This window comes from Trematomus bernacchii, unplaced genomic scaffold (genome assembly GCF_902827165.1).
Source record: "Trematomus bernacchii unplaced genomic scaffold, fTreBer1.1, whole genome shotgun sequence".
Taxonomy (NCBI): Eukaryota; Metazoa; Chordata; class Actinopteri; order Perciformes; family Nototheniidae; genus Trematomus; species Trematomus bernacchii.
The window spans coordinates 5,114,363-5,236,258 of NW_022987869.1; the positions used below are offsets into that span (position 1 = coordinate 5,114,363).

The 121,896-nt window shown below is 41.7% G+C and overlaps 3 protein-coding genes across 4 annotated transcripts; 2 read left to right on the forward strand and 1 right to left on the reverse strand.

The window, feature by feature from the left end:
• Positions 1-7,074: 7,074 nt before the first annotated feature.
• Positions 7,075-9,026, forward strand: LOC117469221. Its single transcript, XM_034113603.1, has 3 exons — positions 7,075-7,594; positions 7,847-7,946; positions 8,499-9,026. The coding sequence occupies exons 1-3, from the start codon at positions 7,437-7,439 to the stop codon at positions 9,024-9,026; spliced, it is 786 nt and encodes a 261-aa protein (XP_033969494.1). The 5' UTR covers positions 7,075-7,436.
• A 21,897-nt stretch (positions 9,027-30,923) lies between these two features.
• Positions 30,924-39,270, forward strand: prr15la (proline rich 15 like a). Its single transcript, XM_034113731.1, has 2 exons — positions 30,924-31,425; positions 37,930-39,270. The coding sequence occupies exon 2, from the start codon at positions 37,950-37,952 to the stop codon at positions 38,289-38,291; it is 342 nt and encodes a 113-aa protein (XP_033969622.1). The 5' UTR covers positions 30,924-31,425; positions 37,930-37,949; the 3' UTR covers positions 38,292-39,270.
• A 15,034-nt stretch (positions 39,271-54,304) lies between these two features.
• LOC117469301 (insulin-like growth factor 2 mRNA-binding protein 1) lies at positions 54,305-121,587 on the reverse strand. 2 transcript variants are annotated; one of them, XM_034113723.1, is made up of 16 exons: positions 121,413-121,587; positions 120,340-120,400; positions 74,612-74,660; positions 72,266-72,317; positions 69,457-69,520; positions 68,155-68,445; positions 66,810-66,944; positions 66,591-66,713; positions 64,251-64,386; positions 60,336-60,458; positions 59,679-59,795; positions 59,000-59,074; positions 56,286-56,417; positions 55,978-56,091; positions 54,526-54,583; positions 54,305-54,405 (listed from the first exon to the last, which is right to left on the reverse strand). In XM_034113723.1, exons 1-16 carry the CDS (start codon positions 121,585-121,587, stop codon positions 54,305-54,307), a joined length of 1,806 nt encoding a protein of 601 aa, XP_033969614.1. The 2 variants fall into 2 exon arrangements, with proteins under 2 accessions (XP_033969614.1, XP_033969615.1); XM_034113724.1 differs by having other exon boundaries at positions 54,305-54,393; positions 54,517-54,583.
• Between the last annotated feature and the right edge of the window lie 309 nt (positions 121,588-121,896).

The window sequence follows — 121,896 nt, forward strand, 5'->3', positions numbered from 1 at the left end:
TGCGCAGGGGGATTTCCCAATAGCGATAGCCTTAGAGGGCTACGCCAATACTCATAGAAGCTGGAGTTACAGTAGGTAACTTCAGATCTGTTGTATGAAGCGATGCCGGTAGCGGAGGTAAGGCACACACACCAAATGTTCAGGAAATGGTTAATACAGCGAAAATCAAAGCTGACGATCTCTTAGTTTGATATGTTTTCTCCCCCAGACAACATGGACATAAGAACATTTTTTTCAAAGAAGAGGAAAGTAAGTCATCAGCTGGTAGCAGTTAATCAGTTAACAGTGATGGCGGCGTCTCACTTCTGGAGAGGAGTTTCGTCTTTATGTCATGATAGAGAGATACAAATACTGAATAGTTTAGATGAGAAAAGGCATCGAAATGCCAGGTTACTAGTATTTATCATGTAAACAGGGAACATGAATAACCCGATCTCTCTGTGCTCATGTAAACACCATATCCCCAATATGATCATAACCGGGATAATACTCATAAACGGCTTACTGATGTCCATGTAGAGACACAGTCAGTGTGTTTTACTGAAGCCTCAGTTCGATAAGAGATTATTTTCTGAGTTCTTTAACTTAGGTATCTCTCAAAATGGTAATGTGCATTATGTTTTAATTATACTTCTTATCATTCAGAAGCTTTTTGTGTGTGTTTATATTTTACTGAGTGCTTATAGGCTATTTCCATCCCAGTATTCAGTGAACTATTTATTTTCTGTGCACATTACATAGACTAGCTAATATTCTACCTACTGCTTGGGACTTTGAGTCTTCAAAATGTCCAATGTCACAGACTGGGACTTACTTTAGAGTCAGTTGTATTTACATTCAGTATGACTTGTTATGATTCAATGTGAAAGAGTATACTGCTCAATAAATAATGATCACTTCACCACCTCTCTTGACATCTAGGCGCTTGAGAGTGAGTCAGAGGCAGAATACAGGGACAGTGGAGAGAGGTCCATTGCTGAGGTGAGTGATGAAAGGGAAATGACAGTTGAGAGTAAATTGTGATGTGGACTCTCATCCCAGGATTTTAAGGAAATCAGTGGGGATCTTGAACAGGAAACATTTCAGTCAAGGGGCATCATATGACCAATATAGACAGAAGAGCAACATTTATTTGAACATTTAAGTCAATGATACCATTCCTAGGTGAACTTAACATCTGTATGGAGTCAGATCAGTCTCAATATTAATAAATACTCACAGAAGGATTCACAAATGTATTTTGCGATTTATATATAAATGACTCTCCACAACAATATCTCTCAATGCACTCACAAATAATTATTGTTGTATATAAATGTACAAAAAATGGGCATTTAAACTGCTTTTTATTAATTCAAAGACGGCTCTGAATTAATAATCAAATATGTTTCCTTTCTTTACTACTGGATGAAATTACAAAATGTACCCATCATTTTCCTCATGCTAGTATAGCCACATAAAAGTATCAAACCACCTGTTAAAATGCACCAGAATACAGGAAATCTATATTTTTTTTCGCCCCCACACCCCCCGTTAAAAATGTCCCCCCCACATTCAGGATGCTTCCTACGCCCATGCCAGGAACTCACACATTATATTATTGAAGGTGACTGAGTTATTCAACAGGGACACAATACTTAATTGTCTTTTTCATTTCATATCTGCAAGAATTTACACGATTTCAATCCAAAGGAAAAGGTTACTTCCTGAATTTAATTCAAACCAGCATTGTCTTTCTTCGGCCACCTGGGGGCAGTGTAAGCCCTATATTGACACTGTCACCAAAGATGGCTGGCTATATACATCCAAAAAACATGGAGCAACATGTGTGTCATACATAATTAAAGCTGTGAATGTTCACCGGATGAATGTCAGGGCAATAATCTCTGTTTTTGTCTCTTTAACAGCTCAATGCATCACTGATCACTGACAACAATGCTGAGAGTTAACTGGAACAATAAGGATGTGGATTAAAACGATTAATAAAGCAACGAGCAGGAAAACAATAATGTAGAGTTGGTGAAAATGCATATACACGCGCTTAGAAGTTATCCATTGTAATATAGAAATAAACTTGAAATGTGCTCTTTGCCTTTTTTTCAAACACTGTGTATAACTCCAGCAGGATGTACAGGTGCACTTCACCAAATTCACCACAAGATGGCAGTGTTACTGACAGCTGTTCACTGGAAGGGTCACCCTCTTCTTCTTCCTACAGTCACTGTCAGCACTTCCAAAACGACATAATCAATTGCAAAATGTGAACAAATATAGTTCAAAAGACATAACAAAATCATAGTAAAGTATGTTGAAAAATATCATGAATTACACAGTGTGTCAGAAAAAGGAATATCCTTTAGAATAATATCAAAAATCACAAGTATAGTAAAGAATTGTCACAGTATAATATGTTGAAAAATATGAAAAAAGTCACAGTATTGCATGAAGAGAAATATGAAAAAGTGTCACAACATAGTATGACAAATAATACATTCATAAAAGCATGTTAATAAACATGAAAAAAGTAATAGTGTAGTACATTGAACAATTACAATTGCAATATAGCAAAAAGAAGAAAAGAAGGCATTGTGTATGTCAAAATATGAAAAAGGAATATGTTGGAAAATATTGTTTTAAAAATCAAAAAAGTCATAGTTCATTATTTAGTAGTATGGTATAGTATAGTATAGTATGCATAGTATGTTGAAGAATATGAAAAAAGTCATAGTAAAAAATGTCAGGAATGTCTTAGTATAGTATGCAAAAGACTCATGGCACATTATTTGAAAAAAAAAACTCATAGTAAGCCTATAGTATGTCAAAGAAAACCATAGTTTGTCAGAAAATATTAATAAAACATGTCAAGTAATGTGGAAGTATACAATATAGTATGTCAAACATTGAAAAGATACAGTTTTTCAAAAAAAAGTTTATGAAAAAAGTCACATTACAGTATGTAGTCATAGTTGTATGTTTGAGTTTATTATTTCGAATAAAGACAGTAAAGTTTGTCGAAGAAAATCATAGAACAGTATTTCGAAAGATAAGAAAAAATGACAAAGTAAGGCAAAAACAGTGATAATATATAATTTAGAGAAATATAAAAAATCATAGTATCGTTTATCGAAAATTGTAATAGTATAGTATGACCTTAAAGTCATAGTATTGCATGACAAAAAATATCATGAACAAAGTCTAGTGTAGCATGTTAAAAATACAAAACACTAATTATATAGTATATCAAAAATATGAAAAAAAGTCACGACATAGTATGACGAGAAAAATGTCAGGATAGAATTTTAAAAAACATGAAAAATGTCATAGGATATTACATGTAAAAATAGAAATGTTGCACAATAAGAAAAGAAGGCGTTGTGCTGATGTAAACAAAACTGAAAATGTCATGGAATAGCATGTCAAAAATATAATTTTATATATATACGTATTTTCATACGTCGGAAAATGTAAAAATAAATCTGATCATAGTGCATAGAATAAAAAGGCAAAAAATTTCATTGTATAGTATGTTGAAAATATAATAAATTCATATTATGTTGAATCAAGTCACAGGTAGGTTAACAAAGTATATTACGCAAAAAAAGTCACAGCACATTATATCGAAACAATTATCATATAGAATCATAGAATAGTATGTCGATAAAAAAGTCATAGTATGAAGAAAAACATGAAAATTATGTGTCAATAAATATCATGAAGAAATATCATAGCATGGTATTTAAAAAACTGAAAAAAGACACATGACAGTATGTCAAAAATATAAAAAAATTCATAGTATAGTATGTTTAAAAGAAGACACAGTATTGTATGTCAAAAAACGATATAGTATATCAAAATAAGTTTTAGTAAAGTATTTTCTTCAATCTCCATGTGAAGTTGATTTGTGCTGTGTACTCTGTATCTGGGATGGAGCCAGGGCCGAATTCACCATATACATTGGGGGGGATGTGTCCCCCCCAATGTATATATATTCAGATACGCTCAAAATGTCCCCCCCAATATATAGCCTAACTGATATAAAAAAATAAAAATAAAATGGCTATTCAATTACTTTTTTATTTTGGCTATTTGTATACTTGAAAATCTTTATTTTCTGTTATTGTGAACTTCACCAAAATGATATATTCTTTTCATATGTAAATTGTTCCGCCTTTGTTTGTTTATGCATACCTTTATTTTGTACCCGGGGGGTGTATTTCGCTGTCGCACGTCCGAGTCCAGCTTCAGTTAGCATTGATGCTCCAAGTCATGTTTTAATTTGTCAGTTCTGGTATCTTTTTCTAGTTAGCCCTAAAGTAATCTATATTATTTTATTTCGTAATGGTAATGTTAATGAACCCTCCGGTTTAGCTTCTTTGTGTAAATAACTTGTAGTTCTGATGTTAAAACCGAACTTTTCAGGAATAGTAGCTAGGGGAGTGATTTGTAAAATATGCATAAAGAAAAAGTAAATCTGTTTACAGTTCTGTTTCATATGGGTGTTGAGAGTTGTATCCATAGATTTAGTCCCTAATTTTGCTCTCGAAGTGCACCAGATTGATGCATTTAACTTCAACATTTAAAAAAAAAATCTTCCCAGGGGAGCATGCCCCCGGACCCCCCTAGAGGAGGTTAGGACCACCAGCTGCCCACACCCCCCCCCCTTCAAATTGTCCTACCCACATTGAGGATGCTTCCTACGCCCATGCCTGAGACACAGTTTTGTGAATATTGTTGTTTTTTGACATGGGGTTTGACAGGTTTTAAAGTATCCCATGTGTTAGTGAATTTTTATATATTTTCCTTTAGAATAGCAGGAAATTAGTATTCAAATTTTGATTGAATTTTTGGTCCCCCCCAATGTTGACTCCATGGTTACGGCCTTGGATGGAGCTCACCCCACTGTGATGCCGTGGTATTCTCTGGTGATATTCTCAGAAGATCTAAATATGTATGTACACCGATCCTAACAATCAAATGCTCTAATCATCAGTATGTGTAATATGAGCTGGGATTGCATGCTCCATATATCTTGTGTACATCTGTGAATCCTCTGCCAGCCTCATTTTCATACAGGAAACCAGAGACAAAGGAGCATAGAGCAGCCCGCTCTCTCATGAAAAGCAGTTTAATGGATGAAGAGGAGATATGGATCACTTTCACAGCAGTGCTATTGTTCCTGATTTGCATGATGCACGCGCTGCAGGCCTGTTTTCCGTTAGCATGTTCATCAGATTGTTAATTTCCCCTCTGTGGGACGAATAAAGGTATTCTGATTTTGAGACTGCCTTCTTGTGGACATTCAGTGTAATTACATGATGAAACCCCATTGATATAAATGGCTGCTGCAGTGTTTCAGCTTTAAACCTGGCTGTAAAACAATGAAGCAGAGATGCGATGGTTTTTAGTTTTCTTAAATTCTGCTTTGCTCAAGGTTTATTCTATTTTTAATGCAGTTTGTCATTTGTTTGAGGCCAGGCTGTAAGGACGGACAGTACATGCTGCTGTTCATGTTGTAAAGCCCCTCAGACAAATGTGTGATCTGCAGTGGCGGCCGGTCCATAGGGGCGCTAGGGGCGCCGCCCCACCTCTTCCCATATTGAAAAAAAAAAAATAAAAAAAAAAATTAAAATTAAAATTAAAAAAAAAATATATGTTTAAAAAAATATATATATTTTTATTTTTATTTTTAATGAACAAGGTAAATATTATATAATTGGTATCAGTAAAATGTATAATCTACAATAAAATCTCGTTTAAAATTGTGTTACGATGTCTAAAGTTACTGATAAGTCACATGTTTCCTGCCTGGCCTTGCCCATGCATGCACCTTCTCTCGTCTGGGCGCTAAGAGAGGAGCCTTCAACCAGTGCAGCAGCAGCCACCAGCAGCTGACTGTTGCTATCTGTAACGTGTAAACTATGCCGCGAAAATATAATTTCAGCCAATCAGCGTCGTCAAAGATGACGGTCACCGGGCGCCAATGTCAGCGCCCAGTGCAGTCTGTGAGTAGTTTGGACAGTGACTCGTATCCGGTTGACGCAGTAGTTGATGAGGATGGCTTCGTGTGCAGGTGGAGTCTCCGGACCTCGGTCCTCGCCTAATTCTGTTCAAGAGCTAATCTCCAATCCTTTCGAAAGGAGAAGTTTGGCAGATAAATTGTTGCTTAAAGACCTTGGACCGGATCAACCCGATTTGAATATATCGCAGCAATCTCGTGAAAAAGACAAAATTTATACACGAGGCTTCACAAGTAGCTGGTACACAAGAAAGGCTTGGCTAGCTGGATGCAAACAGGTAAATGCTGTCTTTTGTTTCCCATGCTTGCTCTTCAAACAGCCGGGGACAGATACAATGTGCCCGTGGACTGTGATAGGAGTAAACGATATGAAGCATTTGTCCAACAAAATTAAAAAAGCACGAGTGCACTAAGGCACACGTGACAAACACCTTTAAGCTAGCCATGCTAGGCAAAGCTAACATAGCCGCACAGCTAGATCAAGGGTACAAGATCTCGGTGAAAAAGCACAATGAAGAAGTGGACAAGAATAGGCACGTCTTGTCTAAAATAATTGATTGTGTGAAATTTTGTGGGGGCTTTGACCTGGCTTTGCGTGGCCACGACGAGGCTGACACATCCGACAACCCCGGCGTTTTTCTGGGTTTAGTTAATCTACTGGCCTCGTTAGATAGCGTGTTGGAGGATCACCTTAAAACGGCTACGGTTTTCAAAGGCACCTCAAAGACGGTGCAAAATGAACTTTTGGACTGCATGTTATCAGTTTGTAAAGACTACATTCTGGAGGAAGTAAAAAATGCCAGTTATTTAGCTATTCAGGCGGATGAGACAACTGACATTTCCACCCACTGCCAGTTAGTGCTTGTGCTACGCTACATCGACCCGCATAACAATGTCCAGGAGCGTTTTTTTGAGTTCATTCCTCTTCAGAATGCGAATGCTGACACAGTTGCCACCGCGCTGATGGAGAGGCTGGGCACTATCCTCCCCGATGGACAACTGGGCAAACTAATCGCCCAAGCCTATGACGGTGCAGCGGTGATGAGGGTAGCTAAAGGTGGAGTTCAGCGGAAAGTGAAGGATGTGTACAGTAGTGCGCACTACATCCACTGCTATGCGCATCAGCTGAACCTAATTATGCAGCAGGCAACATCCCACATCCCCAAGATAAGAACATTTTTTTTCAGACCTTGGTGGATTTGCTGCATTTTTCTCCAGGTCATTCAAGCGAACTGCGATCCTGGATCAAGTGGTGGCACACAGACTTCCTGGCACTTCCACAACAAGATGGAACTTTCACAGTCGTGCTGTTAACACTGTATATGAGCACAAGGAGAACATCCTGAGGTGTTTCCAGACGATCAGAGACTCAGGTGACTTTGATCCCATAACAGTGAGAGAAGCCGGGGGCTTTGTGCGAATGATGGAAGATGAAGTTTTTTGCTTTTTCCTGACATTGTTCCACAAGATCATGCCACATGTAGACATGCTGTTTAGCCAACTGCAGAAGAGGAACATCGACTCTGTCTACATCACAGGACTCATCAAGAGGTTCACCAGCAGCATACAAACAATCAGGTAAATCATTATTTACAATGGCTGAGATGTGCTTATTATAGGAAATCTGTGAAACCTAAATGTGATTTAGCTGAACACAATAGACCAACTCACACATACTTGTTTAAATATCTTAAACAGGCTTACTGGAAATGTATATATTATATAACGTTTATAAGGTGTATCTCTGACTACTATTTCAAATAGTCAAGTTAATTTGTCAATTCTTGCCACAATGAGTAATTGTACATGGTTACTTGTGGTTTGGATCAGGGACTCCATTCCTTCTGGTGAAAGCAGTGGATCTCAGCAGCTGCCCACAAAGAAACGGAGGGGACTTGGACATGAAGAGCAACAGCTGTTGGCTAGAGAGGTAAGCAGTAATAGGAACGTGTTCTATGACTAAAAGCTCCTTTCATAATATAGGTCATTTCATATCACAATAATGATACATTTCACAAGAAAGCCCATTTTCTGTAAATTAAATAAATAGGTAGGCTAGTTAAAATATCTACATGGAAAGGCCTATTGCTTATTACATTCTGAATTGTATACACTTAACAAGGCCTAAACTGCAAAAAGTGTCCCACAGTCTCTACATTTCAAAGGGGATCAAGACAGATCAGAAAAGGTTTAGGCTTCCAGAAGCAACCACAGTGGACAGAAAGGGCCCAACAATAAATGAATGAAGTGTAAACATAGTCATTAAATGTATATATTGTAGTGACTTAATTTTAAACAGTAATATTGTTCTGTTGACGCTCAGTTAGATGTCCTGTTATTCTGATAGGTTCCATTCACAAGAAAGCTCTTTGTTTGTTACACATCTTATAGGGGACACTAATGACATTATGACTGATAGATGTGAAAAGGTGATTCTGTTATTTATTATGTCTTGATTTTTTCATTGTGCATTATTTCATAGGTATGTGATACCATACTGAGTCACGCAAAGGAGAGATTTTCCTTCACCAAACACCTCATCAGCTCCACCCTCCTGCAAGGAGACCTGTTCCAGCAGCACAGCCGAACATTCCCTGAAGCAGCGCTGGAAACAACTGTGGAGGCCTACCCTCTACTGGACAAGGCAAAGCTCAAGACGGAACTGTCCCTCGTCTATGACAATGACCAGTTAAGGGCTTGCAGTGGTGCTGTTACTCTGCTCCAGTTCTTCCTTGACAATAATCTGCAGGAGACATTTACAGAGACTGTCAGTCTTCTGAAGGTTCTTGTAACCACACCCATGGCTACGGCTGAGGCAGAGAGGTGCTTTTCCACTCTGAAAAGGATAAAGACTTTCTTGAGGAACAGCATGACACAGGATCGCCTGAATGCTCTGGCTATGCTGTCAATTGAGAAAAAACTCATTAGGAGCATTCCTGACTTCAACACCAGAGTCATTGAGAGGTTTGCCACTCAGAAGGAGAGAAGGGCAAAATTCCTCTACAAATAGACACACACACACACACACACACAAGCTCTCGCAGCAAACACAGATGGCCGACCCTTAAAAAAATGCGTTTCATTAGAGAGACAATTAATGTTAATGCATAATTAATGCAGAATGTTGTGAAGTTACTTTTGGATACCTAAGATGTTTTGTTCAACCACAAAGTCCAGGAACATGAGTACTGTTTGGAAACCTGTTGCGTTCGACTCATTTTCCCCAGAGGAACAGTTGTTTCTTGTTTCCTTTTGTCTTTTTCTGCCTGTTGCACATTTTGTTATTCAAAGCAGTAAAAAAGGTGCTATAGGCCAATAAGCTGGATATCACTTTATATGTAGAGAGGAGGTTTCCCATGGTTGTTAGAAGTTTATTAATAAGTGGGCATTTATCACAGAAGTGATTGTTCTGTCTCCACGTTTGTTGCATTGTCTGTGATGTATTTTCCAACGGTTATAGCTCCTGTCCCAGCAACACTACACGGTTTGCAGCTCCACCACATCTTTGGTTTATCTTCGGTGTCGCTTAAAATCTGCTTCCCATCGGACTAAAACCTCCACGTAATCTGAAGACAGATACTTGAAGTTATTTAAACCTTTTGCAAACTTTATGTTCTTTCTTGCTCTAGCCTTGCCAGTTACATTGTACATAACACATATATTATCATTATGCTAACTGGTTGTTCGTGTTAGACGATGTAGCTTTTTCATTTCTGAGTTATTGCTATATGTAAATAAGCCTGTTTGTAAATAATCCTCAGAGAAACAAAGAAAAAACACAATTTATGACATTTTGTGCTGTGGTTATTTTTTTTAAATTGCATTTATTCACAGTTCAGTTTGAAATGCTGTAGTGACTTGTATTGAACCACTTAAATATTTATAATTAATGCTACTGAAAATATGCTATTAATTTTATATCCCACATGCAGTTCACTGTAAAGCCACTTGGTGGAGGTGTTGGTTCATAAAACATGAACAGTTTTAAGAAAGAAAAATGCGGACCAGTTCTGAGAATACAAATTCCTGGTAAAGTATTAGATGTTCAGGTTGATAAATAATATTTTCCACACTGAAGATTATGGAGGTATTGATCAGTCTTCTCATATTTTTAAGCCTCGATTTCTCCTTTCCCCACCCCCTCTAACATCACCAGAAGTCATAATTTAAGGGGTCATTTCTCGAATTTTTTTTCCGGGGGGGTAAACCCCCCGGACCCCCCCGGTAGGTCACTTCCGGCAGGTCACTTCCGGTACGTCAAGAGCCCCACCAAAATAAAAGACCACCAGCCGCCACTGGTGATCTGTGACTTCAAGGTTCAAGGTTCTTTATTTATCATACGAACATAGCTACAGTGTAGTTATGTCGATGAAAATCTTAGGTCACAGGCTTCTCCAACAGTGCAACACAATAATACAGAAAAACAGAAAAATAGAGTGCAAGTAAATATTAAAAAGTAAATACAAAAAGAAAGATGGTTTAAAAAAAGTGAAATAGTGAAATAAGAGTCTATATGCAAGCTATTTGAATGATATATTAGATAAATAGATAAATAATTACTAAGTAGCAGATGAATGTTATGGATGTTGTTACAACAGTTCAGGTGTTTAACAGTCTTATTGCCTGTGGGATGAAACTGTCTCTGAATCTGGTGGTTTTAGTCCGGATGCTGCGGTACCGCCTGCCAGACGGCAGCAGACTGAACAGTTTGTGGCTGGGGTGATGGGGGTCTTTTATAATCCTGAGGGCTTTCTTCCTGAGCTGCTGGGAGTAAAGGTCCTCCATGGATGGCAGCTCCGTCCTGGTGATGTTCTGTGCAGTTTTCACCACCCTCTGTAAAGCCTTACGATTGAGGTCGGTGCAGCTGCCGTACCAGGCCGTGGTGCAGCCAGTCAGGATGCTCTCTATGGTGCACCTGTAGAAGGTCAGGATCCTCTCTATGGTGCACCTGTAGAAGGTCAGGATCCTCTCTATGGTGCACCTGTAGAAGGTCAGGATGCTCTCTATGGTGCACCTGTAGAAGGTCAGGATCCTCTCTATGGTGCACCTGTAGAAGGTCAGGATGCTCTCTATGGTGCACCTGTAGAAGGTCAGGATCCTCTCTATGGTGCACCTGTAGAAGGTCAGGATGCTCTCTATGGTGCACCTGTAGAAGGTCAGGATGCTCTCTATGGTGCACCTGTAGAAGGTCAGGATGCTCTCTATGGTGCACCTGTAGAAGGTCAGGATGCTCTCTATAGTGCACCTGTAGAAGGTCAGGATGCTCATATATGGTGCACCTGTAGAAGGTCAGGATGCTCTCTATGGTGCACCTGTAGAAGGTCAGGATGCTCTCTATGGTGCACCTGTAGAAGGTCAGGATGCTCTCTATGGTGCACCTGTAGAAGGTCAGGATCCTCTCTATGGTGCACCTGTAGAAGTTGCAGAGTATCCTGGAGTCCATGTTGAACCTCCTCAGCCTGCGGAGGAAGAAGAGCCACTGTCGAGCTTTCTTGGTGATGGTGGTGGTGTGAAGAGACCATGTCAGGTCCTCAGGGATGTGGACATGTCAGGTCCTCAGTGATGTGGACACCGAGGAACCTGAAGCTTTTGACTCTCTCCACGTAGTCCCATTGATGGCGATGGGGGCGTGTCCCTCTCTCTGCTGCTTCCTGTAATCCACAATCAGCTCCTTGGTTTTGCTGACGTTGAGATGGAGGTTGTTCTCCTAGCACCAAGATGTCAGGTTTTCGACCTCCTCTCTGTATGCCGTCTCGTCGTCGTCGGTGATCTGGCCGATGACGGTCGTGTCGTCAGCAAACTTCACGATGGTGTTGGAGCTGTGTGGCCACGCAGTCGTGAGTGAACAGGGAGTAGAGGAGAGGGCTGAGCACGCAGCCTTGAGGTGCTCCGGTGTTGAGGATCAGGGTGGAGGATGTGATATTTCCCACCCGCACTGCCTGGGGTCTGCCCGTCAGGAAGTTCAGGATCCAGTCACAGAGGGCGCTGTTGAGCCAGAGGTCTCTGAGCTTGATGACCAGCTTGGAGGGCACAATGGTATTGAATGCTGAACTGTAATCAATGAACAGCATTCTCACATATGTGTTCCTCTGGTCCAGGTGTGAGAGGGCAGTGTGGATGGTGAGGGCTATGGCGTCGTCTGTGGACCTGTTTGCTCTGTAGGCAAACTGCAGGGGGTCCAGAGAGTCCAGGAGGGAGGAGGTGATGAAGGTTTTGACTAACCGCTCAAAGCACTTCATTATGATGGAGGTGAGTGCTACTGGGCGGTAGTCGTTGAGGCTGGTGATTTTTGTCTTTTTGGGGACAGGAACGATGGTGGAGTACTTTAGTATTGATTGAAGTATTGATTGGAGCGACTTTAAGTAACACTATTGATGCTTTTACATGGTTGTATTGCTGGTTTTTACGGGATCTAATACTTCTTCCAACATTCCATATGAAATATTGGTATTTTCCTTCATCACATTTAAAACCAATGTTATACATTTTTATTGTGACTTAAAGAATGAGCATTTAAAGGGGCCCTATTATGCTAATTGTCATGTTTCATATTAGTATTACTACTACTACTGTAACATGTCTCCATGCTTTAATGTTCAAAAAGCTGCAGCAGCTCTTTTAACCATCTGTCTGAAACCAGAGCCCAGTCTGCTCTGATTGGTTAGCTGGCCGGCTCTGTTGTGATTGGTCAACTGCTTAGAGATGTCCCGCCCCTAAGCCTCTCATGTACAATATGTTGGAGAGCTAGCCAATTGAAGCACGAGTGTTACATAGTGGTGTCACTATGTTGCAATAGTAATCAAAGGACTCCAATGGAGGCGTTTCAGGCAGGGGGATGGGGGGGGGGGCGATTGTGTGGGAGAGAAACTCAGGGAACACAGGATTTTTCAAAATCAAAGTCAACTTTATTGTCAAGAATTCCACATGTGTTATACATACAGAAAATTCGAAATACCGTTTCTCGCAGTCCCACAGTGTGACATAAATATAACAAGATACAAAAAGGGCCTGGATAAAAGGGATACCGCAACATAATTAAACAAGCGAGTGCCTGTTTTTCCTGGCCACGGTCTGGGTCCTTGAACACAACACGAGCCTAACGTGTCATCACGTGGTATATGTCTCGTCTGACAGGGGTGTAGTTCTGACGGAGAGCACCAGAACGCCGCTCCAACACTTCAAAAATTGCAGTACCCATAAGGAGCCGTACACATGCCGCAGTTTTTGCGTGGCTGTGTCTTTACACATCTTCCCGGGGGGAGCATGCCCCCGGACCCCCCTAGAGGAGGTTAGGTCCCCCCCCCCCACTTAAATTATGTTCACATGGATAGGACACTAAATACATTTGCACACATCTTGTGTCCATATCTTTCTGTTTTGGTATCTGGATTAAGAGGTTGCTTTTTCTTTGCACAGCATGAAAGAAAGGCCAAATGAATGGGCTGTGATTTTAGTATTTTTAAGCAGAGGTTGAGTTCAATCATTTGTACGGCCCTCGGAGGATGTTGTAAAAATTGAAATGAAAGGTTCCCCACCCCTGCCTTAGAGGATTAGTCTGCCTCTGGAGGGTGGAAGGTCTGTTCCTATCTGAACCAGAGATATAAAATAACAGTTAACTCAAGACCTTCATGAACCATATGTAACCATATGATATTTTGTGTATTACACAACATTAATGCACAACATTTTTAATAAACAGTTTTTTCTCTCTTATAAAACTCTATATATTGTGTCTTAGGCTTCTGGTTTTCCAACCTAGCCGGTCTCACCACGACTCTCCCAGACCTGGTTCTAGGGGTAGGTAGCGGATCTCGAGCACTCGGCTCCGGAGGTTCTGCAGTACGCTGCTCTGAAACACCTCCTGAATGCTGCTCAGCTGCATCACCGCCACTCTGCTCTGACGAGGAGTACATGGGGATGAGATGATGGCGATTATGTCGGACTGTCCCATGAGGTCCCTCAAGAATGTAGTGTTGTGACTGCCAATAACCGTTCCACTCGCCTTCTGATCTGTGACCCAAACCTCTTTTCCAGGCGTAAGCCTCTCGAGACTTCTCACTCGATGACGCAGGTTGTAACGCTGTGCATCCTTTATTCTCCTCTCTCTTTCTCGCAGAACTACAGCCTCGCTGTCGGGAAGAGCAGGATCCAGCAACGCTGATAATGTTGGCACCGTCGTGCGAAGCCTCCTCCCCGTGAGAAGTCAGGGCTATACCCGTTCTGTAGTGGGGTGGCTCTGTATGCCAGCAGAGCCAGACATGGGTCTGCTGTTTTCTTAAGGAGGCTCTTCACAGTCTTTACAGCCCGTTCTGCCTCACCGTTGCTCTGTGGATATTTAGGGCTGCTGGTGACGTGTTTGAATCCATATGACTCTGCAAACTCTTCAAATGCCCTTCCCGAGAACTGCGGCCCGTTGTCTGTGACCAGCGTCTCAGGGATACCATGTCGTGCAAAGATGGATTTGAGATGGTGGATTACATCTGTTGATTCGAAACACTTTTACAAAGCTAGAGACACATTTACATTTTATAAAACAAAATTACATTAGCGAAACACTTTTACAAGAACTGAGACAAATGTACAAGTCTCGAAACACTTTAACATTTCCCGAAACACTTTAACATTTCCCGAAACACTTTAACATTTCCCGAAACACTTTAACAAACTAGAGAATCAAACCGGAAAGGGAATGCCCATCATACCAGAAGTGACGTGCAAGTGATTGACACAAACTTAAGTTTGTTTTGGCGGATAGACCGCCGGTACCTATGGACGGTACAAGTGTGTTTATGGCCGTTAAACATGTTTTGTCCGTTCTGTGGAAACCTGGGCCAAGTGACACGGTTTTGCTCATCACGATATACTTTCTTGTGCGCAAGAGATACGTTCTCATGCGCATGAGAAAGTTACCTGTTCGCCAAGTGGGAAGTGGAGCTGTGCCTTTTACACACAGCCTTCACTGTGTTTACCTTCATTAGAACAGCTAAAGAGCGAGTGTGTGTGTGTGTGTGTGTGTGTGTGTGTGTGTGTGTGTGCGTGCGTGCGTGCGTGCGTGCGTGCGTGCGTGCGTGCGTGCGTGCGTTTGGCATTTGTTTTTGTTTTTTTGTTTTCAGATTAATCGCGCCTTTACGATAATCGCAGAGACGCTAGTACAAGAGAAGAATGCATGTTTTTTCTGCTTTATTTGCGATACAAATAATTTGTACCATCAATTATTTATAAAACTGACACTGTTTGACTCAGTCCTAGTTTGCCTGCTTCCAACAATAAAATGAAGTACTTTTACTGTGTACTTTTTGGTATTACTCTCTCAAAGTCCCCTCCTGAGAACAAAATCATGCCACTTCTGCTATATTTGATGAGGAATAAAATGATTTTTAGCCTTCCTTTTTTAGTGAAATTGATAATGTTGGACTCAGTACTACTTGGACTACTACCACAAGTACAATCAAGCACTTTTACTGTGTACTTTTTGATGAATACTCGGTCAAACTCCCATCCTGAGTACAATAATTAATGTATTGTACTGAAATATTGTACTCAGGACAGGAGTTTAACCGAGTATTACTCAAAAAGTACAGAGTAAAAATACTTGATTGTACTTGTCGAGTAGTCCAAGTAGTACTGAGTCCAACATTATCAATTTCAACTTTCAACTTTTTCAAAATATTTTATACTTTTTAAAATATTCAGCTTTTTTAACTCTTTTTTTAACATGTAACTCAATGGGAGGAACCTTCAAATCCTCTTTTACCTACACCGTGCGCCAAATGCTACTCCTTCCACATACTTTCAGCTAGAGACTTCATTCCAACTTTAACACTAGAACCGCCATCGGGTCAATTTGACCCACAGCTGTTTTTTTATTGTATGTAACTTTTTTTCAATAAAATATTAAAGTCTCCCAGTCCGTGACTTTTCCTGAAAGTGTGTTATGTAGCACCCTCTGTTGTTTGCAGAAATCGCCAAAGAAATTGCTATTTATACCTATTTCCGCCAGCGGGTCATATTGACCCCACCCCTTTTCGCGCAATTGATTTCGCGCGTAAACATAAACATGACGTGTTGCTATAGCAACGCCTTTTGTCTACTGCGGTTCCTTATAGATTGAGAGATAGATTGAGAGAAAGAGAGATAGATGGATAGATATATTGATAGATAGTTATAGATAGATTGATAGATAGTTATAGATACTGTAGTGCCAGTGTGGCTGAAACTTTCTCTCCCTCTTCTTCTCATACTCCCTGTCACTCTCCTTTAACTCCTCCGGTGACTTTCTTTTATTTGAAGATTGTTGAAAGTATGTTATGCTGGCCGGGGTGTCTAAATAGTGCTTCCGGGCCAGCGGGCCATTTATAATGTCGAGCCCTGTATATCATATGAAAAGCTGAGAGTCCACAGATTCTATTGGTATACGTTTCATCCCTGTGCGATCAAAACTCACTGTTCAATAAAAGAACATTTTACCTTGAAAATCAATGCATTCTAATAGCGGGTCAATTCGGTTTTAGGTATACAAAAACCTCTGGCGGTTCTAGTGTTAAAACGACCACAAGACATTCAGCTATAAGATTTATTCCTCAGATGTTTGATATTTTGTACACTTTTTGAGATATTTAACTTAGTTTGGAGCTTGGTATAGAGGCCTTCTTCAGATTTTAACATTAGTATGTATTGCGCAGCTCGTTAAGGCTTAAGGCCCTGACACACCAGGTAGTCACCAGAGAACTCGCCGACGCCGACTGTTGCGTCGCCGTGTTCTCCTGCGTCTTGGCCATGTGTCGCACTGGAACACATCGCAAAGACTTCAGCCGAGCACGTACAAACTGCGCATGCGTGAGTGGCAATAACTCTCCTTACCAGCAGGCGGCGGTAGTGTGTATTCGTCATTCAAAATAGGCAACAACCGGAAGACAGAGAAGAAGAACAGACTGATATAAACAAACAACAAATAGTGTGTGCGTTCCATTTTCACTCTCGTCCATCGAAAACATGTTTTGTGCGGTACTGGAGCTATCAGCCATTGGAGTGTTGCTTGTGGAAGACATTCTCAAGCAACAGTCTCTCAAGAGCTTATATATACAGTCTATGCTCAAGAGGCGGAAGCGAAGAATTAGGAGAAACCGCACTAAATGGGTGAAATCATGGATACTACAGCGAGAAGCTCATGGGGCTTTCCCAAACCTGTGTCGAGAGCTGGAGTTAAATGAAATGCCAGATTTCAGGTATTTTCCTCAAGCTTTGGTAAAGTGTATTCTTTGAATGCAGATTTGGGTTCTGCCCGCTCTGTATTAATGTCATGTTGACAGGTTATCATCATGTAGGCTAATTCTAATGTTGTGTATGAAGGTAAGAAATAAAGTTTTGCATTGCCTATCCTGCTATTTGTGTTTATTCTTTTAATCACACAGCGATAAGAAACAATAACAATGTGCCTACATAACTGTCAGTTGCAGCCCTAGCATTAGTATTGGTTATAGTAACAGCTACAACATTAAAATACTTCTAGGCAGATTGAGGAGGATAATGGGAGAATTAACAGAGGGGCAGAAACATCCATCTGAATAATAATAATAACTTTATTTGTATAACACCTTTCATACAGGGGATTGCAGTTCAAAGTGCTTTACATCAGTAAGAAATAAGACATAAAATCAGTGTAAAACAAGCAGCAAGAGCAAAGCATAAAGTGGGATAAAATAATGCAGATATATTATATATATATATCCCAACAGGCCACCTTGTTTATGGTTTGATTCAGTTTTAGTAGAATATAAAATACATGAATGATGAAATGAGCACATAAAGTGCAGACATACTATAAAATCACAGTTAATAGACCTGCATCTGATGATCGCAGTGTTCTGGCGGGTGTGTCGTTTATTGAGTCAGCAATGTAGTAATGTATGTAATGTAATAATGGCCACTTCTTGCTAAATTTACATTTCCATGTGATGCTTTTATCCGAGGCGACTCACAATAGGTAAATGAACAGCAGTAGACAGTATCTCATTTACTTAGACACTGTACTTAAGGACAATGTTGAGGTACTTGAGACTAATCCTGCAACTTTATACTGACAAATAAACCGATGAGATGAAAAACCGGACTTGACCAAACAAATCACGGAGCTCTCAGCAGAGGACAGCCGGGGACGCTCCCACCGATATCAGAGATGTCCCTGCTATGTGTGGGAGGTAAGAGAGGACATTTAAGGGCTATGTTTGATGTCTTTAAGTATCACCTGCTGGGGTTTAGCTGCTGTCCTGTGCCTTCTTAAATCGTTTGTTTACGTCCCTCACTTCCGTTTCTTGGTCCGACTGCCTGTGTCCGACGCATGGCCGCCTCAGCCGTGAAAGGCCAAATAAGGCGTGTCACGGCCGACGGTTCGGGACACACCAAATTGAGTTTGGGCGACAGGGCACGCTTCGTCGTCCAACTAACGAAGACGGCCGATTTCGGCCTGGTGTGTCTGGGTAGAGTGCGTGATGTCACAGCTAGAGTGGAGGAGAGCTTAAAATTCACCTTTAAAATTATTTTTAAAACTGCCATAATTCCCAAACCCTACACTCCTGGGGCATAATTGTATTCTTGAATTGTAGGAAAACCTCTCTTAAGTTGAGAAAGTAAAATAAATTAAGCAAAATAATTAAACAAAATGCCTCTTGAGGGCATGAAGTGACAAAAACGTTCAACATGTCTCCATTGTAAATTCAGCCTGATCTTTCCTCAGAGCACCAGCTGCACACCTTTAGTTAATCTGCCAAAAAAGCCACATTATTGAGCCAAAAGTACACAAAAAGCAGACTGAGACGCTCCTGAGGGTCCTGAGATACTCCACACGTTGAAATTTCACTGATAGCTGCTACGTTTCTTCAACAAAACGTTCAAATGTAAGAGGTTTATCTCTCATTGAGATCAATGGAAATGCTCTCCTCTCACAGATCACTGCACATCACCATGGAAACCTTTGATCTCTGGGCTCACACACAGGTGTTATGAGTAGGTGCTCAGCACAGAAACAAACACTGACAAACAGACTGGAGTTTAACAGACTGTCTCAGCCTATTATTTTCTGTCTGATGGAGACTTAGGCGTAGGCTCCACGAGGACGAAAACGGGTTGAATCCGCATATTTCTCATGCGTATAGCCCTTTAAGCTCGACGACGCCGTAAGGGAAACGTAGAAACATACCCCGCAAACGACAACGGGTCCAAAGGTGGATAGATCTGGGAACGGAGCGCTCTGGGGGGTCCAACGGGGCCGTGGGGTCGCCTATACGGTCATGCGTTTCATAGCCCCGCCTCTCCCCACCTCTGCTGCTCACCTCCGCAAAAGTACACTGCACACTGAATTCAGATTATTTATCTTTATCTCGATATGAACATAAACGCGAGTGAAGTCTAATCTGACAGGACGGAGACACGCAGCTCCTCCGGCTGTGAAGCAGCGAGAGCAAAACACACACTTCAAGTCAGATCACCACCCTTAGCTATTTTAATTACCTCTCAAACTACCTAAACTAGTTATAAATATGTTTAATTTTACTGTCGGGTTTACTTACTGGATCAGCTGCTGCATGAGGAAGCATGAAGATTTAAACTTTAACACACATTGACCGGCGAAAGACTCTGCGCGGTTCCCTCGGCCCCCACCCATGGATGTGCCCCCACCGCGGAGAATAAACAGAAGTGCAGCCATGACAACCATTCTTCTTCGCTGCTTTTGTGGAGGAAGTTACAGCGCCACGTACAGGTTCGGCATATGTACTGCAGCTTTTCCAGCGGTTGGATGTAAACGGAGCCGTCTCGTAGAGCTTGACACAATCCGGTGTATATTGCGTGTGGTCGGAAGGTTTTTTTGCGGTTGCATTTGCGTTACTCCGATGCGTTTTGCCGTATTTGTTCTCGTGGAGCCGGGGCCTTATACTGACTTCAACATATTTTATACATTATTGGTGACATATGGTTTTAGTCGAAAAGTTTGTAGTTCAAATATTCCAAGCCTTTTTACTTTATTTTCTCTTCTTAATACACATTCATTCACTATTACTTACATTTAATATCTAACTCCTTCAGCCTAATTTCAGCTACAGAAACCATTCAACTATTAAATTATTCAGCTATTTCAGGACATTGAGGCTATACATTTTGTTGTTTATACCTTTTTTAAACCTTTTCTTTTAAATATTAAGCTTCTTCACTATTTGTCCTACTCTTCCAGTTTAACATTTCACTTTCAAGTTTTCAACAAAGTCATTGCAATGCATTTGAGCTGTAACCATTTTGATTCAGATCATTGAACTTTTCTGCATTTTCAGCAAAATTCAGCAACAAATGTACACAGTTTACAGCATTCACACGCATTTTCAGCAGGAAATGCATTTTCTAGTTATTATTGCAGCTGTAAGAAAGGTTCCTTTTGACAGTGTCCAAAAATAGTTCAACGGATTTGACATTTAATCAAAATTACTTCTTCTTCTTCTTCTCTTCCTGGTGCATGCTGGGAGATTTCGGAGGGTGAAAGAAAGAAAAGAGCGAGACATTTTCGTTATATTTTCCGTTTATTCTTGTGTAAATGGGTGTTAATTTAAAGGGGACCTATCATGCAAAATGCACTTTTGTACGTCTTTTATACATGAATATGTGTCCCCGGTGTTCCAGGGAACTCACCAAGTGTCAGAAAACACAAACCTCTCTATTTTCCTTCATACCCAAATCTCTAAAAAAGGGGCTGCTACGGATCTGATAAAAACTGATCCAGATTTGAACACTGTCCTGACATCAGGACGGTGGCGCTACGGCTATTGGGCCAACTCCACCAATCAGGAGGAGACCGCCACGGCCATTGCCGTTCGAAAGCGCTGGAGACGCTGTAGTACATATGCCAGGCCAGTAGATGGTGCTGTTCTCACTGAATCTGCCCCTGCACAAACAGAGCTATAAATTGTCAAATTGAGCAAAATGAGGCATGGCTAAAATGCATGATCTGTTTGGTATTTTGAAAAAAAAAAAGTATAAATATGCCTTATATTGGTATGGTCCTACACTATATTATTCAAATATAGCATGATAGGTCCACTTTAATATAGTTTATCGGTGGTGTTTTTGCTTTACTTTTCGTGTTATTTGGTGGTGTTTGTGGGGTGTTTTGTGGGCTTCTCCTGCCGGTGTCTCGCCGGCTGCTGTCTGACGCCATGGTAAATGGGGAGTTTGCCAAACTCACGCGGATGCATTTGAGCTGTAACAATTTTGATTCAAATCATTTCACTTTTCTGCATTTCTCCGCTAAGTTCAGCAACACACTTACTTGGTTTTTGTAGCTAAAAGCAGCTACAGAGACCATTCAACTAATAAAATATTCAGCTTTTTCTGCATTTTCAGCTCAATTCAGCAACAAATGTACACAGTTTACAGCATTCACACGCATTTTCAGAAGGAAATGCATTTTCTAGTTGTCGTTTGCACTTCTCAGCCACCGTAAAGAAGCCTTGAAAGTGTCTCTCTGAAGTCAATCCACATAGAATATCATCTGCTTCATCTCCCATGCAGTATATTAATGTGTTGACTTGATTCTCTTCTGAGCTACTGTTCAGATTACTTGCCAGGCGAAATCTCTCTAACCGACGTATCCATTTGGCCCATTCCTGCGGTTTTGAAAAGTCGAAAGGCTCCGGTGGCTGGATGCTAAACGTACTCGGCCCCGCCTCGGGTCGCGCTGCATCGCCGTTAGCATTATCATCTGCCATGTCCACTTTTCCTTCCTTTTCACCGTCAATTGCAACCTGGTCTCACCAGAATGCGTGACTCCACCACGACTCCTTAACACCGCAGTGCGTGGTGGAGTCACGAACTTTGCTACATTTACGTGTCGGCACCACGCAAACAACCCCAATGTAAAGTGAATGAGGCTCCTTTGTCGTGGTGCACACACACATTTCTACAACGTCCCGCAGTGAGCTTTTATTCTATAAAACGTTTTTAAAATCTACTTTATAGCTTGTAGTAACTCACGAGAGGCTTCTTTTATTTTATTTGTATTCATAATAATTTTTATTTTTCGTCAGAATGTATTATGGTGCATTATTTACCAATTTTTGTTCTCAAAAAACAGTGCATTGTGTGTAATACAACTGTAATTTTTATTAAATTAGTTAGTTTTTAAGGAAGGCCAGAGCTTCAGCTGTGTCAAATAGATTGTTCCCTTTAGTTAACGTTATGTAAAAGATAATTATATTCCTATTTGATCATGTCCCCTTTATTGTATTACGGACCCAAAGAGCGATGAGCGTCCATTCCCATTGGATAACGTAGGATTTTACACCCGGAAGTAAGTATTCTCCTTACTGTCGATTGATTTTATTTACAGTGATATCTGCACTACTCATCGACTCAAAAACACCAGATTATCCTTGTTAATTACACATTGATTGGTTTAAATTGTGTGCAATGCTTTTGTATTTTCCCCTTTCGATTCGGAGAAACAAATATTTAAAAAGCAACACAATCTACCTGCATTGCATTACTCTAAACGTGCAATAACGTGCTTTAACCAGTAGGAGGTGCGGGTTAAAAAGCTGTCAAGTTTACAGTGTTAACAAAATAAAATATACTGCTGTTTCTGGTTTAGTTTACGACGGATATATTCTGTTATTGTTTTGATATTTGTAACACAAAAGCGATGTAAAAAACCCACAGCAACACAGAAAAGATGGTCTTAACATGACCCAGCGGTCTAGTAGTTAATAAAAAACAATAATATCAAAACAAATTATTACTACTAACTTTATTGTGAAAGTAAAACCGAACGGTAAAGGAATAGTTTCCGGTCTATTCTGAGGCCCGATCTCTGTAGATAAATAAAGAACTACGACAGATGTGTAATGTTTAATGCTGCCAAACAGTGGCGGCTGGTGGTCTTTTATTTTGGTGGGGCTCTTGACGTACCGGAAGTGACCTGCCGGAAGTGACCTACCGGGGGGGTCCGGGGGGTTTACCCCCCCGGAAAAAAAATTCGAGAAATGACCCCTTAAATTATGACTTCTGGTGATGTTAGAGGGGGTGGGGAAAGGAGAAATCGAGGCTTAAAAATATGAGAAGACTGATCAATACCTCCATAATCTTCAGTGTGGAAAATATTATTTATCAACCTGAACATCTAATACTTTACCAGGAATTTGTATTCTCAGAACTGGTCCGCATTTTTCTTTCTTAAAACTGTTCATGTTTTATGAACCAACACCTCCACCAAGTGGCTTTACAGTGAACTGCATGTGGGATATAAAATTAATAGCATATTTTCAGTAGCATTAATTATAAATATTTAAGTGGTTCAATACAAGTCACTACAGCATTTCAAACTGAACTGTGAATAAATGCAATTTAAAAAAAATAACCACAGCACAAAATGTCATAAATTGTGTTTTTTCTTTGTTTCTCTGAGGATTATTTACAAACAGGCTTATTTACATATAGCAATAACTCAGAAATGAAAAAGCTACATCGTCTAACACGAACAACCAGTTAGCATAATGATAATATATGTGTTATGTACAATGTAACTGGCAAGGCTAGAGCAAGAAAGAACATAAAGTTTGCAAAAGGTTTAAATAACTTCAAGTATCTGTCTTCAGATTACGTGGAGGTTTTAGTCCGATGGGAAGCAGATTTTAAGCGACACCGAAGATAAACCAAAGATGTGGTGGAGCTGCAAACCGTGTAGTGTTGCTGGGACAGGAGCTATAACCGTTGGAAAATACATCACAGACAATGCAACAAACGTGGAGACAGAACAATCACTTCTGTGATAAATGCCCACTTATTAATAAACTTCTAACAACCATGGGAAACCTCCTCTCTACATATAAAGTGATATCCAGCTTATTGGCCTATAGCACCTTTTTACTGCTTTGAATAACAAAATGTGCAACAGGCAGAAAAAAGACAAAAGGAAACAAGAAACAACTGTTCCTCTGGGGAAAATGAGTCGAACGCAACAGGTTTCCAAACAGTACTCATGTTCCTGGACTTTGTGGTTGAACAAAACATCTTAGGTATCCAAAAGTAACTTCACAACATTCTGCATTAATTATGCATTAACATTAATTGTCTCTCTAATGAAACGCATTTTTTTAAGGGTCGGCCATCTGTGTTTGCTGCGAGAGCTTGTGTGTGTGTGTGTGTGTGTGTCTATTTGTAGAGGAATTTTGCCCTTCTCTCCTTCTGAGTGGCAAACCTCTCAATGACTCTGGTGTTGAAGTCAGGAATGCTCCTAATGAGTTTTTTCTCAATTGACAGCATAGCCAGAGCATTCAGGCGATCCTGTGTCATGCTGTTCCTCAAGAAAGTCTTTATCCTTTTCAGAGTGGAAAAGCACCTCTCTGCCTCAGCCGTAGCCATGGGTGTGGTTACAAGAACCTTCAGAAGACTGACAGTCTCTGTAAATGTCTCCTGCAGATTATTGTCAAGGAAGAACTGGAGCAGAGTAACAGCACCACTGCAAGCCCTTAACTGGTCATTGTCATAGACGAGGGACAGTTCCGTCTTGAGCTTTGCCTTGTCCAGTAGAGGGTAGGCCTCCACAGTTGTTTCCAGCGCTGCTTCAGGGAATGTTCGGCTGTGCTGCTGGAACAGGTCTCCTTGCAGGAGGGTGGAGCTGATGAGGTGTTTGGTGAAGGAAAATCTCTCCTTTGCGTGACTCAGTATGGTATCACATACCTATGAAATAATGCACAATGAAAAAATCAAGACATAATAAATAACAGAATCACCTTTTCACATCTATCAGTCATAATGTCATTAGTGTCCCCTATAAGATGTGTAACAAACAAAGAGCTTTCTTGTGAATGGAACCTATCAGAATAACAGGACATCTAACTGAGCGTCAACAGAACAATATTACTGTTTAAAATTAAGTCACTACAATATATACATTTAATGACTATGTTTACACTTCATTCATTTATTGTTGGGCCCTTTCTGTCCACTGTGGTTGCTTCTGGAAGCCTAAACCTTTTCTGATCTGTCTTGATCCCCTTTGAAATGTAGAGACTGTGGGACACTTTTTGCAGTTTAGGCCTTGTTAAGTGTATACAATTCAGAATGTAATAAGCAATAGGCCTTTCCATGTAGATATTTTAACTAGCCTACCTATTTATTTAATTTACAGAAAATGGGCTTTCTTGTGAAATGTATCATTATTGTGATATGAAATGACCTATATTATGAAAGGAGCTTTTAGTCATAGAACACGTTCCTATTACTGCTTACCTCTCTAGCCAACAGCTGTTGCTCTTCATGTCCAAGTCCCCTCCGTTTCTTTGTGGGCAGCTGCTGAGATCCACTGCTTTCACCAGAAGGAATGGAGTCCCTGATCCAAACCACAAGAAACCATGTACAATTACTCATTGTGGCAAGAATTGACAAATTAACTTGACTATTTGAAATAGTAGTCAGAGATACACCTTATAAACGTTATATAATATATACATTTCCAGTAAGCCTGTTTAAGATATTTAAACAAGTATGTGTGAGTTGGTCTATTGTGTTCAGCTAAATCACATTTAGGTTTCACAGATTTCCTATAATAAGCACATCTCAGCCATTGTAAATAATGATTTACCTGATTGTTTGTATGCTGCTGGTGAACCTCTTGATGAGTCCTGTGATGTAGACAGAGTCGATGTTCCTCTTCTGCAGTTGGCTAAACAGCATGTCTACATGTGGCATGATCTTGTGGAACAATGTCAGGAAAAAGCAAAAAACTTCATCTTCCATCATTCGCACAAAGCCCCCGGCTTCTCTCACTGTTATGGGATCAAAGTCACCTGAGTCTCTGATCGTCTGGAAACACCTCAGGATGTTCTCCTTGTGCTCATATACAGTGTTAACAGCACGACTGTGAAAGTTCCATCTTGTTGTGGAAGTGCCAGGAAGTCTGTGTGCCACCACTTGATCCAGGATCGCAGTTCGCTTGAATGACCTGGAGAAAAATGCAGCAAATCCACCAAGGTCTGAAAAAAATGTTCTTATCTTGGGGATGTGGGATGTTGCCTGCTGCATAATTAGGTTCAGCTGATGCGCATAGCAGTGGATGTAGTGCGCACTACTGTACACATCCTTCACTTTCCGCTGAACTCCACCTTTAGCTACCCTCATCACCGCTGCACCGTCATAGGCTTGGGCGATTAGTTTGCCCAGTTGTCCATCGGGGAGGATAGTGCCCAGCCTCTCCATCAGCGCGGTGGCAACTGTGTCAGCATTCGCATTCTGAAGAGGAATGAACTCAAAAAAACGCTCCTGGACATTGTTATGCGGGTCGATGTAGCGTAGCACAAGCACTAACTGGCAGTGGGTGGAAATGTCAGTTGTCTCATCCGCCTGAATAGCTAAATAACTGGCATTTTTTACTTCCTCCAGAATGTAGTCTTTACAAACTGATAACATGCAGTCCAAAAGTTCATTTTGCACCGTCTTTGAGGTGCCTTTGAAAACCGTAGCCGTTTTAAGGTGATCCTCCAACACGCTATCTAACGAGGCCAGTAGATTAACTAAACCCAGAAAAACGCCGGGGTTGTCGGATGTGTCAGCCTCGTCGTGGCCACGCAAAGCCAGGTCAAAGCCCCCACAAAATTTCACACAATCAATTATTTTAGACAAGACGTGCCTATTCTTGTCCACTTCTTCATTGTGCTTTTTCACCGAGATCTTGTACCCTTGATCTAGCTGTGCGGCTATGTTAGCTTTGCCTAGCATGGCTAGCTTAAAGGTGTTTGTCACGTGTGCCTTAGTGCACTCGTGCTTTTTAATTTTGTTGGACAAATGCTTCATATCGTTTACTCCTATCACAGTCCACGGGCACATTGTATCTGTCCCCGGCTGTTTGAAGAGCAAGCATGGGAAACAAAAGACAGCATTTACCTGTTTGCATCCAGCTAGCCAAGCCTTTCTTGTGTACCAGCTACTTGTGAAGCCTCGTGTATACATTTTGTCTTTTTCACGAGATTGCTGCGATATATTCAAATCGGGTTGATCCGGTCCAAGGTCTTTAAGCAACAATTTATCTGCCAAACTTCTCCTTTCGAAAGGATTGGAGATTAGCTCTTGAACAGAATTAGGCGAGGACCGAGGTCCGGAGACTCCACCTGCACACGAAGCCATCCTCATCAACTACTGCGTCAACCGGATACGAGTCACTGTCCAAACTACTCACAGACTGCACTGGGCGCTGACATTGGCGCCCGGTGACCGTCATCTTTGACGACGCTGATTGGCTGAAATTATATTTTCGCGGCATAGTTTACACGTTACAGATAGCAACAGTCAGCTGCTGGTGGCTGCTGCTGCACTGGTTGAAGGCTCCTCTCTTAGCGCCCAGACGAGAGAAGGTGCATGCATGGGCAAGGCCAGGCAGGAAACATGTGACTTATCAGTAACTTTAGACATCGTAACACAATTTTAAACGAGATTTTATTGTAGATTATACATTTTACTGATACCAATTATATAATATTTACCTTGTTCATTAAAAATAAAAATAAAAATATATATATTTTTTTAAACATATATTTTTTTTTTAATTTTAATTTTAATTTTTTTTTTTATTTTTTTTTTTCAATATGGGAAGAGGTGGGGCGGCGCCCCTAGCGCCCCTATGGACCGGCCGCCACTGCTGCCAAACCATTCATTACAATGCATTCATGTGATGACTTTCAAAGAGTAAAGCAAGCACTGCTGAATAAAGTATGATTTTATCTTTTACGAAACGTTTTTTTTCCATATGGAATGCAGTTGGAGGTCAACCAATCACAGAGCTTGAGGCAAAGCGGAACAATAGCTGAGGATTCTGGGTAGTGTAGTGTCTTCGGCCATCCTAAACTCTGAACACATATTTGTTTCTCCGAATCGAAGGGGAAAATTACAAAAGCATTGCACACAATTTAAACCAATCAATGTTGTGTAATTAACAAGGATAATCTGGTGTTTTTGAGTTGATGAGTAGTGCAGATATCACTGTAAAATCAATCGACAGTAAGGAGAATACTTACTTCCGGGTGTAAAATGAATGGGAATGGATGCATTGCTCTCTGTGTCCGTAATACAATAAAGGGGACATGATCAAATAGGAATATAATTATCTTTTACATAACGTTAACTAAAGGGAACAATCTATTTGACACAGCTGAAGCTCTGGCCTTCCTTAAAAACTAACTAATTTAATAAAAATCACAGTTGTATTACACACAATGCACTGTTTTTTGAGAACAAAAATTGGTAAATAATGCACCATAATACATTCTGACGAAAAATAAAAATTATTATGAATACAAATAAAATAAAAGAAGCCTCTCGTGAGTTACTACAAGCTATAAAGTAGATTTTAAAAACGTTTTATAGAATAAAAGCTCACTGCGGGACGTTGTAGAAATGTGTGTGTGCACCACGACAAAGGAGCCTCATTCACTTTACATTGGGGTTGTTTGCGTGGTGCCGACACGTAAATGTAGCAAAGTTCGTGACTCCACCACGCACTGCGGTGTTAAGGAGTCGTGGTGGAGTCACGCATTCTGGTGAGACCAGGTTGGTCAATTGGCTCCAAACAATACTTATTCCGGTCACACTCCACGTAATGTCAACAGGACTTCTGACACCATGTCGTGTTATTCAATAATTAAAGTCCAGGTCCATTTGGGGCAGGGGGGAAAGGTGGGAGGCAGGGTGGAGAGGTCAGGGGAGAGATGTCAGAGGGAGGGAGGAGAGGAGGGAGAGAAGGAGAGGAGGGAGGGAGGGAGAAGAGAGAGTTCAGCATCCTGACCGCCTGGTGGAAGAAGCTGTTCCTCAGCTGAGGAACCTCCTCCCTGAAGGCAGGAGGCTGAAGAGGCTGTTGGAGAGGTGGGTGGTGAGTGCTGAGTGCTTTGCGGGTGAGGCGGCTTTGCAGACCATTTACATGCACCTCAAATTATATATAACAATTATAACTTTATATAACACCTGTCCAACTCAATAAATGACATAAACAGAAAGCAGGAGAGCATCAAATATACAAATTAAAATCTAAAAACTGTTAAAACACTTAAATAAAGGGTAAAATAAAGTACACATAAAAGAACAAATAAAATATACCAAATATGATATAAAGGAGCACAAACTCTCATGTCATGAGATAATGTGTCAAACCTGTTTTAATGTTTGTTTCAAGCCCTATGAACCCAGTGTGTGCGTGCGTGCGTGCGTGCGTGCGTGCGTGCGTGCGTGTGTGTGTGTGTGTGTGTGTGTGTGTGTGTGATCATGCAAAAGATTATAACTGGGTTACTTATTAACCCCTGTCCTACTTCCTGCTGCAGATATACATACTGTACAGAGGGCCGTTCATTCAGCAGCGTGCGGTGTGGAAGCCACTGAGCAACAGAAGATCAAACCAACACGTGTTGTAAAATAATGAATGCCTAATGCCTTGGAACTGTGTCTAATACTCCAAGATAGAGAGCAGATATATAATAAGTGTTGGGTGTGGAGGTTAATTTATTTTTAGTTAATGTATTAACTTGTTTGCATGTTTCCATGATCACACTCTCTGTAAATGATCCACAGTGAAAAGTGTATTACCGGTTTGGATTCATGCTAAATCTGTTCTGTTGAACATGTGAAGGCCTGGTTGTTTCATTATTCTACAAACCCAATACAAAGGTTATTAACATTAAGAGTTATGATTAAGGGTTAGAACTTGTTTCAGATTCATATTAAAACTACAATGGAATAAATGGTGACCTGGGACGAGGACTACGTTAGGTCAGATGTGGGCATGATGCTGTGTCACTATTACTGCAGCAGCCACAAAGCACCCTAACAAACCACTTATGGCAACACCTTAATAACATTTAGTATAGAGAGGTGCAGTGATGAAATATTTTTGTAGGCCAACCCGGAAGTTAGCATCACAAGGGCGATAAAAAGCAATGGGATTTTTCCATCGGATCTTGGAAATCTATTATGATATAATATTATGTATAGCGTAAATGCAATGTCCGGCAGTAAAATACTAATGTTAAACTTTAAATGAACTATATGTCGGTCGCTTGACTTCAACACGGCTAAGCTCAAGGCAGCTAATGTTCCGCGTGATGATGTTTACTTGTCCTATTACGTCACTTAGTCACCTTTTTTAACAACATGTGAAGTCTCTGGATATTCTCCAGTGGGGTATTAACTGACATACAAAAATACTTTGAGAAGAGGAAGCCCAAAATCGCTTAAAATCCTGACTCATTTCTGGGTTTAGGACTTATTCCTGTACCACACGCTATTGCTCTGTTCCTCCAAGGGAACTCTTCTTAATGCAGTCTGACGGCCTACTAACAACCACAGAAGAAACACCTTAACAACCATTTAGGCCTACTAGTTACTTTAAAATTAATAGATGTGCAACATTCCATGCCAAGAATTCTAATAAACGCAATATTTCTGTTATGCACTGACCTCAGTGTTATTAACCTAGTTTGTTTTTGTGTTGATACAACTTTTGCAATAATATACAGGCTCATTTTGATGGCAGTCTAATTATAGGCGAGGCTCAGATAAGAATACGTTTAAAGATCATATTATGACCACTATTGTGAGTTTCGCCCTAGCAACTAAAGTGTGTGTGTGTGTGTGTGTGTGTGTGTGTGTGTGTGTGTGTGTGTGTGTGTGGTGTGTGTGTGTGTGTGTGTGTGTGTGTGTGTGTGTGTGTGTGTGTGTGTGTGTGTGTGTGTGTGTGTGTGGTGTGTGTGTGTGTGTGTGTGTGTGTGTGTGTGTGTGTGTGTGTGTGTGTGTGTGTGTGTGTGTGTGTGTGTGTGTGTGGGAGGGGCCGACAGCTGCACCTGTAACTCAGCACCTAGGAGAAGGCGGACAGAGTGGATGTGGACAGGAAACCAGGGAGATCTAGAATACATGACGGACCAGAGGATCATGCTTGGACTGCCATCAGCTCACTTTACCTCTTATAGTTATTTATTTTTGAATGTGTTTTGCTCCTGTTACCCTCAGGAGAGACATCTAACACCTGCTACTGGGATACAACACCCTTTCTACTGAGATTCTTCTACTTCCACTCAGTGTAGTTCTGTGTAATAATGGACTCTCCTCTGAGAATTGAATGAGCATTAAGTGATTCAAAGTTTCTGTTTTCCTGCCACTTCGCAGACAGTTTAATATATTGTGGTCTTATATAGGCTTATTCCTCTGCAGGTGCTATACTAGCATAGAGACAGAGGCATACCATAGCAGCACAGTGAAGTGGAATGCATCTTCCCAAAGTGCTGTTCCGGCTGGAAGGCTAAACTCATGAGTTGAACAAGTTATTGGAGAGAAGAGGCTGACAGTCGGTCCTGAAGTCTGGAGTCTCACAGCTGGAAGGAGAACCTTTCAAACAGGTGAGTGTCAAGCTAAGGGTGGAAAGTACATTTGCTATGTACCCTGTTTCCATTGTAAGGAAACAGGGTACATAGCACACATATATATATATCTATATATGTAAGTATATATATGCATATAATAAAACATCAATAAATATATCCAAGTGAAATGATCCTCTGTATAACTAATGTAGTTCGACTTAGTTCAATATCCATTGAAATGATCCGTTATATGGTTGTGTATTTACAAGTAATGTTATAATGTATGTTTTAAAGACTTTATCGCACTCATTATAACATTTTATATATTTATATTTATAGATGTAAATATATTATAGATGTAAATAGAAATGATTTGTTAATCAGCAAGAAAAACATATATTTGACACATACACACACACACGCACACACGCACACACACACACACACACACACACACGCACACATACACACACGCACACACACACACACTCACACACACACGCACCCACACACACACACACACACCACACACACACACACACACACACCACACACACACTCACACACACACACACACACACACACGACACACACACACACACTCACACACACACACACAGTACACACAACTCACACACACACTCACTCAACACACACACCTCAACGCACACACACATCACACACACACACACAGTACACACACACACACACACACACACACACACACACACACACATACACCAGCACACACACACACACACACACACTCACTACCACACACACACACACACATACACACACACACACACACACACACACACACACACACAATTACAAATATCATAGAAAATATGTATGTATATATATATATATATATACCATTATTTATTGACTTATTTTTATAATAGCAATATAAAGGTTGAATGAGTTGCAACAGTATTCCTACATTATAACATTACTAATATTAGTAACACTAATACCTATATATAATTTTTGTCAAAAGTATAATCACTATTAGCTTTAGTTTAACTAATAATCTACGAGTTATTCATGATGCTTGTGATAAAGCATTATTTATCAGAAATGTTTAAACATCTTAAGTATGGAAGAAGCTGCTTTCTCCCTGTTATATTATTATTATTATGTTATTATTAAGAGGCTAAAGGAAAAGTCAGAGGATCAGGAAAGTCATTGAAAAAATCATTTTGTTATGGTGGATTTTAAAATAGTTTGCCTTGAACCTTGAAGTCACTAAAGCCCACTCTGGGACCCGGATATCTGTACGGATTACTCATGGATCCCCTCATGGATCCCCTCATGGATCCCCTCATGGATCCCTCATGGATCCCCTCATGGATCCCCTCATGGATCCCCTCATGGATCCCCTCATGGATCCCCTCATGGATCCCTCATGGATCCCTCATGGATCCCCTCATGGATCCCCTCATGGATCCCCTCATGGATCCCCTCATGGATCCCCTCATGGATCCCCTCATGGATCCCTCATGGATCCCCTCATGGATCCCCTCATGGATCCCCTCATGGATCCCTCATGGATCCCCTCATGGATCCCTCATGGATCCCCTCATGGATCCCTCATGGATCCCCTCATGGATCCCCTCATGGATCCCCTCATGGATCCCCTCATGGATCCTTCATGGATCCCTAATGTCAGCAGGGTTCATCCTCTGAGGAGCATGATGTCTTTAGTCACACATTGAAGAAAAGATGATGTGTTGTAATGTTGACTACTCATTTTCCACATTTGATCAAAGTTACAGCAACATAGAATGATGCAGTGATGACCAACCAACCAAATCTGTTGCAAACACACGTTTATAATACTTCAATGTTTTTGATAAGCAGGATAATCTCTACATATTATCACCTCTTTGTGATTTTTGAAGCGTAAATGCAATCAGAAGTAAAAGACAGTCACATGACTTCACCTCACCACCGCTAAGCTAAAGGCATCTAATGTTTGGTGTGATGACGTTTAGTAGTCCGTGTTAGTCACTTGTTAGCAACCCTTGTTTTTATGAAATGTATAAGCTTTGGACATTCACAAGTGGTGTATCTACTGACAACAAACGTTGACTTCAAGGGAACACGAAGTGGTGAAATGCTAACTAATGTCCGGGTTTCAAGACTCTGCACCACTCTTGTATATCAGGCAGCCCTCTTTACTCACCAGGTGCACAAGTCTGCGTAACACCATGGAAGAATATATATGACTTTCAGTGAGCAATTTACATTGTTCTCTGCAACACCAGCAACCAAAAGTCTGCCCCCCCCCCCCCTTCTCCCTCCCAATGAAAGGCAGAGGAAGTCGATACTCGCCATCACTTCAAAGTTCAATAGAATCTACATCAAAGGGACAAAGGAGCCAAACAATGATCAGCTGGCTGCGTGTATCAGATCAAGAAGAGAAACAATAAAACAATGTGGGTTAGTTTCTGTTTGCTCAGCTGGGGCCTGAAGGCATCACCTGCACCTGAAGGCATCACCTGCTGACCTGTTAGTTAGCAGGTGATGCCAGTTAGCTGATCTCTGTAAAGGCCAAATAATGGAACAGGTAGCCAACGTGCAAGTTCATCCCTACGGATATTTTGCTGATATTTTGCTGATATTTCTGATATCGCTCCCTTACCTTGATAAACTTGTGGGTAACTTGACGATGGTCTGGTTGTAAACAAATGTTGGGAATTAAATACAAATGCTATTTTATGGTGTTGTACAGCATGGTATGGCATGGTACGGTACGTTATGGTAGGGTACACTATGGTATGTTATCGTATGGTGTGGTATGGTAGTATCCTATGGTATGGAATGCTATGGTATGGTATGGTATGATATTGTATCCTATGGTATCCTATGGTATGGAATGCTATGGTATGTTATCGTATGGTGTGGTATGGTAGTATCCTATGGTATGGAATGCTATGGTATGGAATACTATGGTATGTTATCGTATGGTGTGGTATGGTAGTATGGTATGGTATGATATTGTATCCTATGGTATGGAATGCTATGGTATGGAATGCTATGGTATGGTATGGAACCAAAGTATGAGGACCCTTTATGCACATACCTTTGTATGTTACAAACAGAATATGAGCTATATAAGCAGTCAACGCCAGATAGAGATTTCCTCCATTGATGTGCTGTGTACAAATGACTAAAATCCAAGGCTTCAGATACCGCAGGTCTCCCTTGAAAAAGAGATCGTTGATCTCAATGGGATTTTTTAACCTGGTTAAATAAAGGCTACAAACAAACAAACAAACAGATGTCACATAAGAGCCAGTCCTGTCATCTCCCATGTTGCACAGCATGATATGGTGTGATAGAGTATGGTATGGTATTGGACGGTATGGCACGATCATTTCATTTTCTATAACTCTTCACCCTTCAGTAAATGGAACTGAGAACTTCAACACCAACACTATGTGCAATATAAATATTTTACCATCACTACAAAACACTCGCTGCTATATAACATGTGCAATATTATTATAATTAACAATGTGCTATGATAAACGTGCAATTACGTATCTGCCACTACGGTCTTTTTTTTTAACTACTAATTACTGGTAATATTTACATTAATTTTGTGACCGTCTGTGTTTCATGTCTCCTGTAGATACTTCATTGCTCTTTTACTGCACTTTTAGTGTACAGTTTTACCATTATGTTGCTGTGTTTGTTTTTGTAACTCTGGCACAACAATTTCATTCGGGATAAATAAAGTCTTATCTTATCTTATCTCTTATTATCTTGTGTATACTACAAACCATAATATGAGCGAAATAAGCAGCCAATGCCAGATAGAGATGTCCTCCTTTGATCTGCTGTACTAATCTCCTCAGAACCTGGCCTGTCCACCTGAGAGGAAGGGGCTCTGCAGATCTTTACGGTGACGGAGCGTCCACACAGCAGCGTTAAAAAAATCTTGGAGGTGGGCGTTTCTGAAGCTTGGGGATTTTTTGCGAGCAACGCGACCAACAACCAATCATATGAATCTCCCGCCCCCGACATACAAAGCAAAAAAGCCCGAAGTAAACTGGATATAAACTCCCCAAACAGGCGAAAACCTACCACTATCTCTGCCACCTCCCTCCATGCCTGGCGCCTCCGGTTTGTATCCCGGTAGGTAAATAGGGACTGGTCATAAAGCACCGGGTGATTCCCTACCGCTAATTTCTCCTCCATTTTTTGGAATAGAGTGGCGAAGTCACGCCCATCTACTTCCGGTCCATGGGACCTTATTTCGGAAAAATAATGTATTGAAGTCAATGGAGAGAGAAAACGTATCTTTCGATCCCGCTTGAATTGTGCCATGAATTACACATATGATGTTTGTCAATCTTAAAAAATAATTTCCATGTCAAAAAAGTCACAGTTTGTCGTAAAACTGTTGAAATATAAGACTATGAAAAATACGCAACTAGAAAGACTACAAATCCCAGAGTCGCGTAAGTGATGTCACAATTGTTTTCCTCTACTAAGAGATAGCTAAGATCAGCTAAGATAAGATAACTTTAACAAGATGCCTGTGTGCTTAGTGCCAGGTTGTTATCATACCAGCAATGGGTCTTGCTCGTTCTTTCGCTTCCCGTCTGATGAAAGGATCAAGTTAGCTACCTAGCTAGTAGCTAGCACGTTAGTTAGCATTACAGCCTTGTCATTTTTATTAGCCTTAACATGAAGTAACATTAAGTAACCCAAAATGTTAAACAGTAAGAGTAGTAGTCATATTTCGTGAACCCTTTGAAGAGTACTGTCACCGGTGTGATCATTCTATAATACACAATTTAAGCCCGGGGGAGAAATGCTAACGCTAACACTAGCATCGGCGATCTGCGATCTTTTCTACTTCATGCTATCTGCACAAATGGTTGAAATTAAAAAGACCAGGCAGTTCAGAGAGAATCAAAGGAAGGCAGGCAGGCAGCTTTGCATGACATTCTTCAGGACGTGTTTCATTGTGGTGATAGTGAGGGTAGTCAATCGTTTTGTTGACAAGACAGTAGTGACGGCCATCTTGGTGACGTGTGTGGTTGACCAGAGAGATGTAGTTCATTGAGCATTTCACACAAACAAATGTGTTACTTCACAGTTTTACGACACATTTTTTTTTTTTTGACTTGCAAAATTATCTTTTAAATTGACAAACATCATATGTGTAATTCGTGGCACAATTCAAACGGGATCGAAAGATAATCTTTCTCTCTCCATTGACTTCAATACATAATTTTTCCGAAATAAGGTCCCATGGAGGTCCACCGGAAGGGGAGGGACTTCGCCACTCTATATGTATGTCACTCCCAGCTTACACGCGGTTTGATTGGCTAGCGCTTGAACTGTCAGATTTGCATAAACGGGATTTGATTGGCTGACGCTTCCACCTCAGCTTCAAAAGTTGAACATTGCTCAACTTTGATCCTGAAAATCCTGAAAATCTCCGCTCTGCTTCCCACAATGCAGTTCGGCGAAAAGTGAGGCAAAGTGACGTCACCCCATTCAAAGTGAATGGGCAGAAGCGTTAGAAGATTTTTTTAACACTGCTGTGTGGACGCTCCGTGACAGAGGGGTATCAGACAGGGATGTGCAGACCGACTCCTCTCACTGTATCAGTTCCTTTGAGTTGATACATGTAACTGTTTAGAACCTTTCAAACCTTTCTAGATTTGTAATTAGGAATGAAGAGTAGATCAACATATCTACTTTGACCTCTACTCCATACATACACAAACATTAACATTAACCATATATAAGCATAATTATTAACAGTACATAAACATTAACAACACATAATCATAGACATTCACCAAACATTAACAGAACACAAATTAAAACGGTTTATTCATGGCACTTCCAAAGGCCCTACACTGTTGAAGGCCCAGTTGAATATGCAACTATAGTTGCTCTGCTGCCTCTTTCTGAGCTGAGGGGTCCTCTGCCTGAAATTGTGGAAGACCCCTTCTGTTGATGTAACTGTCCTTGTGATCCCTTTGATTATTGATAAATGATTAAATGTATTTTTCAATTTGCCTGACTTCAAATGTGTCTCTTTCCCTCACACACACACACACACACACGCACGCACGCACGCACGCACGCACGCACGCACGCACGCACGCACGCACGCACGCACGCACGCACGCACGCACGCACGCACACACAGACAAACACACGGTAACCTGAGTAACCTGAGTATGTGTGCATCCACATATGAAGGCTATTGAATTACGCTGAAATATTGACAGTGCCATGGGAGGATAGGCACACACAAACACACACACGCCCACAAACACACACACACACACACACACACACACACACACACACACACACACACACACACACACACACACACACACACACACACACACACACACACACACACACACATATAAAGACAGATACATATGCACCAATAGATGCATTTTTTTGGTTGCAGATTGTTTATGATAAATGTCTTTCTTAATATTTATTTGTATTCTAATCATCTTTTCCTCCCCTGTTCCCTCCCCTTAGCCCCCCACCCTCCCTCCATCATGGCAGAGCCTTCTCCTGGCTGGTGGAAGCTGACTTTCCTGAGGAGAAAGAAGTCCCAGCTCAAGGTCCTGTATGAGATCCCTGCAGAGTTTGCCTCTAACACCCCCCCTGCTCAGCATGGATCGGCCACAGCGCCCCCCCCCGAGGACATGCTGCGGGACCCTCAGCTGGACGCCTGGCTGGAGAGGATCGTGGACAAGACCCCGGCCAGCAAGGGGCGCCACGTCAAGGTGTCTCACTCCGGGAGGTTCAAGGAGAAGAAGAAAGTCCGAGCCACTCTGGCAGAGAACCCGGAGATGTTTCCAGGAGGGGACCCCACCAGGGACGAAAACCAGAGTTGATGCAGCCTTAATTGGGTGAAACTCTGGGCATTAATACCTTCTTGGGATGATGAAGTTGAATCAAGACTTCTTGAGACAGAATGTTCAGGCTTATCTTTATTTAGAGAAGTTTGATGTTTTCCTATTTACTTCAATTCCAAACATTCTGCATTCTGAGGCCTGCTGTCAGCTTCTGGTGGATGGGGATTGCAGGGATGATTCAGGACAATGCACCGCCATGGATCTACTACACTGCAGGAAAGCCAGCCAACGGGTTCATGAGAGACTCTGTACATGTGCCCTCAACTCACAGACAGCATCCAGAAATACACTTTGGAAGGGTTAAGTGCAATTTACAAGAAAGCAAAGTTTATCTAAAAAAGACACAAATAGATAAACAAAATGACAAGGTAAACTCACTTAACTTAAATTAAATATAATCAATGAAACAATCTGATAGTTAAAGTTATGTACTATCACTTGTCATGGTTGATGAAGTCATGTTGTTGTGAGTTATTGAATCATCATTGAACAAGCACTTAAGACACTGGGATCCTAATTTGAGCACTAGTTTAAAGTTGTAGTCCACTTCCTGGATTTATTTGTCGCGTTTGCAGGTTTACGTAGCCATGTCTCTCTCTATAGTTGTACTTTTGTAACATGTTTTAGATCTTCTTAAACCTACTGAGACACTTTTGAGACTTGATTGATTATTGATTTTTCTGTATTTTTAAACTCACATTTTAGCTGTTATTTTTTCATCCAGGCAGTCCTACACATGTTGTTGCCGGTGAAGGCCAGGAGAGGGCAGCATCTCTTCACATGCAACAGATCTTTAAAACACTCCTCCATTAAGGGTTTCTCTCAAGAAGCTTCTTTTCTCTCCTGTTGATTGTACCTCACATCCAATCAGAAGTTAGCCTACAGTCTGTCTTTTTAAAACCACTTACAAATGCCAGAAGTAATTTTAGCCTTCAATGTCAATGCTCCAACATTTAGTGTAGGCACAGAAATATTTTTGATGGAAATAAATGTCAGATTTTCAGTAAATTATGTGTTCTTTTTAATGCTATTTTGGACTTATATCCGTAACAAGTTACTGGCCATTTTAAAGATTTCAAAAGAAATACGATGGTGCACTGTCTGTATAGAGGCGCTGCGGTCACTTTAAACCTCACACCATCTAACAACCTCCAAATTCATCAAAGGTGTCTACGTTGGGCAGAAACTCTCTCAGGTGTCTGGTCGTTATTGAGAATCCACCAGGTGCTACACATTCAGTGTGACAGTGACAGATGTGTTTGGGGCGGGGGGGGTTAGTTTGAGGTTGGATATTTGACAGACATTCTCTCCACATCCAGACAGTCTTGCAGTTTCTGATGGAGCTGGCCGCAGGAGGTCGGTCAACATCAGTGATTATGTGTTACAATGGCGTTAGCAACCAGAAAATGACACCAGTAATGACAAACAGATGAGAATGCTGCGTGGGGTCTGGGTGCCGTGTTGGCGGGACGTTGCGGGGCTCGCTGCTGGAGCGGACAGTGTGAGCTAGATTACTGGTGTCGTTTCCTGGTTGCTGCGTGGGGTCTGCGAGACAGCGAGACACAGCGAAACTCAGCCTGAGCACACACACACACTTGTAGCCTGGCTGTGAGTTTGTGTGTTTTGAGTTTCGCTGTGTCTCGCTGTCTCAGGCTGAGTTCAGGCTGAGAAATCCGCGGAGCTGCGGCTGAGAAAAGATAAGGCTGAGTGAGTGTGTGTGTGTGAGGAAGTCCGCGGATTGGTCCATTTGGCATAGCCGTTACGTCACTTATGGCGCATTTCCACTGCAGGGCCTCGCTCGGCTTAGTACGGTATGGCTAGGCGTCGTTAGGCCTTTTTAGGCCAGGCTCACTTTATGCTGCGTTTCCATTACAGTTTAGGAACTGGGGTAGTATCTAAAGTAACGCAGTGTAGGCGGAGCCGTGACGTCATCTTCAATGCGAAACACAAAACCAACATCAGCCGTTAGCTGTTAGCCCTCAGAGCTCACAGCTCCTCATATCTGTTCAGAAACTAGACAAAAGTTAAACAAGTACAAACCACAGACTGTCTGTGTCATGGTGAATACAGTCGCTGCTTTATTTATGTCTGTATAGGCCGTTGTTGTGAGTGTGGACGGTCGGAGCATATACAACGTTAGCTTAGCCAATCTCCATTCAGAAAACACGCATTTTAAAAGGTTTTTCTCCTGCCGTCTGTCTGCAGACTTGTCAAAGCATTAATTCATGGTTTTTACTAACCGGTATCAGTATGTTGTTACCAGAGTTGGGTGTAACGCGTATTATTACAGTAACGCGTTACAAAGTAACGCGTTACTGTAATAATATTACTTTTGTCGGTAACAGAGTAGTGTAACGCGTTACTTTTATAATTCAGTAATCACACTACAGTTACTAACATTGCCCCGACACGCGTTACTTCGTTACTTTTATAAAATCAGTCATAATCACACTGACAGACAAGAGGGGTTTCCGCCGCAGGTTTATATGTACGTAATCTGCCCGACTTGCGCGTCCACATCTCCACGTGCAGTGCTCCATAAACATGGCTGAGTCAGCGATAACTTTCGAGGGGAGGGGAGGTATGCCCATTATTTTGAGTTCGTCCGAAGAATAGACAGGAATGTGACGGTGAGGTGCAAACTGTGTCCAGGCCAGAAGCTGTTATCCACTGCTGTAAACACCACGTCAAACCTCAACAAACACCTGCAAAGAACACATGCTAAGGTGAAGCTAATAGCTAAGGACCCCCGAACCCAGAGTGAGGATGTTGTGAGTGCGCCGCCGCCGACTCCGAAGCGGCACAAATTAGAATTTGGAGGACCGGTAACCAAAGCAGAGATGGACAGGCTTGTAGCATCCTTCATAGTAGAGGTAATGTTGCCCATTTGCACAGTGGAATCACCATCGCATCGTTCAGAGATATGCTGCGCAAAATACAGATAGCAGGAGACAGAGGACAGCCATAGTCAGAGCTATCTGGATCAGTCTTATGCGACAATGGAAACTGAACTAAAGAGAACATTTGAAACTTTAGCAGTCTGCGTGATCTGCCTGTAGGGAGGGGCGGGCCGGCCCTGCGAGTAAAGTAACGAGTAAAGTAACGAGTTACTTTATGTAGAGAGTAACGAAGTAGTGTAATATATTACTTTTTTTTTAAGTAATATGTAATATGTAATATATTACTTTTTTTTAGTAACGACCCCATCTCTGGTTGTTACTTCGGCATCATTTTGAAACGTGTATTACAATTAAATCACGGTCAAATATGTTCATTTTGTTGTAGTTGCCAGCGATTCTCTCACTAGTTTAGCATACTCAGCCCGGTTGTTGGCCCGGAAAGAACCTCGATTTTGGAGAGCCAGAAAACTGTGAAAAAGTACCCGCTAGCCGGAACTACGCCTAGTGGAAACGCAACCAAAAACGGGCCGGGCACGGCACGGCACGCTTAAACCGCGCTGTAGTGGAAATGCGCCATTAGACCCTTACGTCACTTGGTACCCGGAAGAAAAAAATTGAAAAAGAAAAATCTCCAACGAGGCGTTCTGGGGCAGCATAGACAGGTATTTTCTGTGTTAGTTGTACTCACTACAGGGTGTTCTTTGAGGGTTTGTGACTTTGCAGACCGTTTACATACATAAAAAGCTACATAACACACAAGGGGACGGGTAATAACCGGAAAAGCATGACATGGGACCTTTAATGAGCTGACTGGCCACCTGCTGCCCTCCTGTGGAAACTGCAAGACTTGGCTGGCTGTGGAGTCTGTCCAACATCCAAGCTCAAACTAACTTCACCGCGGTGAACCCTAAACAAACAAGCTCCTTATTGTTATCATGACAGCAGAGTCTACACATCTTCTGTTTTGGACTGAAAACTCACCTGTTTCAAGTAACTGCACCTCTGCCAAATGTCTTTCTTCTGTATGTAGCACTTACTGTAGAAAGGTTTTGCTTTTAAAGGTGGGGTAGGTAATTTTGGAGAAACCAGCTTGAGTGTGCTAGAATTTGAAAATACACAGCCGGAAAAAATCTCCCACTTCCTTACAGAGCCCCTCCTCCAACACACATGAACACGCACATGACCAATGAGGGCACGAGATAAGTTTGTGCACAGATGGAAGGCTGACAGGCAGGTAGGCCATCCAGTTATTTTAGCCGCTAAAATGATTGGTCGTGCTTTTTACAGTACTACGGCTTCCACAGATGACATTTTTTTATGGATTTTTTTGTCAAAGCACAGATATTCATTGCTATCGGGATGTTAAGAGCATTCCATGGAATATAACAAAAAGTGTATCTCGAGCCGGTTTCTCAAACTTACCTACCCCACCTTTAAGGTCTATTCTGCAAAATCCACTTTTTCATGTCTTTCATACATAAATAGCCCCTCTGTGTAAAGAGATTCAGCCAAACACTTCAGAGACATGTTCTGTATATATCTGAGACCTATATTGTTGAAAAATAGTATAATAGGGGACCTTTAAGTGGAGCTAATGCATTAGCACTTAATCTAGTTGGGTTTATAGAAACCTGCAGGATTCTGGCTTTTGAGTTTGTTTCTTCATGGTTGAATACACTTTTTGTTAGTCACTTTTAATAGCTATATGAAAAGTTATATAATGTAATATCAACTGAAACAATCATGGATATAGAAGTAGTTAAACCATATGGTCTGCAATCTGAGAACGAAGATACACACAACTTGTGCCACAGTTCCATCTGGTGGACAAAAAAGGGAAGCCTCTCATTGGTCACAGTTTGAAACACTGTTATTAGAGTAATATTAGACAGACGTTTGGCCTGCACTGCCCCTTCTGACTGAACATGAATTAGAAAGTGGCCTATCAGTTATCAATCAGTTAATAATTTCACCTATGCATCCATCAATGGACCAATAAATCACTTCGTAAATCAATCAACCAACAAAAATATCAATCATCACTTAATAAACTAATCAAATAACCAACCAATCATCACCCATCAACCAGCCATTCACTTAATCAACCAACCCATTTTTTTTTAATTATTATTATTTTTAGCTTTTAAGGTTATAGTTGAATTTAAATTTGGTGTAAATACTTGTCTTTAGCATCCTTTTTTAATGCTAAATTGTTTCTTAATAATACTTATTTTGTACTATCCTTATATATTTCCTTTTTTTACCTCCTTTGCAACTTATTTTTTTTTAATTGTTTGTTCCCACCACCAGAAAACAAAACAAATTCCTTGTATGTGTAAACGTATAAACTTGATTCTGAATCACATCATTAACCTCCTTCCTGAATAGTTCCCATTTAGTTTGTATGGTGGTGTGTCATGAACATTACACAGATGTGGAAATGAATGTAAAATAATTTCTAGATCTTGACAAGTTGTTTTGATCATAAAGTAAATTACTTTTGTTCAGTTCAAGATACCGTTGGCGGTGAATAAATGTTTTTGTAGATTTTCTGTGATCTGGAAGTAATGCACATGTGTAAATGATAAACTGAGGCACAAAAACTTCTTTTTCTAAAGAAATGTCAGGTTGTAAATATAGTTCATTAAATGTGAACATTTTCAGTATGTACTTTCTGCACTAAACAAAGGGAATCATTTAAAGTCATCTTTATTCACAGGTTATTATGCTATGATTTGGCGGTGGTGGTGATTTGGGAACCGGAAGGTCACCGATTCAAGTCCCCGAAAGACCAAGTGCTACCGAGGTGTCCCTGAGCAAGGCACAGTTCCCGACACTACTCCCCGGGCGCCGTACATAATGGCAGCCCACTGCTCCTAATACTAGGATGGGTCAAATGCAGAATGTACATTTTCCCTCTGTGGGACGATTAAGGGTATATAAAATAAAATAAAATAAATGTTTTACTGGGATCAAATTGGGCTGAATGTGGCCCCTGAACTAAAATGAGTTTGACCCCCCTGCTTTGAGAAGTGTTAGCTGCTAGCGCTCAAAGCTAGTGACAGGTCTTCTTTGCAATTGTTGATTGAGTTCTTCTTTAAAGGTCCCCTATTATACTGTTTTTGAACAATATATTATAGGTCTCAGCAGGGCCGCTCCTGGCCAACTTGTGGCCCCACGCAAAGTTCTATGATGAGGGGGGGGGGGGGCCTAGCGGCGAAACTGTGGCGCACTTACACTAATTGCGCCGCATTTGCGCTTCAGATGAGGCCCCCTCTGCAAGGTGAGGCCCCCTCCGCGAGGTGCGTGATCTGCATGTAGGGAGGGGCGGCCCTGGGTATCAGATATATACAAAACATGTCTCTGAAGTGTTTGGCTCGAAATACCAAACAGATCATAGTAGCATCCCATAATCCCCTCTGTTTCAGCCCTGTTTCAAAAGTGCTGATTCTCTGATGCCCCCTTTCACACCAACGCGATTCCCGTTCTAGCTCCGTGCTTACGCTCTTCTGGTTTGGAACCGGTTTTCATTTTCAGCCCCCGTTTGGTTCACACCGCCCAGAGCCCGACTGGTGCTGCCGCTGCTGCGTCATGACGTCACCGTTTACGTCGCTGATTTTCTCCCCAACAGCGCTCACAACAACAACAATGGGGGACTGCGTCGGGTCGATGATCGTGTTGCTTATAATCATACGAAGCCAGATTAAATTAAATAACTACTTCTCAACCCTTGTACTTTTCTCCAGAGTGCCGTGGTTCATTGTTTATTAATGTGTTTCAGCGGCATTTACCGACCGCTGCAGTGCTGCCCGCTGTTTGGCATCACAACGCTGTTATGAAAGATTCTTTGGTATAAAATGGGTGATGCTAGCATAGCAACTGAAGCTAAACTGACTATCTTGACAACTTGTTGCTATCCTATTGTGGCATAAGCCGTTTTTTACAGGCGCATTTACCGGCATATTTTTCATTATGATTCTACTTGTGATAGTCGGACATGACAACCTGTGCAGCCCATGTATTGATTCCATCCGATAGCTGCTATAATACAAAACAAAACGTCTGCCTGCTCTCAAATATCAAAACAAATTATTACTACTAACTTTATTGTGAAATTAAAACAGAACGGTAAAAGAATAGTTTCCGGTCTATTCTGAGGCCCGATCTCTGTAGATAAATAAAGAACTACGACAGATGTGTAATATTTAATGCAGCCAAACCATTCATTACAATGCATTCATGTGATGACTTTCAAAAAGTAAAGCAAGCACTGCTGAATAAAATATGATTTTATCTTTTACGAAACGTTTTTTTTTCATATGGAATGCAGTTGGAGGTCAACCAATCACAGAGCGTGAGGCAAAGCGGAACAATAGCTGAGGATTCTGGGTAGTCTTCGGCCATCCTAAACTCTGAACAAATATTTGTTTCTCCGAATCGAAGGGGAAAATTACAAAAGCATTGTACACAATTTAAACCAAGCAATGTTGTGTAATTAACAAGGATAATCTGGTGTTTTTGAGTTGATGAGTAGTGCAGATATCACTGTCAAATCAATCGACAGTAAGGAGAATACTTACTTCCGGGTGTAAAATCCTCCGTTATCCAATGGGAATGGACGCTCACATTGCTCTATGCGTCCGTAATACAATAAAGGGGACATGATCAAATAGGAATATAATTATCTTTTAAATAACGTTAACTGCTGTGTCAATCAATTTGACACAGCTGAAGCTCTGGCCTTCCTTAAAAACTAATTTAATAAAAATCACAGTTGTATTACACACAATGCACTGTTTTTTGAGAACAAAAATCCGTAACTAATGCACCATAATACATTCTGACGAAAAATAAAAATTATTATGAATACAAATAAAATAAAAGAAGCCTCCCGTGAGTTACTACAAGCTATAAAGTAGATTTTAAAAACGTTTTATAGAATAAAAGCTCACTGCTGGACGTTGTAGAAATGCGTGTGTGCACCACGACAAAGGAGCCTCATTCACTTTACATTGGGGTTGTTGTAGCAAATGTAGCAAAGTTTGTGACTCCACCACGCACTGCGGTGTTAAGGAGTCGTGGTGGAGTCACGCATTCTGGTGAGACCAGGTTGCCATAATCAGTTGCTCAGGTTGATCCCGCCCCTGCCCCTGCCCCCGCCTCCGACGTAAGCGTGACGTATGCGGTTCTTGCTTCTAGACCGACAATTTTTCGGGGCTTGGTAAGAACCGGTTTTCGGGGTAAAGAGCCAGCTTGCGAATTGCAAACCACAGCCCGTAAAACTGAAAGGTTTTGTGAAGCCGCCATTTTATTTGCTCGCATTAGCATTAGCATTAGCCCAGCGCACCAACGGAGAGAGACTAACTTATGGCAACACAAAAGAAAACATGGGAGCGGTGGAGGAGGTGTCTGCGCTTCTGCCGATTTACTCGGAAGGCTTCAGTAGAAACTGCTGGGAAGACTCCCAGCAGCTTTTACTGAAGCCAGTCCCCAACTCCGGGGACTTCCGGCCGGGGACTTCGGGTGGCAGTATACGCCGTGAAGTTGTTTGCGGCCTGCCAGTAAACCCAAAGCAGAAGAAGAAGAAGAAAAAGAAGAAGAAGAAGAAGAAGAAGAAGAAGAAGAAGTGGTGTGAAAGCGCCTAATAGGCTCCGAACCGGCCCTGGAACCGCGTTGGTGTGAAAGGGGCATGTCTGTTACTTTAGATGAAAATAAGGAAAAGTGCCTAATAGGCGCTTTCACACCAAGTACTTTTCCCAGGAATAGTTCCCGGAACTTAGTTCCCCGGAAATCTTTAGTTCCGGAACTATCTAGTAGATCGCGTTCACACCGGAATAAGTCCCTGAGGGAGGATTACGCAAATGAAGCCGCTGACGTCACTTCTTCTTCTTCTTCTGCTTTGGGTTTACTGGCAGGCCGCAAACAACTTCACGGCCACCCGAAGTCCCCCGGCCAGAAGTCCCCGGAGTTGGGGACTGGCTTCAGTAGAAGAGTAAATCGCCAGAAGCGCCAACACCTCCTCATCACTCCACCACTCCCATGTTTTCTTTTGTGTTGCCATAAGTTAGTCTTTCTCCGTTGGTGTGCTGGGCTAATGCTAATGCTAATAATGCTAATGCGAGCAAATAAAATGGCGGCTTCACAAAACTTTTTTTTATGGGACGTTATTTGCAATTCGCCCAGCCAATCAGAAATTGGAACCTTTTTCTCCCCAGGAAAGTCCCTCTCTAGCAGGGACTGAAAAGGGGTGAAAAGGTTCCCGAAAAAAAGTTCTAGTTCCAGATCTTTTTGGTGTGAACGCAAAATCCCAGGAACTATCGGAACTATTCCTGGGAAAAGTACTCCGGTGAAAGCGCCTAATGGTGCTCTAGGAGGAGATTCAGGTGATAAGGTGTGTGGGGGGGGGTTACCTTGGTTGGTTATTGGCTAATGGTTACACAAGCCAAAAAATTGTTATGACATAATAAAGTGGCCAAAATCTGATCAGCTCATTTTCAGACAGGTTTTTATATAAATGGATCAGGACAAAAAGTAAGCTAATCTTTTTTCCTGAAACTTTCAGAATCTCTTTACACAGAGGGGACAAATGTTTATGTATAAAAGACATGAAATAGTGGATTTTGCATAATAGGTGACCTTTAAAACACTTTATAGAAGATTGTAAGAAAGCACACAAGGAGGCAAGAAGGTCTGTTTTCTCATCTTTTAATAACACATTCATATCTATGCTCTGTTTTGTTTACAAGTAGTTTAAAACAAGTGTTGATGAGGACTAAAGGAATCAGGCAGGCAGAGGGTGAAAGTCCATATACTGTAAAGACCAGAGGAGCTTCTGGTGGAGGAGGAGGGGCGGAGCCTCCCCACGCTGCTGCACCATCACACAGAGCCTGAGCTCGGAGCAGCGCGAGGAGGACAGAGGATACAGAGCCCCCCCCCCCTCCTTCCAGCTGCAGCTCCACAGTCAGCAACAACAGGTCCTTTTGCTTTTAAACCATTCATTATTATTAAGGAAAATAGATCATGGATTAGTGTAGAAGGTCCTCGCAGGGCAGTCTAACTCATGTAGAAAGAAAATACTAAATGCACCCAAACACAAGAGATACAATCTGCTGTCATAAAAAAAGAGAAAAATTAGAAGTCAACCAAAATAAATCAAGAGTATTCTGAAGTTTAAAAGTTAAAAGTGTAAGTTTAACGAAATTAAGAAAAGGAAATGGAAATCGAGGAGAAAGAGAATCTCATTTATGTTGGGTTTTTTAAGAAAGAAAATAAAAAACTGGAGGCAAGTTTACCTCTCCCACTTTTAGTATTATTCCACTTCAGAATAATTTGAAAACAACAAAAAATGGAGAAAGAAAATCATCTTTGGAAGAAGTAAAAGTTTTGTTCCTTTAATAGACTATCCACTACAGTATATGGAGATGCCGCTACCCAGTTATTCATTTACCTATCTTTCTTTCGAGCAACTTATAATTTTTTTTGATTTTTGTTATTTTTGTGTCCTTTTTCAAAAAAACTTTTACCTATTTTTCCCAAGAGGTAGATCATCAAAATAATTATATGGTTACAGGTGTCGTACCCCTTGATTCAGGAGGTGAAATGACATGGGGGGGGCAGCTGCTAGCATTAAGTGTCTGCATTTAGCTGTGAGTTCTGATTCAAAGTGAGCGGACTCATTGAATCGGCTTCCAACTCTTGAGAAGTTGTAAAATAGAAACTATTTCAGAGTGGAAGTGAACGCTTCGTTATGATTGGGCCAGATGGACCAATCAGGTTACCTTGAGGGGGCGGGGTGTTTGTCTTTTTTGACATATTTTCGTATTTACTTCTTTATCTTTACAGCCCCAGTTCTAAGCTGAAGAGGGACAATTCCAAAAAAACAAAAATAAATTATATTGGAAGCGTGAAGAAGAAGACATGGTGACTCCTTTCTGTCTGCACGTCTGTCCACTGACTGTTTGCTCTTGTCTGCGTGTGAAAAAATAAAATAAAGAAACAATCTTCGAGCTGAGTTTGTTTATGGTTGAGGTAGCGTTCCTAGTTATGTGTCAAGAGGTTTGTTTGTTTTGTCTCGGTAGCGCCGAGTCGGCCATTTTGTTTTATAATTTGTGGAGACTTGGCGGCCGTCTCAGAGTCTGTCTGTCTGTCAGTTGTTGAGCGTCCGTCAGGGCTGCGCTACATGTCATCAGGTCTTCTGCTGCCACAAACAAGAAGCGTGTGGTGAATTACCCACAACTCTCAAATCCCAAACTTGAATTATAGAAATGGAAATGAAGGGTTAAAACTAGGGTTGCAAAATTCCGGGAATTTTCAAAGATGGAAACTTTCCATGGGAATTAACGGGAATTAACGGAAATGTATGGGAATAAACTCGAAATTTTCTAAATTGAAGGTTGGCTCTTCATAGGGAACTTAAATATAGTTGGGGAAAGTATATTTTAGCATAATCTTGACTAAAACAAACAGATGCCATTCAAGTACACTTGAATATCCATGCCATAGCACACTGCTTACTGCATGGCTATTGAGACCACACCCCCTACAGGCACTGTGCATTCCTCCATCACATGCACAGATGAGTAATATTCAACTCAACATTCCTGTTTTCGTTCTTCAATGAAACAAATAATTGTTCAATAAAATAATTAAAACTTGTTCTGTTATACTTTAAAAGAATTAAAATAAAAAAAATCTGTTGAAATGTCATGTTTTTTGTTTAATTTTGCATCAAATATTTCCAAAATTCCCCAGCTTAGCTTCCCATGGAAACTTTCCGGAAATTTACCGGAAACTTTCCGCCCCTTTGCAACCCTAGTTAAAACCAGTGAGCTTTGAGTCAATAATGCATGTTGTTAACATTAGTGCTGACCATGTTCTGAAGCAAACATTAGCCTTTAAGATTTATGGAAAATGATCTCCCTCAAATCTCTGTAGCATTCTAGCATCCTTTAGCTGATTGTTTTGGTGTCATCACAGCTATTCTAGAAGCTGCTAAACATTGAGCAGCTACAGGCCAGATATATTGTGTGCTAACACGTTAGCCGTATCAACTTTTAAGCTGAAATGTGTCAGTGTTGTGTTTACTTTATTGTGTTAGTGTTGTATTCGACCGCTATCTAATCAATGTTTTTTGCTGAGAAACATTGAGTGTAAAAAGAAAGATATGTGCCAAATCTTTAATTGTAAATGTGTTAGCTCTCGACACCAAAGGAGAGCAGGTTATTACTCCCTAACAGCGTACTCAGGCCATGTTCATTGTGAAACATATCTTTTCTACTGTTTGACATGTGCGATAGCAGGCAGAATGACCGTTCTATTTGGTTGTATTGTTTGCAATGACAATACAATAATCCTTCGAGCTAACTTTAGCATGTCAAAAATCATTTTTGTATAATTATGAAAAGATTGGCTTCAGAAAATCTAAATATTTGACTGTTATGTCTTCTGGAGAATGTTCAGCAGTAATATTAAATTGCATTTAGTGGGATAAAGCATTCACTGGTGTCCTTTAAATCATGTCTGTGTGAAGAGTTTAGTGTTTCCCTGGCAGCAGAGAGGTAAAGCAGATGAATGGTGAGGTCCCAGTCAGGGTGATGTCTCACTGCTGTTCTCTGCAGCAGTATTCCAGGTGATTTGCTCAGCATGGCTCTATACTGCATGTTGGACTGAGCCCTTACTGTGTGTTAGCACAGTTACTGAGCTACATGTTAGTATGTTGTCCTATTTAGTTGCTGTTAGATTTGCAAATAAAAAAAACAAAAGAACAAATCAAATGTTTCCAAAAAGGGTCCAAACAAAAAAGGTGGTTAAAGTAAATAAAAAGGTCTTGAACAGTGAGCAAAACGAACACGATGGAGACCAGCGCAAGAGAGGGCGAGGGACCCTGACGTTCCCGCCCGCTCCAAAAATGAAATGATTTCTTTAAATAAAAGGAATTAAAACATGTCACTCTCCTCCCGGAGTACAGAAGGGCGAAGAGATAGCACTGAATCATGTGGAAGGACAGAGGGGGGGTGAGAAGAAAGGAGATGGTTGAAATCATCTTAAACTCCTCCCTCCTCCCCCGCTTCCTCTTCCCTTTAATTCTTTAAAATTGCATCAGGTGTTACAGGATGTTCTCAGTCCTTTTTCGTAGTTTGACGTTGTCGACATTATTCATTAATTAGTGCAACAGTACGCCCCCAGATGTCACGTCCAAATAAAGCTTGCTGTATTGTAAAAAAACTCAATAAATCAAAGAAAAAAGAATGGATCCTAATCCAAATGGCTGCAGGCTGAATAATGAATCCTAAATATGGTGTCTTGGTGGTTGTGAACAGAGCTCTATGGTTTGGAAAAGAGGTGGAAACTTGACACCATGGTGAAGTTACCACCTCCGGGCAAAAAATGGAAGCATAGACACAATAGAATAGAGGTTCCCTGTGTGATGGGGAGCTGGTGGTGTGGCCGAGGGCAGGTAAGACTTTTAAAAGATTCTGAGTAATCTGGCAGTGTCTGTCAGTGACTCGGTGCCATCTTCCCCTCTCAGCGGCTTTTCCCATTCCTACGATTTTTTCTCCAAAAATACAAAAGTGTAGTGATGACCTTTAGAGCTTCTTATGTACAGGTTTGAATCTATTACTCAGCTGTGTGAAGGATGTTTTAAACTCGACTTTTTCTGCTCCCATTTTTTCAAAGGTTTTGGATCTCTTCCATAGGTTCTCGTCCTACTTTTTTCTGCTTTTTTCACCCAACCACTTCCCCTGACAGAAATAAACATTTAAAACGAGTGAACACACACACACACACACACACACACACACACACACACACACACACACACACACACACACACACACACACACACACACACACGGCCAACAGGGAGCGTCTGAGGTGTTGCGGTCAGTGCACAGGTAATAAATATTCACATTCAGAGAAGTCAGAGCTAGTTCAGGTGTGTGTGGTTGTGTAAGTGTGTGTGTGGTTGTGTGAGTGTGTGTGTAGCTAGAATGCCCCTATCTGCCTCCATGTACAGTCACGCTGCACATGGGTCACTTGACTCTGAAGAAAACAGCCTTCAAGGCTCACTGATAGATTTCTTCTTTGTGGCTGAGAAACACTTAACGCCCTCTCAAAATGTTTGGCGCTTGGTGATGATGTCATCACAGTAAGGCAGGAGAGGGAGGTCCTGCAGGGCACTCTGATGGCGTGAAACACTTAAGGACCTCCCCTCCAGTGAACACCACTCCCCATTGGCCAATATTTCACACACTTCAGCAGGATGGGGAGTGTTTTCTCACACAAAAAAGGCAAAATGGCGCTGGACCCGATTCCTCCAGCGGTGTATCTCACTCTGCTCTGAGAAAACCTCCCTGCCATCCTGAGCACACTCATCAAACACACCAAAAAACAGAAAAAAATAACCAAAGCAACAAGACAATACCTAAAAAAAAATACTTTTTTTCTTTAAAAAAATAAAAAATATTCAGGACTATCAGCTCTTTCTTTTTCTTCTTCTTATATAAAACACCAGCAAGCAAAGAAAAGTAAGGAATACTGAGGTAACTTTACCCTGAGGTAGGTTTTTCTTTTTCATTTCTTCTCTAATCTGTTCTAATCTTGGCGAGAGCGTCCAGGCGTAGACCCCGCCCCTCATTATCATACGCAGGCAGGGTCCGAAGGCTCCGCCCACAGGCCTTTGGCAGATTGGGAGAGAGAACAAGGAAGCCACCCCCCCTCAGTCTGATTTGACCTTCTCTGAGCTCAAGGCTAGGAGCTTTGGAAGATTTTGCTTCGATAGTTCCCGCGCTGGGCCCAGGCCGGACTCTGACTTTCTTTTATTCAGGCATGGTTTGTCCAAATGAACAGAGAATGCAGCGATGGTCTTGAGGACCCCAGCTCCTCTGAGGAGAAAGCCATCCTGTCAGAGAGCGGCCTGGAGCAGCAGCGCAGGAAGAAGGCAATGAGCAGAAAGTCTCAGACACTCCTTGTCTGTCTGTCATTGCACACACTCGTTGCCTTCAATACATTCACCAGAGGGGCCGGGCTAACTCACATATCATATATATATAATATATATAAAATATGCCGTTTAAGGTGCGGGCCGCTAGCCAGCTAGCATAGCTGCTGGCTGTTTGTATGAAGTTGTTGTATAAAGCGTAGCGGGGCCGCTGCATTAGAACTGCAGGGCCCGCTGCGACCTCGCTCTCCTTACTGTCTCCTGCTGCGCCTCCACCACACGGCTTAACTTGGAGGGGCCTCAGATCCTCCACAGCCCCCCGCCTCCACGTAGGCTACATTATGCTACATGTCAGAGACAAGGGGCTTGGAAATATACAAAGACCCCTTTAAAAAAAAAAAAGGCAAGGCGGCCAGGCACAGCATTTGTTAACATTTACATGAAGATTATATATTTACAACCTCATTTGTTTTCTTATAAACTCCCCGCTATTCGGAGAGGTCTTTAAAGAGCAGTGTTAACATCTGCGGCCCCTCTTCTAGACTTCCATTGGCTAGGGGATATGGGGCGGGGCTAACGCCTCACCTGCGACCAATCCCCGTGTGCCGCTGCAGCAGTTTCCCTGCTCCCTCTCCCGGCTCTGCCTCACTGCATACTATCAATAATAGCTCTGAATAAAACATTTCTATACATATATCTCTATGCTTAAAAAAACCACCCTTAAAATATAGGACTGAGTGCAGATGGTGGGAGAGGTCTGCAGGGGGCCAGAGGAGCGGGGGCCTGCTGGTGAGTCTCCACTGTTGGGGCTGCACCAGGAGGTCCCGCCCCCCCTCTCCACCTTCCCTTCATCCCCCCATCCTCAGTCAGTCTCTCTTCTGGCCTGGCATCTGGTTTCTGTTCTCAAGTTACCTTTTATCTTAATCCTCTGTTTTTATTCCTTTCATCTTTGATTTGATTCTTCTCTAAACGCCCATCTTCCTCCCTGGCTGTCGGGCGTAGTCTCTCCCTCTTTATATCTCTCCCTGTTTATCGCTGGGTCCGTGTGTCGCTCTCCTGTCTCCGTCCGTCCGTCTGTCTCTCCGTCCATGTCTGTCTGTCCGACCGTCAGGCGGGGGGCGCCCACGGCATGTGAGGAGGGGGCAGGACCCTCACTTCCTGCGCGGCTGGCTCTCCTGAGACAGTCCCTGTGTAGGGCTGCCCATCTCTGTGAAGCCCTGGGGATTGGGGTTGGGGTTGGGGCCGGGACCCCTGTCGCCCCTGTCGCCCCTGTCGGCCCGGTCACCTCTCTCGCTTCTCTCGCTTCTCTCGCCCCTTTCACCTCTCTCGCCTCTCTCGCCCCTCTCGCCTCTCTCGCCCCGGTCGCCCATCCCGCCTTTCTGGGGCTGTTTGACCTGAGTCAGGATGTCTCGGATCTTCCTCTGAGCCAGCTGCAGGACAGAGGAGAGGGGGGAGGGGTTACAGAGAGCAGCTACAAACAGTAGGCAGACACAGATAGAGACTATGGTGAAGGTAGAGGAGCATTCAGCAGCTAATGAGCTGATGTGTCCGGAGGAGCTGATGGAGACCAAACCAGGGCTCAAAGCGGACATACCTGGGTTGAGATTTAATAGTTTTTTTCTTAGCAAGGTTCATCACTGAGTGAAATGACCAGGAACTACCTTAGTGGCAGCAATGATAAGAACTGTTCATAATTTAATATTTAAAGTGACGCACCATATTTAAAGTGACGCACCATTCTACCGTTAAAGGTGGGGTAGGTAAGTTTGAGAAACCGGCTAGAGATCGCTAGAATTTGAAAATACACAACCGGAGAAAATCTGCCACTTCCTTACAGAGCCCCTCCTCCAACACACACGAACGCGCACATGACCAATGAGGGCACGAGATAAGTTTGTGCACAGATGGAAGGCTGACAGGCAGGTAGGCCATCCAGTTATTTTAGCCGGGCCGGCTAAAATGATTGGTCGTACTTTTTACAGTATTACGGCTTCCACAGATGACTTTTTTTATGGATTTTTTGTCAAAGCACTTAAGATATTCATTGCTATCGGGATGTTAAGAGCATTCCATGGAATATAACAAAAAGTGTATCTCGAGCCGGTTTCTCAAACTTACCTACCCCACCTTTAAAGGAATCAACCGATCATTTGAGTTACGGTGCTTAATAAGCATTTCCCATTTTATGCCATGACTTGCAAAGGTGCTTACATGTCACAAACCATTATCAATGTTAAACCAAAAGGAGAACTTCAACCTTTACTTTAATTGCTGACACAAATATTAATGAAAGTTTCACTGTGTTTAATGAGTTGGGTGGTGTTTATCTTGTGTTTTAGTGGTGCCCTGCACACTTATAGATGTGAAGGCGTTACAAGGAATGCATATGCTGCACAGCATTATTTATTCAAACATTTTCAAATAATCATACTAATTCGGAATCATGCCAATAAAACAGAGGGTGAGCAAATAATGACCAACTGTTGTCAAGTGTATAAGGCCTGCATGATAAGAACGCACAGAGTGAAGTATCTAGATGCAGTTGGATTCTTTTAGCAACATAGTTCTCATTTCCTAAATCCAGAGGAATTCTCCCTCACATCTTTCCTTAACCCAATCACATTTTTCAATGACATTTAGGAAAGGTTTCTAGGAAAAACATGGGGCCTGATTTTTTACAATTCGACCGCAGCCCAGGATTTCTGTTTGATTGATTTGTCAATATTTCAAACATCAACAGGGTTTTTATGTATGTGCTGGTAAGACGTGGTGATTATTCATTGGTTTGAATCTTTCACAGGATATGAGGTGTGATAAAGCTTACCTGGCTGGCATAGAAATGTCCGTTGATCTTGACGATGACCTGGTCGTTCTCATCAGGGGTCTGATCTCTGGGGACGACCACCTCCGCTGCTGTCAGGTTCTGCAGCTCGTTCACCTGCACACACACACACACACACACACACACACACACACACACACACACACACACACACACACACACACACACACACACACACACACACACACACACACACACACACACACACACACACACACACACACAGGTTACTCTGAGAGGAAGAGCAGAGAGTGTAGAACACGGGTCAGAGAGCTGAATAAGACTCTTACCGTCTTGCCTCCCTTTCCAATGACCCGTCCTGCAGCAGCGGCAGCCATCTTGATATGAGTCTCCAGTTTGACCTCCTCCTTGGGCCCAAAGAAGTTCTCCTCCTTCAGTTTGCCATAGATCCTGCCCTGAGCCTGCAGGAGGGAGACCAACAGGTTAATCATACTTTTCACTTTTCGTTAGGATCCTCATTAGCACTGGCTATTTAAAACAAACATAAACATACAAAATAAAATAGTTTGTTTGGGTCCCTCACTTCCGTTTCTCATGCACTGATTCGCTAAGCTGAACAGCCAATCAGTGATTTATTTGGCCGACGGCCTTAGGCCGACATGTTGAATCGGCGGCGGAAGGTGTCGGCACGGCCGAAAAGACACAACGGTGCAGTACACACCAATCTGAGTAGGGCGACACGACGCTCATCGATGGCCCGACATTTATCGACATCTATCGACGCCGAAAATCGGCTCTGTGTGAAAGGACCTTAAAGAGCAGATCGCGTTCACACCAAGCGGCAAACTCTGGGGCAGAGGAGGAGTCCGGCGTTATAACTGGAGGTCAAGGAATGCAGCGAAACGCGGACTTGGTTCGCCTGCAGCCCGCTGGAGTATTAGCTAAATAAATGATGTTGAACAAGGCTTATTAAGCTGAACATCGCCACAATTGTTCTGCTATGTATCCGTAGCCTACTTATTTTAATTTTATTAACGTGTGAATGACAAGCATTAAGAATAACAAAAAATAGCTAATTCTCTTGCAGATTGTCTCGTTTGATTATGAATGTAACGTTTATATAGTGGAACTACACTGTTTTATCAAAACCAAAGTGCCACGCAGTAACTTTGGATGCATGTATTTCAGCAGGAAATGTGCAACGTAGATGACATTTACCAACACAGACTATATAGAAATATTTGTAAAAGTTGTTCATGCGTTATTAAGTGAATATGGCATTAAAACACCTATGCTTTTTGACTGTCACATTTTTACATTTCGGCATTGCATCACTCATTTAAGTTCTATGTTTTGCTTGTTAAGCAGTCTGTAACCCTACACACCTAACATATAACTTTTCATGTATTTTTGTATAAAGGTTTCCTTTAGCTTAGCTTCTTAGCCTGAGCTAGCTCTGGAACTTCCAGCTCGGTGGCAGCAGGTCCCGCCTCGGCTCCGCCTCTTTGCCCTTTTTTGGATCAGGCTGGAGCAGGCGGGAGTTAGACTCTGACGTCACTGTCGAGACGTTAGTGGCCGACTCCGCCTACTAAGGGCTTCTCGGCAACTCTGCAGAATCCTATGGGTGACGTCACGGACCCTACGTCCATTTATATATACAGTCTATGGTTCACACCGGAATAAGTCCCTGGGGGAAGGATTACGCAATTGAAGCCGCTGACGTCACTTCTTCTTCTTCTGCTTTGGGTTTACTGGCAGGCCGCAAACAACTTCACGGCGTATACTGCCACCCGAAGTCCCCGGCCGGAAGTCCCCGGAGTTGGGGACTGGCTTCAGTAGAAGCTGCTGGGACTCCCAGCAGCTTCTACTGAAGCCTTCCGAGTAAATCGCCAGAACGCCTACACCTCCTCATCTCCACCGCTCCCATGTTTTATTTTGTGTTGCCATAAGTTAGTCTCTCTCCGTTGGTGCGCTGGGCTAATGCTAATGCTAATAATGCTAATGCCAGCAAATACAATGGCGCCTTCACAAAACTTTTCAGAGTTTTACGGGGCGTGGTTTGCAATTCGCCCAGCCAATCACAAATTGGAACTTTTTTCTCCCCAGGAAAGTACCTGCTGTCTAGCAGGGACTGAAAAGGGGGGGAAAGTTCTCATGAACTAAGTTCTCTTTTTGGTGTGAACGCAAAATCCCAGGAACTATCGGAACTAAAAGGGAAAAGTACGGGGAAAAGTACTCCGCTGTGAAAGTGCCTCTTATTTCATTTTGTTTCCTATAGTACCCTCACACCAGATGCGATGCGATTTTCGGGCAATTACATGTTAAGTCAATGAAAAGGCGCGGATAAACACACATTTGTTTGTAGGACTTTCAACGAAGGTACAAAGCAGCAATAGTTGTAATATCTCCCATAATTAAGTGCAGAAAGAAACGCGTTAACAACATCAACGGCGTCTAATATTTGCATCGCGTCCGATGTGAATGCACCATTACACCATAACTCATTGTTTATAGCATAAATACAGTTAGCCACAATTACATTTGTTTCTTCAATGAAAGTTGACATTTTCAGGTTGATATTAGTAGTGTTTCATGTTGACATGCATTATGTTCAGCTTCAATGTAGCTGGCCGGCTCTGTTATGATTGTTCAACTGCCTGAAGATGTCCCGCTCTTTAGCCTATCACATACAATGCGTGACAGCGCGAGCCAATATAAGCACAAGTGTGACATAGTGATGTCACTGTGTTCCGGAAGTAAACAAAGGACTCCAATAAAGGGGTTTCAGGCAGGGGGGGGGGGTGTGTTTTAGGAAGAGAAACTCCCTCTGGAAGGAACACAGGGATTTTAGCCTTTGCAGACCATTTACATGCACAAAAACCTATAACACACTACAGGAAAGTGAAAACCCCAAAAATAACAACAGCGCCACTTTAAACAAACACCTGAACCTCTTGAACAATGGATTCTAACTGACCATAGATCTGTGCATGACGGGTTTCTGTATCATATTTGAATGGGGTTGAGTATTAATCAGCTTTACCTTAAACTGAGCCTCTGGGGGTCCGGTCACTATCACCATCCTCATTTTAGAGTCGGGAGCCTCAGCCGGGGCGATCTGTAGGAGAGGAGGAACACTGTCATTAAGGGAGGAACACTTATGGACTGTTTCACAAGTACTAGTTTCACATCTAATGAAAGACTTTCACATATTTTATATTAATAGAACTGACAAACTATGGCTACTTAACACCACATTCAGTTTAATAAAAACGCCATACATAATATAGGAACATTTTTATTTGTAATTGAAGATGTCTGATAGATGATGTGAAGTAAAAAGTATAACTCTTGGCTATGTCTCAGGGGTGAAATTGGGGTATATCAAGCAGAGGGTCTGTGTCTGATCCTCAGCGCCACTGACACTTCAACATGTTGAAGTGTCCCTGGGAAAGATACTGAACCCCAAACTGCTCCTGTGAAATGGCTATGAAATGTCTAGAAGTGTATGCGAGTCACTTCTGATAAAAGCTTCAGCCAAATGTAATGTAGTGACTAAAAAAAATACTCAAGTAATGACCAAGTACCCAACTTTCTACTTTAATACAGTACTAGAGTATAAAGTAGAGTATACTTAGTTAGAGTCCACCACTGTCCGTAAGAGGGCTGTTTAGTTACAGTCCCTGCACACATGTGGCAGGGGGGGGGCTCTCTTCACCCACCTTGATGGAGGCTCCAGCGAAGCGGCTCAGCTGTTTGATGTGCTGTCCTTTCTTCCCGATGATGGCTCCCACTGCCTGGGCTGGGATGTACACATGGACCGTCTCCTGCTCTGGAGCCTGGTCACACAGAGCACACTTCAGGTTACTCAGGCACTTTAAGGACTTCTTTCAAATGGACAGGCTCAATTTGTCGGGTTGCTGGTTTTATAAAAAGGTTCCAAGTAGTTTTTGCTCTTTCCAAAGGTTGTACTGGCCACATGCGTAGATTTGGTTTTAGTTCCCATCCAACATGTTGTGAGATCACATCTAGTTTTAAGCCAGGATGATTAAAATACACTTTTAAATAACATTTGCAAATGTATAGTTTCTGTATTTTTTCAATGGGGCAGACAGGGGCAGTACATTTAATTTAATTGTTTTATTGAAAAATCAGACACATATAATTTCAAGCAAATAATTGTATGTTTAAAAATGTATGACATCATGTCCCATGTGATATTCTTTTAAAGTCTCCAGAGTCTGGAAAATGCTTGATATTATCCGGTTATCTTTTTACTAAAGGTAGGAAATATGATGAGATGACAATAATACTGCACACTGAAAAAATAAAATAATATTAAATGGCAGTGATGGAAGTCAAAGAGCAGGTATTCTCACCCCGAAGCAGCCGTAGGGGGCACTACTGGGGGCGTTTCCAGGCGGGGGTGGGGGCATGTTGGAGGAGGAGGGGAAGAGGCCCAGGGCACCGAGGTTGAGACCCGGGATCAGGTGGGTCTGTTGCTGGAGAGAAGCAGGTTGCAGGTTAGAAACATGCAGTCCTCACAGCGAGCAGCAGGGAGACACAACGTGGTGACAGGGTTAACAATTACTGGTTACATGTCAAATAAATGTAATCAGTAACGTCATCTAAGTAGAACAATATAAAAAGATTACTTTACGTTTTGGATTACCTCAACATTAAATGCAAAGCAAATCATTAGGAAAGCAAAGACATATATTAAGATGATTTTTACTGAAGTGTTTTATGTAAGACAACAGAACAATGTGACATCTTAAATCATTATTATTATAAATACCTTTTTAGTTTAAAACGTGTTTTTGTTTAATAAATCAGGTGTCCATTAAAAAACTAAATCTTAAAAAAAGAATGAAAGTAGCCAAAATGAAAAAGAAAAAGAAAATTCACTCTACCTTTAATATATATATCTTTATTTGAAAATATTTTGTAACATTGTAATCCTGCTATTAATCCCAATTCTTAAAGAGTGTTCCAGTAATCTGATTACATCCGTTTTTATGTAACTGTAAGTGAATATAGTCTAGTTGCCAGCAGTGTGAACCCGGTAATGTTGAGTAACCAAAAGTTATATCTCTCACAGGCTCCGCCCTCTACTGGACTCTATGGGTACTCCACTCGATCCTATCATGCAAGCATTCATCCACCGTCTGACCGTTGCCACGGAAGGGCTCTTCGGATCGATATCCTCGGTCACCCAGCGCTTCAGTCTCCTGGAGGGAGAGAGGGCGCAGCTCAGCCGCATGCTGCCGCTGGCTCGCCCTCAGGCCTCTCCACAAGGGAGAGAGCGCCCGGCGGTGGTAAGGCGGAGAGAGAGGCGCCGGTACAGAGCCCCCATGGCTCCCGTCGCACCCTTTGCCTCCGCGGTCCGTCCCGAAGAACCGGCCCAGTACCGGCCCTCACGGGGACAGGCTGACCGAACCCGACGGGCTCCGGCTCCGGCTCCGGCTCCGGCTCCGGCTCCGGCTCCGGCTCCGGCTCCGGCTCCGGCTCCGGCTCCGGCTCCGGCTCCGGCTCCCGCTCCGCCACAGCGAAGGGGTGTTGGGTGGGGTGCACCATCCTCCAGGAGTTGACTGGCGGCGGGAGGAAGCGTCCCGGCGGAGAGAGGTGATTTCTCAAGCCAGGACGCGAGGGCGAATCCCGCCTCCTCCCTATTTGATCCCACTGTGACAAGATCATCTTTTGTGAACAATAAAAGAGATTGCTTGTATTCCAGTCTGAGTGTCTTTTCTTTCCACACACCCACACAGCCACGTAATGTTGACCGTACAGATTCCCCACTCGCTGCCCAGGTTGTAACTCCAGTAAAGGAGGCAGCTCGTGGGCATGCGCGGGTGAGAGTGATAAACTGCGCTATGCGGGTACAGGGACATTATGGCCGGCGTAGCAGGGTTAGGAAACACATAACGCTGAGTGTAAAAACTCCGCTTGATGCATTTCACTGTGAAAGCATCATGGCGGAGCGCGCCGCGGCGCATTCAAGGACCTCAGTAGAGTGTTGGCCCTTTCTGTGTCGACCCCCCATGGGCAGAGCTTCCCTTCGCGGAGGCAAAGCTATCATCCGTCTCAGCAGAGGTTCAGGCCCTGGTGCAAAAACAGGCAGTGTCTGCTATGCGCACTCAAGACAGAGAGGAGGGGCACTATTCCCTGTACTTCCTGGTTCCCAAGAAGACAGGCAAATTCAGGCCCATTCTGGATCTTCGCAGCCTGAATCTCCACATTGCACGCAGAAAATTCCAGATGTTAACTATAAAACAGTTACAGGGACTGGTGCAGCCAGGCGATTGGTTCACAACCATCGACATGAAGGACGCTTACTTTCATGTCGAGATTGCTCCGAAACACAGAAAGTATTTGTGTTTTGCCTTCCAGGGTGTAGCCTACAAGTACAACAGACTACCGTTCGGCTACTCCCTATCCCCACGCACGTTCAGCAAATGTGTGGCCACAGCGCTCCAACCGCTGCGCGCCCGTGGCATGAGAGTTTTCTTTTATCTGGACGACCTCATAGTCATGGCCAGGTCCAGGGAACGGGCAATATGTTACACAGCCCAATTGATCCTACACCTAATCAAGTTGGGCTTTACGATCAATTGGAAGAAGAGCACCCCCATACCTCACCAACAGGCATTGTATTTGGGAGTGGTGCTCGATGCAGGCAGGCTACGCGCCACCCTGTCAGAGAGCAGACAGGCATCCTTGCTTCGGGCAGTTTGCAGACTGCGACAGGGGGCAACAGTGACAGCTTTGACTATCATGCAATGTGTGCGCTAGCGTGTTATGTGGAGCTCACGGCTGCCCTTAGACGCACTGAACAGCTGTTTGTGTGCTTCGGGGGCGGGGTGACCGGGAAAGCCCTGTCCAAGAAACGCCTGGCTGGCTCTGCGAGTGCATTGCACATGCCTACGGACAGGCGGGGAGAGCCTTCCCCACGGGGGTCCGTCCACACTCTACACGAGCTATGGCTGTGTCAACAGCCTTATTTAACGGCGTGAGTGTGGAGGACATATGCACGGCGGCGTCTTGGTCAACGCCAGGCCCCTTCATAAAGTTTTATCTCTTGGACATGTCTGGCTCCTTTTCATCGTCTGTGCTTGCTGGGGCAATGCAGGACTGGTGAGGAGGGAGGGGGGCTGTGGGTCAGTGGGCATCTGAGCCCCTCCCCGGGCGTAATGCGCTTACGTTTTTTCCCGGGCCCCCGGTCCCGGGGGACGTGACGCGCGCTGGGCCCATAGGGGCTGGAGGATTCTTTCCCCCTGCTTTAGGGCAGGAGGGGGGAGTCCTCCACCGCGGGGTAAGCTCGTCAGGGTGTGCTCTGTCAGCCGCAGCCCCATTTTTCTCCACGGTTACGACGGAGGGAGAGGTGAGTGAGGCGCAGCGGCTGCTAACCAGAGACAGTGAGATGGAACAGTGTTGTTGTGGGACGACAGCGCGTGTATACATCAGGGCTCCGCCCACTGTACCCATAGAGTCCAGTAGAGGGCGGAGCCTGTGAGAGATATAACGAGGGGTTACGTATGGTAACCCTTGTTATATAAACACAGGCCGAGCCCTCTACTCAGGGCCCTATCTGTCCTATGCTGCTTGCTGAAGAGAAGTGTAGGATGACAGTCAGGAGGCGAGGCCTCCTTTTATGCGGTGAGATGCGCGCGCATTCAGGTAGGCCTGCCCCGGGGCCGGCTACGTCTATAAAGTCTCAGTGGATGAATGCTTGCATGATATGATCAAGGGGAGTACCCATAGAGTCCAGTAGAGGGCTCCGCCTGTGTTTATATAACAAGGGTTACCATACGTAACCCCTCGTTTTATGTTAGAAATCTATAATACGGGTCCCCAGCACATAGAAACTGCTGGATGCTAACCTGCATAAATGGACAATTTTGAGTTGATTTTAAAGTTTTAGGGAACTCAAAACTGCCATTTTTATCTTAAAAAATGTCAGAAATGGATTCAACATCCTCAATAACCTCCAAAATTGTCCAAATCGGCCAAGCTGTTTTTTGCTATTGTCTGCATATGCTAATTAATGCAACTTTTAATAATAGTGCAAATTACCCAACATATGCAAGTTAGCATCCAGCAGTTTCTATGTGCTGAGGACCCATATTTTACATTTCTATCATAAAACTTAGGGGTCAACATTTCCGTGTTCACTAGGCAAACAGACTAAAACAGTTTTTTTGTATCCTGATTACGTAATCCCGCCACAGGTAATCCATTACTCCCCAAGCCTGTGTGTTAAACTTGAACTGAGTGAATACATATTGATGACTCACATTCATCGCAGCGATGTCGTTCTCGTAGGCCTCCCTGACCTTCTTCATCACCTCCACCTCAGCATTGCCGCAGGCTTCGATCGCCCCCTTCACTGTGATGGTGCGCTCCATGTTGTACAGGGTCAGATCCTGCAGGCTGCACACAACAGGGACTCATCAAACTTGTATTACTAATTTCTAACAATTAAGAGATCAAACCATTAATATATACACTGAAAAAACGAAAATGTGACCTTAATCAAATGTATTATCTCAACAGATTTCACATAACTGTATTAGGTTAGTTGAAAGCAATAATATTAGGTTTAGGTTCAACCTAATATTATTGCAACTAACCTAATAATTACTTGTCAATGTTTCAGTTTTTCAGTGTAATTGTAGCGACTTCAGGAACAAACGAAGTGTCTAATGGCACATTTCCACTACACGGTCGGCCTCGGCCACGCTCGGTACGGCTCGGTACGGCTTGGCCTTAACAGGGCCGACTCACTTCATGCTGCGCTTCCATTACAGTTTAGGAACTGGGGTAGTTACTATAGTAACGCAGTGTAGGCGGAGCCGTGACGTCATCTTCAATGAGAACTCCAGAAACACAACACAGCCGTTAGCTGTTAGCACTCAGAGCTCACAGCTCCTTATATATGTTCAGAAACTAGACAAAAGTGAAACAAGTACAAACCACAGACTGCCTGTGTCATGGTGAATACAGTCGCTGCTTTATTTATGTCTGTATAGGCCGTTGTTGTGAGTGTGGACGGTCGGGGCATATACTGCGTTAGCTTAGCCAATCTCCATCTAGAAAAACACGAATTTTAAAAGGTTTTTCGCCTGCCGTCTGTCTGCAGACTTGACAAAGCATTAATTCATGGTTTTTACTAACCGGTATCAGTATGTTGTTACTTCGGCATCATTTTGAAACGTGTATTACAATTAAATCACGGTCAAATATGTCCATCTTGTTGTAGTTGTAGCCCCCTTGCCAGCGCTCCTCTCTCTAGTTTAGCATACTCAGCCCGACTCAGCCCTGTTTGTTGGCCTCGATAGAACCACAATTTTCTGGGGCCAGAAAAGACGTGAAAAAGTGGCCCCGGGCCGGGCCGGGCCGGGCCGGAACTAGGCCTAGTGGAAGCGCAACCAAAAACGGGCACGGCACGACACGGCACGCTTAAAGCGAGCTCCGCGCTGTAGTGGAACTGCGCCATAAGAGGCTGAAGTCGGGCCTGGTTGCTTTTGTCAGATGCTAAAATGAATGCTGAGATCCGCAAATACGTTGAACAAAATCGTACTTTAATAAAAATGATCAATTATTATAACGTGCACAAATATATATATTCTAAATAATCCAACTGTGAAAAGGTTGCGGTCAACAAAAATACAGCGACCCTCTCACCCTCTCCTCCACACACACCACACACACCTCACACAGGTGAGTGCCGCCCATACCCATGTGGCCTAACTAATCCAACTCATTATTGATAACAAAAATATAAATAATAATTTTATAATCACAATGCCAACATTTAAACAATCAAAACCTTATTACATTTACAACAGAAATCCCAACTCTCTGACATTGCTGGCTCCTAGAATAATCTAAATAATCTACATAACAGCCACATGAGACTTTTGTGACCTGTAGCCTCCAACCAAACTCTGAACAATTTTCTGAGGATTTAACAAAGAATGACTTCAACTTTATTTGAACTTCTTTTCCCACATAACGACATATAAAGAGACTTCTCTAGACTGCCAAAGATGCTCTTCTGCAGAGGAAATGAGTGTGTGAGTGTCTCTGTTTTATATACTATTAAAGTGACTTTCTTTGGGTTTTGTACTGACAAAACAAGACATTTAAAGACCTCACTTTAAGAAACTTCATAGAGATTTCTCTTTATTTTCTAACATTTTAGAGACCAAACCATTAATCCATAACTAAAATGATATACAGATCAAGGAACATCGTTGTACAAACACAGCCAGGTGCACAGTTTCTAATCTGTAGCCTGCATGTGTCTGTTTGTACATCATAATAAAGTAACCATCTTTAGGTTTTGGATTTACAAAACAAGAACTGTAAAGACATCACCATTCTTGGAACATTTTAGAGACCGAACCATTCGTGTAAAATGTAATTAATCTACAGATCAATGAAAACCATTGTTTGCTGCAGCCCTAAAACCAACACGTTCCTGACCTGTAGCCTCCAACCAAGGCTGTGTGTGTGTGTGTGTGTGTGTGTGTGTGTGTGTGTGTGTGTGTGTGTGTGTGTGTGTGTGTGTGTGTGTGTGTGTGTGTGTGTGTGTGTGTGTGTGTGTGTGTGTGTGTGTGTGTGTGTCTTACGGGGAGATGGTGATCTTGGTGTCTGTGTCCTGCTCCACTTTCTTCAGGTTGCGGCCCTCCTTCCCGATCAGGCGTCCCACAAAGTTGTTGTGAGCCAGGATCTTGAGAGGAACCTCATCAGCACTGCAAACATGTGAAACAACGTTAGCACCTGTCTCATCTCTGTTCAGATCTCTGTCACCGCCTGATGCTGGAGGCTCTCCACATGTTGGAACATACGTCTTGGTGTCTTTGGCCTCCTGGTGCATGATGTCCAGGATCATGCGGCAGGCGGAGGAGCAGCCGTCGGGGGTGGAGTGGATGCTGATGGGCTTCTCCGCTGCGCCTGCGTTCTCCTTGCGATGCACGTCAATCCTGCAGGGATGGAAGAAGATGAGAATTACTTTATGAGTCAGAAGGTGCTTCCTAAATTCAGATCAGTGGAGTAATCTATGGATTACACCCGGCTCATTACTTGGTTTACACTGAAAATCTATGGACTATAATCATCAGTTTTATAAGCTTATTTATTAGCTAGGAACAGCAGAGATGATGATGGCTCTTTTGGGCTTAAATATTGTCTGTACGATACCAGACCTTGTGAATGTGTTGTTGATAGAATATAAAGTTTTACAGCAATTTCCTAAACCTGGAAATGAGTAAGAATGTTAGCACTTCCGGTACCCTCCTCTGGAATCAATGTTTTTTAGTATTAGTTTTTGGTTGTTATTCTGAAATAAGGTCTGTGGTTAACACAAGCTGAAGAGATTGTATCATTTTCTTCTACAACATAAAATACCTCAGTAAATACCCCACTGGAGAACGTATGAAGCTTCTAGGTGTCTAAAAAACAAGTGTCTAAATGAGACTACCAAACATCTACATGTTAAACATTAGCCACCTTTAGCTTAGCGGTGGTGATGTGAAGTCATGTGACCGTGATGTACAGTAGTTCGTTTATAGCCTTGCATAGCTTTTTACTTCTGGTGATTGCATTAACACATCGACTATTCAAAAAGTCGGGTTAATTAATGAACCTGCTGAACAAAACATGTCATTATCATATACGTATGTCCGTTTGCCACAGATCTTATTTTCTGCAATATACCGAAATCCAATGGAAAAATACCAAGCTGATTTGGAATAAATCCCTTTATCAAGTTATTATGGCTAAATTAAATTGTATAAGCATTCTGAAAAATGGTTTAACAAACAGACATATCTTATAAATAAAGGATGGTGTGACTAAGAGTCGATGTCGGATACAATTGTACTGAAGGTGTTTCTTCATTGGGCCACTTTGTGCGGATGCAGCAGATGACTAACTGTAACATCACATTTGTAAATGCAGTCTTGCAGTTTTGAAACATTGATATTGTTGCCTGAACACGTTTGAGCGGCTCTTAACTAAAGTATTGCACTTGTCTCAATGTTCCTCAGTGAAAACAGACTAAACCTTCCATTAATAATAAACAAGTTAAACCTCAAATAAGCATTTAACCTTTATCTTCATTTATACATTTCAATGACAGCACAGCTCTAATGACAGATGAGTTGGTGTTCTGATGGGGGGGGGGGCACTCACTTGCTCTGCGTCTGCTTGGTGATGTTGCGGATGGTGGCCCCCTCCTTGCCGATGATGGCTCCGACGTACTGCGTGGGCACCAGCAGCCTCAGGGGGATGTCGGCGTGCGGAGGCTTGTTGAACATCCCCGAGCTCGGGGACCCCCCGCGAGGCCCCCCCCGGGGCCCGTATCCACGCCGGCCGTTTTCGGGCCCTCGCTGGCCTCCATCAGTCTCAGAGTTCTCGTCGGGAATGTAGGAGACGCGCAGGGCGTTGTTCTCAAACTGGTATCCATTCAGCTTCTGGATGGCTCTGAGGGGCGAGAACAGGAAGTTAACATTGTATTATCAAACTCACAGAACTGAGAGAATACACATTGTGCACACATGACATGGAAGAAGGATAAAAGTGAGTGGCACTGCTTTCCAATTTATCATCTTAAATATGCTCCTTAAAAATCTGAACTTTGATACTTTCAAGAAGAAAAAGCGAGCAGATAAATAGCTTGTTTCTTCTAATCATAAAATAAATTATGTTTTAAAATAAAACATGGGGGTGGAATGTAACCAAGGACAGGGACGCTTTTGAGGAACTACTGAATAGGAATTACTGCGCTGCACCCAAAATAAAAATCACTATTTTACTATTTTTCTTTTTGTATTTACTTGCACTATTTTTTCTGTTTTTCTGTGTTATTGTGTTGCACTGTTGGAGGAGCCTGTGATCTAAGATTGTCATTGTCTTAACTACACTGTAGCTATGTACGTATGACTTGAACCTTGAAATATTCTTTTTTCTGATAACTATAGTAGGTAGTTACTTTGAGGAGTTATAATAACAAACAATAATAGAATATAACTATACTGTAACTTAACTAGTTCTACTAGTCTGGTTAAATGCTAAACACAGGACTGAGGACTGATTTTGTATGGTTATCAGAAATCCTGTTTTTTGTCCTACTGCAAGGAAGAGGATGTTTACAACAGCAAAGAGTACTGTGCAGATAAAAGTCAAATACAATAAGTACAGCTAACATTCAATTTAAAGGTAAGTACATGTTAATGAAACCAAATCAGTACATATACATTTTTAAATGAGTTGCAGCATTATGAAATAAGTGAAAAAATAAAGTGACTGAAGATAGAAGTTGTATAAAGCTGTAGTTTCTTCAAATGGCCACTAGATGTCAGAGGCGGATCGTAGGAACATTCAACTATGCATGTTTTAAAAGGTACCTCAGCATGCAGAAAGAGTACTGTGAGGAGCAGACAAAGAGGAGGCAGAGGGTGTGAACATTGAAATAAGAAAGGATGGAGGACTTACTGCCTGGCGTGCTCCCGCGATGCATATGTGACATTAACCACTGCCGTCTCACTCTCTGTGTTCACTAAGGAGGAGAGAGCATGTGTTACTTTCGTGATGCTGAAAAATGCACCAAGGCCCTGCTGTTTGGAAGAAGAAAGGATGTTGCAGCCTCATTTTGTTTCTGCTCTTTGTTAAAAAATGAGTGTAGTAACGATACACATGGTTGTGCATTGATATATAAGCATGTACGCAGAGACCAACATACTGTATGTGGGCACACACACTCACAATTCTGTTATAATAAACATATATCCCAACAATGTCTATGTTTTATTAGACTAATTATAAATGAAAGAAATGAATACAAAATGTACCACCACAGGTAGCAATCTATATTCGTTGCAAACTCTCACAGGCCACATCAAATCAGGTGCTGGACCACGGGCCTTGAGTTTGAAACCCATGTTCTAAGGCAGTGGTTCTCAACTGGTCAGACCTCGGGACCCACTTTTTCCTTTGTCAATAAATCGCGACCCGAAGTTTTGAACCACTGAAATCTATTCAACAAAAAATCGTGCTGTAATATATACGCTTTTCAGCATACAATATTAATGAAAGTGAAGTACAGTGCATATATCCCTTCACAGAACTAAAGTATGCTTTTAAAAGAGGTTTAATGAGATAATGGAATCAAAGCTGAACTGTATAACATAAAAAGGCACACTTGTATGGTAGTAAATAAAAAGGCACACTTGTATGGTAGTGAATAAAAAGGCACACTTGTATGGTAGTAAATAAAAAGGCACACTTGTATGGTAGTGAATAAAAAGGCACACTTGTATGGTAGTAAATAAAAAGGCACACTTGTATGGTAGTGAATAAAAAGGCACACTTGTATGGTAGTAAATAAAAAGGCACAGTTGGAGCCAATCCTGCTAATTCTCCACATGTGAAAAACGTGACATGCTGAAATCCCAACCCCAGCAGGGGGTCTGGGGGGAATCTCCCCCAGGAGATTTTTAGAAATACTAACATATAAACTACGCATTCTGGTACACTCTGAGAAAATAAATAAATCTATTACAACCCGACATATTAATAATATTTGATGCCATTGTTTGTTTGTCACTTATGGCGCGTTTCCACTACAGCGCGGAGCCCGGTTTAAGAGGGCTGTGACGTCAGCGGCCCGCCTTTGGTTGCGTTTCCACTTGGCCTAGTACCGGCCGGCGGGTCCTAATTCACAGTTTTTCTGGCCCCATAAAATCGTGGGTCTAGGGCCAGAGACAACGAGGCTGAGTCGGGCTGAGTATGCTAAACTAGAGAGAGCATCGCTGGCAAGGGGGCTACAACTACAACAAGATGGACATATTTGACCGTGATTTAATTGTAATACACGTTTCAAAATGATGCCGAAGTAACAACATACTGATACCGGTTAGTAAAAACCATGAATTAATGCTTTGACAAGTCTGCAGACAGACGGCAGGAGAAAAACCTTTTAAAATGCGTGTTTTCTAAATGGAGATTGGCTAAGCTAACGCAGTATATGCTCCGACCGTCCACACTCACAACAACGGCCTATATAGACATAAATAAAGCAGCGACTGTATTCACCATGACACAGGCAGTCTGTGGTTTGTACTTGTTTAACTTTTGTCTAGTTTCTGAACATATATGAGGAGCTGTGAGCTCTGAGTGCTAACAGCTAACGGCTGTGTTGTTTTTCTGGGGTTCTCATTGAAGATGACGTCACGGCTCCGCCTACACTGCGTTACTATAGATACTGCCCCAGCTACTAAACTGTAATGGAAATGCGCCATAAAGTGAGCCAGTCCTAACGAGGCCTAGCCATACCGAGCGGGGCGGAGCGAGGCCGTGTAGTGGAAACGCGCCACTAGTTCTGAAGCTGAACTTGCTGCTCCACACAGAGAGAAGAGCAAAGAGGAGATAGTCTGTGACTTACTTTAAATTGTGGGTAAGGGTAGATAGCCCCCATTGTTCTGTGACCTGTCAATCATCAAACCGGGGGTCATATTTCATTATGTGTTCATCTGTATCTGAAGTTGTACCCATGGATGTATAAAGAATAGTTCGACCGCAAAGTTATGTGGGGATTTCCGGCAACAATCTTGATTCTGATTGGCCAGAAGACTAAAAAGAACATCAGCAAAGATGTTTTATTGAGAAGATGATCACTACGTGACAGAAGTTTTTTTTGTTTTTTCTTCACTCACACATCTGCGACTGCGACCCACTCTAAACGGGACCCAAAAGTGGGTCGTGACCCACCAGTTGAGAACCACTGTTCCAAGGTATAGGAAAAAGGGTTCTTTAATGATGCAAGATAAGGATGTGTATATCTGTATTCTTTTTTTGGTATCATGTTTTTTTTTATGAGCACTAGACCCAAGTGGTGTTCTACGAGATCTCAGATTTATTGTCATTTTCTCGAAGCACCTCTTAGTGATGACACTTTAGAAATAGAGGCTTTTTCTACTATATTCTAACATTCAATACACCTAACTATAAACTGAGAACGCATAAGCAGATTATGAATGGACAATAATAAAAGGGGCCACTCCACTTTTTCTTATTTTTCCTTCCAAGTTTATTTGGGCCGATTGAGGAAATGTCCTGAACCTCTACTTTTCTTCCACCTTTAGGTCTTTTAATAGAGACGCAGACATCAAGGGTTTTTAGGACTGTCTCTTATGTGGGCACACTATACAACAGTTGAGATGTGTTGAATCCTCACGTCTCAGTTAGCACCTGGTTAGGATGTGAGGTACATCTGGGACACATGAGCTGAGGTCACAAGTCTTACCTTGTTCACAGTTCTCTACGGTCCCACACTGAGCCAACAGACCATCCAGCACCTGGAACACAGGCAGAAAACACCTTGATTTGTTCAGCTCTTCATATTTTGCACAATGTACAAAAGAATCACAGTAGGTCACATTAACACACACTTTCATAAATATATGAGCACATATCCAAAACAGAGCAGAGCCGCTTCTCACACCTCAAACCTGCTGAAACATGTGCAGGTCTGCTGATGTTTTAGTAAAACTAACATCCATCAGCAGTCTGGACTTCAACATGTTCACACAGATGGTAAAAGGTTCTACATTAAAGTCTTCCTCCTCCTACAATGCACTGCCATCCTGGCCTGCCCTTAAACAAAGTGTAAAGTCTAACACTTGTGTGTTTCTGTTCACAAGTTCATCTAAAATAAGTGTACATAGAATAAAACCCTGCTTGCTAAAAGCTCCATTTAGTAAAACCTGCTTTTAAAAAAACGAAACAATGATTATAGACTATAACACTCGTAAAAGGTGATATACCTTATATACCTGCTGGGACAAACATCCAAAATATGACCCCTCAGAAAGCTGCAGATACAATTTACTCGTCGCATAAAAACAATAGAATGCATGAAAGCAGAAACCGACTGACAATAACGTTAAAAAGAGAACAATCACATTTTTAACCACTTTTCATCACCCCCAAAACCCCTATTCCTCCAGAGCCAAGAGCTGAGCAAAGAAAAGACCCCCTCCAAAACCAATCAGTCACACTCATTATAACACAATGTAAAGAGAAGAAACTAAAAGCCTGCATCTGCCGTAGTGTTCATTCTTTAAGACTATGTACATTTTGAATAAATATAATAATGCAAGTTCATGTTATTTATCTGAAATCCTTAATAAAACTCCAGCAGATGTTAACATATGAAACTGAAGGAAACTTCATTAGCTAAATTAGTTAATTAGTTAATCTAACATGCTTTTATTTTGAAGTAAGGAATATCCAACCTCAGCACATCTGTCCAACATGACTGATCATTTATTCAGGTCCACAAGCATCAACACCACATTCACTTCAGTCACTGCTGCGGAGAGACGTCGCCCTCTTGTGGACACACACACACACCACACACACACACACACACACACACACACACACACACACACACACACACACACACACACACACACACACACACACACACACACACACACACACACACACACACACACACACACACACACACACACACACACACACACACACACACACACCGCACATGCACATCCTAACCATATGAGCTGAGAGAGGGTTTGTTCATTTGTTGTTGTTCACTTGTTTACGAGTATTTCCCTCCACGTGTCTATGTATTGCAGTGATTCCCGCTCTCAATCAGCTGATGGCTGTTTCTCATGTCCTGCAGTTGGTATTACACATCCAGCTGAAGGGACAACATAACCGCAGCATTTAGCAACAATCAATAGGTTACAGTTTGAAACAGTTAGCCCATAAGTTGATCAATACCTGACTGTTAGCTCATGTGTGATTCTATTCACTGTGCTCCCTTTATAACAAACCTGCAGCTCCCACTGACTGATACACAGTCAGCAGGTACAAGCAAATACAACCAATAAACACCCCACACACACACACACAAACACACACTACCACAACACCTCAGTAGTGCGTGTATTTGTAGTGAGGTCAGTTTGGGAGGCCGTAGGTTCCTGTATGGCAACCGTTTTACATATCCTTGGTATCTTAGGGCTCTTTCCTCCACTAGTGGGCTCTATTTCAGAACTAGTCAGACATTCTGTCACACTACTTGTCAATCTGTCTTACTAGTTGAAGGAAAAATGAGAAATGTTTTCCCGACTAGTTACAAAATAAGACTTACGCCAGGTGGCAAGTTTTTCAACAAATGGCCCTCTGGAACAGTGACACTGCAAGGTTGAATGGTTAAAGAGGGAGCGGCTAAAGGTCTGACATGGTGCTAGTCAAATATGGATTTGGCTCACTAGTTAGGGTCCAAATTCACATTTTCACAATTGATTCCGATGAGAACAGAGTGCCACTTTTCAGAAACACGCCGATAACGTCACTGTAGTAATTGGTTTAAAAGCTTGTTTTAGACTGTGTTTGTCAAACGGAAACTTTCAAAAATAAAGACCAAATAGTTCATTTGTTGGAGCAGATCGGCCGGCGGGCACTGGATGTGTTGTTTAGAGCCTTTACCTATACATGTATTTAACTGTAATATCCATTTTAATAGGGGATGTTGTGGATGGAAGGAATGGTGTGTTGTTGCTGGCAATGTGAACTTCAAGTCAAGGTCACAGTCATTAAGGAAATATGAACTCACCTCCCACTGCAGGTGAGGGGGAATGTTTCGGATCTGAAGTTTCCTGGTCCTGAGGAGAGAAGAACAACAAGAAGATGGTAAGTTTAAAGGTCATAAGATGAGTTCAAACTTCAGCAAACACATAGAGAAGCGGCACAGACGTTTGGGACTCACAGTCACAGTTTGATTCATAATGGTTCAAAAGACAGCAGCACAGTGTGTGTGAATGTGTTCCGAAAGGTTCCAGTTGATTGTATTCTCTCCCCAGATCGGAACATCCCATGCTATACATTTCTTGTATCTGTGCAATGCTCTAACCCTGACCACACTGCTTTAGCAATACATTTGACACAGGATATTGTTTTTGGTTAAGCTCAAATAATGTTATGGAAACCCTCTACCCACAGTTGCTCAATATTTTTAGACAGATTCATATCGCGACCAGAAGATAAACAGGGCTCTGATGTATTTATTTAATTTGCTACACATTATTGAAAAGTGACGCTGTGTTCTGAAAGAGCCAGCACAAGGTCTGCTGGAGTCATTCTGCATGAAAAGGAGCCATGTGCCTCTGCTTTCAACCTAAACATCGAAATGAAGTTTAGAAAGTGTCGTTTTTAGCTGTATATTCCTACATAAAGAAAAACACAATGTTTTATCTTGTATTTCAGTCAATGTTTATGCTGATGATTTTTCTAAGTAATGAATACCTTAACATGATTGTTTCATAATTGACTGTTGTACAACCTAGAGCAATGTGCTTTGGCAATACTGTATTTTGATATGGTCAGAGAGAAAGAGGGACATCATCAGTTAGATCCTTTGGATGCACAAACATATCATTGATAATGAATATTAGGTTAGAAAATACAGCATTAGCGTGATTTATCACCACTTCTGGAACATGCCACGCCCAAGATAAGGATTTCTCTACATTGCACTATAGCCTTAAGCCTGGTACAATCAACATAAACACCATTTTTGTCAACAAAAGACACCTTGCAGTCCGGCAGTGGCTCAGTCAGTAGGGGCTTGGACTGGGAGCCGTAGGGTCGCTGGTTCAAGTCCCCAACCAGACCTAAATATGGAGTGTGGACTTCTACTTGGAGAGGTCCCAGTTCACCTCCTGCCCTGCCGTGGTGCCCTTGAGCAAGGCACCGGACACCCCCCTTCCCCCCCACTCCCATTGCTCCCTGGGCGCTGTAAATAGCTGCCCACTGCTCCTAGTACTAGACTCCTGGTACTAGGATGGGTTAAATGCAGAGGCCAAATTTCACTGTGTGTGCTGTGTGCTCTGCATGTGTGACCATTAAAGAGGGTTTCATCCCTCCCTATTCAAAAAAATTGGTAACAAACAGGAACTCTTGTTGCCCATAAGGTGCTGATACTCTTCACCTTCTGCAACACGGTCACTGTAAACCCAGATCAACTGCTAGAAATGTATCCTTCCTGGCTTCTAATTCTGACATAACAACAAAAACACCTTTGCAAGTAGGGGGGGGGGGGGGCACAAAATCCTACACAGGTATACTTCCCCAACCCCCCCTCACACCCTGCTGCAAATGTCCGTATGAATGAAGAGAAGAGCGATCACTGTTACTGATGTCTCTCTGGTGTTCGGAGAGTTTGTCTACTCTTGTCGGCAACTTCAAAATATGAAATATCTGGAGGCCCATGTCAGGCTGACAAATTAGGGGGTACAGGACCTTCAGATCTACAGGTTTATCGACAACTATTGATTGATAATCAAGACAGAGATAAGACAGATAACTTCATGCTAACTGAGTGTTAAACCGTTGGCGTATCATGCATAATTAGTCTCCCAGTATATGAACGTATTCTGCAATATTCCATGTTTTAAATCGTATCCCCAGTGTAGTGCTTTGTGTTCCTGTGGACAGTTAGCAGACAGCTGACGTCCAACACATTCAGCGTCTCTTGCTGATTGTTCTACATGTCCCTCGTCTCCCTGTTAGTTTAATATAATCAAATGTAATCCCATTGTGCTTTTTTCTGCTTGGTTATTGGCCGTATGAGTGTCTTTTACAGCCAGTGACATAACAGTGCCTACCAACCATGTTTAAAACGTTTCAAGTGGAAAAGTTACTGCTACTCCGCTCGCCGTACAGGTAAGTCAATAGGCTGCCATCGCTAGTATCCTCTTAATATGGAGGACTTGCCGTTGATGACGTCACATTCCCATTCCCTAAAGCCCACCATTATGACGCTTCAGTTCTGGTTGTTGGAGAAACGCACTGAATCAACGGCAGTAGTGGGACAGCCTCCTGCTCAGCCACCCACACACAGGCTCAGTGGGGGAGGGGTGCTCTGCTGAACAGAAGAGTGCATGTGTGCAATCTTAATCCTGTGTTTTGCCATCATGGTTACATCAGTCTGTATGTATGCTTGCTGTTGGCACTGTCATCATGTATGTGCTTATGTTCCTTAAGGTGCGTCTTGACCGTTAGCACTTCACTGTTGCATATGGGCGATCACATTAAAGACCCTCCTCCCTTTAGCATACAATACATCAGGAACACAAAGCACTTTTTATAGCATTTATTTTAATTTCTTGTATTTTTATTACTGAACCAGTATTGTCTTATTAAATGTAGTTAATCAGAATACCTTATTTCGTCCCATACAGGGGACATTTACATGGTTACAGCCAAAGTGAAAAGCCAAAGAGGCATGCATACAATATTAAAGATAAAAATAGAAATTACACAAATTATAATTTACAAAATACAAATCTAGGTGGACAACAAAAAGTACCAGAAAGAGTCTTTAAAAAAAAAAATGGTGTAGTTTGTATAAAGTAGTGTTATTACAGATGTATTACCGTAGTATCGTCTAACTACAAGATAGCAGCCACTAATAATACAATTATAAAGAGGTATATATATATATATATATATATATATATATATATGTGTGTTATTGTCTTTGTTGTTAAATGGGTGGGGTTAGGGTAAGATATCTCCCATCATTTTTTTATTTAAATTGTGTTAGCTGTAATTTGGCCCTTCATTGTGTTTATTTGACAAATAGTCTACAGATTGTTATCTTTCACGGTCAACTTTTATATATTTTACTTTTTAGTTATTTAATGTTTGATTATTTTCTACTCTTTTTTATTTTTCAAATGATGTGCATTGCCTTGTTTTAACATGCTGCTTTGACAAAAAATGTGGGATCAATAAAGAATATCTTATCTTGTCTTTAAGTTAAGAGTACGTCTAGAGCTGAAACGTCTTGGGATTCATTCTGAAACTGATTCCTACACCGGACTGTTTCCATCTGGTGCAGCACCTCTGACACTTGGTCTTCTTCCTGAAGCTAGCCGAGCAGTGGTCCCTTTTTACCGCTCTTTATCCAAACCCCACCCAACTTAACATCAATGGCCCTAAACCCCAACAACAACCATCTCCACCCCAAATAATAAACCCCACCCAAAACCCCCAGGAGGCTCCAGCACATTAAGTCTTGTGTGCATCCAAAATACCTGGCAACCCCCATCCAAAACACAGAAAAGTCCTTTGATCCTTGATCAATGCTCAGCTATAATCACCACCTCCATCCCCCCGAACCTATCGAACACACGTGAAAACAGCAGCATACCTTTCACATCAAACCCCACGACACCCACACACATGCAAAGTCCCACCTTATCAACACATCAACTGCCCATTATGCTCTCCAACGCTCCAGCACGGCCCCCCATAACACACACACACACACATCCCAACCCCCAACAAGCCACCAAAAGTGAACTTGTTTGACCCCTACCGTCGCCGCCTGCCAACCCATAGCCTATCCCGTTGGCTGAAACGAAACCATGGCAACAGGCTAGGAATGGGCGGGCGAAAAAGAAGGATGGGCAGGCGGATGGACGACAGAATAACATGCCTAACATTTGCTAACATGCTCGTTCACTCAGCTGTTAAACATCTTCTACCTTCATGGTGGAGGCCTGCCTTGTTATGACTCCCACGCTCTTTCAACCTGAGCTAAATGCTAAATAAACACTTAGTCATCACTGCCTTCCTCAGTTTAATTGTTCATTAAACTGAAATATTTCAGTAGAGCTGAATAGAAGTGTAAGAGAATAACATGTTCTATTGGATATATATTAGCGACACTAAAAAAAGAAATCTACTCTGAAACTCTCATCCCTGACTCTTTGTTGATATGCAGAGATGGAGAGTCAAAGAAGCTTCTATCTACTTGCCAGCGGTGTGAACCTGGAAATGTTGAGTACCCCAAAGTTTTATGTTAGAAATGTATAGTACAGGTCCCGAGCACATAGAGACTGCCAGATGCTAACTTGCATATGATGGGCAATTTGCACAATTGGCGTAAATTATTTTCATAAAACTTTGGGTTTCTCTAAATTTCCGGGCTCACACTAGGACTCGCTGTATGAGATGGCAGATAGACTAATATGTCTTGGGTTTAAGGTAAAGCCGGAGCCTTGGATAGGAAGGTTTTAAATCCATGCTCAGCTCCAGCCGCCAGGGAAACAAAGAACTAGGGAAGAAAGAAAAGAAGCGAAGAGGATGAAAAGAGTGGTCCTCTAGGTCGTGCAGGAGGAGAGGAAGGCTTTCCTCTGGTAGGGGTCAAAGGCCGAGGGTTGCAGCTCTTCAGACCAGAGCGAGGGGCCCTTGGACCCAGCGAGGCTTGTCTGTGTGTGAGCGCATCGGCCAACTCATTCAGCTCTTCTTACTTTAAAGAAAGACGGGGTATATGTTGCCTTATATATCGACACCTGCATGAGGTCCAACCAGCATGTTCCAATCCTCTACTTAATGATCTGCAGTGATACAAACCCTTACTACAGAAACATAGACATTTGAAGTATATTGTTAATATTGTTGCTAATGTCAACCTCTATGAGAGACAGCTCACCCATCCATAAAACCAAATAAAACAAAAACATACCATCCACAATTTAAATTACTTTTTGTCCTAAATAATTAAATTAAATTGAATCATTTGAGGGGTTTTTTTGTGCTTAAAGGTGGGGTAGGTAATTTTGGAGAAACCAACTCGAGATCGCTAAAATTTGAAAATACACAGCCGAAAAAATCTGCCACTTCCTTACAGAGCCCCTCCTCCAACACACACGAACGCGCACATGACCAATGAGGGCACGAGATAAGTTTGTGCACAGATGGAAGGCTGACAGGCAGGTAGGCCATCCAGTTATTTTAGCTGGGCCGGCTCAGATGATTGGTCGTACTTTTTACAGTACTACGGCTTCCACAGATGACATTTCTTTATGGATTTTTTGTCAAAGCACTTAAGATATTCATTGCTATCGGGATGTTAAGAGCATTCCATGGAATATGAAAAAAAGTGTATCTCGAGCCGGTTTCTCAAACTTACCTACCCCACCTTTAACCAGACTTAAAAAAAACATACTTTTTGTATATTTCATTGCCTGTTAGACAATCTCCTACCTAATTATATGGCGGTTTGAGGGAAGAATATCACTTCACTTGTGCAATTTGCCTATCATCATTTGACTTAGACAACAATTTAATGATATCATAAAGAACTGAAAATCAGCAAAGGTCCTCACTAAAATGCTGAGTCAACATTATAAGCAGCTGATGGCTGAGCTTCTTCAGGTCTTGGTGGTTGGAGACTTATGGCGCATTTCCACTACACGGCCTCGCTCGGCCTCGCTCGGTATGGCTAGGCCTAGTAGGCCTTGTTAGGCCAGGCTCACTTTATGGCGCATTCCCATTACAGTTTAGGAACTGGGGTAGTATCTATAGTAACGCAGTGTAGGCGGAGCCGTGACGTCGTCTTCAATGCGAAACACAAAACCAACACAGCCGTTAGCTGTTAGCCCTCAGAGTTCACAGCTCCTCATATATGTTCAGAAACTAGACAAAAGTTAAACAAGTACAAACCACAGACTGCCTGTGTCATGGCGAATATAGTCGCTGCTTTATTTATGTCTGTATAGGCCGTTGTTGTGAGTGTGGACGGTCGGAGCATATACTGCGTTAGCTTAGCCAATCTCCATTTAGAAAACACGCATTTTAAAAGGTTTTTGGAGATCGAATTTCTATTTGAAGCTTTACCCAACTACTTCCACCGTTTTACACGCACAACCGAGTGCAACACCATGAATGTGTCCAAGAAGAAACCTTCTGAGAAGCATGGGCAGGCAACATTACAAGAGATATAAACACTTTTTGCCTGAAAATGCTCCAAAGTTAAGTTGTACAGAGTCCACTTGAAACATACTTTAAAATTCCAAATACCAAAGACATGCACTCAATAAAGTCAATAGAGGGCGCTACGGCGCCACCCAACCCCACCCCTTCCTCCTCTGTAGAAAGTGTTTTTTTTTTATTATACATTTTTTATATTTTTTAAATAAACTTTAACTAGTTATCCTCAAAATGTTTGTGTTTAAAAGTACAATAATGTTTAATATATAACATCTAAAACATTACAGTATGTTTCATTACCGCTACCTGAAAACTATGCAAGCAATAACTAAATTCAGCCAATCAGTGTCCTCAGATCTGAGGGCCAAGGGGCGACTTATTCAGCGCCCAAGGCAGTCTGTGCGCGGGAATACTTTGAGGTAAAGTAACAGTTTTTGAGCAAGAGGGCTGTTTGTGCAAGTACTTCTGGAGACTCCAGGGGCCTCATTTATAAAGCCTTGCATAGGATTCTCGTGGGAAGGTTGCTTACGTAGGACAAAGCAAATAAATACGCAAACATTTTCCGACGACAGAACAGCTAAAAAAGATTTTGGTTCTTTTGGGAAGGTGGAGACAAATCACATTGTTTGGTGGATGCAGTTTGAACCAGAGTAGCAGCATGAAGGTGGGATCGTCACCAAAATAAATAAGTGGTCCAAAATAAGTTAATGACAAAATACACATAACCTTCCTCAGGCAGTGTGTCAGTGTGTTTGTGCCGGGGACAGGAGACCCCCCATGATGAGAAACTGTAAGAAAGTATCGGGGGATCCCTGCGGAGTGGAGTCAATTCATGTTTTTATTTTTATTTGGTGGTTTGTGTTCCAGCTGTCAATCAGCTGTGCACAGCGTCTCCACTGCAGCATGTGCGTCTCAACCCCCCCGCAGCAACTCTATATCCACCAGTTAAATGAAATAAAACAAATGTGTTGTGTTATATTAGCTGCCAAATCTACCACATATGGTGTTCTTAGTTTCCATACCTCCTGTGTTTTATGAGCGACTTATCAAGTCTTAGCAAACGGCATAAAACATGATTAAACATGATAGTAGATAAAACCATGCTCGTATCTATACAACCTATAGAAATGCAAAACGGCGTCAGTTTAGACGTAATTCTGTCCTTCTGCTTACCGCATCATTTATGAGAATACATGTCATAACATTAAGACAACATATTCGAGGTGGTTTTCTCCAAGTTATGTTTTTGTGTGCACTGAGAGGTCTCAAACAGGAGTTTGTTTAATCATTTTAAGATTGGCTTCAATAAATGTTTGCGAATTAATTCTTCATATATGATACATGAGAGGTAACATTATATTTATGGTATTATTTTCACATATTTCTCTCCATTCTTCCTTCTGCCGGTGTCGCAGTTTCTCGTCTCTCCCGTTTTTGTGCGTACGCATGGGTCAGAGTTTGCGTGGAGGACCGCACATTTTCCCGTCAGACGTACGCCATCTTTTGAGCGTACGCACCGTTTATAAATGAGGCCCCAGACCTTGGTCCCAGTTTATACAGTTAAATTAGTCTTACAGTTTACATTGTATAAACTATGTCCAGGACAAGGTGTTTGGAAGTTTTCATTCATAATCAACCACACTTAAGATTATGGAGGTTTACCACACTACTCACACAGCTGACTTATAGCATCTATTTCTGTGTGATAATACACTACTCTAATAGGCTACATCGAGCTCATTTTGATGATTTTTTGTCCGATCAGTATCACTCAGCAGGCTTTGTAAGCCCTTCTACAAACCCAGGCAGGGAAAGCTCCCCTGCAGTGCCAGTCAGATACTTTCAATCTGTTGATTAGTCCCCCCCTCCCCCCAAACATCACCAGAAGTCATAATTGAAGGGATTATTTTACCACTTAAAGCAGCACCGTACTATAATTTTCAATGTATTGAATGACTACCAAAGTCTACTTTGTGACGCTTTTTTAGATAGCTAATGCTTTTGAATTGTTTAGTTTACTTTAAAAAGTTGTACAGATAATATTTAATGTTTAATAATAATAATAATAATAATAATAATAATAATACCAAAAAAAAAAGTAATTCGCCCACAGAGCTTTTCGAGAAGGTGCAGAATAAAAGCATCTCCTGCTCTTTCTAAAAACCAATGTATTATGATTGTCAGATAATTTACTTGAGCGCGTATGTGTGTGCGTGTTAGCTTGGTAAGCAGTGCTTGTTTTAAGCTGATTACATCTGAGACAGGCAGTCACATCACCAGCTAGAAGGTCAATGACAGATGTTCCCAGAAAGAGGAGCAATACACACCGATACACATGAATAAAACAACACACACATTAACGCAGGCATGCTGCCATTCACATGTCATCCAAAGATCAAACAAGACTAAGAATTTCAGGGGAAATGTGTGTGTGCTGTTAGTATCTCACCACTCCCAGTGGGACATTTCAAGGCAGATGAAGACGTGTTTGACTGACACCTCTTCCAGCAAAGCGTATGCAGGTGATTAATATTTGCATGATTAACATGCAAAGATATTTGTTGCCACTCACATCACAAAAGTAGTTTCATTACAAATGTTGGCCATTTGTACACAAGCTCTCTATTATCTCTAAATAATTTTCTACCTATAATCGTTTTTTTTTCATCGTTTTCTTCCATTTTATTTTATTTAAATGTGTTCATATGCACCATGTCCACCAAATTCCTCGTATGTGTAAACCTACTTGGCAACAAACTTGTTTCTGATTCTGTACTAGCTTTAGTAGCAGGTCATTTTTACTATTCGTTTTAAGAATTGCTTTAATTATCCATGATTGTTGAATAAGGTAAGAATCTGTAGCATCAATGGAACACCTGGACAGAGGACAACAGGAACCCAGCCTGAGTTACTTCAAGTGTGTTCAGATAACAGGCTTCATATTCAAACAGCTGGAGCAGACTGCTTCACCTGAGCTGCTCCACACACTGCTAACGGCTTGTCCACTGGTTCAGTGGATAGAGCATTATCTGCTGTCTGCATGGGGCTAAGGTCAGCTCACCAATATACCACATGACAAACTACACTAAACTGATCAGAATTACAGACTGAATAAACAGCGACAGATCCCTGCAGCCAGGCTCATTTCACACTACATGTCATTTCAACGCAGTTTCTCCCCTGAGCTACAAATATCAAAATCAACACAGTTAGTCACAATGACAAGTTCAAAAAGTGTAAAAACAATCAACATTTTACAGGGGTTGATTTGCTGGACTATTTCTTGACACACGTAAAAGGCTAGCCGTTTTCACACTTTTTGCTAAGCTAACATGGCATACATACACACCACTGATTCTTGAGAAAAGGGACAAAACAGGCCCTACATTGAAACGTCTTCTTTATGTTTAAAATCAATAAGTTAATAATAATAAAATTACTTTAAAAGTTACATCTAAAGGACCTGTGTATACTCATGAAGTTCATATTACTTATTTCTTCTAGTTATCTCATAGGAATTTGTTAAAATGTGGGCTCTGTACTCAAGAGTTTCATGTAACTTCACCTGCCCTCATCAAGAGGTCACAATTTCAACTTCAATGCATAAATATAAATATCAAATGAAAGAAATGGTAAAATAACATATCATACATGACAGTATCAATTGTCTAGTCTTTCTCTCGGCAAGAGAGTTTGCCAAAATGTCAAACGGTTCCCTTTTAACAGGACATGGGGAACACTGTCCTTTTAGCTGTTGTGTCTCCGCTGGCCTCAACAATAGCTGCTGTTTAGAAAGACCCATACAGAGAGGCCATTACAAGCCTTTACAATGCAGCTGGCCCTCAGATGTCCCCTTGTACCAAGCAATTGCTGGCTGCAGGCTAGAAGAGCACACAAGTGCAGGGGGTTAATATTTCATGAGAGCTTTTTAGTCGGTATAAAATCACAGATTAATTTTTCATTGTAAATGGTGAGGAACAAGTGGGTTGAGGCAACTAAACAACGTCATCCAGCGTGAACATTCTTATCATCTAATCCCGTCCACCTGTCTTCTGCATACCTCCGTAGCTCCATCCTCTACTTTCTGCTGCTGAGACGGCTTCTTCAGCATTTTAAGCGCTCCCAGGCTCCCTCATCTTAAATTCAATAAATGTTAAGAGTTTTGGTAAGAGTCCCAAAACAAAGTCTGTGGTTAACTTAAACTTGGGAAATGTAAACGTTTTCTTCTTTCACAATAAATATTTCAGTAAACACAGCAATGGTGAATGTCTTAAAACTGATTTGTGTGAAGGGAGCCCTTGCAATGCTTAGTTCAGGTTCCACCTTCGAAAATACATCATCCTTGCACCACTCTATTAGGGTGCAGAGACGAGAGGTCAGGCAAGGACGATCTGCAGGCTGGTTTCTACTAGAGGTGATGCAGGTGCACCACCAGTGATACTGATGCGCCCCCTTCTGAATACCTACAGTAGTTAAAGGAGTTTTTCCTCAGAGTTGAAGGCTTTGGATGTAACGTGCAGTTGTGAATAGATAGCAGTGGCAGGAGGATAAAGGAAGAGGAAAACAAGAAAGGGGAGGCAGAGAAAGGAAGGAGGACAGATTCTGTGTTAAATAACCTGTGTAGAGCAGAGTGTGAACTGCCAGCTGTAAATGTGTGAAAAAATAAAGAGCCACGGATAAGGATAAATAGTATTGCCTCCTCTTCCCTATCAACAATCCATTTAACCGGTTTTCCTACTTTGAAAAAACGTGGAGTTTTCTTATCTTCGCAACCTTTACAGGAATTAGCACTCCCTGCGTTTTGAATGCACTAATATCTGATTATTGTCTATGAGGGAGATAGTATTGTTATTATTTGTAAATTGTCTATGTGTTTGGTTTGTGAAGCACAAGAGCTATTTAAATAAAGTTTGATTTGATTGATCTGATGATATACCTGGGTGCTATACTCTGTATGACCCTTACTTATTCAGTTAATCAGAGCCCTGATACATCCCTGGTCGGCCCATTCATTCAGAACTTGCATCTTCTCCTGACAATCAACTCACTTTACACCAAGAATGAAACATTGATCACGCATCATGTGAGAAAAGCCACAGCCTTTCTTACTGCTCTTTAAGAGTGGACAATAGAACAGAGATACAGAGAGAAACCGAGGCCCTCATCACTCCCTGATTTGCCCAGACTTATAGGGGAAAGGTCATCTCGCTCACTTGCTGCAATCTCATTGGTCCACTAACAACTACTCAAGGATGGATCGTGACCAATCAAAATGTAATAATGACGCCACTATGAGCATTGTGTGCTAACAGCTCAAACGCTATCTGCAAAGGCACTCAATATACAATATTTATGTGTGTGTGTGTGTGTGTGTGTGTGTGTGTGTGTGTGTGTGTGTGTGTGTATCCTATATACTTCCCATAGGTTTTCAGTACTTTCACTTAGTAAATATATCTGCATTATCTCCTTTTATGATGTTTTTATTTATTTATGTTGGCTTTTTCAGGAGAAAAGGATTAAACATGTTCTAATATGGCTTTAATAGTTTAGCAAAAACTATATTCAAAAAATATATATTAGGTAAACATTTATTTATTTTATTAAAAGAAAATATATATTTTATATATATAATGATTCTTATAATTTAAGCTCCCACCACGTCACAGGAAGAAAATACTAAATGTTGCATGGCAGTGCACCTTTTTTAGCAAAACACACACACGGACATAAGCTACATGGAATAGTATCAATTAGAATAGAATACATATGCATAAGAAATGTGGACTTGCGTCTCATGTTATAAAGTTTAGAGCTGTACAAAGGAAAGGGTGATTTAAGGAAGATTATGGCGGTCACAATGTTAGTCAAGGAAGGGGGCCTCAGGTCTGGAATTGATTTATGGTTAAAAAAAATCAAAAGAGAAGGGTGGGGGTGTAACAGCAGGGTCAAAGTTCAGGCTCTGTTCTCCACTATGACCCTGCCTGCAGCTCGAGTGGCGGACCTCCATTTTGGAACGGCGAGATCTCCATTTTGAGAAGGTGAAGTTGCTTGGCCTCGCCGTTATGTAATTACAGTGACTTATTTCATTTTTTTTTTTACTGAAAAATACACCGCTTCCACCTCCCTTTTTGATTTTGTGACGTTTTCTCCGCGAAAAATTCCGCGGGCTGGTATACATTAGGAGAGCATTCATGTGAATTGAGCGTGCAGCTGGGAGGTGCTCGTGCTGATAGTGAAGCCTCGTGCAGAGGAAGTTCACTACATGACACAAGAGGAATGGTGGCGTGGATGTTTCCTACAGACATGACACCGCTAAGTGAAGACTGCCTACTTTTGAGGTGCTCAGCATCTTCCCCAGCGCGTCCCCCCTTCCTCTACTCGTCATTTTGTGAAGCTCATATCCATTTCCTGTGAGGGACACAGTGCGGGTCTGGAGGCCTACAGGAAGCCAGTGTATTGTATGGCTCTTCTTTAAAACCTGACTTGAAATCAATGTCATGTCCGTATGAAACAGTCCTAATGGAGTTTAGAGGAACATCAAGTTAAGGGTGACCTATGTTCGGCCTCGTAGGCTGGAGTAAATATCACTCTGACTGATATCAGTATTAATGGAGATCCTCTCGCTACATTGTTGCGCTGCGGAACAAAGACAGGTTCTGCACCGAGGACGTGCACTCCAGCTCCACGCCGTAGAAAGACCGTTAGAGGACGGTTAACGAATAGGCTATGTGCCGTCTCAACGTTGCATAGACACGCGTGGGCACGACCATTATGTGCTTCACCGCCACACCCCTTCTCTTTATCTCTCTCACACATACACATCCTACATGTGAGAGCCAGTAGGCGGCCATTTTGACCAACGCCCATTTACTACAATGAGTGTGCAGTCACATGACAGCTTAGATTCAGCGCACATACACATGCAGGAGGGGGCAACACATGCGCCATTACATGAATCTGAAGCGGGGGGGGGGCGCGCTTTGCTGTCTGCACAATCACATAGATGTAGCCTACTATCGATATAGAATTACTTCGTAGCCTACACATAATTGTTCGTATACTCTCCTGTCAACACAACAACATGCACTGAGTTAAAGTGGACACACCTCCCTCCATGTGCGCTTAATTGTGACACTCCACCTCTAGAAACTATTTAAACAGTCTATGGGAAACAATAGATCCTGGATTATAGTTAGGCTATCTACATTATCTAATCACCTCCTAGATAATGTAGAGCGTGCATATGTATAGGAGTTGAGCACGAGCACGCCCCTTCATTCATAACGAGCGAAAAACAACTCGGATGTTACTACAGCGGCGCGAGGGACAGGGGGGCAGGGGGGCGTACTGCAGCCCTGAGATGCGGGGGGAGGGGGGTTTTCTATATCATGTGCGGGTTTAGGGCAGCCAGGAGGGAATAACAGAGGAGTTCTCTCCCGGTGTGAAGGCTTTCGTCCCTGCTGGAGCACCGGCTGTAGCTCCAGTTAAATCCCCGCGCCGCCTCCCGGGGCTGCCTGACCGCGGAAGGATGTGGAATAAAATAGCACACAGATAACATTTCCAAACATAAAAAGAACAGAGGGCTTTTGAATCAATAACCAAGCCGCTTGAGTAGCCTTCTTTTGTTTCTATTTCCAATTACAGGCTGTGATGTGGCAGAAAAGTGACACGGGTGTGGGGTTAAAATTAATGGAGAAAATATAGTGCCACGTTCTCTGTACTGTAGCCTAGTATCTGTTCGTGTCAGACATGTTTCTAAAGACACCGCTTAACCTCAGTTGTGAGAGCCCACGAAGGATCATTGTGGAAATCATTGTTATAATGTAGACGTAGTCTCCTAAAGAGAGGAAACAATCAGAATACTGCGTTTGAAATAACCGAAACTACTTTCTAGATGGTGGGCTGTACGGACACTGCAGCGGAAACTATTATCATCATTGATTCAGTAACTGTGATACAAGAGAACAAAATTGGAACAAAATCGAACAAATAAAATTCAAAATAATTACAAGCTCATTCGTTTTTATGTCTGGCCTTTTTTAACTGATATGGAGAAAACGGTAGAATCTCTTTTGAAAATAATCAATTATTGTATATATGTGTTGTAAGAAAATGTGCCTCGAAATATGTTTTCTCTTTTAAACTTCAAGACTTCCCACAGAAAAGACACAATGTGATAAAACAGAAAAATAAATAACAACAGAAAAAGGACCAAAAAGTATTTGAAATAATGTCTGAGTATATCACTGAATCTAACTGAATCAATACAATACACTATTTCAAATGTCATTAAATCAAGAAAGTAGGCTTAAAAAAAGACAAAGGAAATAAAACTAATTTAAGACAATAAGCTTGTCATATATTGGTTACATTTTAGATTACATATTGGTCATTTTAGGGCATGTAAGAATTGCATGTAAAGCTGAAAAAAAAGAATTGACAAATATTCACAAATTTGTTTTTTAAAAAGTGTGTTTTTTAAACAGATTTTCTTACGCACATTCATACCCATTTCTGAAAATAAAAGACAAAGCAAAAAAAGGACTTTTACTAAGAGAATAATACAATCTGGATGATATTAATAGAAATGTCATTGTTCTCTTAATAATTTATGAAATGTCTTACCACTTAACGTATATGTGAAAACTAGAGAGATTCAGAAATTCAAACCAGGTTATCTTTGTGCTGTTTAAAAAAGCTGCAGAAAACTAAGAAATGTGCAGGAAAGATATGTTTAACGTTTGTAAATAAAAGGGACATTTAGTCATTTACCTTTGCCTTTACAATATGAATACCTGAACTTAGTGGAATAGTGTGATGATATCACACTATAATATATATAGATATAATAATCCTCTTGATAATAGCTGGTTCTTCACTAGGAAAATTGTAGAAATCTTTTCCATTAATCATTTTATTGTATTTTTTATTGTTGTGATCATAAACTAATTTATTCCACTAATTCTCTTATAGGAAGATTAAACAACATTGTGTGGTTATTATAATTTAGAATCACGCTCATGTCATGGCTGCTTAAATCAAACAATAAAACATTTGCATTGTTTTTCTTCCTTTAAGTTCGAGGAGTCAGTGAAGGCAGCGCGGCCTCCTCCTAAAAAACAAAATGGGGGAGAAGGAGGAAGAGGGGGAGGGAGGAGGAGGAGGGAGTTCCTGCTTTGTCTAAATGAGAGCGAGTGTGTGTGACGTCAGCCTTCACTGTTTTGAATCGGCAAGGAACAGGGCGGGACCAGCAGCAGCCAATAGCGAAGCAGCAAGGAAAGGGGCCCGTCTCCACACACACACACACACACACACACACACACACACACACACACACACACACACACACACACACACACACACACACACACACACACACACACACACACACACACACACACACACACACACACGCACACACACGTGCGCGCTCACACACACTTCCTTGGATTGCATAGCGGTGTTTGCTGCAGAGGGCCAGAGTCTCAGATTCGCTCCCTTCAGCTCTCAGATACTGACATGATGAGAAGAACACTGAGGAGAGGTTCATCAACTAGATTAGAACACTTCGCAAAAACAATGGAAAGTACTACTGCCACTGAAGCATACACTATTTAAAATATGTGTACTATTATAAGTACTGCTACTGCTGTCAGTTCCACTACTTCTGCTGCTTAAGCATAATAGACAGCTGCTGGAATCAAAATCAGTTTTGTTACAAAGTACGTTTACACACACAAGGGATTTGCTGTGGTGTAAATGGTGCATTACAAAAAATAGTACTATTATTAAAGCTATTTGAAAACAATTTGAAAGACTATTGTAACACATTAATATTTGATAGATAGATACTTTGTTGATCCCAAATTGGGAAATAATTTAGTTGCAGCAGCAATGTGTTGCATTACAATCTTAAAATCTCGAAAAAAAGTGTTAAAAAAAACAAAACAATAAACAGCAGCAAGTATATATAGATATATACAGTAAAAAGTACTAAATTATTACTAAAATAAAATAATACTCAATATAAAATGTTCTAGTTAGAATGTTCAATAAAAGACCAATCATTACAGTAGCAATAATATGATATACATTACAGTTGTGTAAAGCAGATATGGAGAGGGAGAGACTCAAACCATGAGGCGGTGAGTTCTCTGCCTGCCAGAGGTGAGCTGTTATAAAGTGTTATGAAAGTTGGCAAATTAAAGACAATATTTGGACAAAATATAAATATGTGAGAAACTGAGTACAGTAAAATAAAAGGAAAAATACTATATTCAACGTGGGGAGCTGCATGCGCAGATTTAAATTAGATAGTGTGGAGCAATAATGTGCAATCTGCAGGATTGACAGAATGAAAAATAACAAGATATTGTTCGCATGATAAGCATTAATATAGAGTCTCTGATGTAGCTGAGGGGGAGTGTCAGTGGGGGTCCCGGGCATTCTTAATGAGGCCGGTAGCAGACATGTGAACGACTGAAGCTTTAAAAGTCTTTTAAAAGTGTCTAAATGAGACTATTAAAAGGTCATCAAGCTAAACATTTATGTTAACCTAACTTCAGGTTTGTTCAGGTGGTTGCATTTACACTTCAACTATTATAAAAGTGGTGTTAATATGTGGAGATTATCCTGCTGAACTAAACATGTATGTATCATAAACGTGTTTACAGATCTTATTTTCTGCAGTATACTAAAAATCCCATTGCTTTTTGTTAAGGGAGTCTTCCGGGTTGCAGCTACAAGAAAACCCTCATCAGATCACCACTCTATTAGGACTACCATTGCAACACTCCAATACTGTAAATATAACATTATTACTATACGAGAAATAATTCTACGGCTGCAACAATACTACATTAATGCTTTGCTCATTCATTAATCAGGAGTATTAATCAGGAGTATTAATCCAATCATTGTGAGAGTGGGAGTCCTTCAAACATGAATAGGAACATTTACATAAAGGGAAAGGTAACTTAATAGTTTTTGGACCATTTGATGCTCACATGGCCCTGAGAAGAATTAAGCTGGCAATGCCATGTCATTAAAACATAAATAGTGGTACCACTGATGTTAAATGAACTGCATTTGCTAACACTAACCCACAGCGCTTTACAACCCAAGTCAGCCTTCAGCCATTCACACACATCTACTCAGAGGCAGCCATACGAGGGGCCACCTGCTCAAAGGATACATTTTACTTTTCATTTCATGTTTCTGTACACCATTTTTTTTGGTATGTATATTAAATGTTTAGATGTTTAATAGATTGGTAAATTAGAGAGTATTCTAATTTATTCTGTATATTTTATAGTGTTTGGATACTCCTCTGAATATTGTTTTTCTTTTTACTGAGAATATTGTTTTTGAATGTTACATTTGTATTCTATTATCAACAAATGTTGTAATTATTGTAGATTGACTGTCAAAATGCTGCCTGCTAACAATTACCCAACTTGGGATAAGATAAGTATCCGGCTATCTATCTAGCTCTGCGAGAGCGCGAGCGCGAGAGCGAGCGAGCGGCGCGAGCGCGAGAGCGACGAGCGAGAGAGCGAGCGAGAGCGAGCGCGCGAGCGAGCGCGAGAGCGAGGGAGCGAGCGAGCGAGGAGCGAGCGGAGCGAGCGAGCGAGAGAGAGAGCGAGAGCGAGCGAGCGCGAGAGCGAGCGAGCGAGGGAGCGAGCGAGCGAGCGAGCGAGCGAGCGAGCGAGCGAGAGAGCGAGCGCGAGAGCGAGCGAGCGAGCGAGCGAGAGAGCGAGCGAGCGAGCGAGCGAGCGAGCGAGCGAGCGAGAGAGCGAGCGAGCGAGCGAGCGCGAGCGAGCGCGAGCGAGCGCGAGCGCGAGAGCGACCGAGCGAGAGAGCGAGCGCGAGCGCGAGAGCGACCGAGCGAGAGCGAGCGAGAGCGCGAGAGCGACCGAGCGAGAGAGCGAGCGCGAGCGAGCGAGAGCGATCGCGAGAGCGAGGGATCTATCTATCTATCTATCTATCTTCTATCTATCTATCTATCTCTATCTATCTATCTCTATCTTATATCTACCTATCTATATATCTATCTCTATCTCTATATCTATTATCTAATATCTATCTATCTCTCTATTTATCAATCTATCTCTCTCTCTATCTCTCTATCTATCTATCATCAGGACAGACTTTCCTTTACACACATTCACATTTTAGAAGCGATTTGGGGTTTGTTATCTTTCACCCAAGGTCTACTTCTCACATGTTTAAATCAGATCACTTCTTCAGCTTTATTATTCCATACTGCTGAAATCCAGAGCACTCAGTCGGTGAATATTCTGCCGTCTTCACAATCAGGGACTCTTGTTCCTTTGTGTCCAAAAATACATCTGTCAATCACCCTGTCAGAGTCGGTGCATTACATTTGCCTCTGTTCTGAGTGAGCCCGAGTCACCCTACACACACCTCCAGACCACGTGAGCGGGCGCAGTGGCTGTGATATGGCACACCCCCGACTTGCACACACCCCTTTAGAGAGGGGGGAGGGGAGGGAGGTTTAACAGTTAGTGCGCTGGAGGGAGCTCTCTCATTCCTCCTCTCTTTCCCTTTACTTCCTCCCTCTGCAGCTCATATATGTCTGCATTTCAATGTGTGTGTGTGTGTATGTGCATGTGGGCTGCAGCACATGCCTGTATGTGATCATGTGACCAGCAACCATCGCCTCCATTTTAACTCTTAAAGAAGAGGAGACGGAGAGAGAAGAGGATCATGGGAGAGAGAATAATCTATCACAAAATGAGATCATAATTTAAGTATTGTGTTAAAATCTTCCACTGAATGCAATCTCGTCCACACTAAGGGCCTCAGTGTGGCCCCTGCTTAACAGCAAGTGGCCAGGGGTCGAACCTCTCTCCTAAAGTGACACTAAGGTCCTTACACAAGCTGATGTTCGGCGTCGACAGATGTCGATAGATGTCTGGCCGTCGATGAGCGTCCTGTCGCCCTACTCAGATTGGTGTGTCCCGCCCCGTCGTGTCGTTTCGGCCGTGCCGACACCTTCCGCCGGCTGTCGGTAAAAGGCCGTCGGCTAAAGAAATCACTCTGATTGGCTGTTCAGCTTAGCGAATCAGTGCATGAGAAGCTAAACGGAAGTGAGGGACCCAAACAAACTACTAAGAAGAAGAAGAAGAAAGCTGTTTTTATTAAGCTGATGAGTCTGCAGAATTAAGTGTGCAATTAACACTTTTTCTTACTTTAAAATGTGAAATCTATTTTTTCTCTTTTCTTTTTTAGGATACTGCTATTTTCACAATGGTGTACATATTTATGTATTGCTTATTTGTGTATACATTGTTTTAATAATTAGTGCTTCACTTCATCTAAAATATATTGTACGTTTTCACCTATAGAAAAGCCCAAACTATCTTTGCTGCTGTATTGCCTTACATTTCCTCACTGAGGGAAAAATAAAGGATTTCTGATTCTGAATCATGTACACCTTTAAAACCAACCAAATTCCTTCAAATCTGCGAATAATATCAATGAAGAAATTACGGGGGATTTTTTTGAGAAGTCTGTCTTAAAACACAATGTATGCAAGCAATATCTGCATATTTGTATACGTCTCTTATTATTTCATGGCGGCCGAGGAGCATTGCCCGCAGCCATTGACCTGAGATATGCAACAAGTACGTGGGACAACAAGTACGTGGGACTAGTCAAATCACACCACTCAAATCATTCAAAAATATTGCCAAGAAGGCTCAACAACCTATAGATTAGAAAACTCTAAGCAGAGTCCTGTGATTGGTCAATCGTCAGCACTCACTGCTTTCAATCACAACTCAACCATACCAACATTTTCCCTGAAATGAATTCAGATGTCCTGTTCACTTGAACATGAACCCCTCCCTCAATTCTCAATGTCGTATGCTGACAGTATTTAGGGAGCTGATGATGAATAAATCACTTGATCAAATTAAAATATACATTGAATTTAAAAATGGGAAACTGGCGTAGATAGAGCCAGAAATGATCAGCTGAGGTGTGACAAGTACTCAGATCTTGTACTTGAGTAAAAGTAGAAGTACTCAGATCTTGTACTTGAGTAAAAGTAGAAGTACTCAGATCTTCAGGGTTCTTACACCTTTTCCAAAGTCAAATTCAAGCATTTTCATGGTGAATTTTCAAGCTCTTCAAGCATCTTACAGCTGTTGTAAATTACATATTTATATACACATACTTATACTCAAATGATTATTTCCCTACCTCACATTAAATCAGATGTTCTTTATGCTATAAACAACCAAATGTGTGTTTCATAATAGCATTCTAGATGAGGATGAAAAATTAAAGAAAAGAAAACTAAGTTTAATATTTCAAAATGAGTGACCCATCTGTACGTAGACTGGGCATCCCATATAACCTGGCTGAGCCAATATAAAACAATCAGCCAAATAACTTTTCAATATATTATTGATTACTATTTTTGAGGTACTTTTAGCTTGGCAGTAAACATAAGTCAGAGGTAAATGGTGTACTTTTACTCCACTACATGTATTTAATACCTTTAGTTACTTTACAGATGTGGATGAATGATGTGAAATATAATCAAGTGTTAAATCAGACTTTAGTTCCACCTGGAGTAAATCCACAAGCTACCCTGCAGTATACAAAGTCATTCAAACTAGCTGCACCTTTACCAGCTTTGAGAACACTTTCATGATCAATCATTATAAAACATATCATATATATTATTCTGAAATGGACCAATCTGTACAATGACTACTTTTACTGTCGCTACTTTAACTATATTTTGACTTTTCTACTTTTACTTGAGGAACATTTTGAATGTAGGACTTTTACTGTAACAGAGTATTCCTAGACTCTGGTACTTCTACTATTACTCAAGTACAAGATCTGAGTACTTCTACTTTTACTCAAGTACAACATCTGAGTACTTCTACACTACAAGATCTGAGTACTTATACTTTTACTCAAGTACAAGATCTGAGTACTTATACTTTTACTCAAGTACAATATCTGAGTGCTTATTCCACCTCTGGTAGTATATTAGCCTGAATTGTAGCCACAAAATCACGCAGAGCTGCATAAAAATAGACTCACAATGGTAACAAGTGGAAAATAATATTTACAAATGTGTACAATGATTTGTAGGTAATTTTGACTACTCAAGACACCTGACTTATACATCTTCAAAGGAAGACTGTGTTCATTCTACAATTACATGGGATTAAAGCAAAATGTAGTTTTACTTGTATAATACTTCAAGATTTTATATAAAAGACTGTTTCTAAAAGTATCAACCATAGCGACGCGGTCAAATCCTCAGTTTATAATTTATAACAACATACTAACAAGCTAAGGTCTAATTACGCAACCAAGTCTCACGGCATTTCGTGTTATAGTCACGAAATAAATGTAATCTATTGATTCGTGTTCACCAACACGATTTTCCCCTTTTTTTCGTGTCACACAGAACGATTTTAAAAGCAATGTATTTCTATTGGTAGTATGTTTCGTGCCTGCAACACGTCTTTTTGTCCGGTCGGGTCTTGGAAGACCAGAAGCTGTGTGGTTCATAAAAACATGTTCTTACTCAATATCAAGCCACGATTATTGTTTTTATTTTAAATCGGATAATGTCGTTTTCTTTTACCGTCTGTGAGGAAAAGAAATGAGGCTCAGAGCCTCAGAATACTGAAATCTGTATATATTTTTTTCCTTCTAATTTGTTATTATTTGTGACCCGCTCTATCGAAATCAGTCAAAAGTCGCAACGGCTCATTTAAAAGATAAACGTGGATTTGTGTAAAAAAAACTAGTTTTTCAGGGTTCGGGTGTTTTGTTTGATTTTAAATAAACAAAGTCTTGGCTTTCAGAATATGAAACTGTTATTGCCAAAATCTCATGATAAATACATGTTTGAAGCTTGTAAATGGAAGAAGAGTTAATACTTTGTTTATTTTCAAATAAACAAAGTATTGGCTTTCAGAATATTAAACTTGTTTCGGCAAATTCAGATGATAAATACAACTTTAAAGCTTGTAACGGCATAATTACAAGCGAAGAACGGAGTAATTTAACGTCACAGCAAGCGTAATAGCCGGTGTTTCTTGTGAGTGTTTCCCCGGTACACAAACACAATACACACAAACGCAAAAATACACAAACACAAACACACACACACTCGCGAGCTTCCCCCAGACCAGTAATACAAACGAAAATGTGTCTTCGGGTCAATGTGACTGATTTCAATAGAGCAAGTGACATTTGGTTTAGGCACGAAACATACTACCAGTAGAAATACATTGCTTGTAAAATCGCTCTGTGTCGAATCAATAGATTATATTTCGTGACTATAACACGAAATGCCGTGAGTGCTTCATCCGCTGAACACCACAGGATGGCGACTGACATAACATAGGTACGCTCCTCTGAAATGATTGTCCCCTGCAATTATTATTATCCCTCATCGAGTTCGCTATTCAGCTTGCTAACGTTAGCTTAAACAAACGTAACATGCAACGTTAGCCTAATCTAAAATGCTCTACTACGGCGTACCTTTCATGTGGCTCGTCAGCGCAGACTCTCGCATCGTTATTTTTGCAAACTTTGCAGGAGGCTACTCGTGGGCTTGACCCTCGTCTTAGCCATGGCTTGTATTTGTCTTCTGCTAGCCAACGCTCGTTGAAACGGCAACCTCCTGGCATACTGTCATCTATCACTCTCATCAGAATGCCCAGGTCACACACGTAACAAAAACACTTGCCGGTCACGCGCATAGCGCGGGAAGGCCGGAGCGGAGCTGTTTTATGTAAAAGCGAAGCAATTAAGCGCGCTCCGACTTCTTTATTTTCTTTTAATCTAAAAAGCGAAGTAAAGCATTTACATTTTCAAGCACTTTATCCCAAATTCAAGCACCATTCCCAAAATTCAAGCACTTTTCAAACCTTGAAAACACCTCGTACAATTTCAAGCATTTTCAAGGATTTCCAGCACCCGTACGCACCCTGGATCTTGTACTTGAGTAAAAGTAGAAGTACCAGAGTGTAGGAATACTCTGTTACAGTAAAAGTCCTGCATTCAAAATGTTCCTCAAGTAAAAGTAGAAAAGTATTCTCATCAGAATATAGTTAAAGTAGCGACAGCAAAAGTAGTCATTGTGCAGATTGGTCCATTTCAGAATAATATGTATGATATGTTTTATAATGATTGATCATGAAAGTGTTCTCAAAGCTGGTAAAGGTGCAGCTAGTTTGAATGACTTTGTATACTGCAGGGTAGCTTGTGAATTTACTCCAGGTGGAACTAAAGTCTGATTTAACACTTGATTATATTGTTTATCATTCATTCAGATCTGTAAAGTAACTAAAGCTATTACATTAATGTAGTGGAGTAAAAGTACACTATAAACCTCTGAATTGTAGTGGGGTAGAAGAACAAAGTAGCATTAAATGGAAATACTCAAGTACAATAAAAGGATCTCAAAATTGTACTTCAGTACAGTACTTGAGTAAATGAACTTAGTAACTTCCCACCTCTGAATAACAGGCTGGTTTTTCTGTGTGATTCAGTAACCCACTTAACAGTGGGTTACTGAATCACGCTGTATGTACTTATTATATTATTATACTCCTCATTCTGTGTCTAAATATAGTGCATTCAGTCTGTCATAGTTAACTAGCACATTACATTTCTCCTTTGACCATCACACTTCCACCTCCTTCTCCTACAACACACACTGGACCTCAGGACCCTTCTTGCGAAAGAGAAATCGTTTCTGAAAGATGTCACATGAGCCATAATGTGTTCATCATGAATAATCAATATATGTATTTGAAATGGACACATTCCTTTCAGGGGGCTGCACATCATACAAAACAACACCCTTTGACCTTTAAGCCTTCGCGCAGACAAGAAACATCTCATGGAAGAAAATACACAATAACAGGGAGAAAAGTGTAGTAAAGAATCATCTCAATAATTAAATAACGTAGACCATTCATATGACAAAAAGTATTAAATGCTTTAGTTTACAGCCTCATTATCACTTAGGGTTAAGGTTATAGAGCAGGGGTGGGCAATTATTTTTTACAAGGGGCCACTTCAGAAACTCGAGCTGTGTTGGGGGGCCGAATCAAAAATAAGTTGAACTTAATTCTGCTCAATATACCAATACTGAAAAGGTGTTTTACAGTATGTTAAAGATAAGAAATGAATCAGCTTTATACAAAAAGAAATGAGTGCTTTTGATTTTTGTTTTTCAGTTAATTTTACTTGTTCAGTGAGAAAAATCCAGTCTGTCTTGGGCTTGAACAAGTGCACGGAAATCTGGTTCAATGTCTGAGGTGGATATGCGAAGGACAGCTGAGAGGTGATCATCAGTGATAGAGGATCTGTATCTGGATTTGTTGAACTTCATCACTGAGAATGTCTGTTCACATATGTAGGTAGATCCAAAGAGGACCATCATCTTCTGAGCACGTCTCCTGATGTGTGGAAAGTTCTCCTCTTTCAGGGAAGAGTAAAACTCAGGCAGTGAGACTGACCTAAAGTGCTCTGCCAGAAGTGTGTCAGACTGCAGGTCAATGAGTTCAAGCTGAACATCACTGGGTGCATCATCCACATGGCATGTAAATGGGGAAAAGATCATGTTCATTTCATTCTCAACTGTTTTGAAGTCTTTAAATCGCCTTGAAAACTCACCATGCAGTGCTTCTAACATGGATGAGTACCTCTGGAGGTGATCAGCTGATGGTGTGGCTTCCTTCAGTGTTGGCAAGTGCGTGAGAATGTTGTCCTCCATTTGGCTTGAGAGAAGCTGCAGCTTTCTCATGAAAGCCTTCACTGCACTGTACATGTCATGCACAAAAAGGCCCTTGCCTTGCAGTTTGACATTTAGTTCACTCATTAGTGCAGTCACATCTACAGCAAAACCAAGGTCTGCCATCCAGTCTGCATCTGAAAGCTGTGGGATGTCGTTTCCTTTCTTCACACAGAAGTCTTGAATCTCTTCTCTCAGGTCCCATACTCTTTTCAGCACTTTGCCTAGGCTGAGCCACCTGACAGCTGCATGGTAGGGTATGTCACGATGTTCAGTCTCACTTTCCTCCAAAAGTGCAAGTCTGTGATTCAATGCTCTTGCCCTGATGAAGTTAACTATTTTAGTTACAACATCAACAACATGGTTAATTTTTAACACTGACTTACACAACACTTCCTGATGTATAATACAATGCAAAAATACCTATTTCTGCTCAGGGTTAATTTCTGTCACTTTATCCTGCATTCTCTTCAATAGTCCAACATTTTTCCCTGTCAGATTTGGACAACCATCCGTTGTCACGCCTGCCAGCTTGTCCCATTTCAGTCCCAACTTTTCCACACATGCATTTACCTCCGTGAACAAATCACTCCCTGTTGTTGTACCTTTCATTGACTGCATGGCTGCCAGCTCCTCCGTGATTTTGAAGTCTGTAGTTATCCCACGTAGGAAGATGAGTAGCTGGGCAGTGTCACGTACATCGCAGCTCTCATCCAAAGTCAAGGAAAAAAAGTCAAAGTTGACCGCTCTGTTCTGCAGCTGAAGCTCCAGATTTCCCGCGATGTCCTCAATTCTCCTCGTAACAGTGCGTCGGGAGAGCGGCACTTTCTCAAATGCCTCCTTTTTCTCCGGGCATATTAGTGTCCAACAAACACTCCTTAATGAACTCTCCGTCCGAAAACGGTTTACTTTTAAGACATAACTCGTCTTGACAGCTGCATCTCTGGATGTGGAATGTTTTGTGAAAATGTGTTGTTGGCTTTGCAGCTTAGCTAGCAAAGCATCCGACCCCTTTGCCCACTCTTCCTCAGACAGGTTCTTGTATTTATCTGCGTGTTTGGTAGCATAGTGGCGACTCAAATTGTACTCCTTGAACACAGCGACCTGCGCACCACAAACTAAACACACAGCTTTACCTTTCACTTCTGTAAATAAATACTTAGCGGTCCATGTCTTGTTGAAAACGCGGCATTCAGTATCGATCTTTCTTTTTTTGCCCTTAGCGGACATTTCGAGGACTAGCCGGCCAGCATCACTCGTAGCTGTTACGGCATGCGCGTTTACGTAAATAAATTAAAAAAACAGCAGCTTCCTTTTCAAAATAAAAGCAACACAGTTAGAAAAGTATTTACGCCATGCAAGCAATACAGCTGTGTTGCTTTTATTTTGAAAAGGTTGCTGTTTTTTTTCATTATGTTATAATTTATGATCAACCTCACACGGGCCGGCCAAGGCCGGCCAACGGGCCGGATGTGGCCCGCGGGCCGTAAAATGCCCACCCCTGTTATAGAGGCAGGGTTTTGATATGAAAAAAGAAAAGCACATAAGTTTGGTTCATTTTTGGTTGTTTATTGTAGTTAATACTCTTTGCACAAGTGCGATCAGAACAAAGCAGTCTTTTAGATCTTCGAGCCATCAGGCATGGGATCCCCACAGCATGTGATGCAGGGGAAATGGAGGGGAACATGAGGGAAGAGCACAGGGTAAATACAAATAAAATGAGGTCTGAAAATCACAGAAATCATTCCAAAGATATGTCATGTTTGTCTGCATGACATCTGTGCAGTTTGAGGTGAAGTGTCTTGCCCAGGGACACAACGACATGCTGACTGCAGTGGGACTCAAACTTGCTACCCCCTGATTCCAAGTCCAGCACACTACCCACTGAGCCACAGCCGCCCACATGCTTTACTACGACTTATTCCGACACTATATGTTCTTCGACATACTGTCGGTACATTTTTGTATACAACATAATATGTATTTCTTTCATATTGTTCAACAAACTTTGACTATTTTCTTTTTTTCATACCGTACAGTGACTTTCTTCTATAATATGACTTTTCTCATATTGTTTGAAAAGGCAAGGAGAATTTAGTTCTATTATATACTTTACTTTTAGTTTGTACATGTGGATACAGCCTTTACTTCCCTTTATAGACTTAATATATACTTGCCGCTAATGTACATTTTCATTATATTTGTATCTTATTGTATCTTTTAGACTATTTTGTGTGTAATGCTTGACACTGCTGCTGGAACAAAATAACTAAAGTATCCATCCGTCCGTCCGTCCATCCATCCCACTGATGAGAATGAGTGTTATTATTTAATAAGTTCGGTTTGCTAGCAGCTAACGTATTAGCTAGAGTTGTCCTAAGGAATCAATGCATTGCATAGTGTGCACAGAAGCAGAAACACTCACACACATGCAGAGGAACCAGGAAGAGGACAGGGCAGGAAGTTCTATATGCGAAAGAGCAACAAAAGAACTCCTCCCAGCCAATCAAAGCCCAGTGTGATACGCCTCCTGGCCAATCAGAAGCATGGACTCTCTATAGGCTCCTTAGGCGCCGTTTACACAAGGACAAAACGGCTTGTATCTGCATAGTTTCGCGTGCGTATAGCCCTATTATTTACACGAGGCAGATAGAAACTGACCCCACAAACGATAACGGGTCCCAAGGTGGATAGATTTGCAAACGAAACTCTCTGGGGGGTCAACCGAGTCCGTGTAATCACCTCTATACGAATATTTCCTGAAAAAATAACTCCTGCTCACTGCTGTAGCATGGCCAGTAGCCATCTGTAACGATCAACTATCAAAAATAGCTGTGTTAATTAAACGCACAAGGGGTTCTTGAATGAAATAATATTATTAAAGGCAAACCAGAATTGTTAACGCCCAATATACTCCTTAAACAAAATAAACAGAGTCAGATTTCATGCATTGATCCATTATATTGACAATTTTCCAGCCAAACAACACAAACAAAATTAAACAGTCCGCTCTGCGATACACCAAAATTGTCTTTACTGCCTAATCCAGGCCATTATTGTTCATTGCTCCTGCGCCCGTCTAATGTTTGTAGGCCTATTCAGGCTATAATCCACACAAAAAAAGGAAACACAGGACCGGCGTGTCCCAGAGGAGCGATCTCACCCGGTGTTTGTAGAGAATATCTCTCTTTCTGAGCGCGTCCTCTCCACGGAGACGTGCTTCTTGGTCGGTCGATGCAATATCCACAGATTCGGTTTCTTTCAGTTAACTTCCCCGTTGCATTTATCCATATGCTGAGGAAATGACTATATCCCGCTGAATACCAGCAATCGCCACACACAAAATAACGATAGCCCCACCTCTCCTGCTCACTGCTGTAGCATGGCCAGTAGCTACTGTCAGTAGCTACTGCTACTGCTAGTGCTACTGCTACTGACCATGCTACAGATGTTAGTACAACATCTACAGCTCCTCTACCACAACCATCAGCAACAAGTGGACATGGAGAATTACATGAACTACTACATGTTGCTAAATCCACCGCGGGGCATAAACAGAAGGGTAGCCATGGCAACATTGCTGCGGGGCTGCTCCGGGGTCTTCTTCGCTGCTTTTGGTGTATTTTGGCGGAAGTTACAGCGCCACTTACAGTCCCGGCATATGTACTACAGCGTTTCCAGCGGTCTCGTTTGAACAGACACGTTAAATGAAACGAATGCATGTGAACGGAAGACTTTTTTGAATACGCATACTGTGCATAAACGCAAACGTTCCCGTGTGCACAACGCCTTAATCTCCACTTCTTTCTCATTACTGGTGAAAAAATGCCAAGAATTTAGGTCCAAGGTGCAATGCCCTCCCTCCGGCCTCGGCCTCCACACACACACACACACACACACACACACACACACACACACACACACACACCCCCAGGTGGTGTTGTTGTTGTGGTCAGACTGGAGAGGTTAAAGTTGACCGGTCAGAGAATGAAAGAGAAACTTTAAGAGAACTTAAATGTTTTAACAAATAAGACAATTAGTTTAATTTAAAATAAAAATGTGAACAATTTGAATTAATATTTGAAATGAAACAATGGGGTCTAAATTCGCTACCATAATTTTTAAATTAACAAAAATGAATAAAAACATCAAATTGGCCTTCATAAAGCTTTGGATATATTCCTACATTGTTTTATAGGTTTAAACATGTAAAAGTACTCAAAAGTGAGTTGTAAACATTTGATTTAAAAGTCAACAGAAGCAGAGGTAACACTCCTCCTGAAAGAACATCTTATTTGAGGTTGGACAAAGGCATTTATTTTCAGTGTTCAGCCTGTAAACCTTCAACATCAAAATAGTTGTAATAGTAATGTTATGTAACTACACCTAAGCCAATGATCTTCTTCCAGACCTCATAATGTATGGGATTAGTTTTGTATCATAAAGATAAAGCAACACTTTCTCAGAATAAAGCAAAACTATGAGTTTAAAAGAAAAAAAGACTGAGTCAAGCAAAATAAAATAAATTTAAAAAATAAAACTATAAGTTGCAAACAAATCATTTGTGTAATCATGTAAACTATAAGTATTTGTTCTTTGTTTTAACATAGGTTTTTGTTTGCAGTTCTTGTTTCTTCTTTCTCAATGATCAGACTTTTGCTCTCGCTGCTTCACTTTTTGTTTGAGATTCTGACACAAACCTCCCAGGTGGGCAGGACTTTCAGGGGTCAGTCCTCCAGCGATTGTACAGTGCAGCTGCGGTGCGGTAGCTGAGCGTGGACAGAAGACCCCCAAAAGAACCAGCATTTCAATTATTATAATACTACAAGTGAACATATATGTAAGTATTGATCATTTGTGTTGTTTGTGCTGTACTATACGGTCTGTTTCTTTATTGTGTTAAGTGAGAAGTAAAGAAAAGCTGTGTTATGAAAGTTAGCTTTTGCTACCTTTAGATCCATAACAATGCAAGCTAGTAGCCTAACAGTTAGCTACAAAGCGAGCAGTGAGTGAGCGTTCAGACACCGGCGCACACACTCAAACGGACTCGTGTGCCTGACTCTACCAACAGGCTTTCATGATTCTGTTTAGATATGCAAGTACAAGCCATGATAGCTTATTTTATTAACACACTAATTTGATATGAAAATCAATGGAGGCTGAGTTAACTTTGTAGGAAAACCTACCGTCCATGATGCCCCTGAGCTGTGTTTTATTTGTTAACTTCATTTTTTTCATTTCCTAAAACATTTATTTTCCTCTCATATTAACAGTGTGGATCATTGAGACAGCGTGGTGTCCAGAGGTCTTATCCCGTGTTCCCACTTCCTCTGAGGGGACAGCACGGAGGGGGGGCATGAAGAGAGACCTGTACCATCTTCATCCACGCTGGGCGTTGCTGTTATCACTTGCACAGTGTCATTTCATTTGACCAAATGTCTTTACTTATACATTTAATAGATGTTATTATTATCCACCTTTTTGTTTTATGTCCTTTTATTTAAAACATTCTTTGAGACTTCATCTTCTGGTTCAAATTTCAATAAATGTAATTTGTATAATCACTCTTTTGTCTTTATTCTACATGAAAATGTTAAGAGATTCCATTCAAATCTGTTCATTATTCAGATCTTCCTCAGGCTAGGAATAGCATGTCGAATTTTTAATGCTAAATGTATATCATTTTCTCACAGGATATAGAATGAGACAACACAGTTTGTATCCATTGTGTATGAATGCTTCAGCTCTTCAGACCAACATAGTGAGATGTGAGCATGTTCCTAATTGTGTTGGTATGCAGCCTAGGTCTGGTCTGTTTAATAAAGCAAATCTGCCACTTTTATATTGTAGAATTTGTTCAATTAAAGCAGTCTTTAATTGTTTGTCCTAAACATAGCAATATATGCTTTTGAAATGTAACATGTCTTTGAAAAAATAATAGTATACAGTTTATATTGTGTATCACCTTTAGCTTGAAAATACATGTGTTTTTTTATAAAATAAATAAATAGACAGACAGACAGACACTTTATCAATCCCAAATTGGGAAACTATTTTACAGCAGCAGTGTGTTCAGGTATTAAAATATTGAAAGTTGGAATAAAGTATAAACTACACAACACAAGTATAATGCACAGCAATCCATAAGAGAAGTCCGATATGTTCATGAAACTCCCCAGGAGACACCGACACTAACGTGGCCGAGTGGACTCCGGAGTTTGCTGCATGAGTTGCACTGTATGATCTGTGGTGTAGTGGGCTGTCACTCAAAAACTGAGTAGCCAATGGGGACACACCCCTGAAAGTCCCGCCCACCTGGGAGGTTTGTGTCAGAATCTCAAACAAAAAGTGAAGGAGCGCAAAAGAGAGAGCTGCAGCGAGAGCAAAAGTCTGATCATTGAGAAAGAAGAAACAAGAACTGCAAACAAAAACCTATGTTAAAAAAAAGAAAAAAGACTTATAGTTTACATGATTACACAAATGATTTGTTTGCAACTTATAGTTTTATTTTTGAAATTTATTTTATTTTGCTTGACACAGTTTTTTTTCTCTTTTAAACTCATAGTTTTGCTTTATTCTGAGAAAGTGTTGCTTTATCTTTATGATACAAAACTAATCCCATAATAATGACAGCTTCTGTCTGAACTGACTGTAATACATTGTAAAGAATACTCAATCATGAAACATCCTTCATTCCTCTAGAACCTTTAACATGTTTCAGTGAGAAAACGTGGGATTCAGAGACCCGAGCTTTCCTTTCAATCTTATCCTGGCAAACACACATCCTGTAACCAATAAAACCATCTCATTCTACATCAACCCCGCCCCTCCACCACTCCCATCCAATCAAACTGCTTCCTCTTATCAAGATAAGATATACTTTATTGATCCCAAATTGGGAAATGTTTTTGTTGCCGCTGCATGTAAAACAAAGTATTGCACATCATTCGAAATAGAGTAGAACATATACAATATAAACATCTCAAAATAAAAGATAAAACGGAGCTAAAAAAGTGAAAATATAAAAGTTGACCATGAAGATAGAAATGTGTAAACTAATAAACAAACACCCAAAGTGTCCGATTTAATTATAACGTGAATACAAGTCACTGAAAAAAGACATCCATTCACATTGTGCTTTTTGTGCACCAAAACACACCTGTGTTGCTAACATTTGAGTTTAGTGCGAACATACGGAGAAATGGTTGCTAACCCCTTTGAGCAGGAAATGTATCATGCAAAGGTCATATGTTTGTTTGTCTTTAAGTGTAGAAATGTGTCTGATGTCCCGGGAATGAAGTGTGTAAGAAACCTCATCATGTCAACACTATCTCTCCTTCTGCATGACAGGTCCATTTGAAGTTACTGCGGACTGAAGCGTAGTGGTTAAGTTGGGTTCAATAAATACTAATACACCACTTTATATATTGGAATATCCCTTGTATTTATTGAAGTACAATATGCAGATTATAACTATAACTTAAAATTATGTTTATTCATAATTTTATTATATTTTACGTTATTTGTATTGGACATTTTTGGACAACTTCTTTTGTATACATGTTTTTGGTTATATTTCTATTAAATAATGTTTTGCACATTACTACTTTAACTTATGTTTATGTAAATATTTGTAAAAAAATGTTGTTATTACTTTTATTTCATGTCTTTCTAAAATGGAACAACAGTTTTCAAGGTGCTATTTCATATCAAATATGAGTCATTCATATCAGGATTATAATAATAATAATATCATTTTATCTTTTTTCTTGATCTAAAGCAGGAAGGCATTATCAACATGTACTCCCCCTTACCAACTTATCTCCTTGTAGTATGTAACAATGTGTTGTTTTTAAAAACTTTTCTTAATAATCTCGCAATATAAAAAACAGTATTTGATAGAGCACTTTTCACACAATAAATTAATCTCAGAGTGCTAAAGCAACACATCTCGACACTCCATTTTTTTGGGGATCAAAACGACTTAATTTGGTTTAAGCCGGTTATGCATTTATATATTTAAAAGGTGATAAGGTTAGAGCCCACTCAGGAAATGTTTTGTTTTATGCAACTCCACACTGTGTGGATAGAGTTACTGATAAAGACACAATATAGGAATAAAGTCATGTTCTTGATGAAAACCAAATAAACATGCTTTCCAATTACTTTCAGGCAATTCTGAGATATACACTTAAAATTATAATAGACAACAAACATAAAATCACAATAAATCCTTTGAAATAATTACTGGTCAAAGGAAGATTGTCTTAAGTCACCACAAACATTTTGTGACATTTCTTTTAGAAAGGCTCTTTTGGAACTTATGCACACAGTTTTACTTTAAACTAGGGATGGTCCGATCGATCGGCCGCCGCTCCACCCGCTGTGACGGACCGGTGAGCGGAGCAAAACACACACTAACGGGCCGTCTCCACGGCAGCGTTAAAAAATCTTGAAACGCTTCTGCCCATTCACTTTGAATGGGGTGACGTCACTTTTTTTTGCTTTCGCCGAAATGCATTGTGGGCGGGCGAGCGGAGATTCTCAGGATTTTCAAGATCCAAAGTTGAACAATGTTCAACTTTTGAAGCTGAGGAGGAAGCGTCAGCCAATCAAATCCCGTGTACGCAAATCTGACAGTTCAAGCTCTAGCCAATCAAACGGCGTGTATGCTGGGAGAGACAGACCGCAGGTCATTTCCTCATATTCCAAAACATGGAGGAGAAATTAGCGGTAGCGAATCAATCACCCGGTGCTTTATGACCAGACCTACCGGGATATAAACCGGAGGAGCCAGGCATGGAGGGAGGTGGCAGAGACAGTGGTATGTTTTCGCCTGTTTTGGGGAGTTTATATCCAGTTTACTTCGGGCTTTTTGGCTTCATATGTCGCGGGCGGGAGATTCATGTGATTGGTTGATCGCAAAAAAATCCCCAAGCCTCAGATACGCCCACCTCCAAGATTTTTTTAACGCTGCCGTGGAGACGGCCCGTAAGAGTTAGACCTAACACACTTAGCTATTTTATCTACCTCTGGAACTAGCTAAACTAGTTATACATATATTTATTCTTCAGTCGGGTCACTCATTACTGGATCAGTGAGCTGCATGAGATACTGACAGGCTGTCAGGAGAGAGAGAGAGGAAAAGAGAGCGCTTCCGCTCATTTCTCCCATGTTATTATCCAAAGTTAATATAAACTTGAATAATGTACTTCATTTGAATGTAATAATTATGTTGGTTGTTTGTGGATGCGCCAGTGAATGAGCCCCATTAACTGAGTTTTAAACATCACTTTAAATGGAAGATCCCCATAGGCCCCACCCACTTGATCGGATCGGCGATCGGTATCGGCCGATACTGATTCCGGCGATCGGCGCCAAAATTGGCGATCGGAGCATCCCTCATTTAAACCAACCCATTCCTATTTTTAAAGAAAAATCCTACCTTTGTGTTTATTAAAAGCTTTCAAAAGCTACAAAAACATACTGATACTGGACATTAAGATAGAGCATGCATCTGAATTTTTATTCTACATCTAACCTATTCTGGGGTTTCATTTAAACAGTTATTACAGAAATGACTTCATTTTAAACAACATCAAGTACAATACGGCTAACTTGGGTGAAGCTAACAGTGGTTTGTTAGGTAATTGTGTCTGATAATAATGTGAGAAATGATAAATGTGTTGTTGACATTATGACTTGCTATATGAGGGTGATATCTTCCAGGTAATGTTTTATAACTATAAGGACGGCAGCTATATGCTTACACTGTTACTATGTTACTGATAATTATGCAATATTTGTAACTTTACAATGATGTGTTAGCAACATGAAATTTAACACAAATGCTTACCCATACCCTATCTTTATCATTATCACACACACACACACACACACACACACACACACACACACACACACACACACACACACACACACACACACACACACACACACACACACACACACACACCACACACACACACACACACACACACACACACACACACACACACACACACACACACACACACACACACACACACACACCCCATGAGCAGAGCGGGGCTGCAGGGAGGCCCTCTCTCATGTAAATGCACACATTCCCTCCTAACACACACACACATACATATATACATATATATGCTCAAGGGGCCCCATCCACCATGCAGACCTTCCCCCTGGGCCCCAACCCCCCAACAACGCCCCCCCCCCCCCTCTTTTCTTTCTTTCTTTCTCTTTTCATTTCTTGGTCTTTTATTTTCCCTCTCGCTGCTCAATGCTTCTCATGTATGTGGCATGCGTGTAGCCAGATGTGTGTGTGAGTGTGTGTGCAAAATGTATTTTTAGTGAGAAAAAGAGCGAAAGGTGGCCAGAATGAAGGAGAAAAAAAAAGAGCAAGAGACACAGAGGGGGAGTGGGAGATGGAGAGAGAGAGAGGACAGATGGTTTGAACCAGAGAGAAGAAACAATCAGAAAGATGGGGTGGAGGAGGAGGGGGGAGGGGAGGGGTCTTCTTAAAGAGACAGGACTCTTACCCCTTCACCTACATAAGGCCTCAATAGCTGCTTTCACACCAAGTACTTTGCGGTACTAATGGCGCATTTCCACTACACGGCCTCGCTCGATATGGCTAGGCCTCGTTAGGCCTTGTTAGGACTGGCTCACTTTATGGCGCATTTCCATTACAGTTTAGTAGCTGGGGTAGTAACTATAGTAACGCAGTGTAGGCGGAGCCGTGACGTCGTCTTCAATGCGAAACACAAAACCAATATCAGCCGTTTAGCACTCAGAGCTCACAGCTCCTCATATCTGTTCAGAAACTAGACAAAAGTTAAACAAGTACAAACCACAGACTGCCTGTGTCATGGCGAATACAGTCGCTGGTTTATTTATGTCTGTATAGGCCGTTGTTGTGAGTGTGGACGGTCGGAGCATATACTGCGTTAGCTTAGCCAATCTCCATTTAGAAAACACGCATTTTAAAAGGTTTTTCGCCTGCCGTCTGTCTGCAGACTTGACAAAGCATTAATTCATGGTTTTTACTAACCGGTATCAGTATGTTGTTACTTCGGCATCATTTTGAAACGTGTATTACAATTAAATCACGGTCAAATATGTTCATCTTGTTGTAGTTGTAGCCCCCTTGCCAGCGATTCTCTAGCATACTCAGCCCGACTCAGCCTCGTTGTCTCTGGCCCTAGAACCACGATTTTATGGGGCCAGAAAAACTGTGAATTAGGACCCGCTAGCTGGTACTAGGCCAAGTGGAAACGCAACCAAAAACGGGCCCCGCACGGCTCGGCACGCTTAAAGCGAGCTCCGTGCTGCAGTGGGAACGCGCCATTAGTTCCCGGTATTATGGCACTTTTCCACTGCAGGACCTAGCACGGCTTAGTACGGTATGGTTAGGCCTTGGTAGGCCAGGCTCACTTTATGCTGCGTTTCCATTACAGTTTAGGAACAGGGGTAGTAACTATAGTAACGCAGTGTAGGCGGGGCGATCGGCTGTTCGGCGGACTGAGCGACGCTGCGTAAAACTGCTGTGACGTCATCTTCAATGCGAACCACAAAACCAAAACATCAGCCGTTAGCTGTTAGCACTCAGAGCTCACAGCTCCTCATATCTGTTCGGAAACTAGACAAAAGTTAAACAAGTACAAACCACAGACTGTCAGTGTCATGGCGAATACAGTCGCTGGTTTATTTATGTCTGTAGGCCATTGTTGTGAGTGTGGACGGAGCATATACAACGTTAGCTTAGCCTGATCGATCCGATCTCCATTCAGAAAACACGCATTTTAAAAGGTTTTTCGCCTGCTGTCTGTCTGCAGACTTGTCAAAGCATTAATTCATGGTTTTTACTAACCGGTATCAGTATGTTGTTACTTCGGCATCATTTTGAAACGTGTATTACAATTAAATCACGGTCAAATATGTTCATTTTGTTGTAGTTGTAGCCCCCTTGCCAGCGATTCTCTCTGACCATTCAGCAGACGAGAGTGTTTACGTCACTAGTTTAGCATATTCAGCCCGGTTGTTGGCCCGGTAAGAACCTCGTTTTTGGAGGGCCAGAAAACAGGTGAAAAAGTAGCCCTGGGCCGGAACTACCCCTAGTGGAAAAGCAATGGTCTATGGTTACCACTTCTTAGTTTTAGGTTATTAAAAAATAACACCAATTTGAATTGAAATGTTTTATTAAATTAAATGCGCAATGCGTACCAACCTAGCTTCTGCAAGAAATAGGAAGCCGCATTTCACCTCTACTTCTGGCTCTACAACCTGAATTCACAGGTTATTTTTGAAAAAAGCCTAACAGCAGGATAAGGACATGCACCATTCCTCCAAAGTACTGAAACTCTGAGAGCCCTTCAATAAAACACAGCTATCATATTTTCACATGTGTCGGCCTGTCGTTATGTTACCCATCTGTGCGTTTACTGTTTGTTTGCCAGCACACAGCCAGCACACAGCCAGCAAACAGCCCGCACACAGCCAGCAGCACAGCCAGCAGCACAGCCAGCAGCACAGCCAGCAGCACAGCCAGCAACACAGCCAGCAGCACAGCCAGCAGCACAGCCAGCACACAGCCAGCAGCACAGCCAGAACACAGCCAGCAGCACAGCCAGCAACACAGCCAGAACACAGCCAGCACACAGCCAGCAGCACAGCCAGCAACACAGCCAGAACACAGCCAGAACACAGCCAGCAGCACAGCCAGAACACAGCCAGCACACAGCCAGAACACAGCCAGCAGCACAGCCAGCAACACAGCCAGAACACAGCCAGCACACAGCCAGCAGCACAGCCAGCAACACAGCCAGAACACAGCCAGCACACAGCCAGCACACAGCCAGCAGCACAGCCAGAACACAGCCAGCAAACAGCCAGCAGCACACAGCCAGCACACAGCAGTCTCCCTTCGGCTATGAGGACAAGACAAGGGTGTTTTCATGTTGAATTTAATCCAACTAACAAACTATAAAATGCATATGAAACTGTTCGCAGTATGTAGTAGAAGTAGCTAGTGCTCAATGGTTAGAGCTGGCAGCTCATATACATACTTTGAATCCGACCTATTGTCCCTTTAAATATATCACACCCTCCATCTCGCTCTTACAAAAGTATAACTCTCTAATAACCAGCCCAAAAAATATATTTTAAAAAGAGTGCACATCTCCATGGACGTATTATTGACACGACAATAATACTTGTACTTCTACTTGTACGACCAACAAGTAGAACTAGCCCTCTCATATTGATCTGAGGTTAGACTGTCACTACAGTGACTCCCAGTCATCTCTGGAGGAACCAGTGGTATTACAAGACAGCAAGGACCAGGGCTCATTAGCGTGCTAATTTCAGTAGATATATCTGAAAACACAATATATTTAAGCAACACTCTTCGTGTGTCAAAGTGGAGAAGGTCACCTTCATTTTCGTGCTGGCCACACTACATTATGTTCTTCCTTTTTTTCCTTGTACTGTACGTCTTATTTGGATATGTTTTAAAGCAGAAAACTGAACTTTAGAGTATACTACAAACGTGAAATGCACCTTCAGAGGGAAGAATAAAGTTCTGTTGACCAAGTCGAAATCTGAAAACAGGATGTAAGCACGCGACTTAGATGTCCTTTAGACAAGTTTAAAGGGTGAGCTGTTAGCAGCCAGCATCTGTAGTTCCACTGACTTCAAGCTTCAAGCTCTTTTTAGTACAAATGTGTATTAGGCCAAGAGAAATGATAATGTTAACAGTTTTAAAATATTATCTTTTTAAATGTATCAGGATTTTCATGGGTATTGGTATCAAAGCGATTCCGGTGGGGTGATATCCCAGTTTTATGTCAAGACATGACATTGTGAAAATCTGCTGATACTGGAACAACACACAGCCCTGTGTTATGTGCTAACAACATGTTTAAGTTTTGTTTGATTGAAAGAGAAAGTGGTAGAATTATTATTTTTAGATTATTTACAACATAATAAACTCGAAAAAAGTGAATATTATCAGCAACAAAATACTTAAAGTGTCAAAGGACTCATTAAGAAGAATAGCCTCTTTATATTGTTAGTTATTCTTATTTTATTTGTTATTAACGAATATATTAACAGTACTTGACACAAAAGGTTTGATTAATTACAATGCATCATGAGATTTGAATGAACATTTTAAATGTGATGAGTACTAAAGCTGTTAAACTTATCTGATGAAATGAAGTACAATACGCCAATATTTATTGTTAGTATATTTGTACAGTACTTATATTGAGGGAAATAGATAACTTTACACCACTGACTGCAGGCCATCTTATTAAGATTATTATTAATATTAACAATATTTATTTGACTGATAATTTTCATGACTACTACAATTCCTAAAGCCCAAGATACTGCTTTTCAATTAGCATGTATTTATAAATATCACACCATGATAAAGCCCAGAATCAGATCAAAATTCAAGGAGTATCAAATGCAAAAAGATATGCTAACGGTCATCGTATTCTAGGATGAATGTTTCCTCACATTGGTGATAGAGGATTTATGTTTCAGCCTGCCTGAAATTCACTTCACCATTATACAGCCCCGCTGCACAGCACAGGATATCACAGTGACCCACAGCTGTACGGCCTTGGTGCTGAAAACACCACAATCCGCAGCCACTTCTCTGCTTGGGTTCTGAAAATACTGGACAGACAGAGCTTACAACTGAGAGAGCAGAAACACTTTGTCCATAAACACTCTGCAGTATGTTGTTCAGCTCACTTCCAATTTAAAACACGTTTCATCCGTCTGTCTGCCTTCATTTCTTTCACTGGCTGGAATGGTGCAGAGAACATGGCACAGTGCCAGGAGGGAGAGAGGGAGAGGGAGAGAGAGAGGGAGGGATGAACATACTGTACCAGAGAGAGAGAGAGAGAGAGAGATGTACATACTGTTCCAGAGAGAGGCTGAAGTATGAGCAGAGAGAGAGAGGAGTGAGAGCACGAGTGTGGGCGAGCAGCGAGGGATGGCCCGCCTCCCTCGCTGCTCGCAGGTGATGCCGCCACACGATTGGTCGCACCCCCTTGCTTTCCCCGCCCACTGTCCCCTCCTCCTCCTCCTCGCTGCCATGAGAGGAGAGGAAGACAAACCATGGCGTGCTACTCCTCCTCCTTCAGTGTGAAGGCCACACGCACGCACGCACACACACACACTTTTTGAATGCATTTAAAGCAGAGCAGAGAAGAAGAAAAAGGAAGACCGCTGCAGCTCTTAGAGGTAAATAATATAAATAAATAGAATAGTAGACAACAAGTAAAGAAGCGAAATATGAGAACTGAAAAGAAGAGAGTCAGATTAAAAGGCAGGGAAGATTATAAACACTGTTAAACATTTTTTTTAAATGTCAACAGGAATTTCCTGTAAGTGAAAAAACGATGTTGCTAAAGACTAAAACACTTGGTGCACATCGAGTGATGTGAGAGCATGTTACAGTGTGTGTGTGTGTGTGTGTGTGTGTGTGTGTGTGTGTGTGTGTGTGTGTGTGTGTGTGTGTGTGTGTGAGAGCATTTGTATAGCAGGGCAAATATTAGTAGGATACAATCATGACAAGTAAACATATAAAGCCCAACAATGGTGTTATGTTCATATTCTTTAGCAGGGAACACATCAGAGTCTTAGCAAGAAGCCAGAGGACTCTGACCTTCCTGCTGCAAAGAACACAGGAGCCCCCCCCCCCCCCCCCATCTCCATCACAATGCATACAACTGAGTAATGAACACAGTAGCAGTGCATTAGTAACATGCTTGATGGCAGAACATCTATTTTATGCACTATTGAAGAACTGCCAGTGATGTTAAACCAAGGCTGCAGGTGAGACGTCAACAGATAGGAAGTAGTTCTGCTCACCAGTGGTGTGGGTGACAAACTAAACTTTGGTGATGCAGAAATAAAGCTACAGACTTTTTAAATGTCTTGCCTAGAAGAAACTTGTTCTACATTTAAACCCATATCAACTGCTGGATAAATACTGTTTTCAGGGAGAACACTAAAAGACCAGAAGCGTTGTTCATGAATGTGCCAGTATCCTTCAGACAGGAAATGATGGAGGGAGGACAGAGGGAATGAGTCACAGAACCAGGCGGTGTTGCTTCAGTTTGTGAAGAACTTTGATGGATGGTTCGGGAGGTGGAGGGGTGTGTAGGGAACAAGACTGTAATGAGAGGAAAGGCCTGGGATTCACAGAAACGGCTTTAGATTGACTTAAAATAAAAGTCAGAGCCTACTGAAAATAATGACTGCAACACATGGGTAAAACAGATAAAGGGGCTTCACAGTTTGGTGATTATGCCTTTTCAAACTATGGGGGAGGAAACCATTTTTGAGAAGGCAGGGAAATCTGCGATGGGAAGATTGGTATGAGTGAGAATATTTTGGTGGTTTTTCGATAAGTTTTCCTGAAGTGCGGGTATTTGTATTGAATCTGTCTCTTGAAAATAAGCAATATTGAAACAAGAGTCCAGAAAAAGGGAAGGAGACACTGATGAAAATGTATATTCTCATTATTTTCAAAATTCTAGTCACAATGAAATTAACTTTGTTTCAATTATGTAATTTTTTTCTGATGTCGCTGTGTATTCTGTGCACACTACACAATTCTGTAAATGCAAAACTTCTTACTCTACTTCACAAAAACTTTCAAATAATAATAACAATGTAAAAGTGCAATAAAAAGTGTTAAAAAGTGCATTAGTGTATTTAAAAAAAATAAGAGTATGTCATGCTTTGTCCTATAAATGATTGTGTCACAGTGCTGTTGTGTTAGGTCAGTTAAAAACCCAGAGGAGGGGGGACTTCCTGTCAGACCTCTAATTAACAAAATAAAAGGTCCAATCTGACAGAATTAACACACATTGTTTGCTTATTGTGGATTTGCAGGTATCGCTGTAATCCCAGATATATGGCATGTAAAGCCATTATGAACAACATTGCACAGATTTATCGTAATATCTTTTTAAATGGTAAACTAGAAACCTGGACAATAGGACATTTCTGCCATACTGATGACATTAGGTCCAACTTTGGGGGAGGGTGTAGCTAATCTGCCATATTCATAGAGCAAATATGCCAATGTTTGTAGACCAGGTTGCAAGCTAAAGATACAAACTGTATTACATGTAAAAGAACAAAAACAATGCTATGAAATCCTGCTGAGCAGCACACACACTGACAAACACACAGAGGGGCATCACAAGAGTTTGGTTCAGACCAGCAGTTATGGTTCATTATTGTAATCTAAATCTGACTACATTACATTTGAATAAAAGAATTAAAACAAATCGTTTTAACTTTTTCTGTGTGTTGCATTTAAAGTGGAACAATGTAATAATCTTTGCACACTGTAACTTAGAATTATGAAAACATCTATGAAATACTAGGTAATTTATTGCTACTTGTAGCTACATCAAAATGTATGTTTTTCCACAATCCTTGGACATGGGGGGCTTCAAGGACATTGTTGGATGTAATGCCCCCCCCCCCTCCACCACACACACACACACACACACACACACACACACACACTTAGACCCCATTTACACGCAAACGCAAACGAAACGCAAACGAACCGAATACGATATCAAAAAAGTATTCCGTTCACACGAGACCGCTCGGGAGCGCTGGAGACGCTGTAGTATATATGCCGGGCCTGTAAGTGGCGCTGTACTTTCGCCACAAAATACACCAAAAGCAGCGAAGAAGACCCCCGAGCATGGTTGCCCTTCTGTTTATGCCCCGCGGTGGATTTAGAAACATGTAGTTCATGTAGTTCTCCATGTCCACTTGTTGCTGATGGTTGTGGTAGAGGAGCTGTAGATTTTGCACTAACATCTGTAGCATGGTCAGTAGCAGTAGCATGCTACCATGTACCATGCTACAGCAGTGAGCAGCAGAGGTGGGGAGAGGCGGGGCTATGGCTTCATCGTTATCAGGAAATGATCGTATAGGACGTACACACGGAGCCATTTGGCCCCCCAGAGCGTTCCGTTTGCAGATCTATCCACCTTGGGACCCGTTATCGTTTGCGGGGTCCGTTTCTGCGTTTCCGTTACGGCCTCGTGTGAACGAACGGGCTATACGAAAGAGAAAAGTAGCGGATACAACCGTTTGCGTTCTCGTGTAAACAGCACATTCGACTTCATGAAGAATATCCCGACAGCCTCTACAATGTAAACCCCCCACAAAAGCACAAACTCATGATAGATAGAAGGAATTGAACCATTCAACTTCCCCTTAGGACTGGTGCCCCTCCCCCTCACATAACGGGTTTGTCCCTCTGAACACCGCCCCTCACACACAAAAACACATGCACACACACCTCCACTGAGGTTCTATGTCAGAATGAAACTGCACAATAGTAACTTAGCCTATATGCAGATATCATGATGCGGTGTCTTTTGGACAAATACGTAGTTATTCACACGTAAGCACACATAGCCTACCATTTATATTTGCAACGCCCTTTAATTAATGTGCCACTACTGTAGTGCAGTAATTGTCGTATTTTAAAGATTTACTGAATTATTTTGTAAATGCACATCGCAGAAACGCGCGTAGATCCAGTGGATGTTGGATATGAATATTTAAACACGTAATTATGATATTTAGGCTCTCACTGCACTGGCTGGTTATCTGAAAATGGGGACTCCTAAAATGACCGATAGTTCTCTAGTTTGTGTACATATAACCAGTACAGTGTCGGTGTAACACATGAGGGCGGGCAGAGCTGCAGCAGGCCGGCCGGGTGACCTCAGCCCGGGGACAGTCAGCTTCAGACTCCGCTGCGCCATTTTTCTGCCTGACGTGGAGTTATACTCCTCTGTGCCTGAACGCACCACGTATTGCGGAGCCACTGAGGGCCCCAGCTCGCCCACATTGGCCCCTTATCACAAAACACGCTCATTGTGGTGGCTCTTCAAGGCTATCACAGGTGCGTTACAGCCCTCTCGTCTCCAAACGTGGCGACCTGCTCCTTCACTTTGACAAGTCACTCCACGCCCCCGCAGGAAAAAGCCTTTCTGAGGACTCTTCTGCGCCACAGCCATGTTGCAACATTTACTCTTCATGGTCTGACTTTGTGGTGCAAGGCGGGCACACCAACACAGGCCAAAATCTAATATTTTGCCACATTTACGCACAAACACATTAATGCTGGTTGTGTTCAAATGTTCATAAAGCTACATTAAGCCACTAGCATGACATCTACGTCCACTGCCCTTTCTGATCACACACGCACACGCATGGTCAAATGGCGGAACATGGAGAAGTGTTGCTGCTCACCTCGTATCTGTGCCAAAGGTTACAACAGTGAATGATGGGCTGGAGGCGAATTCCATAATACTGTTTAAAGCAGGTCAAGTCTGGCTCTCAGCACCGAGCAGCTGATCCACAATGCACACAGTTTACCATTAATAAGCCACAGGTTCGTCTGTCCATTCAAATGCTTTGGAACCATAAATACAAAACTGAATCAGATGTTTTTTATATGCAAAATATAAAACCTCTGTCTTATTTTAAATGCACAGCTGGCATTACAATACATAAAAAATAATTAAAATTAAAATCATAATATTTTACGATATAACAATGTGAACACGTTAAAACCCAACAGTCACAGCTTATTCATGGTCAATTTAAACAACGTGTGTTAAAAAAATTGGGAAAACCGTTTAATAATATTCATTTTTTACATTGACATTTTGGAAAATGAAAAAACGCAAATTTCACAGTGAATCCGCCATAACGAGTCATATTCGTTGTTTTAAATAATGACAGATTAAATGTATCGTGTAGGCCTATGTATTTTTGTCGAGATACAGCTCACGATAAAATGATGTGTCCACAATGAATGGGGGACGGGTGGGGGGACTGCAGCCTGCTGACGCTTATAACTTTATGAAAACAATATAGGCTATGGCGACATGCATTTACTCAACCAAAACCAGCATTTCCAAATATAGACAAAAGAGCTCCTCAATCTGCCGGCTGATAACGGAAACTGTCACACACACGCAGCACCAAAAACTCAGGCTCCTTCTACCGTCAAACACACACCACGGACACACACCCTCCAGAGAGGTGGGAGAAGTAGCCTACTCAGATCTTGTACTACTCCAACTTGAGTAAAAGTAGAAATACCAAAGTGTAGGAAAACTCTGTAAAATCACTCATTGTGCAGATTGGTCCATTTCAGAATAATATAGGTTATGATAAGTTTTATAATTAATGATCATCAAAGCTGGTAAAGGTGCATAGTTTGAATGACTTTGTATACTGCAGGATAGCTTGTGGATTCACTCCAGGTGTAACTAGAGTCTTATTTAAGAGTTGATCATATTGTTTATAACTAATCTATAGGCCTACCTTCAAAAGTATTAAAGCTAGGCTACTAAATAAATGTAGTGGAGTAAAATCACAATATTTACCTTTGAATGGGGTAGTAGTGCAAAGTAACATAACATGGAAAATACTCAAGTAAAGTACAAGTACCACAAACTTGTAGGCTACTTAAGTACAGTTTGATTAAATGTACTTAGTTAGGCTACTTTACACCATGGTCACTCAGCATAGACACACAGCCCTGAACAAACAGCATGAACACACACCAAGAACCAGAAGTGTCATGGCGGCGGGTCAAAGTAGCACCAAATGAAAATTCACCAGAGTACACATTCTGAAAGAAGGACACATGAAGTTGGAGGAGGGGGGGGTACCTTAGCTTCTTGGGGACGGAGTGCTCCACCTCAAGACGTTTCCCCTGGATCTCCACTTTACCTGAAAGATACAGAAGTGTGCAGTTAGAAACACACCACGGCTAGCTACATGCTAACTGTCCACTGTGGGGGGCTGTGACGTACCAGGGTCAGAGCTGAAGGTAAAGCAGCTCAACAGCTGGCTTTGTTAAACGATACAGAGTAAAACAAGAAAGACAAGAAGCTGAGAGGAAGGTGAGGGCTCCAGAGGGCCCGAGTCTGTCACCTGAGTCCGATAATGAGCTCCTGAGAGCCCGACACATGCACCGTGGAGCAGGAACTCGCTCTCCATGGGATTCAAAGTGATTTCGGAATATTAAAGGCGAAGTAAAAGACGAAAGAGAAGAAGAAGAAGCTGACATGACGACTTTCCCCTTCATGTTACATTGTAGGAAATCCTGAAAAATGCAAAGCACGGACACTGAATCCAGCTTTAACCATCACTGTATCCCGCAATGATCATTTAAATATATTTCTACAAGGATAGGCCTATAGATAAACATCTAGCCTATCTATAGACATATATTCTATCTTTGTCACAGGGGAGACCCGGCTTAAAGGGGGAGGGAGCAGCGAGGCTCTCAACAGCCTGTTTCGGTCAAATAGCCTACGTCCAGATAGTAAGCACACATGCACACCGAGATACAAACCAACACACACACACACACACACACACACACACACACACACACACACACACACACACACACACACACACAATTGTAATAATGTGAGTTAAATGCTGGCCTCGGGCTCAGGCCGCACTGTGGAGCTGTACGGTGGTTGACACCAGTGTGTCCCTCCCCCTGCAAAAGTTGAATGGCTCCCCTGGGTGGATAGCTCTCCACACGCCATTAAACCAGCATCAATGAAATCATTTTGTGGATTTATTTGTATCCGGCATGCTCCCGCAGCAGCCCCGGCGGTGAACCCGGGGCCGCTATACGGTGCACCGGCTCCACCGCTCCCTCTACAATGAATGAATGAAAGTAAAGCTGTGGCTCGGAGGCGGACAGCAGGCCACCTGGACTCACCAGAAAACGTCTCGATCGCCTTCATCGCCCACTGGTCGTCCGGACAGTCCACAAACGCGTAGCCGGTCTTCATGAGGAACTGTCCGGAGTACGGGATCTTGTGCTCGTCGAAGGTTTTCCCCAAGTCCTCGGCAGTCACGCTGTCGCTTAGATTCCCAATGTACAGCTTGTGCATGGTGGCAATTGTTGTTCCAAGTCCCAAAAACGATTATAAAAAAAATAAAGCCCGGAGTAACTCAAATTAAAAGCCGGCTAAAAAAGTTCCCGATTCCGCTAATAACGCAACAAGATGTTGCCACACTGACTGAGAGTAGAAATCACAAAAATATGTAAAAGAAAAAGAAGATCTAAAAAAGTAGCAAACGAAATGCGTGTTAATACTAACTATATAAAGATGCGTTAAAAGTGTAAAAACTGGTAAATCCAGGAGAATTGGAGGTGCAGGCGGCCTGGTGAAGCAGCCTAAAGCCTGTCTGTCTGTCTG

Excerpts from the sequence above, each read along its gene's own strand:
- LOC117469221 (XM_034113603.1), top strand. The coding sequence starts at position 7,437 with ATGATGGAAGATGAAGTTTTTTGCTTTTTCCTGACATTGTTCCACAAG. Across the intron at positions 7,595-7,846 it reads AGCAGCATACAAACAATCAG|GGACTCCATTCCTTCTGGTG; the intron begins GTAAATCATTAT and ends GGTTTGGATCAG. Across the intron at positions 7,947-8,498 it reads AACAGCTGTTGGCTAGAGAG|GTATGTGATACCATACTGAG; the intron begins GTAAGCAGTAAT and ends ATTATTTCATAG.
- LOC117469301 (XM_034113723.1), bottom strand. The coding sequence starts at position 121,587 with ATGCACAAGCTGTACATTGGGAATCTAAGCGACAGCGTGACTGCCGAG. Across the intron at positions 68,446-69,456 it reads TCGCGGGAGCACGCCAGGCA|AGCCATCCAGAAGCTGAATG; the intron begins GTAAGTCCTCCA and ends CTCGCCCCTCAG. Across the intron at positions 56,092-56,285 it reads TTGGAAAGGGAGGCAAGACG|GTGAACGAGCTGCAGAACCT; the intron begins GTAAGAGTCTTA and ends GTGTGTGTGCAG.
- prr15la (XM_034113731.1), top strand. The coding sequence starts at position 37,950 with ATGGCAGAGCCTTCTCCTGGCTGGTGGAAGCTGACTTTCCTGAGGAGA.